Below are 111963 nucleotides of genomic sequence, written 5' to 3' on the forward strand. Positions count from 1 at the left end.
TCATTACAAGATTTAGATGAGGTTCAGGGTTTAGCGAGTGATTTGTCCAAATTACAATGCTTTTAGTTTTTTATATATTATGGACCAGCTTATTATTAGCCACATATTCTAAAACTGACTGCAGCTCTTTTTTTAAGGGTTGCAATGGTATCACTTGCTGTGGTAGCTGACATGTATAATGTTGAGTCATCAGCGTACATAGACACACAGGCTTTACTCAAGGCTAAAGGTAGGTCATTAGTAAAAATAGAAAACAATAAAGGACCAAGAAAGCTGCCTTGATGTATACCACACTGGTTTACATTAGAGAGGCTCCCATTAAAGAAAAACCATATGTGTTATGTTAGATATGTATCTCTGAATCCACAATATGGCAGATGATGTCAAGCCTCTGACCATTGGTCTAGTCTACCTCAGATATGGAGACAAGCAGCCACATATTGTATGTGCAATTGAGGACACTTCTATTGCAATTGAGGACACTTTTATTAATATATACAGCTATTATACACACATAAACCAAACAACTATTTTGCATTCCAGGACAATTCTCCATGTTTTTTGGTTAACTGAGTTTCACAGAATCATTACCCTTTTTCAGGCAAATAAAACAAATACAAATACCTTAAATTAACATTCCAGAGATACCCTATTCCATCCTTCAAGCGTGTTGTGAGCAGAAAGGGATATTGTCTCTTACAATCCTACAGAAAATATGATAGAAATGTACTGTACATTATTAGTAAACCATTCTAAATAACGGGTGAAAACAGGTGTGGAAAACATCCTTCTACATCTGTCGTCTGTAATGGTTCATACGGTATAGACATAAAGAATGAAGAAGATATACAGTTGCAGTGAGTTCTTTGACACATACCGATGATGTTGTGAGCTAATGTAGAAAGAGGAGAATGTGGACGGCTACATTGATGAACAACAGAACACTCCAAGTTCATGATTGCTTCTGTGCCAGTTATTGATTCTGGAAGATGACAAGGAATGAATCCGTCAAATGGTAGAATATTGTAACAACTGAAGAGAAACAGGTACAGTACGTTGACAAGACGAAAGTTGGTCCAAGACAGGCAAATGGTCTGCTGGTTTTCCTAGTGACTTAATAAAGGTTCATTGATGAATTGAAGCCTTGTTCTGGGTGTAATTCGAGTCATTTGGTTCTCTAGAGTCCAGTTCATAGCAAAGCACTGTCTTTTTAAATCACACTGGATATTTAGGCATTCCTTTCTGAAAAACAGTTGATCACATTTCATAACACTGTTGGCTGCTTTCAATTGTCCTGCAAGTCGGTAAAAAAATGTAAATAAATCATACAGATTCCCAACAGAAGAGTGTGCCATTCACTTTCTGTTTGTATACAGTGGATAACTGTCCTATTGATCATTGTTTTTTTCCTTTGACATTTTACAACAGGAATTACATAGTTTACGTATGAATAGATAATTACTAAAGAGGTGTGTTCCCTTTGTAGACAGTAAATGGACAAGAAATCTAATGGTGGAGGGCGCAGAAGGTAAAAACCTCTCTACTACATTTCAAAACACATTGCTTTGATCAGTTATCGTTTGTGTGTATTTTTTGTTAACAGACATGACATTTTATTAACTTAATGATAAGTCAACAGTTAACCTTCTCTATGGCCATGTAACCTACTCAGACAATCAAGTGGTATTGGTGGCAATACAATTTTATGACAAAAATCACAGGTATTTACAAAAACCATGGTTTTCAAAGATATTGTTTCTCCTTATATATTTGCACATATTCACACACCCCACATACACTGTTAAGAGAAACACAAAATCAATGTCAGAGAAACACCTTCAGAAATGACAATACCTATTGACAGACAACGTAATTCTATCCTTTCAATTTATTTAATCTCTTTTCTGTACATCCAAGGCTAATTGAGGTTTATTATTAGTCACTTTCTTTTGTTAAGTCAGAATATAAATAAACCACAGTCAAATATTTGCGGGTAGATATTTATTGTACATTTTCTGTGTGACTTTAAAAGGGATTCTACTTGCAGGAAGTGAAAAAATGGATGTTCTTAATTTTTTTCCTCCCCTCACATTTGATCAAACATACTGCAATCACACAGGTATGCAGTATTAATGCAAAAGAGCGACAAATGTCCCTCTTTCTTTTATATTGTAGTACATCTTATACACTAGCACCTTCCTCACCTCTCATCCACCACCACTTCCTCCTCCTCCTAGCAGCGGCCGTCCTCCTCTGTGTCGCTGAGTGGCTCACAGCCTGCAACAGAGACGGTCTGAGCCAGGCGCTTCCGGAAGTGTCCATTGGGGATCTGCCAGCCGCTCCTGGAGCCCCGTCGGGCCGAGCTGAAGCTAGAGCTGGAGCTGGAGCTGACCGTGTTAGCGCGTCCCAGGCTAGTGGCCACCGCCGCCTCGAAGGTCAGTGTCTCCATGAACCTGGAGGGGTCCGGACTGTGCTCGTCCTCCTGCAGGGTGAGATAGGGCTCCGACGGGTAGCGACGCAGAGGGGAGCCCTGCTGGTGGTGGTGGCGACGACCCCTTGGCCCGGTCTGTCCCTCTCCACCTGCCTTTCTGGAGGCCTCCCCCCACCTCTGGGTCTCTGGGCTGCCCCTGTCGTCATCATCGTCCCCGGAGGGAGGGTGCGTGCGACACACCAGAGGGGAGTAGGAGATGTGGGGATGGGAGCGAGTTGGGGTCTGGGACAGGGGGCGGCGACTAGGGGTACTAGATTCAGAGGTGGGGATGGGGCTGTCGGAGCTGTTACCCTGGACACAGGAGTCAAAACACATTTAATACAGACATCTGATTGCCTTTTTTAAAAGTGTCTATTGTGTATCCAATGTGGGTATGTGTTTGGGGTCTACTTCGTGTCAACCAGAGTTTACACCAGTGGTGTATGGCCCTTTAATGTTTGCCCTTGGTAAGGCATCCAGTGTGTGTGTGTGTGTGTGTGTGTGTGTGTGTGTGTGTGTGTGTGTGTGTGTGTGTGTGTGTGTGTGTGTGTGTGTGTGTGTGTGTGTGTGTGTGTGTGTGTGTGTGTGTGTGTGTGTGTGTGTGTGTCCTACCTGTTTGTCCAGGGGGTGTGTGTGCTCTCGGCTAGGGGAGCATGAGGGCTGTAGACTCCTCTCCTCGGAGTTACAGCGGGATGTGTCTGGGGAGAGGAGGTGGCGGCGCTCTTTAGACCTCCCGCGCTCCTTCTCTGTGTCCAACTGCCTCTTTCTTTCTGACCGGGAGACTGGAGGAGGAAGACCATGGAAAGGAGCACAGAGAGGTAAAAGCAAGATAAGAATATATATATATATATATTTTTTGTAACACTGTAGATCATTAAAAAGCATGTTGACAGGTAGATCATTGACGCACTTAGGATAAAAGAAAAGGAAAAGCGGCACTTGAAAATAGGATAAAGACATAAGAAAAGAAAGGGAAAATACAGGGAAGAGAACTTGACATGTAAACACATATAAACACATGTAAACAATAACCACACAGTAACATCCCTCATCATGCCAGTGGGAGAGATAACAGGAGAGGTCACACGAGTGGACATTGGAGAGCGGAGACTGACCGGCAGCCTTGTAGCTCTTGTGGCGTGGTCTGTACAGTCTATCAGGACTCTTCTTCTCCTCCTGCCACAGGCCATTCACCCTCTGGTCAGCCACAGTGGACGAGGACCGCTTAATGGAGCCACTGGCCATCTCCGTCTGCACGCACACAGAGGGAGACACAACTAAATACCTGCATGTACCATAAAATAGTTTTTTGTTCTTTTCAAAGAAATCCATCCATCTGTCAATCCATGCAGCATTCTCTGTTTTCATCCACCTCCATGCTCAATATTCCAGGAAATGAACAGGTCAACTCGGATGCTTGAACCTCTTCATTTTACTCTTCAGCTCATTGTTTAGCGGAAGACAGAGACAAAACATACCAGTAACCCAGGATCAATCAAACACCATTCTGAAATGCTAGCATTCCTTTGAAACATCCATGTTGATTATCCCTCTCCAGAAACCCAGCAGCAAACAGAAGATACATAAACCCATTTTTCTCTCCAAACGGAACAACCAGTGTAGTCTGGTCCTCGTCCTCTGTCAAACAAACATGCATGTCACACTCTGGGGCCCCCTTGCTGCCCGGGGCCCTTCTGGCCCCTGGAGGAGTCAGTGTGGTCAGAGGGCTGTACCTGTGGCTCTACAGCCAGACGGGGCATAGAGGAGGCCCGTACACACAGCCCCTTGCCAAACGGGAGCTGCAGTGAGTCAGGAATCAACCCACTGAACTCCCCAAGACTCACCTATATGAGACCAGAGACAGAGAGAGGGGCGAGGGGAGAGATAGAGTACAGTACAGATCAGGCTGGTCAATTTAATACCGGTACTAACTGCCTTTTGGGGTTCCAGCCAAGGAGGGTTTCGGCCAATGTTACATCGTAATAATTTGCGAGTGCCTTTCTGCAATTGGGAGAGAACTTAAGCCATTCCATCATCACCAACCAATCAGAAGCCATTCCAGCCAAAGAGCCACAGATTAACAACCAATGACAACAAGGAGACTGACCCCAGAAGGATTGGGCAAAACATGAGTAGGAGAAAGAGTAAGAGGGCGTAAGTAGACGGCGACATAAGCACATCGCTACGACAATAAATGAGAAGAGAGAGGACAGAACAAGTATCGGGCTGTTGTTACACATACACTCATGCAAGTTCAGATCTGGATGCACCAAACATACTGAGCCAGACAAGTTCACCTGCTTTAAAGCCAGTCATGTTACTCCCCAGTGAAAATATACATAGAAGAAGGCAAACACTAATAGATTCCTATAGGGCAAAAAGTACACTGCAGACCAGTTCAACCAAACAGCATAGAAACAGTACAGTGAGCACTGAGAATGACAATGTCTCTTTTCAAACCTCCACTAACCGGATATACAACTTGGCAAGGACAGAAACACCTTGAAACATCAATGCCGTGCTCTGCAATGCACTACTAGTATCTTCATTCAACCATTACTAGGGATAGTTGTTTTTTTCTAAATGTTTTTCTTTGACCGGTATTTCCAGCATTATCCACTAGGTTTGCTGCAGGTAGAAAATCCTAGGAAATCTTTTTAATTGACACAAGTTGTCTCCAATCAATCAATCAATATCTGGTTGCGTGTGAGTGTTTGGTGTGGGGGATCGCCTAAGCCAGGGGAGGCGTAGCTCTTCAAATCTTAATTAACAGCATGTTATTTGGCAGGAAATACTATTTGAAGATCAGATATTCTACACCTCAATTTGCTCAAGCTGATCCTCTCCAACAGACTCAGAAGTGTAGCTAAAAATTGGTAAATTAGGTGCTGTTTAAGGGGCGAGTCAATTAAACCAACCATGGAAGTGTGTTGTAGCAAATTCGTGGGGTAGCCCCGACTAGGACTCGAACCCAGGTCCAGCAACTGTCAAGCCAACACCTTACCCAGAATTATGAATTTCTTGACGTTTTTACAAGGAAAAGTACTTTTATTCATGGTTATTTCTATTGTTTTTAACATGTACTTTTGAACAAATTTAAATTTAAATTTAATATGGCCAGTGTCGGAAATTACATTTGAAGTCGAAAGTTTATATACACTTAGATTGGAGTCATTAAAACTCGTTTTTCAACCACTCCACAAATTTCTTGTGAACAAATTATAGTTTTAGCAATTCGGTTAGGACATCTACTTTGTGCATGCCACAAGTAATTTTTACAACAATTGTTTACAGACAGATTATTTCACTTATAATTGTAACTGTATCACAATTCCAGTGGGTCAGAAGTTTACATATATTAAGTTGGCTGTGCCTTTAAACAGCTCGGAAAATTCCAGAAAATTCTGGCATGGCTTTAGAAGCCTCTGATAGGCTAATTGACATCATTTGAGTCAATCGGAGGTGTACCTGTGGATGTATTTCAAGGCCTACCTTCAAACTCAGTGCCTCTTTGCTTGACATCATGAAAAAATCAAAAGAAATCAGCCAAGACCGCAGAAAAAAATTGTAGACCTCCGCAAGTCTGGTTCATCCTTCAGAGACATTTCCAAATGCCTGAAGGTACCACACCATGGGACCATGCAGCCGTCATACCACTCAGGAAGGAGATGCGTTCTGTCTCCTAGAGATTAACGCACTTTGGTGCGAAAAGTGCAAATCAATCCCAGAACAACAGCAAAGGACCTTGTGAAGATGCTGGAGGAAACAGGTACAAAAGTATCTATATCCACAGTAAAAACGAGTCCTATATCGACAAAAAGGGGAAGGCTTGCAAACCGAAGAACACCATCCCAATCATGAAGCACGGGGGCTGGCACCATCATGTTGTGGGGGAGCTTTGCTGCAGGAGGGCCTGGTGCACGTCACAAAATAGATGGCATCACGAGGTAGGAAAATTATGTGGATATATTGAAGCAACATCTCAAGACATCAGGAAGTTAAAGCTTGGTCGCAAATGAGTCTTCCAAATGGGCAATGTGTAACGCCGGGAGAGTGATGGTGTGGAGTCAGATGCAGAGAGCAGAAGGTAGACGGGAGAGTGATGGGTGTGGAGTCAGACGCAGAGAGCAGAAGGTAGACGGGAGAGTGATGGGTGTGGAGTCAGACGCAGAGAGCAGAAGGTAGACGGGAGAGTGATGGGTGTGGAGTCAGACGCAGAGAGCAGAAGGTAGACGGGAGAGTGATGGGTGTGGAGTCAGACGCAGAGAGCAGAAGGTAGACGGGAGAGTGATGGGTGTGGAGTCAGACGCAGAGAGCAGAAGGTAGACGGGAAAAAACGCTTCAATGTCCTCAAGCACAGTAACAGGTACAAACATGGGTGAAGCCCAAAACACAGGCGCAACAAACCCAAAACCACTGTTACCAAAATACCGGACAGCGAAAACCCAAAAGTACACAAACACCACTCACGTAAAATAACCACAAGCCCGCACAAACACCAGCGGGCTAAACTAACTTAAATAACACCCATCCCAAAACCCCAACAAGGAACAGGTGAAAACAATTAGACAAAAACAAACGAAAAGGAAAAAGGGATTGGTGGCAGCTAGTAGACCGGCGACGATGACCTCCAAGCGCCACCCGGGCAGGAAGGGCAGCCACCTTCGGTGGTATTCGTGACACAATGACCACAAGCATACTTCCAAAGTTGTGGCAAAATGGCTAAAGGACAACAAAGTCAAGGTATTGGAGTGACCATCACAAAGCCCTGACTTCAATCCAATAGAAAATTAGTGGGCAGAACTGAAAAAGCGTGTGCGAGCAAGGAGGCCTACAAACCTGACTCAGTTACAACAGCTCTGTCAGGAGGAATGGGCCAAAATTCACCCAACTTATTGTGGGAAGCATGTGGAAGGCTACCTGAAACGTTTCACCCAAGTAAACCAAATTAAAGGCAATGCTGCCAAATATGAATTGAGTGTATGTAAACTTCTGACCCACTGGGAATGTGATGAAAGAAATAAAAGCTGAAATAAATAATTCTCTCTCCTATTATTCTGACATTTCACATTCTTCAAATAAAGTGGTGATCCTAACTGACCTAAGACAGGGAATTTTTACTAGGATTCAATGTCAGGAATTGTGAAAAACTGAGTTTAAATGTTTTTGGCTAAGATGTATGTAAACTTTTGACTTCAACTGTATAGCAGAAACTTGTCTAAATTACAGGTGAACATAGCAGTGAAAGTAGCAAGTAGTAAATTAATTATAAACTAAATTATTATTGAATTATTATGGTGGCTCGAACTGCACAGGTTGACTAATTTTTGAAGTGATGTGTTTGTTTGACAATCAGATGAAAACATCTTCACACAATACGCGTGATATGCGAAACTGAGCCTGCACAGTAAACAGGATAAGATGTTTACACAGTATCCCGTTTTAGATCAGAATATCCCAGGCATCTTCTCCGGGTTTCTCATAACCAGGATATAGGCTTTTTCCAGTTATTGGATAGGATGTTTATATGAGTCAACTCAAAAACAGAATGCTTGAGTATCCCGAATAATAATGGGGTATTGGTGTGCGTGTAAATGTGGTCATTGACTCTCCCCTTAAATTGCCTCTGGGGCTGCGTTTAAGCAGCCCACTATTTTTAGAGCAGTGACTCTATACCTCACTCAAGTCGGTCCTCTCCAATGGACTCGGAAGTTGTAGCTAAAGATGGCTCAATTAGGCTGCATTTACACAGGCAGCCCAATTATGATCTTTTTTCACTAATTGGTCTTTGGACCAATCAGATCAGCTCTGAAAAAGATCTGATGTTGTTGGTAAAAAAAAGATCAGAATTGTGCTGCCTGTATAAACATAGCCTAATTGACCAACGTTTTGTTACAACTGCCAAGTCCATTGAGGAGGATCGGCTTGAGCAAAGTGAGGTGTAAAATCACTGATCAACAAATAGCATTTTCTGCAAGATAATAGGGGGAAAAACACAGAAACCAACTAAAACAACTGGCCCTAAACCCTTTCTACTAGATGTGTCATTGATTCATTGTTGTATATGTTTGGGTTGATAATGAGCTTTACCACAGGAGGTTAGGTTTTCATTGTGCAGTATTTCATATTCTGACCATAGCTACTATATCATTGTGATTTTCCTTTTGGCTCCTAGCAAAGGGCCTTATAGAGCTATCATTGTACGCTTACTAAATTATATAAAGGCTTCTTTGTTGGTGTACTATGTGTTGGTGTCTGTGCTAGTTTAGTGTGATATACAGTACTCCTGTGATAAGTTTCTACAGTACGTAGTCCTTGGTACTTCTCCTTACCCTGGAGTGTTGACTGCTGGTGTCCTGGTCAGAGGTCATGGGCTGCATGGCGAACAGGTCCTGGGAGAGAGGACTCAACGCCACCAGGCCTCCTCTGGTCCTACAGATGGAGGCAAGCCCCACAGGAAATACTGTCAAATACTTACTAAAGGCACAACGCACGCACGCACGCACACACACACACACACACACACACACACACACACACACACACACACACACACACACACACACACACACACACACACACACACACACACACACACACACACACACACACACACACACACACACACACACAAACACACAGCGTGGATTGACTCACAGGGCAGAGCCGGCACTGAGGGACATGCAGGGCAGGGGATGGGCATTGTACAGAATGTCTTCAGAGAGAGTCGAGGCATCCAGCCTCTTGAACGGCATCAGGCTGGCCTTCTGTAGAGGAGACCACACCAAGCAATGTATCACTGCAAGCACTGGGTTGTGTCAACAGATCAGATGTCATGATAATCTTATACAAAACAGAAGTGAGTTTTATACAGTGTATAGGATGTTAATATAGTGTGTACATCTGACCTGTGCTTCCAGCTGTGCTCTCAGCTTCTTGGCTTTGTTCTGTTTGAAGTAGTCCATGATCATCATGGAGGCATATATCTTACCTACTGTCATGTCGGAATCTGTAAGACACAATCATAGTTAGATTGCTAGTCATTGAGTGACTGACTGCCTCCCAGCTCTACCTCTCCAAATCTCTCTAACGTGGGTCTGACCTTTGTTGATGGGCACCAGTACATCCAGGGTCTTCTGGGGAAGGTACGGCCATATCACACTGATCTCCTTCTGTAGCTCAGTGTCCAGAGCTACTCGGTCCTCCCCACCTGGAGTACAATAAAATAGATATTTATTCATCCATTATACACAGGCAGTGGAAATGGTTGATTTTGCTAAATTTCCTGATTCAACTACTCAACCAATCATCAAGCCATTTCTAAGTTGAATCAGGTGTGTTACCAGTAATGGGCTGGACCAAAAGCCTGCATCCCTAGGATGTGTGGATCTCCAGGCTTAAGATGGAAGACCACGTCTAAACTGGATAAATGCATGCAGATGCAGTGATGCATGGTGGTTTCAAACTCAACTCATTCCCTGACCTCGTGCGATCTTGATCTCCAGAGCGGTGCGGATGAGAGACATCAAGGTGGACGTGAAGTGGACTGACATGTCCTCATCCACTGGCATGTTCATCAACACCAGCCTCTGTGGAGAGAGAGAGAGGGAGGGAGAGGGAGAGTAAACAACAGTAAAACAACAAATTAAAAAGAAGAAAATAAGTGTTTCTCCCATACCTTGTAGGCCATACCTCTGGGGCATTTCTTCCCCAGACCAAGGGGTGGAGACATATGGGTCAACATCTCATACATGGCAGTGTAGTGTATACGCCCACTACGGAAGAAACAGAGAAGATGAGGAAGGAGAGAGAGTGAGTTGAGGAAAAAAGGAATTGGTAGAGTCATTCATTACGAGTTTCTGTAAATTTGAAACAGAACAAGTTGGCAAATCTTGCACAGGAATAAATGCAGTTTAGGCCTATTTAGTCTGTAGTGAATCAATACACTGCCCTCTGCTGGGAAAAGTTGAGACATGGTGGGTTTCTTATCTCTCACCATGCTGCGCGGTCGTACTCTCCCCAGACACGGACAAACTCATCAAGGTGATGAGGCCCCAGGATGGAAGAGTCTCTGGTCAGGTACTCAAAGTTATCCATGATCACAGCCACAAACAGATTCAGCATCTACACAGTCATACAAGAGGAGAGGACGTGTGAAGGGCGGCATGTGTGTATGTACAAATACATCAGTATGTGCTATACTGATGTGCACATGTGCATGCATACATACAATAAAAATAACTGCTTTTAAGTATGAGAATGAAAAAGATGGACAGAGAGTGGTGACAGAGTGGAGAGAAAGTGTATTTGTGTATCACAATCAAAATGTACTTTGTGTATCAGTAAGATGGACAGAAAGAGAGAGAGAGAGAGAGAGAGAGAGAGAGAGAGAGAGAGAGAGAGAGAGAGAGAGAGAGAGAGAGAGAGAGAGAGAACTGACAAATAGTGGAGGTAAGGAGAAAAAGTGTATTTCTGGAGCGTCCTCACCAGGAAGGAGCTGAAGAAGATGAAGGAAACAAAGTAGCAGTAGGCGAAGTCAGTACCACAGCCTCCCTCGTGGTCAGGGGACATGGTCATGGGTGCCATGGAGGAGTCTGGCTCACACTCCTGCCCACCCAGACACGATAGCATGATCTCCTGCCATGACTCCCCGGTCGCACTCCTGTCAATCAATGAGTTAATCAATGAGTCAATGAATTAAGCAAGCAAGCAAGCAATTATTTGATTAACCAGTTAGTCTATTAATATATATTAATTCGTCATCAGTCAGCATAATCATCTACTTATAGTTTAGAATATCTCAGTTCAGCTTCCGAGTCCTTGTCAATGCGCCCACCTGAAGAGAAGCATCAGCGCACCGGAGAAGGTCTTGAAGTTATTGTGCTGGTTTATGTGGTTTTCGTCGTTCAGTTTGATGTTTCCAAACACCTTGTGTGAATCAGGTGAGAAAAAAACATGATACTACTTCCCTTTGAGCATGGTTCCCCAACTGGCGGCCCCCCATGTTTTCTGAGCAAGAAATACATACATGCATTTTTTGGGGGGGTGGGGGGGGGGACATAAAAGACTGTAAAAACACTAAAAAATCAGCTCCAAATGATTTTAATTTTGTAAATCTGTTCCAAAGTATTCCCACGTATAATAGAGAGATATAAGGGATGGTATACAAATGTAAACATGGTTTGAAACGATCAGGGGCGCAACTTTGATTTTAGAAGTGAGGGGTACTGCTCAGAGGCGTCTGTATTGTCCTAAAGCACACCGTTGCCTCGTTTTGAATCACATTCCAATGATAAAACTTGGGGGGGACAAAAATGCCATTTCAGAACGTGTGGGTGGATATGTCACCAGTGAAAGTTGCGCCCCTGGAAGCAATTATGTTTTAGTCAAATATTATATCTGTTTTGGCTTCTTGGTAACTATTGGTGTATGTTCCAGCTCGCTGATCATCCACTGCTGAATCTAGTTGATGATCCATGCCTTTGAGGCTGAAGTTACCATTGTAAAGCATATAAGCGTTTGGGTGCTTTACCTGCATCCCAATGATGGCATAGATGAAGAACAGCATTGCGATGAGCAGACACACATAAGGAAGGGCCTAGAGAGAAGAAGAGATACAAAGAGATAAATTATTATTTCCCAATAGCATACACTCTGGCAGCCTACTGCAGGTCAGTGGTCACCAACCAGACTGGTCGATCTTCAAGGCATTCCTAGTCGATCAACAAACACTTCTGTACAAAAGCCAATGATTAAGGCTTAGCGCTCCCTTTTTTTGTGTTGCGCTGTTGACGGCAGATGCACTTGATTTAGAAGCCCTGTGCATTGGGTAGGCAAAGTATTCCCTTTTTAACCATTCCATTTGTCTGAAAATACAAACTGCGGGAGATCTGTGGCTAAATCAAGTGCACCTACTGTGCTGGCCAATCGGATAGCTCAAATCACCATGCCTACCTACAGCTTCCACGACCCTGCACACAGCAAAGTTTGATACTAGCCTATGTGAGGTTTCATAACTTTTAAAACCATGACCGGAGAGAGACTGTCAAATACAGCAAAGAGCTGCTGTTTTTATGAGTGAGTTCATGTATACGTTTTATCCAGCACTGTCAACACTTTTTTATTCAACACTATTACAAAACATAAAACCGGCTTCTCTCTACTTCCACTCGGGCTGCAGCTGCAATGGATGAGTAGCCAAGTGTATCGCTAACGTTGCACTTTTATTATTAGCAGCAGCTCATCGTGTCTATTTTAAAATCGAGGAGTATTTCACTTTCTCTGGTCATAGGAACAACATCTGTCATAGGAACTCACTTCTGTCGTCATGAAATGCTTTAAGAGACTAGCCAAGGATCATATCACCTCTAGCTAACCTGTCGCCCTAGACTCAGTTCAATTTGCTTACCGCCCTAATAGATCCACAGACGATGAAATCGCCACCACTGCACACTTGCGTATCCCATCTTGACAAGAATGCTGTTTATTGACTATAGCTCAGCATTCAAAGCCATAGTACCTTCCAAGCTCATCATTAAGCTCGAGTCCCTGGGTCTGAACCCCGCCCTGTGCAACTGGGTCCTAGACTCCCTGACGTCCTAGACGCCCCCAGGTGGTGAAGGTAGGAAACAACACCTCCACTTCTCTGATCGTCAACACAGGGGCCCCACAAGGGTGCCTGCTCAGCCCCCTCCTGTACTCCATGTTCACCCATGACTGCATGGTCAAGCACGCCTCCAACTCAATCATCAAGTTTGCAAACGACACAACAGTAGTAGTCTTAATTACCAACAACGACGAGACAGCCTACAGGGAGGAGGTGAGGGCTCTGGGAGTGTGGTGCCAGGAAAATAACATCTCACTCAATGTCAACAAAACAAAAGAGATGATTGTGGACTTCTGGAAACAGCAGAGGGAGCACCCCCATATCCACATTGAAGGGACCGCAAAAGAGAAGATGCAAAGCTTCCAGTTCCTCTGCATACAGATTACTAACAAACTGAAATGGTCCACCCGCACAGACAGTGTGGTGAAGAAGGTGCAACAGCGCCTCTTCAACCTCAGGAGGCTGAAGAAATGTGGCAACTAAAACCCCCACAAACTTTTACAGATGCACAATTGAGAGCATCCTGTCGGGCTGTATCACCGCCTGGTACGGCAACTGCACCACCCACAACCGCAGGGTTCTCCAGAGGGTGGTGCGGGCTGCCCAACACATCACCGGGGGCAAACTACCTTCCCTCCAGTACACCTAAGGCACCCAATGTCACAGGAAGGCCAAAAAGTTAATCAAGGACAACAACCAACCGAGCCAATACCTGTTCACCCTGCTATCATCCAGAAGGTAGGGTCAGTACAGGTGCATCAAAGCTAGGACCGAGAGACTGAAATACAATTCTACCTCAAGGCCATCAAACTATTAAATAGCCATCACTAGCACATTAGAGGCTGCTACCTATATAAATAAACTTTAAATAAATCACTGGCCACTTTAATAAATGGAACACTTGTTGTAGAAAAGGCCCATGGAGTTGGTGGAATAATCCTTTAATTCATGGCCACTTGCTCAGCTGGGCCAGGGGACTTTAATTAGGTCAGGTGGAATGTACGACAGATCTCAACTCATTAATATAATAATAATAATAATAATATATGCCATTTAGCTGACGCTTTTATCCAAAGCGACTTACAGTCATGTGTGCATACATTCTACTTATGGGTGGTCCCCGGAATCGAACCCACAACCCTGGCGTTACAAGCGCCATGCTCTACCAACTGAGCCACAGAAGGACCATTAAAAGGAGGAAATCGCCATTGCCCGACCTCGCTGCTTTCTCTTCCTTAACTCTGTCTAATTCAGACATTCTGTGCGTCCGTGAATCCACGTAAGTCCACCGACTCTCGACCTTTCATCTGAACTATCTGTTGCGATCGGGAGAGCGGGCCATCAGTTATTATTTATAGTTATTACCGCGGAACGCGGCTTGGAGCGCACGCTTCAAACCAATTGCGTAATGTAAATAGACAATAATCACAGCCCTACAGATCATCACAGGCCAATTATGCCATCGATATCTGGTTAATATGTAATGAAATTACATGTACATATAAAATGTCATGGAAATTCAGTACTGAGAGAGACTTGGTCTTGGTAATTTCTTCAAACAATCATCTTTATTTAATATCGATTAATTATTATTATTATCAGACCGTCAGCCCACCAGTCTTGACTGACTGTTAGGCTGAGAGTCTAGCCTTTACAGACGATGCACAGTTTTTATATAGCTGATACCAAGATTGCTTAGTCAGTCACTTCTAACCTTCCCATAAGACACCTTGGTTATCTACACAGGATGGTCTTTTACTTAGTTTCCCAGATGCATGAAGATGAGACTGAGGCATTGTGCTTAACTCTTCCAGGCTCTATCCATCTCGAGTCACACACACCACATCTTGTCTATAGAATGCTATCTTTTAGGTTTTTATCACCAACACAAATCAATTGTCAGCTTTAAGCTATCTCTAGTAGAACCCCATGTCCTCACCACCCAGACTGGCTGCAGGGTGCTAGAGTGGAGACCATAAAACACAGCATTAGCAGGACAGAAATACCTCACTGTTCGTTAAGTAAGTAATTGTTACATAGCCAACAAATAAGGTGAATACATCATTTTTCCCTCACAGAAGTCAAACTTGAAATGTGAAATATGAAACGTCATTATTGTTTGCTGAACTGATCAATTCTGATATCAAATTTATGGAGATTATAGATTGAATAACCAATTTAATTATTTGTATTATTATTCTCCTGATTATGATGAATAGTTATGAGCCTAAATGACTCAATGATGATTCCTATTGACTTCTTATTGAACTGAATTGCTGAATTACATAAATACGTTAATAATGAGAAGGATTGTTAGGATTTGACCTTTGTGATTATGAATTTCATACATGTTATTCTGTTTCCTTTGTTATGCAGCACAGACAGACTACCCAGTAAATATAACACTTTATGGTTAAAGGAATTCTTGCCTCAGTCTCATCCATTCCGTGACCACCTGTTCACCTTCACTGTCAGTCATCCTACGTGTCCAGCTTCCCACACAGATTCCAATAATCTTTCACTAGTCATTTTAATATTGTTTACATATCTTACATTACTCATCTCATATGTATATACTGTATCATATACTATTCTACTGTATCTTAGTCTACGCCACTCTGACATTGCTCGTTCATATATTTATATATTCTTAATTCCATTCCTTTACTTAGATTTGTGTGTATTGGTATATGTTGTGAAATTGTTAGATATTACTTGTTAGATAATACTGCACTGTCGGAGCTAGAAACACAAGCATTTCCCTACACCCACAATAACATCTGCTAGACATGTGTATGTGACCAATAAAATTGGATTTGAACTGGAGTTTCACCATCAGGTGGAAGACTGGCCCTCTCTCTGGTCAGTCTCACCGGAGGACAGGAAGAAGAGAGCAGAGATGGTGAGAGGCAGACCCTCTGCTGCTGTCTCCCTCCCACTGAGACTAATGCCATGTTAAAATAAACTGGGGACTTGGAAATCTCCGACTTCCGATATCAGTGCGTTCAAGACAACTGTGAACTCGGTGAAAAAGATCAGACTGGGGAAAATCGCTTTGAATGGTCCTCCAACTCGGAAACTGTGGCATCTTTTTAGAGTGCAGACTTTCTGACCGGAAGTTCACTGACGTCATGATTTGACCTTGTTTTTTCCGAGTTCCCAGTTGTCTTGAAAGCACCATGACCATCAGATGCAGGTACCAGTCCAGTAAAATAAAAATGTCAATTATTAGCAAATTATTTCAATTGATGCTCAGCTGTGCCTCGCAAGTGCTACACTAACAGATCTTTCTTCAAGCTTGAGTTTTCAAATATAATATGGTCTGAGAATAACAATATTGGCAGGCCAGGAATATCGCCAATATGCTGTGATAATGTATTAGACCTACTGCACAAACCTCATTTATACAGAACTGTTTTTATTAGTTTAATGTTACATTTATTAAATCAAGTAGAAAAAAAAAATTGTGAGCGGTAGTTCTCGGCTTGCTATTTGACTGCGCAAGTTATCTTAACTCAGAAAAGGTTGGTAGTTCATCATAGTGTACTGGGACCAGGGACATACAAAGAAAAGACTGAACACCATGTATATGAACAAAGTTGGATATTTATTAAGTGGACATGAGAGATGGTAAATGTAGGGGAGAACATGGCTGACCTTAAAGGATTGTACGAAGGTCCAGAGCAGGATCCGTATGGTGTAGCCCTGCCTCAACAGCTTGATCAGCCTGGCAGCCCGGAACAGCTTCAGGAAACTCATATTGAACGTGTTTATTGACTGAGATAGACAGACCATAGGAAATATAGAGAGGTGGAGACGACAAGGAATATACAGAAAGGAGAAGGGTCCGGGGAGAGAGAAGGTGTTAGAGAAATGACAAAGACATAGGCAGATAGATATGATTGAAAGTCACTCAAGTGAACGAAGTGAGTATACAACTTTAATAGCCTAGTTTTTACTGAGAGAAAAAGCTTTACAGTACTACCACCTTGGGAATCAGAATTGTTATAAAGTAAAGGTTAGCCTCTTGAAACTAGGGGGCACTATTTTTATTTTTGGAAAAATAACGTTCCCAAAGTAAACCGCCTATTTCTCAGGAATTGACAGCTTAGGATAGAAAACACTCTAAAGTTTCTAAAACTGTGAAAATATTGTCTGTGAGTATAACAGAACTAATATTGCAGGCGAAATCCTGAGAAAAATCCAATCACGAAGTGACTCTTACTTTGAAACCCCTGTCTTTCTATGCATCCCTATTGCCCATTGAAAGGGATATCAACCAGATTCCTTTTTCTGTGGCTTCCCTAAGGTGTCTACAGCCTTTAGTTTCAGGGCTTTATTTTGAAGAATGAGTGTAAACGACTACATTGCGTTAGTGGCCAGCTGAGGGCTCTCAGAGTGATTAGTGTAGTTGATTACAATTCTCCCGGATCCGGGATGGGTAGTTCCAAGAAGTTTAAGGAGCTAGAGTGAAATATTACCTGTAAGTCCACAATGATCTCAGTGATGCTGCCGAGCACGGTGATGAAATCAAAAATGTTCCAAGTGTCTCGAAAATAGTTCTGTCAGGGGACAAATGAACACCATTGTAAAATGGCAAGGCTTCTTTCTTAAATGGAAAGGATTGTGTCTGTACATGCCACCATATCATTGGATCAGTTAATTACATTTTGCCAACAGTTGACTAAAGTCCTACTGTCTTGCTCACCACAAAACCAAAGGCCATGATCTTGAGGATACACTCCAGGGAGAAGAGAACAGTGAAGGCTGTGTTCAGGTGCTTCAATACTGTATCATACGCTGCTGGAGCGGAGTTGTACTGCAGATAAACAGGACACAGTCAGGGTAAAAGCGGGATGTATCAAACAGTGAGCAAGTTGACATTTATTGAGATGTTTCATTTACTGGAGGAAGCTCTGCAGAATAGTTACTAGCCAAGTCATAAAATCTGAGTTTAAACATAACCCTAACCTTAACCACACTGCTAACCCTAATACCCAACTATAACCTTAAATTCAATTTTAACCTATTTGTATAGGTTTTTAGTGGAAACCTCTCAGTTTTGCCTACAGGGTACAACTCGTGACAATAAATGTCAACCTTTGCAGAGTGATGGCAAAGAAGAGGGTAACATATTTAATACAAAGCGTCTGAGATGTGTAATATTAAACTGTTATCAGACAAACAGGGGCACACTGGGCTTTCTCCTATGGATTTGAGTCTTTGAGAGTGAAACTAGTTTCAATCAAAGGCCTGCACATATGTCATGTTTATAAGCTCTGTTAAAAAGATATAGGTTCCATACCTTCATCATGAGCACCACAGTGTTGAGGGCAATCATGACCAGCACTGTGTACTCAAATGACGGTGACACCACAAAGTGCCACAGCCGGTACTGGAACGTCTGTCTGTTCTGAGGCATGTAGCAGGTCAGGGGCTTGGCACTGATGGTAAAGTCAATGCATGCCCTCTGATGGAGAGATAACAAAAAAAGAAGAGGGAAAAAAATCAGGAATTAATCTGTTACGAGTATTGTGATCAATATAAAGTGTGTATCTGATCAAGATGCCAAGATGGTTATTGTAGGTGAATCAATTTCATGAACTCCTGTAATTGTACAGCGCATTCGGAAAGTATTCAGACAGACCCCTTGACTTATTCCACATTTTGTTATTTTACAGTGTTATTCTAAAATGTATTACATTGTTCCCCCCTCGTCAATCTATACACACAATACCCCATAATGACAAAGCAAAGACAGGTTTTTAGAAATGTTTGCAAATTTACAAGAAAAAAGAAAAAACCTGAAATATCACATTTACATAAGTATTCAGACCCTTTACTCAGTACTTTTTTAAAGCATCTTTGGCAGTGATTACAGCCGAGTCTTCTTGGGTATGATGCTACAAGCTTGTAACGCCTGTATTTGGGGAGTTTATCCCGTTCTTCTCTGCAGATCCTCTCAAGCTCTGTCAGGTTGGATGAGGAGCGTTGCTGCACAACTATTTTCAGGTCTCACCAGAGATGTACGATCAGGTTCGGGCTCTAGCTGGGCCACTCAAGGACATTCAGACACTTGTCCCAAAGCCACTCCTGCGTTGTCTTGGCTGTGTGCTTAGGGTCAATGTCCTGTTGAAAGGTGAACCTTCACCGAGTCTAAGGTTCTGAGTGCTATGGAGTAGGTTTTCATAAAGGATCTCTCTGTACTTTGCTCTGTTCATCTTTCCCTTGATCCTGACTAGTCTCCCAGTTTCTGCCACTGAAAAACATCCCCGCAGCATGATGCTGCCACCACCATGCTTTACCGTAGGGATAGTATCAGGTTTCCTCCAGATGTGACGCTTGGCATTCAGGCCAAAGAGTTAAATCTTAGTTTCATTAGACTAGAGAATCTTGTTTCTCATGGTCTGAGAGGCCTTTGGGTGCCTTTTGGCAACTCTAAGCGGGCTGTCATCTGTCTTATACTGAGAAGTGTCTTCCGTCTGGCCACTCTACCATAAAGGCCTGATTGGTGGAGTGCTGTAGAGATAGTTGTCCTTCTGGAAGTTTCTCCCATCTCCACAGAGGAACTCTGGAGCTCTGTCAGAGTGACCATTGGGTTCTTGGCCACCTCCTTGACTAAGGCCCTTCTCCCCCGATTTCTCAGTTTGGCCGGGCTGCCAGCCCTAGGAAGAGTCATTTAAAAATTATGGAGGCCATTATGTTCTTGGAGACCTTCAATGCTGCAGAAATGTTTTGGTGGCTGTCCCCAGATCTGTGCTTCGACAAAATCCTGTCTCGTAGCTCTATGGACAACTCCTTGGTTTTTTGCTTTGACATACACTGTCAACTGTGGGAACTTATATAGACAGGTGTGTGCCTTTCCAAATCATGTCCAAAGAACTGAATGTACCACAGGTTGACTCCAATCAAGTTGTTGAAACATCTTAAAGATGTTAATGTAAACATTAGGCTCAAATAGCTCAATTTCGAGTCTCATAGCAAAGAGTCTGAATACTTACTGTAGGTAAATAAGGTATGTGTTTTTTTATTTTTAATACATTCGCAAAAAATGATTAACCTGATTTCGCTTTGTCATTATGGGGTATTGTGTGTAACTGATGAGGATTTGTTTTATTTAATCCATTTTAGAATAAGTAACATAATACTGTAACATAGTAAAAATGTGGAAAAAGTCAAGGTGTCTGAGTACTTTCCGAATGCAAATTATTTGTGTTGTAAGAATTTGTGTATGAGTGATGTATGTTTAAGCTACAGTAGACTGGGAGTGCGTTTGTATGGCGCTTTTCTGTCCTGTACCTCATTTTTCTCCAAGCTGCACTCCTCCATCATCTTATCCCCCTGCTCCTGGAAGGTGATGATGATGAGAGCAACAAAAATGTTGACAAAGAAGAAAGGGAAGACCACGAAGTAGACGACGTAGAAGATGGACATCTCCATCCTGTTGCCCCGACTTGGACCCCTGTCCTCCTCTGTCACATCCACAGAATGCTGCAGGACCCTGGAGGGAAGGAAAGAGAAAGATAGAGAAAGGGAGAATAGAAACAGTCTAATGTCTAAACAGACTCTCTGAATCTCCTATCAAATGGCATTCATTTAGTGTTAGAGCGTACACTCTTAGAAAAAAAGTTGCTATCTAGAACCCTTTTTGATTCCAGGTAGAGCCCTTTTTGGTTCCAGGTAGAGCCCTTTTTGGTTCCAGGTAGAGCCCTTTTTGGTTCCAGGTAGAGCCCTTTTTGGTTCCAGGTAGAGCCCTTTTTGGTTCCAGGTAGAGCCCTTTTTGGTTCCAGGTAGAGCCCTTTTTGGTTCCAGGTAGAGCCCTTTTTGGTTCCAGGTAGAGCCCTTTTTGGTTCCAGGTAGAACCCTTTTTGGTTCCAGGTAGAGCCCTTTTTGGTTCCAGGTAGAGCCCTTTTTGGTTCCAGGTAGAGCCCTTTTTGGTTCCAGGTTGAACGCTTTTTGTTTCCATGTAAAACCCTCTGTGGAAAGGGCTCATCAAACGGTTCTCCTATGGGGGACAGCTAAAGAACCCCTTTGGAACCCTTTTTTCTAAGAGTGTAGGGCTGGGAACATCAGGGACTCACTGCGGCCAGCCCTCTCCAGTGGAAACAGTGAAGAGGGTGAGCAGAGCCCAGCAGACATTGTCATAGTGGAACTCATGTCTCTTCCACTCCCTCTTCTTCACTTCCTTCTTGTCTCGAGCATAGTCTATGTAGTAACCTCTGTAGGAAACAGAATGGTGGTTAGGGGAGGGAGCCAGAGGAGGTTGGGATTCCTCCGATCCCTCACAAAATGGGTGGTGTGTGGATGATCACGACTTAATGGTATTTATTTATTCATTTGATTGTGAAGAGATAAATTAGTAAGGTCAACGTGTATATCTTTGTTTGTTCCCGTGTGCATATTGTAAGAGTGGACAGCAGGCAGTGTGTATGTTTGACTCACTGGCACTCCTTCTCTGTGTCCATGGAGCTGTCTGTGCAATAGAAGAACTTTCCCTTGAAGAGCTGCACGGCGATGACAGCGAAGATGAACATGAAGAGCTTGTAGACGATGAGGATGTTGAAGACGTTCTTCAGGGATGTCACCACACAGTCAAACACTGCCTGTATAGGAGAAGGAGAGATGATAACATAATGACAAGGTAGCACAAATCAAAAGTAAAACCCCACAATCCCTGGAAATTCCTTGAAAGGTTTCATTCATTTGAATGTAGAAGCCAAGGTCAACTAAACATTGCCATGTTGGCAGATGAACATACATTAACATATACACAGTACATTACCTTGAGTTTGGGGAGTCTCTTGATGGTCTTCAGAGGTCGTAGGACTCTCAGGACCCTGAGGGACTTGATGGTCTTGATGTCTCTGCCTTTGTTGTTCCTGTTGATGTAGACATGTGTTTTAGTGTACTGTGGGGACAGGGAAGACACACGCATACATGCACGAACGAGTGCAAGTACACACACATACACACACACACACACACACACACACACACACACACACACACACACACACACACACACACACACACACACACACACACACACACACACACGCACACATTAACAAAAAAGATCTCAATCTATCTTTTGATGACAAACAATACTATAAAGAACATTTTCCGAGTAATATGAATTCACTTGTATTCGGTACTTTAAAGTTGTGTAGCTGAGTGGGAAGTATCAGACAAAAGACAAGGCGAATCATGTACAAGAAGTATGGGAAGTACATGAGAATTCTATGAGAAGTGTATGACAAATTGTACATGACAAGTATGAGAGTGAGAAGTGTTTGCTTTACCCAATCACATTCCTGGAAGCCCCAACAGTGATAAATTCCCCAGGAACAACAGAGAAATAGAAGAACAAATAGAGATACACAATGAGGATCACAGATCACAGTTACAGCCATATCCACAACAGAGAAATCAACACACAGTCATATCTATATATAAGGCAGGGGAGAAGCACAAGTTCATTAATCTCGCAACCCAGAACAAATATTTTGTGTGTTAGCTAGCTAGTTAGCTACTTGATTACGTTACTAGTCTGTTAGCCTACAAGAGACTGAAAGTTATTTAACATGTTCACCTGTCAGAGGGGAAAGAGTTATCACCGCACGAGGCCTCAACCAGAAGATGCATATCAGACACTTAGTTTTATACATTTGGAGATATGCTACAGTGCACTGTATAATATATGTGAGCCAGTGAGTCAGTGTGATTACTAATCCAGCACCAGAAGTATTGTGACTCACGTCAGAGCGAAGGCGAACAGAGCTCCCACCACCACGATGAAGTCCAGAATGTTCCACAGGTCACGGAAGTAGGAGCCGTCGTGCAGAAGCAGGCCCAGGTCAATCATCTGGAGGACACACGCACACACCCACATACACAGGGCAACATAGATACACACAAAGACACATACACATACACACACACACACACACACACACACACACACACACACACACACACACACACACACACACACACACACACACACACACACACACACACACACACACACACACACACGTAAGACAACATAAGTTACGACAGTGAAAACAATGTTACAAGTGTATTTCCGTGCATAGTTTTAGGAGGTTCATAATTGATCATTTCTCTTTGAGTATCTCACCTTTATGATCATTTCTCTTTGAGTATCTCACATTTATGATCATTTCTCTTTGAGTATCTCACCTTTATGATCATTTCAAAAGTGAAGACTCCAGTAAAGACGTAATCAAAGTAACGGAGAACCTAGAAAAGCAAAGACGCATCCGACAATTACGTGAGAGGAAATACACATCTTCACGTCACTGACACAAACATTCCAGATTCGTATGGAACTTACCCTGTTTCTGTCAGAGTTGGTGCACACAGGGTCTTCAGCAGCCAGAGCGATGCTGCTAGCCACGATCACCAGCAAGATGGTCATCTCAAAGTAGCGCATGGTCACCACATAGTGACAGATCCTCCTGATCCTGCAGATCAATAAAGAGGAGCGGAGTTGACAGTATCGCAAACACTTATGGTCGCTCAGAAAAGAGGGTACAGAATTGTACGTAAAGGGGTACAAACACTTGCCACTGTAGTCGTACTCTCTAAGGTAATTGTACCCTTGTAGTTTGTACCTTAAAAGAGGCAATTGTGTACCTTAGGGGACAAGATAGAAAAAGGTACAAATGTGCCTTTTTAGGGTACCGCCACAGTGACAAAGCCGTTTGTTCCTTTTAAGTGGGAAAAATGTACATCTTCTCTCTACCAAGACCCTCACATGTACACACCTCTCTACAATCCTACGTCTGACACCGATGTAGTGAATTCAGCCCTGACCAGGACTTGAACCAGCCAACACCTTAACCATGATACCAAGAGATCCGTACCTCTTGACATTGTCTCTCAGTTTTGGGTCAAGGCCAGGCACCACACCCAAATAGGATATTTTTATTCCGTGAATCATATCACAATCAACTTTAACCAGTTGAATGTGGACACAAATGAGATTATATCTAATTAAGTACACACATATTAGAATAAAGTTTTCTGGCCACTGACGAAGTCAGCCTACATATTTTGGCTTCATTTTGTTAAGACACTTCATGACTGGACTTTGAGATAGCAGATTGGTTAAGGGCTTGTAAGGCTACACCTGTTGTATTAGGCACATGTGTTGTATTAGGCACATGTGTTGTATTAGGCACATGTGTTGTATTAGGCACATGTGTTGTATTAGGCACATGTGTTGTATTAGGCACATGTGTTGTATTAGGCACATGTGTTGTATTAGGCACATGTGTTGTATTAGGCACATGTGTTGTATTAGGCACATGTGTTGTATTAGGCACATGTGTTGTATTAGGCACATGTGACAAATATGATTGGATTTGGATTGAGATTGTGGATCAATACTTTTTACATACTAAGGAAAGGTACATATAATGAATGTGTCAAATTTTGGGGAAGAAAATGTCATCTAAAATAAACATTTGACAACATATCAACAATTCCCTATGTATAATTCTGGAGAATACGTGCAAAGATAACCACACAACATTTGGTGAATGCAGATGCTTCTGAGGCTGAGAAAAATTTGGTGGCGTATGGGAAGAGTCTGACTTCCGAGTAATGGTAGTTACAGACAAGTACACTGAATTTAGAGTAACACACGCCGAATTCCTATTTAGACCCAATCACCATCTTCTCAAAGTAAGTTACTACATTTAGACTAGTTTGTAACATTCTCTATGAAATGGGCTTTTAAATTATGTGTGATTCAACGTTGTAAGCTTTGAAATGATGGATGTACAGTTGAAGTCAGAAGTTTACATACACCTTAGCCAAATCCATTTAAATACAGTTCCTGACATTTAATCCAAAAAACATTACCCTGTCTTAAGTCAGTTAGGATCCCCACTTTATTTTAAGAATGTGAAATGTCAGAATAATAGAATAATAGTAGAGAGAATGATTTATTTTAGCTTTTATTTCTTCCATCACATTCCCAGTGGGTCAGAAGTTTACATAGACTCAATTAGTATTTGGTAGCATTGCCTTTAAATTTTGGGTCAAACGTTTCAGGTAGCCTTCTACAAGCTTCCCACAATAAGTTGGAATTCATATAATGGACATACACAATATAGTCCAAATTGGTGAAGTGAAATGAAAAAAATTAAAAACAGAAAAGTTGTGTTTGCATATTTAAGTATTCACTCCCTATGCTATGAAGCCCCTAAATAAGATCTGGTGCAACCAATTACCTACAGAAGTCACATAATTAGTTAAATAAAGTCCACCTGTGTGCAATTTAAGTGTCACATGATCTGTCACATGATCCCAGTATATATACACATGTTCTGAAAGGCCCCAGAGTCTGCAACACCACTAAGCAAGGGGCACCATGAAGACCAAGGAGCTCTCCAAACAGGTCAGTGACAAAGTTACAGAGAACGACAGATCAGGGTTGGGTTATTAAAAAATATCCTAAACTTTAAACATCCCACGGAGCGCCATTACACCCTTATTAAAAAATGGAAAGAATATGGCACCACAACAAACCTGCCAAGAGAGGGTCGACCACCAAAACGGATGGACCAGGCAAGGAGGGCATTAATTAGAGAGACAAGAAAGAGACCAAAGATAACCCTGAAGGAGCAGCAAAGCTCCACAGTGGAGATTGGAGTATATGTACACAGGACCACTTTAAGCCGTACACTCCATAGAGCTGGGCTTTATGGAAGAGTGGCCAAATTAAAGCCATTGCTTAAAGAAAAAAATAAGCAAACACGTTTGGTGTTCGCCAAAAGGCATGTGGGAGACTCCCCAAATATATGGAAGAAGGTACTCTGGTCAGGTGAGACTAAAATGGAGCTTTTTGGCAATCAAGGAAAATGTTATGTCTGGATCAAACCCAATATCTCCCATCACCCCGAGAACACCATCCCTACAGTGAAGCATGGTAGTGGCAGTATCATGCTGTGGGGATGTTTTCATCAGCAGGGACTGGGAATCTGGTCAGAATTGAAGGAATGATGGATGGCGCTAAATACAGGGAAATTATTGAGGGAAACCTGTTTCAGTTTTCCAGAGATTTGAGACTGGGATGGAGGTTTACCTTCCAGCAGGACAATGACCCTAAGCATACTGCAAAAGCAACACTAAGGTGGTTTAAAGGGAAACGTTTAACCTGTTAATCCTACCCCCTACTTTTTCGAACATTCTGTTAAAAATCGCGCAACATTTCAGCGCCCTGCTACTCATGCCAGGAATATAGTATATGCATATGATTCGTATGTGTGGATAGAAAACACTCAGACGTTTATAAAACTGGTTAAATCACGGCTGTGACTATAACAGAACGTGCGTTTCATCGAAAAGCGCAGGAAAATCTGATCACTGAAAATGGAAATATATATCCATGTGCGACTTGAACCCTTGATAAAGGTGAACCACATTTAATGGGGCTGAGGTTGCAATACCTACAGCTTCCACACGTTGTCTAGAGTCTTGTCATTTGCCTAGGCTTTGTTTCTTGGTCAAACAGACGCAAGGCAACGCATTTCCTCCGGTCTCCGACCGGATATTTTGGTTGAGAATTACCCGGACATTTTTTCCAGACGGACAGCTAAAGAATATACTTCGCCTCGTGATCAATTTGATCGCTTATTAACGTTTAATAATACCTAAAGTTGCATTACAAAAGTATTTCGAAGTGTTTTGTGAAATTTTATCGTTTAAGTTTAAGTTTAAGTTTTTTAAATGACGTTAAGTTATAAGACGCTATTTTTTTTCCGTTTATCACACAGTCTTCATAGATCGATATCTAGGCTATATATGGACTGATTTAATCGAGAGAAAAAAGACCCAATGGTGATTATGGGACATCTAGGAGTGCCAACAAAGAAGATGGTGTAGCGACGACTATGCTAATTATTTTGTTTACGTCCCCTGCGGGTCTTTTGGGGTGTTACATGCTATCAGATAATAGCTTCTCATGCTTTCACCGAAAAGCATTTTAAAAATCTGACTTGTTGCCTGGATTCACAACGAGTGTAGCTTTAATTCAATACCCTGCATGTGTATTTTAATGAACGTTTGAGTTTTAACTAGTACTATTAGCATTTAGCGTAGCGCATTTGCATTTCCAGATGTCCAGGTGGGACACCTGCGTGCCAGGTAGGACCAAGAGGTTAAATGTCTTGGAATGGCCTTTTTAAAGCACAGACCTCAATCCAATTGAGAATCTGTGGTATGAAGTAAAGATTGCTGTTCACCAGCGGAACCCATCCATCTTCAAGGAGCTGGAACAGTTTTGCCTTAAAGAATGGGCAAAAATCCCAGTGGCTAGATCTGCCAAGCTAATAGAGACATACCCCAAGATACTTGCAGCTGTAATTGCTGCAAAAAAATAATTATGCACGTTCACGTTTTCTGTTTTTTCTTTTCTTATTTCTTGAAATAAAAATATTTTGCATCTTCGAAGTGGTAGGCATGTTGTGTAACCCCCCAAAAAGGCAACAAAATAGAAAAAATGCTAAGGGGGTGAATACTTTCTCAAGCCACTATACGTGACAGGCGGTCCTCATGCGAGCCAGTTTCATCATAGCGCTTGATCGTTTTTGCGACTACACTTGAAGAAACTTTCAAAGTTCTTGAATTGTTCCATATTGACTGACCTTCATGACTTAAAGTCATGATGGATTGTTGTTTCTCTTTGCTTATTTGAGCTGTTTTGGCCATAATATGGACTTGGTCTTTTACCAAATAGGGATATCTTCTGTTTACCACCCTACCTTGTCACAACACAACTGATTGGATCAAATGCATAAAGAAGGAAAGAAATTACACAAACTAACTTTTAAGGAGGCACACGTAAATTTAAATGCATTCCAGGTGTCTAACTCATGAAGCTGGTTGAGAGAATGCCAAGAGTGTGAAAAGCTGTCATCAAGGCAAAGGGTGGCTATTTGAAAAATCTCAAAAATAAAATACATTTTGATTTGTTTAACACTTTTTTGGTTACTACATGATTCAACATGTGTTATTTCATAGTGTTGATGTCTTCACTATTATTCTACAATGTAGAAAGTAGTACAAATTAAGAAAAACCCTTGAATGAGTAGGCGTTCTAAAACTTTTGACAAGTAGTGTACCTCTGAAGATACATTTTGATATTTTTGTACTGCAGGGAACAATATGGTACCCTAACCAAACCTTTTTCTCTGAGAGTGAGAGTGCTGTACAGCTACAGTGCATGAGAGAGTGTGTGCAGAGAGAGAAACACAATAGCCTACGTATACTAAAAGGGATCAAAGAAACATGTTCCCGAGTCCTTTTATAAAACTGAACTGAATTGATTAGTACCGCCGTAGAATGCATGCCAAGACATGGCCAGGAAGGAGAGTCTTACGGATTGGAGGCCTTGAAGAGGAACATGCTGTCAGGAGGTACAGGTTTGGGCGGGCTGGCCTCCTCCTGCGCCTCCTTCTCCTCCTTTTCCTTCTCCTTCTCCATCCTTTCAGGCTGGTACACCTCCATCTCTTTGTTGTTGTGTAAAGCTACATGTAAATTGAAGATAAAACCTGTTATTTGACCTGGCTCCTGCCGGGCATGGCAAAACAAGTCCATCGTTATCGTTACCCTCCTTGTTCCAGCAGGAAACGGTACAGAACAGTCAATGGCAATTACATTGCATTCAACGAACTAGAATGTATCAAGCTACGAATGTCGGTCAAGAGCGACTATATGGAAGCATACCTGTCAAAGGGATGATCTCCAGCTGTGGCTGTTCTCCAGACATCTCTATGATCACACTAGTCTGGCTGTCTAGGACTTGGCCTGGCCCCTCACCCTCCTCATGGTTCAGGGAGGCTGGGTTGTTCTCTGAATCATTGACCCCAGATGCTGCCTGGAGCTCTGGGGGTCTGTGAACTGTTCTGGGGCTGGCTTCAATGGAGGGTCCTGAGACAGGGGCTCACACTGCCCAGTTTCCCCCACCTCGCCCTCCTCCATCTGGGGTGGAGGGTCCAACAGGGGTGGGGGTAGGGACTCGGGGCAGTCATCACATAGGGGAGGCTCGGGGATGTCTGCAATACACACTCTGAAGAGGAGGTGTATGGAAGAGAATGTGTGGATGTGTTTAGACACTTAGCCAATCCTAATGTGGGCCTGAAGTCTCATCTCACAAATCACAATGCCTTAACCCTTAGCTTAAAATAATGGAACATTGCACCACTGTCTTACCTCAGATGCTCTTCTTCACTCTCTAAGTTGACAATGCTGGCTCCTTCTTCCTGGCCCAACACTCCTCCCTCCACCACAGCGACCTCTCCTTTGTCCGTCTTCTCCTCTTTTTCTTCTTTCTCCTCCCTCTCTTCTAGTATCTTCCTCTCTCTGCTGCCTGATTCTCTGACCTCCTCATGTGGGGACTCTCTGCTCTTGGCCTCAGCCCGGGCCTCACGATGACGGTGCCTCCTATGCCGAGCCACCCCTCCCTCCTCCGCCCCCCCAAGGCCAGGCCTGAACTTCCGGGCCACCCTGTGCCTCCTGTCCCCACCGGCGGGTCGATGGTGCACTGCTCTCTCCTCAACCAATGTAAACAGAGGCCTAGGCTCAGAGTCTGGAGGTTCCGGCAGCCGGATGGCGATGGACATCGGGGGTTCAGGCATGGGCATGATTCCGGACATGGGCGACTCGGGCAGGTGTCCGGGACTGGTGTCTGGGGAACGGGTGGGTGCACGGTAGACGGTGGTAGGGTTGTCAGTGGTGTCCTCGGTGGGGCTGCCTCCGAACAGCACCTCCTGGCTCTCCATCTGGCGCCGCTTGCGTAACTGGTTGGCCCTCTGCTCCCACACGGATCTTCCGCCTCTTCCTCCTCCTCCTCCTCCTCCTCCTCCGTCTGTCACGGCGGTTGGAGAAGGCGTTGGCCCCATTGGGGGGCTGGTCAGCTCCGCCCGGGGCGCCGCTCTCCTCCTCCTCTTCGGGGACGGCCATACGGCCCCTGTGAATGGCCTTCTTCCTGCGGAGATAGGGCCTCCTCCTCCTCCTACAGAGCACAACACAAAGCCTGTCACTAGAGGGCAGCATCATGCCTATGTCATATGTACACGTACATATCAATGAAAGGATACATCTCAACACTAAATACAGTATAAGCATATTACATATTATATAACATTGTATGTATTCATGTATGTATGTATGTATGTTTGTAAGTCAATAATGAAGTACGAAAATTGCATGACATATATTAACATTTTGACTCAGATATATTGCATATTGTATGGCTAAAGATTAATTGAATTCACACATTGAATTATCATCTAAATAAAACAAACATCCATAAATTCAATTGAAATTCAAATGATGAAAGTACCTGGGAAGAAAGCGCACAAACTCAAAAAGCCACAAAAACAAAAAGGAATAGTGCAGGATTAAAATAGGAAAATACTGTTATATCTAGCAATTAGCTTCTTCTTCTGAGATAAAGGAAATGGAATTAGGTGTCACAGACAAACAACTTTACTTACGGGTATTCAAACTCTTTTGTAGTCCATGTAATCAATGAGTGATTGGTTGAAAACAAGACATTAGTGATTTTGGAACAAAGACAGAACAGAACCACGTGACACAGTCCAAAACCAGGTCAAGGGTCAAGGGTCAAGGCCAATGGTCAACAGACGTCACCGTAATGCCAGTCTAGTATATTTGGTTATATCTTATTTTTCTTATAATTATATTTTCATATTTGGCATGGGGATTTGGCTTTGAAGGCTTGATCAATGGATCCAAGTCCTGTTCACTTAGACAAATCATTATTTCCTAAGTAGTGACAGTGGATGTTTTATAAATCTTATCAGATAACAGTGGTTATCCAAGTTACAAATTGTTTCACCTTGACCGTACAGGGGCAGTGTTCGAATTTAGACTTCTATATTTTGTCCTATCTCTTTCGGTCAGTGCCACATAACAGGCATAGAGTAACAAGACAACATGATGGAAGCAGCATTACATAACATTACACCATAGTACAGTATATGTATCAAAAGCAGCACCATCTTGATAGCTCTGAAGCACAGAGGACTGACACTCAAATATGTAGTAACAGACAAAAGACAGAGTCAGCGTAACGTGCCTGGAGAAGATCAGAGGACAGTACAATCCATGCATCCTTTTCCCCCCTACCTGTACCTGTTACAGAGGGAGCAGAATGGTTGGTGGTGCTTATAACCTAAGCACATACTCCGCTTATACTCTATAATTGCCCTGTCATTTGGTTTAATTTACCCGTCGACTGACATGCACAATTAAACAAATTCTAAATAAATAAAAACATGCGCGTATGACTGGCCTGTTATCTTTCTTAATATACCTGTTGAATGACATGCTCAACTAAACAAAACAAAAAGTAGAATTAAAATCATGCATTATCCTTTAGCAAGTCCCCAAAACAACATCAGATTAATGAGCGAAGATACTTGTAATCACTAGGATGTGCGCCTCATCCCTAATTTCACTAATGCAATTACCGTTACACATGCTTTGTAACAGGCAGCTACACATACATTATCCACACTCAGAACATGCCTCTCTAACCCTGAAGACTCGTCGTGCAGCTGTACGCAAGGAAAATAAACATTCTTCCTGGTAACGCCTACATCGCATTCTCAAAGAGAATAGTGGATCCTTGTTTTTCGGTGGGTTTTACGGCTGTGTAATCGACAGATATGGAGAAAGCGTCATGATCACCCCTCAGATTCAATCTCCTCCTAATCATCATCAAGACTCGGCCAAAGTAGGTGACTGACCAACTGCCATTGTGATAAAAGTATAAACAGAACACTTACTCAGACATTGGGCCATCTCTGCCTCTGGCGTATCTTGCATTGAAAAACTCCTCTTCCTCCTCTTCGTCCTAACAAAGGTCAAATAAAAACACAAAGTAGTTTACATCCCACAATTAGTTTATGATATCGGGCAGATATGGCCTTAGGTCATGACCCTTACACATTTCTTTCAATGCCCTTATTTTAATTGAAAGATACCCCATTCCGTAAAAACTCTTAAAACAGTACTACACACCTTGGTGAGTTCCTGTGCGTTGGCAAGGTTATCCACAGCGATGGCCAAGAAGACATTGAGTAGAGTATCTGTTCACAGTATGGTCAAGAGTCCTAACAGGGGTGGATGAAACTGAAATACATGAATTAGGTTACTGTCAGACAGTTCCACAAAACATCTAAAATACGTTTAAAACAAGTGGAATCGCTATAAGGGGTTATCCCCTGGGTTCCCCCAATAAATCAACCCATAACCCTACTACCAATTTAGGTCTATGCTACAACTTTCAAAGAAAAAGAAAGATACATGTAAACCTATCGACAATGTGAGCAGAATCTGTCAATTGTGGTTAGCAGGATGTTGAGCAAGGATACAGTTCCCAAACAGGGTGAGCACTATGAAGTATATGGAGGACCACATGCCGTACTGCACTCCTCCTTGGGAGCGGATGCCATTGTACATCACCTCATTCCAGTCCTCACCAGTCAGAATCTAGATTGAAAAATACAAGATCTGTAATGATCAGCCTCTTGAAGTCTGAATGAAAGTAATACGCAAACAGAACGCATAAAGTGCATTAGGAAAGTATTCAGACCTCTTGACTTTTTCCACATTTTGTTACGTTACATACTTATTCTAAAATGGATTAATTGTTTTTCTTTCTCATCAATCTACACACAATACCCTGTAATGACAAAGCTAAAACCTGCTGCACAGCATATTTTCAGGTCTCTCCAGAGATGTTCGATCGGGTTCAGGTCTGGGCTCTGGCTGGGCCACTCAAGGACATTCAGAGACTTGTCCCAAAGTCACCCTTGCGTTGTCTTGGCTGTGTGCTTAGGGTCGCTGTCCTGTTGGAAGGTGAACCTTCGCCCCAGTCTGAGGTCCTGAGGGCTCTGGAGCAGGTTTTCATCAACAATCTCTCTGTACTTTGTGCGGTTCATCATTCCTTCGATCCTGACTAGCCTGCCAGTCCCAGCCGATGAAAAACATCCCCAGAGCATGATGCTGCCACCACCATGCTTCACCATCTGGATGTTGCCAGGTTTCCTCCGGACGTGACGCTTGGCATTCAGGCCAAAGAGTTAAATCTTGGTTTCATCAGACCAGAGAATCTTGTTCCTCATGGTCTGAGAGTCCTTTAGCAAACTCTAAACGGGCTGTCATGTGCCTTTTACTGAGAAGTGGCTTCCGTCTGGTCACTCTACCATAAAGGCCTGATTGGTGGAGTGCTGCAGAGATGGTTTTCCTTCTGGAAGGTTCTCCCATCTCTACAGAGGAACTATGGAGCTCAGTCAGAGTGGCCATCGAGTTCTTGGCCACCTCCCTTACCATGGCCCTTCTCCCCCGATTGCTTAGTTTGGCCGGGCGGCCAGCTCTAGGAAGAGTCTCGGTGGTTACGACCTCTTCCTTTTAAAAAGGAAGGCCATTGAGGCCATTGAGTTCTTGGGGACCTTCAAACCTGCAAATGTTTTTATGCCCGTCCCCAGATCTGTGCCTCGACACAATCCGGTCTCGGCGCTCTATGGACAACCTCATGGCTTGGTTTTTGCTCTGACATGCACTGTCAACTGTGGGAACTTATATAGACAGGTGTGTGCCTTTCCAAATCATGTCCAATTCATTGAGTTTACCACAGGTGGACTCCAATCAAGTTGTAGAAAGGGAAGAAGTCTGAATACTTTCCGAATGCACTGTGTCTTATAAAATGCTAACACACAAATACATTATGGGCCATAATTGAATCACATCGTTAACAGGGTTCTATCTCCCTGCAGAGTTAATAATGTCAGAACTAGTATTATTTTATTTGTCTCGGAATCCCAGTTTATGGTTTTGATCAAACATTCTTCCATATTTCACAGCTCTGACATGTATGTGCATATGTGTATGTATGGGATGCTAGTAGATGGAGGGGGAGGTGAGCAGTGTTGTTCCATTTTGGCCCTGGGGGGGGTTGTGGGAGATATACCCGGGTAGGTTATGTGTGTCACCATGGAGAAGCCAGTGAGAGGGACGGTCTGGGGTGTATGAGCCAAACCTGGAACACTGTCATGATAGCAGCTGGAAACGTGTCAAAGTTGGCAGGAGTGTAATCTTCAAAGATGAACCTGAAGGGAGAGAAATAATGGATGGGCAGATATGACCGGGGAAGAGGAGGAGGAAGAAGTGGGCAGAGGAGGAGGTGGAAATTGCTATTTTCAACTAGACGTGTAATTTCAGGTCTATCATTCCATTTCCGACACAGCAAAACAAAACATGGCAAGCTTCCAGCTGCTTCGGAAGTTATATTTGTAAATATATACGGTGACGTGATGATGGGCAATACACATCATTAGTCAATGAACAGATCAACTGAAAATAAATTCATGGGACCTGGGACTTGTGCATACCAAAACATACTGATGTCCTAATATTGGTGAAGCACTGAATCACTATCCTGAGATCAGTGACCACCGTATCTAATAAGTGAACCCAACCCTCTGGTTGTGCTCACCTGCCCCCAAAGAGCTGCATGCCCAGCAGGGCAAAGACGACGATGAAGAGGAAGATGAGGAAGAGCAGACTGATGATGGACTTCATGGAACTCATAAGAGACACAACCAGGTTCCTTAGAGATGCCCAGTACCTGGTCAAGAAAAAGGAAAAAAAGGTTCACATACAAAATAGACAGACCTCAACATCTTCTGTTTGCCATTTGAATGTATTTTGGAGAGTAATACATTGTACTTCCAGCAGTATAACCACTGCTGACGCTACATTTACATTTACATTTGAGCAATTTAGCAGAAGCTCTTATCCAGAGCGACTTCATCTTAAGATAGCTAGGTGAGACAACCACACATCACAGTCGTAGCAAGTACATTTTCCCTCAACAAAGTAGTTCAGTGCTAGTAGGAAAAGACAGCAGCAACACTAATGCTGAACCAACCCTAACCTTTAACCTAGAATGGTTCTACATTATACTTACAGCAGCAACACTAATGCTGACCCTACCCTAACCTTTAACCTAGAATGGTAATGCATTATACTTACAGCAGTAACACTAAAGCTGACCCTACCCTAACCTTTAACCTAGAATGGTACTACATTATACTTACAGCAGCAACACTAATGCTGACCCTACCCTAACCTTTAACCTAGAATGGTAATACATTATACTTACAGCAGCAACACTAATGCTGACCCAACCCTAACCTTTAACCTAGAATGGTACTACATTATACTTACAGCAGCAACACTAATGCTGACCCTACCCTAACCTTTAACCTAGAATGGTAATACATTATACTTACAGCAGTAACACTAATGCTGACCCTACCCTAACCTTTAACCTAGAATGGTACTACATTATACTTACAGCAGTGACACTAAAGCTGACCCTACCCTAACCTTTAACCTAGAATGGTACTACATTATACTTACAGCAGCAACACTAATGCTGACCCTACCCTAACCTTTAACCTAGAATGGTACTACATTATACTTACAGCAGCAACACTAAAGCTGACCCTACCCTAACCTTTAACCTAGAATGGTACTACATTATACTTACAGCAGCAACACTAATGCTGACCCTACCCTAACCTTTAACCTAGAATGGTACTACATTATACTTACAGCAGCAACACTAAAGCTGACCCTACCCTAACCTTTAACCTAGAATGGTACTACATTATACTTACAGCAGTAACACTAATGCTGACCCTACCCTACCCTAACCTTTAACCTAGAATGGTAATACATTATACTTACAGCAGTAACACTAAAGCTGACCCTACCCTAACCTTTAACCTAGAATGGTAATAAATTATACTTACAGCAGCAACACTAATGCTGACCCTACCCTAACCTTTAACCTAGAATGGTAATAAATTATACTTACAGCAGCAACACTAATGCTGACCCTACCCTAACCTTTAACCTAGAATGGTAATACATTATACTTACAGCAGCAACACTAATGCTGACCCTACCCTAACCTTTAACCTAGAATGGTACTACATTATACTTACAGCAGCAACACTAAAGCTGACCCTACCCTAACCTTTAACCTAGAATGGTACTACATTATACTTACAGCAGTAACACTAATGCTGACCCTACCCTACCCTAACCTTTAACCTAGAATGGTAATAAATTATACTTACAGCAGCAACACTAATGCTGACCCTACCCTAACCTTTAACCTAGAATGGTAATACATTATACTTACAGCAGTAACACTAATGTTGACCCTACCCTAACCTTTAACTTAGAATGGTAATACATTATACTTACAGCAGCAACACTAATGTTGACCCTAACTCTCATTCTGGTTGATGTCCCACTCACTTGGTGATCTTAAAGATCCTCAGGAGTCTCAGTGCCCTCAGGACGCTGATGCCAAAGGACATGCCAGGCCGGAAGAAGCCCCACACCACCTCAAAGATGCTGCCAACTATCACCTGCACGGGAGAGACACCGCGCAACATTCAAACACCACAAGGGAAGTTTAGACAAACCTTTATCATTAAGAACACACATTAGTCAGCAATATAGGACAGTATCACATAACAATAGCACTTAAGTGTCCATATGGTTAGAAATGAAATGTCTTGTTGGTTTTCCTAACTCCCTAACATAACACACCTCAGTTCACCCGTACAACCATAAGAAAATCTTATGTTGCCACACGTCTAAGTCCTGGTTCACCATCAGCTAACATGGAGTAGAATGAATGAACGAACTCACTCCACAGTCGAAGCAGTTGAAGGAGGAGTGGAAATAGAGGCGGAATCCCAGGCCGTACATCTTTAAGAACATCTCTGCCAAAAAGAGCCCCAGGAAAACAAACTCCGCATAGTCTGAAGAAAGAATAAATCATTATGAATCAAAGACTGGGCAAATGTTCACAGTCTTTCCTCTGTTCAAACCAAGCTATTTAGCTTTTTTTCATGTTATAAACTCTGCACGACAGAAGAACCACATCTCCATCGCCTAGAAGTATATTTGAAAGCCGGCCAGATTGAATTGATAGTTTGCTACTGTTACTGTAAATACACTACATATCCTATACTTAGGACCTGGAGTTTCTTCTGAATGTGCAATCGTTGTTGTAAAAAGGGCTATGAAGACACATTTTCATTCATTGATTGGTTGATTGACAGTCCAGCCCAGACGTACACAAGAAGGTGGAGAGCCATTCGGGCTGGTTGTGATGTACGATGGCCACACAGATGGTGTTGAGAGCCACCAGGCTGAGGACGGTCCAGTAGAAGGTGTCTGTCTTCACCATGCGCCGCAGGGAGATACGCAGCATACGCTCCTTACGACGTATATACGCCACCGGGCCACGCCGCACTGTACGGATCCGCATACGAGGTGCTCCTGGGGCAGGAAGAATGAGAAGAGAGGAAGAAAGGATGAGTAGATAGAAAGAAAGAGAGAGAGAGAAAGGACATGGAGAAAGAAAAAGGGCGGGAGAGGAGAGAGAAAGGGTGTTGAAAATAATAGATATGTCAAATCGAGGTCAAATACAGTAGATATAAGGGGAAGAGACCAGAAATGGAGGTGGAGAGAAAAACAGGAAGATGCCTAAATATGAGGATCTTGGCTGTGTGTTCCTCTCTCACCTATAGTGGAGCTCTCTGCATCCCCAGGACCTCCTCTATGCTTAGCATTTTTACTGGTGGCCCGCTTCAGCACTGAATACACAAACAACAGAAAATTAGGACAAACAGAGAATATCCCCAATAGCATTGATAGAACAACAGATGCTTATAAGCACAACGGCACAACATATTTCACTTGCCAGCCATTTCGTCCATAAGGAGCGACAAACTAGTTATAGAGATAATGATATATTAATGGATGGAAACGCTAATGTTGACGTGCTAACTTTCAGGCAAACTGACTGAAATACTTTGAACATGAGAGGAAGGAGGAAGAGCCAATTAAATGTGGCTTTAATGATGGCACCTTTTTGTTAGGTTGATAAGGTATGGTGTATATGAAAGTGTCATTATGAACCATTCTCGTTTTCCAAAAAGGAGTAAGACTTACAAAAACATGATAGAAAAACAAGACTGTTGACAGACGATATATCACTACAGACGTGCGCCAAGCCATTTTCACCTTGCTGTTCCCAAGACATCCGCGATGTTCACACAATAACCAAAGCAAATTAACTTCTTGAGGTTTTCACGGTATATTTTTCTCTGAAAGAGGTTTAGCCTTTTCACTGCAATTTTCAATTGTCTGCAGCAGCTCTAAGCTAATGGAGGTCAAAGAGGAACAAAATGTCTGCCTTGGTTTACAAGTTAAAGTGTAGTGGATGGAGAGAGGCAGGGCAGAGGATCACTGGTTCAAGCCCAGTAAGGGGCATTTGGACAGTAGAGGAAGCAAAGCTCTTAGCAGCACACTGACCCCTGTTACATAAGGATTTACTGATGTGAACGTGGGAGGAAAGGTCTTCCGCACAATTGAATTCACCATTATGGTGGTAACTCCTCTCAATGAATTGTGTTTTCTGGTGGTTCTTACCATCTAAAGCAGATCTCCCTGAATTCTTGTTCTCCTCAGCCAGCATCACCTCCTCTGAAACAATGGGGTGAACATGTCATTGTCATCCACACAAAGTGAATTCCAGGTCAGTCATAAAGTGCTCCTGAAACATAAACAGGGCTCTCTCTCTCTCTTTCCCTTAGCACTCTCAGATGATTGTGAGCAAATCATGGGGCCAACCTGTTGAAATGTAATATTGAAATGATTTTATTAGCACTACAAAGGTGAGTATTTGAGCTGAATGCATAGTGTTGATGCTCTGAGAGAGGGAAGAACTCATCATCAGGTAAGAGCTCATCCAGGGCTCGCCTGGTAGCTAACTTTTCCCTTTCAGGGCCCTGATGCCGCCCTGCAGAGAGGGAACACTTATTGATTTCTATGACGAATGCATACGTTCAAACACACACGGATGGACGCGTGAATGTGCATACACACACACGGACGTACACATACCCACAGAAATTCACACGCACGCACACGCACACACACACACACACACACACACACACACACACACACACACACACACACACACACACACACACACACACACACACACACACACAGATTAACATACACACACGGAGGAGTGAACACACACCCACACGCATGCACACCAGCTCACACACACACAGATATGCACAGACTCGCACTCACACATTTACACTTGGGTCAAGGAGTCCGCATCACCTTCCTCTCAACCTCTACTTGCGTGGGAGAAAGATACTGTAGATTGCCACTATAGCACTGCAGCTTCACAAAGTCACCCTCCATCAACATATTCACCAGGCAGCTCCTTCCACATATTCACCAGGCAGCTCCATCCACATATTCACCAGGCAGCTCCATCACGGCAGATCCACCTGGATCTTATAATACATACATTTTGACATTTTATGTAGTTATCTCGGGTGGTAGCGGTTGTAAGGTAACAGTACAGTACCTGCTCGGTCTATCCAGGCTCTGTATCCATTGAGTTCTCTCTCCACCTGCTGTTGACGTCTCAGCTTCATGAAGGCTCTCCTGTTCTCCACCCGCTCCCTCTCTTTGGCAAACTCCCTACACACGTAGGACATGAGGCAATCCATTGTTTCCTCACTCATAAAATCACACACAAAATTCCACATGTGCACGCACACACACACACACACGCACACACACACACATACACACACAGCTTTTATTTACTCACCCAGAGAGGACTCCCAACACCAGGTTGAGTACGAAGAATGAGCCAATAATGATGAGAGGAATAAAGTACATCCAATTCCACATAGAGCCCAAGGCATCGTTGGTCTAAAGGAGGTACAATAGACATGTATAAGGTACATAAATACAGGTACAGACTTAACGCTTCACTGCTGAAGAGTTACTATGTAAGAACAAGGGGCTATGCATTCTCTGGAAATCAAGCACAACGCGGAAGCTGTGCCACAATGCTGTGCGCCGAGGACGCATCACACACGAACATTGTGGGTTATTTCCACCGGATTTCATAGCCCCTCTTTGATTATCCCTTACTTCAATGCCTCTACCTTATAAATAGTTCCTAAAAAATACTTTGAGTGATCTGTTCTCACATTGTAGAGTACAGCTGTCCACCCCTCCATGGTGATGCACTGGAAGACAGTGAGCACAGCGAACAGGATGTTGTCAAACTGGGTGATGCCGTTGTTGGGGCCAATCCATGACCCGATGCAGTCATACTTCTCTGGACACTTCCTCACTCCACAGGCAAACTCCACCTCGGTCGTATCCATCGTCTCATTTTCTAACACAGGACAAGGCAGGGGTTGTGGTGGTTAACGTGTAGCTAGCTTACTTTCTACACAAAGCTAACAGTGTCGCAGATTTCTCATTGTTTGATTACTTTAGCGCTGCATCTGACCTTTTCAATGTGACAAAGTTGCCTTAAATCTGCAGTTGGTACATCCAATTTTGACCTTTTAAATGACTGATATGTACCCATTGATTTTTTAAGAATATAACTTAGAAATACCCCATTAGCTTAGATGAACTGTCATTGCCCATCTGAACCCAAAATATAAGCTTGTTTTATAGGTCCCGTGTAGCTCAGTTGGTAGAGCATGGTGCTTGCAACGCCAGGGTAGTGGGTTTGATTCCCATGGGGGACCAGTTGGAAAATGTATGCACTCACTACTGTAAGGGTGTCTGCTAAATGTAAAAAAATATATATACTCCATTGTTTGTATACAAAGTAATTGAGAGCAAACACTGTACAGCCTCTTAACATTGTTAAAATGAACATGTCGATACCATGGATGGTCAGTCCTGGCATCCATAGCTCTGTCTATGAATTTGAGAGTGGTTACATTTCTCCAGCCCCATCCCTCAGCTGTTTACCTAAACAGTGGTACGGTAAACACTTTGTTGTTCTTTGAAATGCAGATTGCTCTTCAAGAGGGCAATACGGTTTAGGAGTAGCGGATGTCTAGAGCGTCAACCTTAATTACAACAGGAGAGCTGTGAAAAACGGACTATCTGTTTCAGCTAACCACCTCAGGGACCGGTCATCAACATCACAGGGGTCAATGCTGCTTCGTGAATTGAGGGTTGAGAAGTACACATTCTGGAGAGATCATATCTGACTGTGTTAAACCATATTTATTAAAAATACTATATTTGGCTTGTGTGATTACAGAGTAATCATGGTTGGCTAATTAAAAAGGTAGCTACGGAGCCCAGTTGGGCGTGTTAAGGGACGGATTCCAATTTACAGAATGGATACCTCGAGGAAAATGGGGGAGTGTCATGTTCAATTTTAGTCAAGGGGAGGGTTTGGGGTCATGTAATTTGTATTTGATGAAATGTTTTTATTTCTCTGTGTTATAGAATTTGTTGTTAATTAGGCTATATATCGATGTGTGCCCTGATGCCGTCCCTCATCTCTGATTCTCTGCTGGGCGGGCAATATCAAGAGCGCCCATATGTATTTAGTGTGATCTCAATCAAGTGATCCATAGCCTATAGGCTACGAAGTGCACGCTTGGAGAAGCACAGAGAAAAGTTATATGTCTAAGATAACTGATGGGATGGTGTAAATTAAACTAGGCTTTATTACACACGGAAATGGATATTCCAACCCTGAGCCCCGGCCGGCTCTGCTCTTTTTTAGTGTGCTTCCTAACCAATGGCTGTGCTGCATAGGCCTACAGTGGTAGTTCAGGAGGAGAGTGATAGGTTTCTACCAAAAATAGGTTTTGATTGGGCATACTCCAAAAAATGGAGGACCGGAGGTAAACTTTGACAGCTTGCTACTACTATAATTGATTTGATTAAAAACAATATGTTTCTTGCCCCTTATGTTTTTATTAAACTTATTGACCTCACAATAAGCCAGATTCAAGTAACTTAATGTACATTGTGGTGCCGCGGCATAATCAATCGAAAATGGACAGCTCATGGAGCTGAAAGTAGTCAAATTCTAGTAGGCATAATTTATTTCAACCGTCTTCATTTTAATTAGACTTTAATAACAACGAGAGGGTTTTGTGTTGGAGCCTATTTCTTCCTATTTAAGAAAAAAGAGGTAGGCCTACCTGTTTGAGAGACAAAATTAGGCTATAGGCTGCTATATTGGAGGAGGAGGTAGGGTTGCTAAGCTGACATATGGAATTGTTTTAAGATGGTTATACTATGGATCATTTAGCTGTTTGGTTTTGAATTGTTGGACCCCTTAAGTTATAAAAAAAAACATACTTTTTCTTTGGGCCTTTACTACCAAAGTCGATAGAAACACATAGAATAACACATTGAATGCAAAAACAACCAAAAACTAAATCATAAGAAATAAGGTTTTGAAGTGTCTGTCCTAAATCTAGGAGATATAAAAAAACTTAGGATATATATATATATTATTCTTTTTACACATATTTAACTACCTTCATACTTCCATTTGTTTTTTTTTTAAACCGGTACCTTCAGATGAGTCCTGTTACACTTTTGGGGGTTGTAGATGAAAACGGAGAACACCATCATGTTCCCATTAGTTTGTAGCCCAAACAGTTCGGACGTTACCAAACAGAAGTTGGAACATCAACCGTACACACTTCAGACAAGTCAAAACTGACAACACCATAGTGTTCGTGACGGTCTCCCCTTTAGAGAGTGGTCATAATAATTTATAGGTCAAACCGTTCCGACGCTACAGACGTTTACGTGAGTTGCCAAAGCAAAAAAAAACAGATATCTCTAGCTTTAAACAACAGATATCTCTAGCTTTAAAAAACAGATATCTCTAGCTTAAAAAAACAGATATCTCTAGCTTAAAAAAACAGATATCTCTAGCTTAAAAAAACAGATATCTCTAGCTTTAAAAAACAGATATCTCTAGCTTTAAAAAACAGATATCTCTAGCTTAAAAAAACAGATATCTCTAGCTTTAAAAAACAGATATCTCTAGCTTTAAAAAACAGATATCTCTAGCTTAAAAAAACAGATATCTCTAGCTTAAAAAAACAGATATCTCTAGCTTAAAAAAACAGATATCTCTAGCTTTAAAAAACAGATATCTCTAGCTTAAAAAAACAGATATCTCTAGCTTAAAAAAACAGATATCTCTAGCTTAAAAAAAACAGATATCTCTAGCTTTAAAAAACAGATATCTCTAGCTTAAAAAAACATATCTCTAGCTTAAAAAAACAGATATCTCTAGCTTTAAAAAACAGATATCTCTAGCTTAAAAAAACAGATATCTCTAGCTTTAAAAAACAGATATCTCTAGCTTAAAAAAACAGATATCTCTAGCTTAAAAAAACAGATATCTCTAGCTTTAAAAAACAGATATCTCTAGCTTAAAAAAACAGATATCTCTAGCTTTAAAAAACAGATATCTCTAGCTTAAAAAAACAGATATCTCTAGCTTTAAAAAACAGATATCTCTAGCTTAAAAAAACAGATATCTCTAGCTTTAAAAAACAGATATCTCTAGCTTAAAAAAAACAGATATCTCTAGCTTAAAAAAAACAGATTTGATAGGTATTTTTTGGTTATTTAATTTAGATTGACGCACTGGTGCAACAATTGACTCTTAAGTTAAAACCAAAACTCGAATTGTGGGGGTATGAGAGGGTATGCCATAGGCCTACCTTTTATTCAAGAAAATGGCAACAAACAAAAAAGCACAGGCCTACGGCTTGTTAGTTTAAGATTTTGAGGAAAATAAAACGGATCTGATTATATAAAGTGATCTATAAGAGCGCTTTGATCCGCAATGCTTTATGCTAGAAACAAGCTCTAAAATACCCGGAAAATATGCATATGGGGATATCACTGTTTCGTTTTTTTTGACATTCACAGGCTTACTTTGCATGGGAAATAATCTAATTATGTCACTATCAATGTCACGCCCTGACCTTAGAGAGCCTTTAAATTCTCTATTTGGTTGGTCAGAGTGTGACTAGGGTGGGAAATCTATGCTAATATTTCTTTGTTGGCCGAGTATGGTTCCCAATCAGAGGCAGCTGTCTATCATTGTCTCTGATTGGGGATCATACTGGGATCTTGGGGATCTGTTGTGGGATCTTGTCTTTTCGTGTTGCATGTGTTGCACTCCTAGCTTTACGTTTGTTGAGTTGTTTATTGTTTTTTTGGTGGAGCATTTAAAATGAAAGAAAATGTATGCCTACCACGCTGCACCTTGGTCTTCATTTAACGACGGACGTTACAGAAGATCCCACCACCAACAGACCAAGCAGCGTGGTCAGGAGGACTGGACCTGGGAGGAAATCCTGGAGGGAGCAGGACCCTGGACAAGGGCCAGGGAGTATCGCCGTCCGAAGGAGGAGATAGAGGCAGCGAAAGCGGAACGGCGACGATACGAGAAGATAGCTCAACGAAGCAAGCACGAGAGGCAGCCCCCCAAAAAATGTTGGGGGGCCACACGGGGAGATTGGTGGAGTCAGGGTTCAGACCTGAGCCAACACCCTGTGCTTACCATGGGGAACGAGTGGCCGGTCAAGCATCGTGTTATCCGGTTCTGCGCACCATGCCTTCAGAGCGCATCCACAGCCCAGTGCGCTCTGTGCAAGCTCCCCGCAGTTGCCGTCCTAGAGTGGGCATTCAGCCAGGACGGATTGTGACGGCTCAGCGCTCCTGGCCTCCGGTGCGTCTCTTCGGTCCAGAATATCCTACGCCAGCTCTACGCACGGTATTCCCAGTTCGCCAGCACAACCCAGTGCGGCCTGTTCAAGTTCCCTGCACTTGCCGTGCTACAGGGGGGATTCAGCCAGGACACGTTGTGCCAGCTCTACGCTCCAGACCTCCAGTGCGTCTCCACGGCCCAGCATATCCTGTGCCGGCTCTATGCACTATGCCTCCAGTGCGCCTTCATAGCCCAGTGCTTCCCGTGCCAGCTCTCCACACTCACCGAACTAAAGTGGGTATCTAGCCGGGACGTGTTGTGACAGCTCCCCGCAACAGGCTTCACGTACAAAGCCTCCAGTGATGATCCATGGCACGAAGCCTCCAGTGATGATCCATGGCACGGAGCCTGTAGTGAAGATCCATGGCAAGGAGCCTGCAGCGACAGTCCGCAGTCCGGAGCCTCCAGCGAAGGTCCCCAGTCCGGAGCATCCAGCGACAGTCCCCAGTCCGGAGCCTCCATGGACGGTCCGCAGTCCGGAGCCTCCAGCAACGGTCCGCAGTCCGTAGCCTCCAGCGACGATCCGCAGCCCAGAGTCTTCAGCGACAAGCTGCAGTCCAGAGCCTCCAGCGGGGGTTCCCAGTCCGTAGCCTCCAGCGACGATCCGCAGTCCAGAGTCTTCAGCGACGAGCTGCAGTCTAGAGCCTCCAGCGGGGGGTTCCCAGTCCGGAGTCTCCGGCGACGATCTGCAGTCCGGAGCCTCTGGCAACGATCTGCAGTCCGGAGCCTTCAGCGGTGGTTCCCAGTTCAGAACCTCCAGTGATGATCCACGGTCCGGTTCCTCCAGCAACGATTCACGGTCCTGAGTCTCCTGCGACGATCCACGGTCCGGTTCCACAGAAGCGGAGGGATCAGCGTAGGGAGCGGGGGTTACGTCCCGAACCGGAGCCACCACCGAGGGTAGATGCCCACCTGGACCCTCCCCTATAGGTTCAGGTTTGCGGCCAGGAGTCCGCACCTTTGGAGGGGGTGTGACTAGTGTGAGAAATATATGTTTATATTTCTTTGTTGGCCGAGTATGGTTCCCAATCAGAAGCAGCTGTCTATCGTTGTCTCTGATTGGGGATCATACTTAGGCAGCCCTTTTTCCCACCTTCTGTTGTGGGACCTTGTCTTTTTGTGTTGCATGTGTTGCACTCCTAGCTTTACGTTCGTTGAGTTGTTTATTGTTTTTTTGGTGGAACATTTAAAATGAAAGAAAATGTATGCATACCACGCTGCACCTTGGTCTTAACGACGGACGTTACAATCAATTGATTAAGCTGTTCACTTTCTGTACAATAGAAGATGTTAAACTCAGACAGCTTTTTAAGGAAACACTTGTGACCTTCTCTCGTTGGTTAAGCCATGGAAGAAAAGTAGCCAGTAGTTAAAGCTGTAATTTTTCTGCATTGGTAGGCTTACTCTGTCTGGGGTGGAAAGGTAGGCCTAACTTTTGAAAGCACCATGCATAGATTCCTAATGATGTCTCAGATTGAATTATTTGAAAACAAGGACAGTTTGGTTGCAAACAAGACACACTGATTTTACATGATGAACACATAGGTTTTATCTCTCTGTCCATTCTTAGCCTGTCATTTCAATGACTTGTGTGGTATTAAAAAACGATTCAGCTAATATGTCAAATACAAGTACAATTGCGTGACATTTTTTATAAAAGGCCATTTTTTCTCGGACCTGCAAATACAACGATAGATTCATGTAATGTTTTTACTATAAAGGAGATCTTTCCACTCCTATTATTGTCCATGGTGGTCTGCGAACCCACAACCTTCTGGCCCGCAGCCCTGTAAGCTATCAAAATTCCTGCATTGCCATATCATCATATCATCATTTATAAAACTGCATATCTAAGGCTCTGGTCTGTCTAAGAAGTCAGGGTAAATGGTAGACATGTTCTCTGCTATCCACTTTTTCATTATTATTTGCGGTATAAGGTGACCTGTTTATTTTGTAAGCGTTCAGGGAGGGTTGAAGTGAAATATATTTTGCTGAAGGGAGGGCCATCCATTTTCATTTCAGCGGTCAAATTTTCTCCATGTAACCCTTATTATAAATAACGTTCACTCACAAACATGAATAATGTTTGCCCCATGCCATCACCTTACAAATGTGTGCACATTAAAAGCCTGTAAGTACAGTACACTAGTTAGAACAAGCAGTTTGAAACATGACTGTGTAAATAAAAACAAAATATATATTATTTTTTTGTCGAGTAGGGTCAGATGCATTGGTGTATCAGTACTTTACTTTACTATTTATAGTTTTGACTATTTATAGTTTTTCCTAAAGAAAATAATTAACTTTTTACTCCATACATTTTCTCTGACACCACAAAGTCCTTGTTCTATTTTGAATGCTTAACAGGACAGAAAAATTATCCAATTCATGCACTTATCAAGAGAACATCCCTGGTCATCCTTTTTTGAAAAGACGGCGTCGAAGAACATGCCTGACGTTTTACATTCTCACAAAAAAAATGATGTTCTGGGATTCATCCAATGGCATTGAGGAATACATCACCTCAGTCATCGGCTTCATCAATAAGTGCATCAATGACGTCATCCCCAAAGTGACTGTAACCCAACCAGAAACCATGGATTACAGGCAAAATCTGCATCGAGTTAAAGGCTAGAGCTGCCGCTTACAAGGCGCGGGAGACTAATCCGGATGCTTATAATAAATCCTGCTCTGCCCTCAGACGAACCATCAAATAAGCAAAGCGTACAGGATTAAGATTGAATCCTACTACACTGGCTCTGACGCTCGTCGGATGTGGCAGGGCTTGGAAACTATTACGGACTACAAAGGGAAACCCAGACACGAGCTTCCCAGTGACGCGAGCCTACCAGACGAGCTAAATACCTTTTATGCTCGCTTCGAGGCAAGCAACACTGAAGCATGCACGACAGCACCAGCTGTTCTGGATGACTGTGTGATAACGCTCTCGGTAGCCGATGTGAACAAAACCTTTTTAAACAGGTCAACATTCACAAAGCCGCTGGGCCAGACGGATTACCAGGACATGTATTCATAGCATGCTGTCAAGTGTCTTCACTGACATTTTCAACCTCTCCCTGACTGAGTCTGTAATAATGTTTCAAGCAGACCACCATAGTCACTGTGCCCAAGGAAGAGAAGGTAACCTGCCTAAATGATTACTGCCCCGTTGCACTCACATCGGTTGTCATGAAGTGCTTTGAAAGGCTGGTCCTGGATCACATCAACAGCATTCCCCCGGACACCTTAGACCCACTCCAATTCGCATACAGCACCAACAGATCCATAGATGACGCAATCTCAATCGCACTCCACACCGCCCTTTCTCACCTGGACAAAAGGAACATCTATGTAAGAATGCTGTTCATCAACTACAGCTCAGCGTTCAACACCATAGTGCCCATGAAGCTCATCACTAAGCTAAGGACCCTAGGACTAAACACCTCCATCTGCAACTGAATCCTGGACTTCCTGACGGGCTGCCCCCAGGTGGTAAGAGTAGGCAACAACATGTCTGCCACACTAATCCTTAATAATAATAATAATATATGCCATTTAGCGGACGCTTTTATCCAAAGCGACTTACAGTCATGTGTGCATACATTCTACGTATGGGTGGTCCCGGGAATCGAACCCACTACCCTGGCGTTACAAGCGCCATGCTCTACCAACTGAGCTACAGAAGGACCACAACACTCGGGCCCCTCAGGGTCGTTTACAGGAAAAAGAGGGCTGAACAGACCCCATTAAAATTGATGGGGCTGTAGTGGAGCGGGTTGAGAGTTTCAAGTTCCTTGGTGTCCACATCACCAACAAACTATCATGGTCCAAACATACCAAGACAGTTGTGAAGAGGGCACGACAAAACCTTTTCCCCCTCAGAAGACTGAAAAGATTTGACATGGGCCCCCAGATCCTCAAATCCCCATAAAATTGTCAGAGACTCCAGTCACCGAAGTTATAGACTGTTTTCTCTGCAACCGCATGGCAAGCGGTACCGGAGCGCCACGTCTAGGACCAAAAGACTCCTCAACAGCTTCTACCCCCAAGCCATTAGATTGCTGAAAAATTCATAAAAATCCCCACCGGACAATTTACATTGACACCCCCCCTGTTGTACACTGCTGCTACTACTACTACTCGCTGTTTGTTACCTTTGCATAGTCACCGAGCCCCCACCTACATGTACAGATTACCTCAACTAGCCTGTACCCCTGCACACTGACTCGTACCGGTGCCCCCTGTATATAGCCTTGTTATTGTTGTGTTACTTTTTATAATTACTTTTTATTTTAGCCTACTTTGTAAATATTTTATTCTTCTTGAACTGCACTGTTGATTAATGGCTTGTAAGTAAGCATTTCACGGTAAAGTCTACGCTTGTTTTATTCGGCACATGTGGCAAATCAAGTTTGATTTGATTTGATTAACTGCCTCTGAACTGGCAGACTCAATAAACACTTTGTTTGAAAATTATTGTCGACGTGTTGGAGTATGGCCCTGGCTATCCCTAAGTATATATATACAGTATATATTTTTTGTTATTGTGCAGTCTGGTTTGCTTAATATAAGGATTGTGAAATGATTTAAATCATTACTTTTGATACTTAAGTATGTTTAAAACCAAATAATTTTACACTTTTACTGAAGTAGTATTTTACTGGGTGACTTTCATTTTTACTTGAGTCATTTTCTAATAAGGTATATTTACTTTAACTCAACTATGACAATTGGGTATTTTTTCCACCACTGTTTAGATGGGACAGTCGGGTCCTCATGAAGCTGTCAGGTAAAAGATTAGCAGTATGAAGATGTTCTTAATAACTACCCAGGATGTCAGCAGTAGGTAGACAGGTGTGGTGGAGCTTCCCGCTGTAGAACTCCAGGCCGATGATGGCGAACATAAGAATGGCAAAGAACAAGAGCAGACCGATCTGGAGCAGGGGCACCATGGCCTTCATGATGGACTTCAGCACGATCTGCAAGCCTGATGATGAAATCAATTTAAAAAACACACACACACATGTGAAGAGTTCATGTCTGATTGCCTCTGAGAATTAGACATTATAGTAAGGTACATATTGAGGTATTATGACACTGTAAATTATATTGATATGCTGGTAGATATTGACTGTACTCACTGGGGATCCCAGAGACCAATTTAAGAGGCCTCAGGACTCTCACCGCCCTCAGGGTCCGCAGATCCACTGGTATGTTCATGTGGGCCCCTGCTGTTGCCAGTATTCTGCAGATAGAAATACATGATCAGATTCAGAATAAAATATTGAATACATGTTTTCCAGTGGGATCAACGGTTAATAAACAGTGTGGTTTATAAGGGGTTTTGGGGCGGAAGTGGTGTACATTGAATTATAATTTACACGGAATATACCAAACATTATCAACACCTTCCTAATATTGAGTTGTACCCCCTTTTGCCCTCAGAACAGCCTCACTTCGTCGGGGAATGGACTCTACAAGGTTTCGAAAGCGTTCCACAGGGATGCTGGCCCATGTCGACTCCAATGCTTCCCACAGTCGTGGCAGTTGGCTGGATGTCCTTTGGGTGGTGGACCATTCTTGATACAAACAAGAATGTTGTGCGTGAAAAACCCAGCAATGTTGCAGTTCTTGACACAAACCGGCTTTGCACACCTGGATTGTACAATATTTGCACATTATTCTTATAAAAATTCAATTCAAGCTCTGTCAAGTTGCTAGACAGCCATTTTCAAGTCTTGCCATAAAATTTCAAGCTGATTTAAGTCAAAACTGTAACTAGGCTCCTCAGGAACATTCAATGTCATCTTGGTAAGCAACTCCAGTGTATATTTAGCCTTATGTTTTAGGTTATTGTCCTGCTGAAAGATGAATTTGTCTCCCAGTGTCTGTTGGAAAGCAGATTGAACCAGGTTTTTCTCTAAGATGTTGCCTGTGCTTGGCTCTATTCTGTTTCTTTTCATCCTAAAAAAACTCCTCAATCTTTGCCGATGACAAGCATACCTATAACATGATGCAGCCACCACCATGCTTGAAAATATGAAGAGTGGTACTCAGTGATGTGTTGTGTTGGATTTGCCCCAAGCATAACGCTTTCTATTCAGGACACACATTTTTTGCAGTTTTACTCTAGTGCCTTATTGCAAACAGGATGCACGTTTTGGAAAATGTTTATTCTGTACAAGCTTCCTTCTTTTCACTCTGTCATTTAGGTTTGTATTGTGGAGTAACTACAGTGTTGTTGATCCATCCTCAGTTTTGTCCTATCATAGCCATTAAACTTTGTAACTGTTTTAATGTCACCATTGGCCTCACGGTGAAATCCCTGAGCGGTTTCCTTCCTCTCTGGCAACAGAGTTAGGAAGGACACCTATATCTTTGTAGTAACTGGGTGTATTGATACACCATCCGAAGTGTAATTAATAACTTCACCAGGCTCAAAAGGATATTCAATGCCTACTATTTTTATTTTTACCGATCTACCAATAGGTGCCCTTCTTTGCGAGGCATTGGAAAACCTCCCTGGTCTTTGTGGTTGAATATTGGTTTGAATTTCACTGCTCAAGCAAGGGTTCCTAACAGATAATTACATGCAACTAATGTGACTTGTTAAGCAAATGTTAATAACTGCTGAAGTTATTTAGGGATTGTATACTTATTGACTCAAGACATTTCAGCTTTTCATTTTCAGCTTTTCATTTTTTAGTAATTCGTCTTGACATGTTTGCCGCCGTAGCATTTGATTGATTGATGCCTGCAAGCATTTGGCCACCCTTGATTAAAAACATTATAAAATAATTAGCCAATCAGCATTGAGCTGAGCTCAACTGTGGGTTGTCCTGGTGCAGCAAAGCACCTTCCAAGGGAGGACAGTTTGGATTAGGCTTCAGACCAATCAAATCACTTCCTTTGCAAAACATCATTGTCAGAAAAGCGTGTCTGTTTCTGGTCTGCTGGTGTTGATGTTCTGCAGTAGCTAGCTTGCTAAATTGTCCCTTTCCTAAGCCATGGATGGAGATGGGGATCTGAACTTCTGTTTTTTACTTAATTCTCTGTACAGGCCAATGATTATGACGGAGATTCTGATCTAACCATAAATTAATATGTTGTGCCACTGGCCTGAGACGATTGAAGTTGAATATGTAGCCTAGATGTTGCCTAGTAGGCTCACATTAACTAGCTAATTAACTTAGATGGTTCATTGTTGCCCATGTGAGGAATTGAGGCTAGCAAGTATTTTAGCTAAGTAGCCTATCACAACAAAAACTAAAAGCGTGTATGACAGAGCCATAGACCGTTTTGCCAACATGAAAGAGAGGAGGATGGCATTGGCGTTCAACTAGTCTACAAGTAGGGTCAGTCAACAGTTTTTGTATTACTTATTTACTTACACACACACACACACACACACACACACACACACACACACACACACACACACACACACACACACACACACACACACACACACACACACACACACACACACACACACACACAAACCAACACAGACGAATCAGCACCATGGACAGCCACATGATATTTAGCAACATTGATTGGACTAAATCGTTTTTGGTGTCTTTAAGTTTGTTTTGAGTGTATTAAACTAAGCATATATAATCTTGTTGATCTGATGATGTTTCAATGTTTAAGTTGAAATGGTGCCAGAATAGCAGAGGCAGTGCTCCTGTTGTCTTAGCGCTGACTTGTGGTAACTCTGTGGTTCTAAATCAGTAGTTGTTTAGTAAACTGTAAATATTAACTTGCTTGACCATGCTGCAGGTGATATAACTGTTGGTATGCACTATTTGCTTTGTGGACACAGGACATATGTTAATTTATGGTTTTGGGATGAAACAAATGTATGTGTCAAGCCCTGATCTGTTTCCCCTGTCTTTGTGCTTGTCGCCACCCCCCTCCAGGTGTCGCCCATCTTCCCTATTATCCCCTGTGTATTTATACCTGTCTTCTCTGTCTGTTTGTTGCCAGTTTGTCTTGTTCATTTAAGCTTACCAGCATTTTTCCTGTCAGGTCCACTCGTTTCCCAGCCTCTCTTTGCTAGTCCTCCCGGTTTTGACCTTTGCCTGTCCTGACCCTGTACCTGCCTGACTGACCTCTCTGAACGGGTGCTCTATAGGCCAAGTCACCCACCAGACCACCCCCATCAGCCTACGCGTGTCAGGGAACCACAGTGAGGCTATCCAATTCCTGCTGGTTGAGTCTCCGCAGGCCCCTGTGGTAATGGGATTCTCTTGGCTCCAGCGACACAATCCCTCCATTGACTGGGCTACTGGTGCCATCGTGGGCTGGAGCCCGTCTTACCACACTCATTGCCTGAAATCAGCTCTGCCTGCCCCGGGACGTCTTCCTGGGGGCTTGAAAATTGCACTGGACCACTCTGTCAGCTCCGCAGATTACCAGGACCTCCGGGAGGGGTTCAGTAAGGCCTGGGCCACTTCCCTTCTGTAGCACCGACCAGTATCCGAGAAGGTCAAGTCTGAGGCACTGGCACATCGCTATAGGGCCGCGGCTACACCCCCGGAAGCCGAGACCTGCCACTTCCCTTCTGTAGCACCGACCAGTATCCAAGAAGGTCAAGTCTGAGGCACTGGCACATCGTTATAGGGCCGCGGCTACACCCCCGGAAGCCGAGACCTGTCCCCCCAGCACCAAGATCATTTGCCCTTCTGCTGTTTATCCTCTGTTGCCCTGTACCCTCCGTATTCTTCCTACGTTTTCTGTTTCTAGAGTCAAAACCATGTCTGACTGCCCCTTGTCTTCTGTTTCTAGGCCCATCCCTCCCCCGTGTCATCGAGGGCCAGCCAGCGTTCATGGTGAGACGCCTCCAGAGGTTTGACCACGGGGCAGGGGTTTCCAGTACCTGGTTGACTGGGAAGGTTATGGTTATGGCCTGGAGGAGAGGTGCAGGGTTCTCGCTAAACATTCTTGGACCCAGCCTTCATCACCGACTTTCGCAGCCGGCACCCCAGTCAACCAGGTATCCGCCCAGGTGGAACGCCAGGTGGAGTCCCTAGAGGGGGGATCCTGTCATGCTCTGATCTGTTTCCCATGACCTTGTGCTTGTCTCCACACCCCTACAGGTGTCGCCCATCCTCCCTAATATCCCTTGTGTATTTGTACCTGTGTTCTCTGTCTGTTTGTTGACAGATTGTCTTGTTCGTTCAAGCTTACCAGCGTTTTTCCTGTCAGCTCCTTTCGTTTCCCAGCCTCGCTTTGCTAGTCCTCCCGGTTTTGACCTTTGCCTGTCCTGACCCTGTATCCACCCGCCTAACCTCTCTGCCTGAGCCTGCCTGCCGTCCTGTACCTTGGATTACTGAACTCTGCCTGACCCTGAGTCCGCCTACCGTCATGTACCTCAGCCTTACCCTGGAAATTCGACCCCTGCCTGCCTTGACCTGTCTTTGTCTGCCCCTGTTTGCTATAATAAACAGTGTTACTTCGACAGTCTTCATCTGGGTCTTACCTTGATTCCTGATAGTATGTGTAGTTGAATTTATTCAGACACTGTGTGACTGTTGTCTTTTTGTTGTCACGGCCTTATTGTATATCATGGTGGTGTATGAACAAATGGGTTATAGAGCAAACAACGCAATATCACAACATAGGTTGTAATATGGCTTTTTTACTGATTTGGCTTGGCTTCCCCAGTGATGTTATCCACGCACCGCTACTGGTCAGGAATTTAAAAAAATGTATTTCACCTTTATTTAACCAGGTAGGCAAGTTGAGAACAAGTTCTCATTAACAATTGTGACCTGGCCAAGATGAAGCAAAGCAGTTTGACACAAACAACAACACAGAGTTACACATGGAGTAAAACAAACATATAGTCAATAATACAGTAGAAAAATAAGTCTATATACGATGTGAGCAAATGAGGTGAGATAAGGGAGGTAAAGGCAAAAAAATGGTCATGGTGGCGAAGTAAATACAATATAGCAAGTAAAACACTGGAATGGTAGATTTGTAGTGGAAGAATGTGCAAAGTAGAAATAAAAATAATGGGGTGCAAAGGAGAAAAATAAATACAGTAGGGGAAGAGGTAGTTGTTTGGGCTAAATTATAGATGGGCTATGTACAGGTGCAGTAATCTGTGAGCTGTGTTTCCAGTTTCAGAGATTATTGTAGTTCTTTCCAGTCTTTGGCAGCAGAGAACTGGAAGGAAGGGTGACCAAAGGAATAATTGGTTTTGGGGGGTGACCAGAGAGATATACCTGCTGGAGCGCGTGCTTCAGGTGGGTGCTGCTATGGTGACCAGTGAGCTGAGATAAGAGGGGACTTTACCTAGCAAAGTCTTGTAGAGGACCTGGAGCCAGTGGGTTTAGCGACTTGTATGAAGCAAGGGCCAGCCAACGAGAACGTACAGGTCGCAGTGGTGGGTAGTATATGGGGCTTTGGTGACAAAACAGATGGCACTGTGATAGACTGCATCCAATTTATTGAATAGGGTATTGGAGACTATTTTGTAAATGACAAGTACCTAGGTACCTACAAGTACCTAGGTGTGTGGTTTACAGTCTAACCACACACCTAGGTACTTGTAGTTGTCCACATATTCTAAGTCAGAACCGTCCAGAGTAGTGATGGTGGACGGCGGGCAGGTGCGGGCAACGATCGGTTGAAAAGTATGCATTTAGTTTTTACTTGTATTTAAGAGCAGTTGGAGGCCATGGAAGGAGAGTTGTATGGCATTGAAGCTCGTCTGGAGGGTTGTTAACACAGTGTCCAAAGAAGGGACAGAAGTATACAGAATGGTGTCGTCTGCGTAGAGGTGGATCAGAGACTCACCAGCAGCAAGAGCAACATCATTGATGTATACAGAGAATAGAGTCGGCACAAGAATTGAACCCTGTGGCACCCCCATAGAGACTGCCAGACGCCCCAAAAACAGGCCCTCCAATTTGAAACACTGAACTCTATCTGAGAAGTAGTTGGTGAACCAGGCGAGGCAATCATTTGAGAAACCAAGGCAATCGAGTCTGCCAATGAGGTTTTGGTGATTGACAGAGTCGAAAGCCTTGGCCAGGTCAATGAATACGGCTGTACAGTATTGTTTCTTATCGATGGCAGCTAAGATATCGTTTAGGACCTTGAGCGTGTGTCACACCCTGACCTTAGAGAGCCTTTTTATGTCTCTATTTGGTTTGGTCAGGGTGTGATTTGGGGTGGGCATTCTATGTTTTGTTTTCTAGGATTTTGTGTTTCTAAGTTTTGGCCGGGTATGGTTCTCAATCAGGGACAGCTGTCTATTGTTGTCTCTGATTGGGAACCATATTTAGGGAGCCCTTTTTCCCTCCTTTCTTTGTGGGTAGTTAACTTTGTTTGTGGCACTAATGCCCTGTAAGCTTCACGGTTGTTTTTTCATTTGTTGTTTTGTTGGCGTTATTCCAAAATAAAGAAGAAAATGTACGCTCACCACGCTGCACCTTGGTCTTCTTCCAGCAACGGCCGTGACAGCGTGGCTGAGGTGCACCCATGACCAGCTCTGAAACCAGATTCCATAGCGGAGAAGGTGTGGTGGGATTCGAAATGGTCGGTAATCTGTTTGTTGACTTGGCTTTCGAAGACCTTAGAAAGGCAGGGTAGGATACATATAGGTCTGTAGTAGTTTGGGTCAAGATTGTACCCCCCTTTGAAGAGGGAGATGACCGCAGCTGCTTTCCAATCTTTGGGAATCTTAGACGACATGAAAGAGAGGTTGAACAGGCTAGTCATAGGGGTTGCAACAATTTCTGCAGATCATTTTAGAAAGAAAGGGTCCAGATTGTCTAGCCCGGCTGATTTGTAGGGGTCCAGATTTAGCAGCTTTTTCAGAACATCAGCTGACTGGATTTGGGAGAAGGAGAAATGGGGAAGGCTTGGGCGATTTGCTGTGGGGGGTACAGTGCAGTTGACCAGGGTAGGGGTAGCCAGGTGGAAAGCATGGCCAGCCATAGAAAAATGCTTATTGAAATTCTCAATTATAGTGGTTTTATTGGTGGTGACAGAGTTTCCTATCCTCAGTGCAGTGGGCAGCTGGGAGGAGGTGTTCTTATTCTCCATGGTCTTTAGAGTGAACCAGAACTTTTGAATGCAGCGTACAGTACAAGATATACAGTGAATACAGTACATAGAGACTGTGAATTTGCCTTTCTTTGCCTCCTGTTGGTTGCTGTAAATGGTGTTTCAATGTTTGTGTGTGTGGGTGGAAGGCTGTCAATACGTGCGTCGGTTGTTGAGGGATGTGAGATTTGGTTTGTACTCTCTCCCTCCAGAGAGAGCCACACTGAATGATGTCTGTGTTCTTACCTACTGATAATGTCTCTCTGAATATAATGTGGTCAGATGTTAATAAATAATAATCAGTGGTGTAATCAATGATTTATACACTGAGTATACCAAACATTAGGAACACCTTAATAATATTGAGTTGCACCCCCTTTTACCCTCAAAACAGCCTCAATTCATCAGGGCAATGGATTCTACAAGGTGCTGAAAGCATTCCACAGGGATGCTAGGCCATGTTTACTCCAATGTTTCCCACAGTTGTGTTAAGTTGGCTGGATGTCCTTTGGGTGGTGGACCATTCATGATACACACTGGAAACTGTTGAGCATGAAAAACCCAGCAGCTTTGCAGTTCTTGACACAAACAGGTGCACCAGGCACCTACTACCATATCCCTTAAAAAATGTGGTCTTGCCCATTCACCCTCTGAATGGCACACATAGACAATCCATGTCTCAAGGCTTAAAAATCCTTCTTTAACCTGGCTCCTCCAATTCATCAACACTGATTGAAATGGAAATAACAGTTGACATCAATAAGGGATCATAGCTTTCACCCTCTGTCATGGAAAGAGTGTGTGTTTTGTATACTCAGTGCATATTAGTGTTTTGTTGTACATACTTTTTTCTTTTTTTTACAAATGTTAGAATTTCTTTCCACTTTTACAGTACAAAGTATTTTGTGTAGATCATTGACAAAAAAATACTATTAAATTCCTTTTAATCACACTTTGTAACGCAACAAAATGTGAAAAAAATCAAAGGGTGGGAATACTTTCTGAAGGCACTGTAGATTAATAGATTCACTCACTCACACACGTCAGTGCTGTGGATTGTGGGCGAGGGTGTGTGTGTGTGTGTGTGTGTGTGTGTGTGTGTGTGTGTGTGTGTGTGTGTGTGTGTGTGTGTGTGTGTGTGTGTGTGTGTGTGTGTGTGTGTGTGTGTGTGTGTGTGAAGGGGTGCAGAAAGCACATGGCAGAAACTCAAGTGTGGGCCCACGCAATATTCACTGAAAGCGGAGAGAGAGAGGGACAGAGAGCGAGAGATAAAGAGGGAGAGAGATTGAAGAAAAGAAAGAGTGAGAGATTGAAGGAGAGAAAGAGGGTAAGAGAGAGAGCGTGGAAAGAATGAAAGAGAGGGGGGTTGTCCTGAGACTGGGGAGAGAGCGCGAGAGAGCGAGAGAGAGAGTGTGCGAGAGAGAGAGAGACAGAGAGAGAGAGAGCGCGAAACCATATGTTTTCTGTATTTGATACCAGTCCACCTATTCCGCTTCACCCATTACCACGAGCCCATCCTCCCCAATTAAGGTGCCACCAACCTCCTGTGGTGGAGAGGTGTAGGAGTCTACAGCCAGCAAACACGTTTAACAAAAGCTGCAGCACTACTGCTTTTTCAAGGCTGATCTGATGGTGGGGAGACTGGTTTTGAGACTGGTTTGGTTTGCTCTCAGAACCACACGACCAATAGCCTCGTCCCAGATCTGTTTGGGCTTTTGCCAACAGCACTGCTGTCACTGTTAAGCCAAACATGACATTGAGTGACAGTTGATATGATAGCACAAACAGACTGGCACTCAGGCTACACAGTCTAAATCAACCAGTTCCTGCATTGGAGAAATACACTAGCTAATAGAAATGAGTATTTTCAGTAGTTGTTACTGTAAGGGATTGATAGGAGTAGCATCGGCAGATTTCTGGAATTAATTTACGTTGTTTACGTGTTTGTTTGTCGTCGTTCATTCACGCTACACTGAGTGGTTGCTCCACTTTCACGGTCACCTCATAGTGTATCACTGTATTGTACTGAAACAGACTTTTAATGATTGAATTCATTACATGAACAGAATGCGGCCTGCCGGCCTCTCCCACACACCTACACCTACACTGTGAACCAGCACTGAACACTGGGAGGGAAAAATAGAGAAAAAGAAAGAGAGAATAACTCTATTCTGAACATCACATTGCTGCCATTATAAGACAACTCTGCTTACAGCTAACAACAACATAAACAGAGGAGTCCTGTTTGTAGGGGAGATGTGGGGTAAGTTACACCAAAGGGGTAAGTTGAACTAGCCTTGTTTCTAGGAAACCATACACAAAATGAATCATTTCACCTGTGAAGGAAGAAACCACATGGAAAAAGTGGTAAGCAAGTTAGGATCCAAAAAACAGATTTTCACCAAGTCAAATTAATTTATCGTGTTAGAGGTTTCATGACGCTTCTATCAAAACCAACGTAGATCATTTTACGATTGTTCTGTACATTAGTTGGGGACTATAAGCTTCAAAATGGCCATGGGGTATGTTGAGCCAATGGCCATGGAGAATGTTGAGCCAATGGCCATGGGGTATGTTGAGCCAATGGCCATGGGGTATGTTGAGCCAATGGCCATGGGGTATGTTGAGCCAATGGCCATGGGGAATGTTGAGCCAATGGCCATGGGGAATGTTGAGCCAATGGCCGTGGGGTATGTTGAGCCAATGGCCATGGGGTATGTTGAGCCAATGGCCGTGGGGTATGTTGAGCCAATGGCCATGGGGTATGTTGAGCCAATGATGGAGCCAATGGCCATGGGGTATGTTGAACCAATGATGGAGCCAATGGCCATGGGGTATATTGAGCCAATGATGGAGCCAATGGCCATGGGGTATGTTGAGCCAATGATGGAGCCAATGGCCATGGGGTATGTTGAGCCAATGATGGAGCCAATGGCAATTAGAGCAAATTGAAATGTTTTCTTCCCAGGCATAATGCAAGGCATTATCGCTGGGATATGAGGTAACAACAGGGTCTGGCCTATGTTAAAAGTACAAAGTATTTTTTTAGATGTTAAGCCTCTGTTAAAAGATGCTTAAATTATTAAAATATCGTGTTGAATGTGTTTGTGTTTGTTTGATTGTGTTGTCTTGTGTTTAGGGGAAAAAGATAGTTATGGTAGTGGTAATATTTCATTCAGTACAGAAATTTGTAGGCGGCTTAACTTACCCCATATCCAGGCAAAGTTGTGTCAACAGACCACATTTTTTAGACAAGCTTTTCAAAACTGTAATGCTTACATGATTCTGATCATTTCCAGGGATACACAACATCGTGAAATACATGTAGATATATTTTCCTTGATGGAGTGCTGCTGAATCTAAAAAATGTCTCTCCTTACCCCACGCCCATAGACGACTGTACTAGACTTAAGTGCATTATCTTCCATTTAACTTCACAAACGTAATGTTTTATAAAACGTTAAGCGTGCTTCCATTTGGGATTAGGAAAGCATGCGGCATTAAACCATTATTAGTCACAGAATAAATAGCTGGGCCTGTGTTTTTCCAACCACTACCCACATGGGACTAGAAACCATTGTTTATACAGTTCAATTAGCACAGCAAGATTGGAAATGAGCACCCCCCTCCCAATCCCCCCCCCCCCTATTTTATAAGTGCTGTATAATAAGTGCTGTATAATATTGCCAATGCTGTGTACAGACTGAAAATGTAGCGAAAAGGAGTCAAGAGGTAGACTGAATATATGTTGAGGAGCTGGGAGTGTCCACTGTAGCTGTGTGTGAGGTGTGAGGCGATGCCGAGTACAGGTAATCCACACATACACACACACAGCATGGAGGAGCTGTCTCTGTGCCAGATGGCCAATAAATCATTCAGAACACCCTCCCAGATCTATTATGAATCAGAGCTAAGTGTCACACACACACACACACACACACACACACACACACACACACACACACACACACACACACACACACACACACACACACACACACACACACACACTCTATCAGGAACAGCAGAGGGACAGCATGAGGAGAGGCAAGTGATGGCTGGGGGGTGAGGGGAGTATGGAGGATGAGCTGGTCTGTCACATACAGTAGAGAGAGGGGTGGGGGGCGAGAGGTTAGAGGCGAGGAGTGGGGAGGGTGAGTTGGTCTGTGGTCTGAATGTGTCATTCAGGTTGACACATACATTTTAGAGGGGTCAGTAGTACAGTACAATGAAACGCAGTTTGGCATTGAGGGTATCCAGCAAACCAGGAGCATTCCCAGAACATTAGGATGATATAACCAAAACATTCAAAAACCAAATGTTTTTTTTCATGTGTAAAATTAAATATCCTTGGTGTGTTCACCTAGCATTCACTAAAATGTTCCTAGAAAGTCCAAATTGGTTCTGTAAACATTAGTTATGTTGTGGCAAATGTTCTCATAACACAAGAACTGTCCAGTCGTGCTGACCCCACAATGTTCAGTCGTGATATCCCCATGGGAACATTGTGGGAACAGTCCGGGTGGGAACATTGTGAGGACATCACAAAAGATGAACAGTTGTGCGGATGATTATACAATGTTAATTTCAGGGTGCAAAAAACATTCACCTGATGTTACAACAACACATTTTTTTATGTTATTTCAAAGCTCCCAGAACATTTAATTTGGTTGTGAGAACAGTGTGGGTACATTAAAAGAGATAGGTTCCCAATGCACAAAATATGCTCAGTTGTGATAACATTCATAAAATTTTGAAGTTACGTTACACAGCACATTCCCTTAATGTTCTTTAAAGGTTCCCAGATTATGTCATTAAGTTATGTGAGTTGTCTGCGATGTTGCAAGAATATTCTTGTGACATTTACACATTATACTTAAGACATAGCACACAACACTCCCGCAATGTTCCACAATGTTGTACAATGTTGCACAATGTTCCACAATTTCCAAATAAGTAATTTGTTCATAGGATATTTGTTTTAGCTTTAACATCATATTCAATTGATGTTCACACAATAAGCATTTTAAATTCTCTTGGAGGTCCTCAGAATATTTCAATAACATTTAGAAAATGTTATATTATAACATTACAACAATTATAAAACTGATCTTATTTTAATTCTAGCTTCTTAAACTAACTTGGACATTTTGATAATAATTACTGAGACTTGTTTTAAAAAAAAGTCTGTGCCAGACTCCAATGTGTCTAAATGGATCGAATGTTTATAGATCTGACAGGAGGTGGGGGTGTCACCATATTCATAAAGAACAACTTGAATGTTACTGTGTGTATTATCACCTCTGTCCATATGCAATTTGAATGTCTTGTCCCAAATGTGGGCCTTGGTAATAATGCCCAACTAACGTTAGTGGACGTTTATTGCCCTCCCGCGACTGAGCTAAATTTAAACTCAACTGACAACTAAATCAACCCACCCCAACTTAAAACAGCCTGAAAAATCTATGTTTTTCATTCTGACAAACACCCCTCATAAGTTTACTGCCAATGGAATCTTTGCTAACGAGCTCAGAGACCATTGTCCCATTGCCTGCATTAGAGATTCTAAGCTATCCTAAATCATGTCCACGCATTATTACAAAGATACATTTTAGAACGTTCAATGAACAACATTTCCAGTGTGACCTGGGATTGTATGCTTGGGAGGATGTGTCCTCTATCGCTGATTTGTGTCAGCCCCTTAAATGTTTTACCTCTCTGTTTAACTCTGTTGTAGATAAACATGTCTCATATAAGAGATTAAGGGTAAAGGACAAATCTAACCCATAGTTCATGCATGAATTGTCTGAAAGATTTCATGAAAGAAACTTGCTTGGTGTCACACCCTGACCATAGTTTGCTTTGTATGTTTCTATGTTTTGTTTGGTCAGGGTGTGATCTGAGTGGGCATTCTATGTTGTGTGTCTAGTTTGTCTGTTTCTGTGTTTGGCCTGATATGGTTCTCAATTAGAGGCAGGTGTTAGTCAATGTCACTGATTGGGAACCATATTTAGGTAGCCTGTTTGGTGTTGGGTTTTGTGGGTGATTGTCTCCTGTGTCAGTGTTTGTGTCACACGGGACTGTTTCGGGTTTACACGTTTGTTGTTTTGTAGTTTATTCATGTATAGTTTTCTTATTAAAAACAAACATGAATTTCAACCACGCTGCATTTTGGTCCTCCTCTCCTTCGATGGAAGATTCCCGTTACAGAATCACCCACCACAACAGGACTAAGCGGCATGGTGAAAAGCAGCAACAGCGGGAGAGGCAGCGACGTCGGGACTATACGACTTGGGAAGAGATAGACAGGTGGGCGGTCGACCCAGGGAGAGTGCCGGAGCCCGCCTGGGATTCGCTGGAGCAGTGCGAGGAGGGGTATAGGAGAATGGAGTTGGAGAGACAAGCACGGCGGTGCGGTAGGAAGCCCGAGAATCAGCCCCAAAAATGTCTTGGGGGGCGGAACACAGGAAGTGTGGCGAAGCCCGGTAGGAGACATGCGCCAACTTCCTGTGCTTACCGGGGGGCTAGAGAGACTGTGTTATGCTGTGGAGCGCACGGTGTCCCCAGTGCGGGTGCATAGCCCGGTGCGGTACATACCAGCTCCGCGTATCGGCTGGGCTAGAGTAGGCAGCGAGCCAAGTGCCATGAAGCCGGCTCTACGCATCTTGTCTCCAGTGCGTCTCCTTGGGCCGGCTTACATGGCACCAGCCTTGCGCATGGTGTCCCCGGTTCGCCTGCATAGCCCAGTGCGGGCTATTCCACCTCGCCGCACTGGCAGGGCGACCGGGAGCATTCAACCAGGTAAGGTTGGGCAGGCTCGGTGCTCAAGAGCTCCAGTGCGCCTGCACGGTCCGGTCTATCCAGTACCACCTCCACGCACCAGCCCTCCGGTGGCAGCTCCCGGCACCAGGCTTCCTGTGCGTGTCCTCGGCCCAGTACCACCAGTGCCAGCAACACGCACCAGGCCTACAGTGCGCTTCGCCTGTCCAGTGCTGCCAGAGCCTTCCTCCTCTCCGGCGCTGCCGGAGTCTCCCGCCTGTCCTGTGCTGTCGGAGTCTGAGGCGCCAGAGCCGCTCAGCCCAGAGGCGCCAGAGCCACTCAGCCCAGAGGCGCCAGAGCCGCTCAGCCCAGAGCTGCCAGAGCTTCCGCCCCTCTGTCCCGAGCTGTCAGAGCTTCCGCCCCTCTGTCCCGAGCTGCCCCTCTGTCCCGAGCTGCCCCTCTGTCCAGTGAGGTCATTTAGCAGGGTCGGCGTGGTTAGGAGGCCACGGAAGCGGACAATGGGGCGGACTAAGACTACAGTGAAGTGGGGGCCACGTCCAGCACCAGAGCCGCCACCGCAGACAGATGCCCACCCAGACCCTCCCCAATAGGTTCAGGTTTTGCGGCCGGAGTCCGCACCTTGGGGGGGGGGGTACTGTCACACCATGACCATAGTTTGTAGTTTGCTTTGTATGTTTCTATGTTTTGTTTGGTCAGGGTGTGATCTGAGTGGGCATTCTATGTTGTGTGTCTAGTTTGTCTGTTTCTGTGTTTGGCCTGATATGGTTCTCAATCAGAGGCAGGTGTTAGTCATTGTCTCTGATTGGAAACCATATTTAGGTAGCCTGTTTGGTGTTGGGTTTTGTGGGTGATTGTCTCCTGTGTCAGTGTTTGTGCCACACGGGACTGTTTCGGGTTTACGCGTTTGTTGTTTTGTAGTTTATTCATGTATAGTTTTCTTATTAAAAAAAAACATGAATTTCAACCACGCTGCATCTTGGTCCTCCTCTCCTTCGACGGAAGAATTCCGTTACACTTGGAGTAAGGCTAGATTGACTGATTCTTCCCGTGACACGGGAAATGCATGTCTTAATCTGTTTGGAAAAGCCAAGTCAGCATACTTGTGTATCGGAGAGTGGTGGAAATCCAGCCAAATTCTGGAAAGTGGTCAAATCTTTGAGAATAAACTCCCCCCCCCCCCATTGCCCCAGCAGGCTGTGACAGCCTCTGGTCCCATAACAGACACAGATTGTGTGGTGCTTTTACTAACCATTTAGCCTCAGCCTGCCATCTATTTGTAAAAATTGCTTCTGAAAATACCTTAAGCTCCACTACATGACCAAAAGTATCTGGATACCTGCTCGTCGAACATCTCATTCCAAAATCATGGCCTTTAATATGGAGTTGGTCCCCCCCCCCCTTTGCTGCTATAACATCCTCCATTCTTCCAGCATGAGATGTTGGAACATGTCTGTGGGGACTTGCTTCCATTCAGCCACAACAGCATTAGTGAGGTCGGACAGTGTTGTTGGGCCTGGCTCGGAGTCTGCGTTTCAATTCATCCCAAAGGTGTTCGATAAGGTTGAGGTTAGGGCTCTGTGCACAGGACGTTGTCCCGCTGAAACAGTAAAGGGCCTTCCACAAACTGTTGCCACAAAGTTGGAAGCACAGAATCATCTGGAATGTAATTCTATGCTGTAGCATTAAGATTTCCCTTCACTGGAACTAAGCGGCCTTGCCCAAACCATGAAAAACTTCCACAGACCATTATTCCTCCTCCCCCAAATGTAACAGTTGGCACTATTAACGGTCGCACCAGCGTGAGTTTCTTTATGGCCATGATGTCAGAATGCACTCACAAAATGTGATTGTTACACAACAGGACAGTTAACACGAGCTACCTGCTAATACTCTATAGGCTATGTTTCAACTTGTCAATTTCCAATTATTTTCTATAGCAGTTTGAATTGAGGTGTGTTCGACCTCATTCATTCACATGGAAGTAGCCCATTACAGTGTAGAATACAATTTATGTTTGAGGCTTTACTGAGCCGGACAAACTTTCCACTTCGAGGAGAGCTCTTCACAAATTTTTTCGCACTTCAAGTATGCAGACCTTTGCACAGTCTTGCACAAACCGGCTGGCCCTCGCATTGTTGCATTGTTGTTTTCCTTACAAATAATAACTTTGGACGTGTGAGCTCCTATCTAATTAAGTGCCTTTTTTCTGTTTGTTGTCATTTCTACTGAAGCGTAGTGTGCATGTATGTATGGCGCATAATGTATTTAGCTTTATTTTTAAAAATTCAAGTACGGGTTACAAATAATGCATTCCGATTATTGCATAGATTGTAATGGACACCTATGATGTGTAAAATACTTTTTTGTATTTTGTTGTACTGATTATAATGAACTAATTCTAAGCTATTTGCCAGCTGTGTGTGTGGCGTCATGTTTGTTGACATTACACAATGCATTCTGGGTGTCACGAAATGTCTGTCAGACCAAAGATGTTATAATGAAGTGAAGGAATTGCTCACTTATCCTTCAAGTAACTTCCGGAAGTGAATGAAGGGAAGTGAAAGATCGTAGACGACACACCCCTTCAACATTCATACTGCAAACAGACCAAACTCATCTTGTCTCCTCTTATCTTTGGTTGACTGCCAAAACGAACAAAAAACATAGCGGTGCGCACAAACTACCCATTGTCTGATTACTTTTGATTTCTAGAAAGTGTTTTGCTCAATTATTTAGATCAATGTTGAGCTCACCCGTGATGTGATGAATTATAAATATAAATTGCTATTAGCTAATTAATTTTGTGGTTTCTGTCAGCCGAGAGTTCTCTAAATATGACTGCTTGTGTTATGTCAATCTTTCCTCAGTTAACGCTAGGACTAATGTAGCCTACAATTTCCAGTTCAGATGATTGTGTTATGCTATTGCTACTTCTGTTAATGTCTGAACATTGCATCCAAAAATAAACTGGTCACATTCTGGACATAACTTTGTAAGGACTGTGTTTGTGCAACATGTTTCCGTGAAAAAAACAGTGTGGCCAGCTCAAGTGCTGACTGTTGCATCAATCGAAACTGGATGTTCTAAATAAACGCTCTAATCACACCGTTTTGAGCGTATGCTACAGGGACTGTAGAATGACCACACCCATTTATTGGTACGTGTGAAAAGGTTAATACACTTGCAAAAATGTCTAAAAAAACCTGTATATGCTTTGTCAAAATGAGCTATTGAGTGTAGATTGATGATACATTTAAAAAAAATCAATATTAGAATAAGGCTGTAACATAACAAAATGTGGAAAAGTTCAAGGAGTCTGAATACTTACTGAATGCAGGCTGTTTTATATACATGCAGTTACACTGCAGTTTTTTACAACGGCAGTGTATGTTAAAACTTGTTATGGCTAGACGTGCCGCTAGCGGGACACCTCGACAACATCCTGTGAAATTGCAGAGCGCGAAATTCAAATGACAGAAATGTAAATATTTCACATTCATGAAAATACAAGTCTAACACATCAAAATAAAGCTTAACTTCTTGTTAATCCAGCCGCTGTGTCAGATTTCAAAAAGGCTTTACGGCGAAAGCACACCATGCAATTATCTGAGGACAGCGCCCCGCATACAAATGCATGAAAAACATTTTTCAACCAGGCAGGTGCGACACGAAAGTCAGAAATAGCGATATAATAAGTGCCTTACCTTTGAAGATCTTCTTCTTTTGGCACTCCAAAAGGTCCCAGATACTTCACAAATGGGCCTTTTGTTCGATAAAGTCCTTCTTTATATGCATACAAACTCAGTTTAGCTGGCGCGCTTCATTCAATAATCCACCGGTTTCCCTCCTTCAAAATGCATACAAAATCAATTTCAAACATTACCAATAAACTTCTCCAAACAAGTCAAACAACGTTTATAACCAAACCTGAGGTACCCTAATACGTAAATAAACGATCAAATTTAAGACGGAGAATAGTATGTTCATTACCGGAGATAAATAACAAAGAACGCACTTTCATCCATAGGTACCACTTAGAAAAACTACAGCTTCTAGCTCATTTTTCCAAAATCCAGCATGAAATTCTTTCTAAAGACTGGCATCTAGTGGAAGCCCTAGGAACTGCAATCTGGGAGGACTTTGCCTCATAATAAACATGAAAGCATTTGGAAACAGTGGTAGGCTGAAATGAAAAACATTTTGGGGTGGTTTGTCCTCTGGGTTTCGACTGCCATATCAGTTCGGTTATACTCGCAGACATTATTTTAACAGTTTTAGAGTGTTTTCTATCCAAATCTACCAATTATATGCATATCCTAGCTTCTGGCCTGAATGACAGGCAGTTTACTTTGGACACGCTTTTCATCCGGACGTGAAAATACTGCCCCCTAGCCCAAAGAGGATATATACCATTTGCATACAAAAAAGGATGTGATGAGTCTTGGAATATTGAACACTGTAAATGTGAACTGGAGAGACAATGTACAACATCCCAAGAAAGCTGAGCGGACGAAACGGAAACGATAGGGGACATTTTACTAACTTACTGTAATTATCCTGTTTTATAAAGTGTCCTGTGTTAATTTAAGTATGCTCCCTCTAATTCTCTCTCTCCCCTCCCAGAGGACCTGAGCCCTGGGTCCATGCCTCAGGACTACCTGGCCTGATGACTCCTTGATGTCCCCAGTCCACATGGTCGTGCTGCTGCTCCAGTTTCAACTGTTCTGCCTGTGGCTATGGAACCCTGGCCTGTTCACCGGACGTGCTACCTTGTCCCGGACCTGCTGTTTTCGACTCTCTCTCTCTACCAAACCTGCTGTCTCAAACTCTGAATGCTCGGCTATGAAAAGCCAACTGACATGTATTCCTGAGGTTCTGACGTGTTGCACCCTCTACAACCACTGTGATTATTATTATTTGACCCTGCTGGTCATCTATGAATGTTTGAACATCTTGGCGATGTACTGTTATAATCTCCACCCGGCACAGCCAGAAGAGGACTGGCCACCCCTCAGAGCCTGGTTCCTCTCTAGGTTTCTTCCTAGGTTGCTGCCTTTCTAGGGGGTTTTTCCTAGCCACCGTGCGTCTACATATGCATTGCAGCACTGCATTGTAGCACTTCGTGACATCGGCTGATTTAAAAAGGGCTTTATGTATAAGTTTGATTGATTGATTGAATAGAGACACATCCATTGAGCTATATGTGTCTGGGGGGTGGTTTGATTTTATTTGATATATAGTGTGTTTACTAGAGACAATGTGAAGAACAACATGTTAGGATATAGGCCAAGGGATATAGGCCAAGGGCTAGATAGAGTATTTTTTACCTGGAGAGTTTCCTTATTGTTGGCTACTACTTGAAAATCTTTCAAGGGGATTTTCTGGTGCTTGTTTAGAAGGTGGAATCATTTATCACATTTCAAATAAGCTTAACTTTCCCATGTTTCCCCCACCTGCAGTTGTATGATATACCATTATGAAGCTCTGAGTCTGTACTTTTATCAAATGTACAAAAAGCCAATCTTGGAAAGGGTACATAAGACTCAATTGGGAAATGTAATCACATGTAAAATGAACATGATTATTTATCAGTGTTGGAAAAAGTACCCAATTATTACACTTGAGTAAAGTAAAGATACCTTAATAGAAAATGACACAAGTAAAAGTGAAAGTCGCCCAGTACAATCCTACTTGAGTAAAAGTCTAAAAGTATTTGGTTTTAAATATACTTAAGTATCAAAAGTAAATGTAATTGATCAAATATACTTAACCCTTGTGTAGCCTTAACATTCTGTATACTCCCGTTGTCCTAAGGGTAAAAAATAACCCGCCTTCACTAAACCCCTAAAATAAAGCAGCTTAATTGAATTTTAAACCTCAAATCTATTTTGCATGAAGAAACACATGTAGGACAGTATGCAAATGTAGGACAGTATGCAAGTGTGTGTGCATGGACTTTGAAAATGTATTTCTCATATGTGCAGCACATAATATTTGTTTTTCAGTCCTTCTTTGGGGGCAGAATTGGCATCTCCTCTTGCCTTCCCCAGCTGCAGCCTCAGGTGGATCAGGACAAGATTCAGCTGTGCGGGGGAGGCGCTCCCTTCTTTGAATGTGTGGGGTTATAAGTGCCTTTCCCAGCTGCTCCAGGAGCACCCTCCTCTTGTTCAGCTTATCAGGCATCCAGGTAGGGTTGATCTTGTTCCATATCACGAAGGCATTGTATGAGGACACATCAATGATGTTTTGGAAGATGACCAGGGGCCAGCTGGCAGTCAGCTGGTAAGTTCCAATCACCTTGTCCAGGTTGTCCACGCCTCCTTTGTTGTGGTTGTAGTCAGGATGATGGCTGGCTTCCTGTCCTCACGATCACTGATCTCAGCCGTTTTGTGCAGTGTGCTCAGGAAGACCACATTCTTGTTCCTCTTTGGGAGGTAAGAAACTAGAGTGGTGGTGGGGGTGAAGGCAAACGTTGATGAGAAGGCCTCCCTTCCCCTTGTTTGCAAGGAGTGCAGGGGGAGATCAGGCTTGTTCCTCTTTGGGAGGTAACAAACTAGAGCGGTGGTGGGGGTGAAGGCAAACGTTGATGAGAAGTCCTTTCTCCCCCCTCCCCCTTGTTGCAAGGAGTGCAGGGGGGAGCTCAGGCTTGTTCTTTCTAACTGTGACAACTATGGTGATCTTCCTCTTCAGTAGCTGCTGGCTGAGTTCAATCAGTAGCACACATAATCGCAATTTCTCTTTGTGCGTGGTTTTTGTGTCTAAAATGATTTTGTAACGTCCGGGTAAAAAATGACCCTAAGACAATCTTTGTACCCTGGTGGTGAACAGCTTTCATGGAAATATGAACAAAGGCGATGTTTCACTTTTCTGATGTTGGGGTCACTCTAGGACAAGTCATCAAATTTCAGGTTGAAAAATATAATTTAGGGAGTTTTCTCTGCTGTTAAACATAGTGGCGGGTAATTTTTGACCTTAAGACAACACAAGGGTTAAGTATCAAAAGTAAAAGTATAAATCGTTTCACATTCCTTGTATTACGCAAACCAGACGGCAGCATTTTCTTGTTTTTTACACTTACAGATAGCCAGGGGCACGCTCCAACACTCAGATATAATTTACAAACGAAGCACGTGTTTAGTGAGTCCGCCAGATCAGAGACAGTAGGGATGACCAGGGATGTTCTCTTGATAAGCGTGTGAATTAGACCATTTTTCTGTCCTGCTAACCATTCAAAATGTACTTTTGGGTGTCAGAGAAAATGTATGGAGTGAAAAGTACATACTTTTCTTTCGGAATCTAGTCAAGTAAAAGTAAAAGTTAGCCACTTGCTTGTCATTCCCACTCGCCAACACTAACCGCTGTCATCAAATGGACTCCTGCTAGCCACAAGTTCTGACTGAGCTCAATTGTCATGAAACGCAAATACAGCGATACGTTTCTCTCTCTTTCATACATACTTATAACGAGGAGCGCCCACAATGTGTTTTGTGTGGGGAAGTGCTTAGTAGTGCTACGACAGTGGAAAAGGAAGTCAGCTAGCAAGGCATTGTTGTCATTTAATAACAGGTGATAAGCAGAAATAAGGGAGTACTAACTAACTCTCATAGTAGTAGATGTGAATTTGTCTTTCAAACAATCCCCTGTTCTTGTACACAGCTAATAGCTAACGTTAGCCAAAGCTAGCTAGCTACTGTAATAGTACAGATGAAGATGAAAAAATCATCAGGCTTTACTGTACATTTTACTGTTGAAATGACTGTTGATAACTAGTCTAGGTTGAAACTGTTGCTGTTAAAATACAAGTAATAATTGTTATTGTTAACTGGAATAAACTGATTGAAGCAAGATGCTTTTTGAGGCAGTTCTGAGTTGCTCATCTACAGTACAGCAGGAAGCGGTCTCCTGCCTGACTGAGAAAGCAGTAGATTTTCTGATCCAGTTTGGCACCACATACCTATGTGAGCCAAGGTTCTCAACTCTGACATACTTAGAAAACAAGTACAGAAACTGTTTCAAGGCTGAGGATGACCTCAGAGTTGCACTGTCAAAAACAGAGCCCAGAATAGACATGCTTGTTGAAAACTTCAACCAGCCACACACCTCTCATTAGGACTGTGTGTATGCGTGTGTTTTCTGGTCTACATCTGTGTGATTTGATCAGTCAGTTTATTCCAGTTCAGAATAAAAAAATATGTATTTTACCAGCAACCGTTTCAAACTAGACTTTCAACAATAATTTATACAGTAAGATGTACAGTAGGCCTGATAAATGTTTTTCTGTACTGTTACTTAGGGTTGCACAATCAAAAAGCCTGTGTGTGTGTTCTGTTATTCATCTGTGTGAGGTGATCAATCAGTTTATTCCAGTTCAGAATGAAAATGCTTTATTGTATTTTAACAGCAGCAGTTCCAACCAAGACAGGAATGTAAGTGTTTGTAATGGGGGGAAATAAAAATGAATAGATATTTATATGGATATTGAATTTCATTGTAATTTGTTTTTGTCTATATTGCATTTGTTTTAGGCATAAGGGCAATAAAATGTACCAATATTTATGTATAGTTGCATATTTTCCTAAACTTGGGTCCCTTGGAAAACACAGAATTTCTCATTTGGGTCCCAGGCTGATAAAGTTTAAGAACCCCTGCTTTAAAGTATTTTTACTTAAGTGCTTTACACCACTGTTACTTATATATTGTAACAAGTGACAACTATCCCAACACTGGGATATGCATAGGCTCTTGAAGAACTCATGCACTTGTGTAAGCCACATTAACACGTTCAACTTTAACATGTGATAACAATTACAACAGTTTAACCCGAATGACATTTACTCTTACGGGTGACCAAAAACATCTACCTGAAAGCCTGAAAACCATTTTTTTGAGTATAGAGAAATTGAGTAGTGATAAGAGGGTTGTTATTTCAAATCCTTGGAGCTGGAAACCCCACCTCTGTATAGGTGCATATATTGTAGCTATACAGTTCAGAATGCAGCAGCATGTCTCCTAACGAAGACCAGAAGGAGAGCACACGTAACATCTATTTTAAAGTCCATGTATTGGTTTCCTGTTAGTTTTAGAATTGATCTTAAAAATGGCTTTATTGCTTTTTAAAGCACTTCGTGGCCTTGCACTCAAATACATGTCTGATATGCTTTTAAGATATGTGCCTGGTCGGTCCCTCAGATCCTCTGGCAAAGGCCAGAATAAAAGTGTTTGGTGAGGTTGCCTGAAGCCAGTATAGTCCTGGGCCCTGGAACAGCCTGATGGAGCACCTTAAGGCCTCAGAAACTGTAGAAATGTTGAAGAGAGATCTTAAGACCCACATTTTTAGTCAAGCTTTTACTTAGGGTGCTTTCATTTCATGTCCACTGCTATTTTATTGTTGTTTTACTATTTAAACGTCTCACCTTTTATTATTCTCTTTTGTTAAGCACTTTGAAATGCAAACCCATGTAAGAAATGTGCTCTATAAATAACATTTGATGTGATACAGTAATAATGCATAATTGGAATACCAACATATGCAATCAAATTCACCTGGGATATGCTAATCAAAAATGACCTACCAAACTTGTTGCCAGGGGAGCTACTGTAATTGACCACATTCAATACCCCAGCAAATCAAATCGTTTTTTGGGGGTACGATGGACTAGTGCTGGATTTTTCTACACACTCTCCCCATCAAAATTAGGAATTCTTAATTGAGATCTGAGTCCTTGTAGATTAGGTTCCAGCGATTTCATTATTTTCAGACTAAATGAAAGCTGCCAGCTACTGGCCCACTGGCCTTGTTTCAATTCCCATCCGGTCGCCGCCGTGACACGTGTGCTGTTTCTTTTAAGTCTGACTTACTTCCTAGCTGGCGGAGGGGAGGGAAAGGGTGGAGAGGAGAGGAGGGGAGGGAAAGGGTGGAGAGGAGAGGAGGGGAGGGAAAGGGTGGAGAGGAGAGGAGGGGAGGGAAAGGGTGGAGAGGAGAGGAGGGGAGGGAAAGGGTGGAGAGGAGAGGAGGGGAGGAAAGGGTGGAGAGGAGGGGAGAGGAGAGGAGAGGAGAGGAGAGGAGAGGAGGGGAGGGAGAGGAGAGGAGGGGAGAGGAGAGGAGAGGAGATGAGAGGAGAGGAGAGGAGAGGAGAGGAGATGAGATGAGATGAGAGGAGAGGAGAGGAGAGGAGAGGAGAGGAGAGGAGAGGAGAGGAGAGGAGAGGAGAGGAGAGGAGAGGAGGGGAGAGGAGAGGAGAGGAGAGGAGAGGAGAGGAGAGGAGAGGAGAGGAGAGGAGATGAGATGAGATGAGATGAGATGAGATGAGATGAGAGGAGAGGAGAGGAGAGGAGGAGGAGAGGAGAGGAGAGGAGAGGAGAGGAGAGGAGGGGAGGGGAGAGGAGAGGAGAGGAGAGGAGAGGGTGGAAAGGAGGGGAGAGGAGGGGAGAGGAGGAGAGAGGAGGGGAAAGGGTGGAGAGGAGAGGAGGGGAGGGAAAGGGTGGAGAGGAGAGGAGAGGAGAGGAGAGGAGAGGAGAGGAGAGGAGAGGAGAGGAGAGGAGAGGAGAGGAGAGGAGGGGAGAGGAGAGGAGAGGAGAGGAGAGAGGAGAGGAGAGGAGAGGAGAGGAGGGGAGAGGAGGGGAGAGGAGAGGAGGGGAGAGGAGAGGAGAGGAGAGGAGAGGAGAGGAGAGGAGAGGAGAGGAGAGGAGAGGAGGGAAAGGGTGGAGAGGGGAGGGAAAGGGTGGAGAGGAGAGGAGGGGAGGGAAAGGGTGGAGAGGAGAGGAGGGGAGGGAAAGGGTGGAGAGGAGAGGAGGGGAGGGAAAGGGTGGAGAGGAGGGGAGAGGAGAGGAGAGGAGAGGAGGGGAGAGGAGAGGAGAGGGGGAGAGGAGAGGAGGAGAGGAGAGGAGAGGAGAGGAGAGGAGAGGAGAGGAGAGGAGAGGAGAGGAGAGGAGAGGAGAGGAGAGGAGAGGAGAGGAGAGGGTAGAAAGGAGGGGAGAGGAGGGGAGAGGAGGAGAGAGGAGGGGAAAGGGTGGAGAGGAGGGGAGAGGAGGGGAAAGGGTGGAGAGGAGGGGAGAGGAGGGGAGAGGCAGAATATGCTTCCAAACAGAAAGTGTGTCAGATAAGTGCAGTAGAAAGCAGGTCATCAGTAAAACAGGTTCCAGATGTGTCTGTGTGTGAATCCATGCTGGACAAAAGGATGTGGAAAACATTATAAGTGACAGATTTTGTACATTTTGTTCAAATTGATTGAATTGTAAGAGGAGAAGTACAGTTTGATTTTCAAACCACCCAGCTGCAGTGACCTATTAGAATATTTTCTGGGTCACGAGATCAGTTCTACTTCCTCAACTGATTAATTCTTCAATATTGCTAACACACCTGATTTAATATTTTTCTAGTGAAATATTCTATTAAATAATTATTTGAATGATTGACTAATCAGTTGATTACTACTACCCAAGAATATACAGTACGTAGCATCCAATATACTGACCATGAGTAGCAGGAAATGGCATGACACATCTTCCATTTGAAATAGTGACCCTTGTCAGGGGATGAAAAATTGAAATTAAACAGCTCTGATTCACCCAGGTCCTGACCTGACATCCACAGGCATATTGCATTTACAACTCTCTCTGTCACACATGCACACACACACACACACACACACACACACACACACACACACACACACACACACACACACACACACACACACACACACACACACACACACACACACACACACACACACACACACACACACACACACACAGTACACACACACATACACAGTACACACACATATACACAGCACACACACATACACACACACAGTACACATAGTACACACACACACACACACACGCACACAGTACATACACACACACGCACACACACACACATACAGTACACACACACTTTTTTGACCAGCCAGCAGGTGAGCTACTGTACAATAAAGGGCCGGCTCTGTGGTACAGATCGATCATCAACCTTTTTGTTTTCAACAAGAACAGCATGGATGTTCTGTCCTCTAATCATTATCGCCTCAGAAAAAAAAGGATTTACTCTGGAAATGCCACGCCTCTACGGTCTCAATAACCGCGCCAGACAGTGACCATACTGTGTCTGTCCTCGTAACACTTGAATCCAGAGACTGTACGGACATGTGGTCTGTCTGTCCTGCCGTGACCCCCCCACTGATGACTCTGATAAAAGGGGGGGGGACTTCAACCTGAGTTAAGCATGACTAAATGGAACATAAAATTCCCTTTTTATGCACTTTTCTCTCTAAGCATATTATGACCTTGAACTTAAGCATGAGAATAGCATGCTAGTCACCCATTATTCCTTTGGGGTAGAGATCATAGAAATAAAGGTGTGGCGGAGGCGTGTCTACATACATGCCGTATTCTGACCTCTGACCTCTACTTTCTTTTCAACGATAGAAATAACACCATTCTCCATGCACTGTAATTTAGAAATTGATAAGCGCTATTGATAAAAGCTAGGTAAATGAGTAAGCTGTTTGGATAAATGGATTGTAAATATAAATCACAATTGTTTTCGATCTATTTTAACTTATGATCGCCGCAGACAAAAAAAACAGTCATATGGCAGAAAACTGAAGCATATCAACATATCACCTTTTCCACAGTGAAGTTAATGAAATGCCGGCCTTATAGCCATAAGTAAGTGACAGTATAGCGCCAAACCTACAGAGTTGATTTTTGATTTCTAGCGTGTTTTAATTATATGCCCTTTTCACCGTATTTTTTTATCATTTGCATCGTGTTAAATATTAGACACAGTCGGTAGCCACCATCACTTATACCCACATTCATTCGGTTCACGCGACTGGACCATTGTCATTACAGTTCCATGATTAGTGAGGATTACTTGGGTAGATTTATAGGACTACTGTTCAACCCTTACACTTTTCTCACCTTCCAATATTTCATTGATTGAACAATTGAATATGGCATTGTTTTTATTATTTAGAAATACTTACCTAACCCTAAATAATATGCTAAATCAGAGTATTTTTAAAACTTTGTCAGGATCGGTGGTCCCCTGCGGGACAGTTGAGCTAACATAGGCTAATACGATTAGCATGAGGTTGTAAGTAACAAGAAAGCTTAAATTCTTGTTAATCTACCTGCACTGTTCAATTTATAGTAGCTATTACAATGAAAGAATACCATGCTATTGTTTGAGGAGAGTTTTGAACATGAAAAGCTATTAATAAACAAATTAGGCACATTTGGGCAGTCTTGATACAACATTTTGAACAGAAATGCAAAGGTTCATTGTATCAGTCTAAAACGTTGCACATACACTGCTGCCATCTAGTGGCCAAAATCTAAATTGCACCCGGACTGGAATGATGAAATTCTCTTGCATTTCAAAGATGATGGTACAAAAAAAAAAGTTTGGTTTTTTCTTTGTATTATCTTTTACCAGATCTAATGTGTTATATTCTCCTACATTCCTTTCACATTTCCACAAACTTCAAAGTGTTTCCTTTCAAATGGAACCAAAAAAATGCATATCCTTGCTTCAGGGCCTGAGCTACAGGCAGTTAGATATGGGTATGTCATTTCAGATCGAAAATAGAAAAAAAGGGTCTGATCCTTAAGAGGTTTTTAAATCTAGCATTTGGTGCTGAAAAGGAGGTGAATATGTGTGTATACATGGCTTTCTTCCATTGATCCCTGATATTCTGAACAGTTCTCTCATATATTCTAGTCCAGTGGTCACCATCCGGTCAATCGCATTTCTGTAAAAAAATTAAAAATAAAACCTTGTGTTACAATTTTTTTTATTAGCTTCGCACTTTTGGTGGTACTGTAGAGGCACTTGATTCAGCAGCCCTCGCACCGGGAAGGCAAAATCTTCCCATTTTGAACCATTTCATGTGTATGTAGGTAGAACTCTGCCTCCCCGGCAGGCCTAGACAGCAAATTAAGTGCACCTATAGGCCGACCGCTGCCCAAATAGATAACTCAGATCACCCTGTCTGCACAGTTTCCTCGAGCCATACACTAAAAAGAAGCCTCGAACGCACAGAAAAGTTTATACTGTGAGATTTCTAAACTTTTAAAACCATGACTAGAAATGGACACAACGAATACAGCAGAGAGCTGCTGGTTTTATGGGTAAGTTATTCAATTTGTTATTCAGCACTGTCAACACTATGTTCAACATTTTTATAAGCCATAAAATGTGCGTTCTCCCTACGTCCATTCATGCTACCACCAGCATTGCAGCTGCAATGAATGAGTACTGCAAAGTGTTTCAATAAGCTTGTGTTGTTATTATTAGCAGCTTGTGTATTTTTTTACATTGAGGAATATTTCACTTTCTCTGGTAATAAGAGGAACAACATGAATTGGTGCATGAGGCAGAAATGATGCAGTGCAACTTGAGTTTTGCTGTCAGCTGGAGGACTGTCCCCTTTTCTCAGTGAAGGGAGGGAGAGCAGAGGGACGGTGAACGGCAGCCTCAAAGCTGCTCCCTCCCTCCCCTCAGAATGACCATTAGATGCAGGCCATCAGTCCACTAAAAAATAGTATGCTCACTCAGCTGTGCCTCACAAGTAATATAACAAATGATATATTACTAGTGTGATTAGTGTGATCATATACTGTATCCAAAAAATGTCAATAGAATTTCAAAATTGTCTGAGAAGAACAACATTGGTAGGGCAATTCAAGCGTAGCCAATATGCAGTGATAATGTTTTGGGCCTATAGCCTACGGCACAAACTTATTGGTGACTGCTATAGAACTGTTAATTGGTTAATGTTGCATTGGCTTTCATTTTTTAAAATAATGTTTTTTTTTTTATTGACTCAGAAAAGTTTGGTGACCACTGTTCTTGTGAGTCTGTTGAGAAAATGTGGATTAAAGTTGCACCAATCTTAAAGGTAGGGCTTTAGATAAATGTACTGAAATTCCAATGAATGAAAACTCCATGAGAAATTCTGTTGGCCAGGAAGTGGGAGGGTAATCAGCAGTTGTATTACCTTTATTCAGCCGCACAAGGGACCCACGGCCATTATGCAACTGCATAAGGTAAGTCCGAACATCAACTACTGAGAAATGTGTAGGAAAGGTGTACATTTTCTAAGCCTGAATCGGGGCCCAAAATGAAAAAGATATATTTTGAATCTAAGTAGAGCCTCTGTTTTAGATTCTTCCAGTGATGGGCATCTATTCTTCCAACGCTAAATGGTGAAAGAACAGATGTTGAGATTGACCTGTTGGTTGCCATGTTCTCGCAATGTTAGATATTAATGTTCTAAACACATTTCATGAGAACATTGCAAGAACATTCCTGTGTCCAGTTTTCTGAGGGTTATGTGAATATTCCATCAAAGTCACATCAAACATACACAGGACATGGTTGCCATCTTCTCAGAATGTGTAACGGATGTCTTCGGGAGAAAGAGAGGAGGACCAAAGCGCAGCGTGGTAAGTAAACATCATGATGATGTTTAATTAAAAATCAGAACACTAAACAATAAATGACAACGTGAATTTACAAAACCGAAACAGTACCGTGTGGCCCAAACACTCACACGGAAACAAACACCCACAAACCAAAAGTGAAACCCAGGCTACCTAAGTATGATTCCCAATCAGAGACAACTAACGACACCTGGTCTCTGATTGAGAACCATACCAGGTCGAACACAAAAACCAATATAGAAAAACAAACATAGACTGCCCACCCCAACTCACGCCCTGACCATACTAAAATAAAGAATAAAATAACAGAACTATGGTCAGAACGTGACAGAATGTAAAAAGATATTCATGTTCTAGACAAAGTTCATGGGACGTTGCAAGAATGTTTCCAAAGAAACGTTCTCACAACAACAACAAAAATTCATTACACATTACGCCTTGTTACTGTTGCCAAGCCCATTAGGGCCCTGATTGGTGAACCACTGATTCAGTCAAGCTCTTTTTGTCTGTTGGCACGGTCAGTGATACACACACATACAGTAGGGCTGTTATGGTAACCGTATTACCGCCTCACAGGCAGTCACGAGTCCTGATTGGCAGTCATATTCCACGTGACTGTTTAGTTACAGTAATTAGGCTTCTCCAAGCTCTGATGCTGCTGGTGGTCATTAGTAGCCTACCAAACTTGCTAACTGCCTGGTACTCAGCACTCTATTGTCCCTCTAATCATTCTGACATCAATGCAAATGGTATCATAAAATCTAATCAAACACTTCATGAGAGCCCATGAGCTCATGTTGCTCAACATTTCTATAGAATATGCAATTGCGTTATAAAACAGAGTGATGGCCTCTATTAAAAAGAGGAGAATTCCATCAGCTTTGTATAGGCTAGGCCTACTTCTCTTTACAACAGGAGTATAGCCTACCTGGCTGGCATGAAAATGAACCATGGGGAAAAGCGTCCTCTATTTGCTACTTAAGTGCATAGATTTAATTTTTTCCCCTTGCTCTGGGGTGAATGAAAATGTTCCATTCTAAATCAAAACTAATTTCACACATATATCATTTAGCATATGTAAAGACAAGATTAAATTAAGAATAGTCTGATGGGTGGCAACATTAGCCTCTCACTTGTGAATGATATATTCTCACTTGTGAGGCTATATTAAATACATGTATTAGATGTTTTAAAATGTAGATGTTTCTAAGGTCTGCATCAGTGGATGGTAACCTAGGCGTGGAAGCCAGGAGATTCTAAATGTGTTTATGTTATTTAAAAGTCAATTACCGTGAGACCCGGCAGTTATTTGCTTGACAATCACTGGCTGACTAAAATTAATGAACACTACAGCCCTACTCACACACACTGCTTTTAATATACAGTGTTTTTAACTTACATATTTTACACACACTATTGCATTGTGCATGTTCATATATACAGTAATTATTATTCAGCATTTCTTCACCTGGGATTTCAACTCACAACCTCCTGGTACATTGCATTTGTATTGTATTTATTATGGATGCCAAGGCAGCAGCTACTCTTCCTGGGGTCAGGCAAAATTAAGGCAGTTATACATTTAAGAAAATATTTCAAAACATTTACAACAGATTTCACTACATATTAAGTGTGTCCCCTCAGGCCCCTACTCTACTACCACATGTCTACAACACAAAATCCATGTGTACGTGTGTGTATAGTGCGAATGTTATCATGTGCCTGTGCCTATGTTTGTGTTGCTTCATAAGGTGTATTTGTATCTGTTTGTTTAAATCTAATTTGACTGCTTGCATGAGTTACTTGATGTGGAGTAGAGTTCCATGTAGTCATGGCTATATGTGGTACTGTGCGCCTCCCATAGTCTGTTCTGGATTTGGGGACTGTGAAGAGACCTCTTGTGGCATGTCTTGTGGGGTATGCATGGGTGTCCGAGCTGTGTGCCAGTAGTTTAGTTAGACAACTGGGTGCATTCAACATTCCAATACCTCTCATTAATAAAAGTAGTGATGAGTTCAATCTTGGGGCTTGGAGAGATTGACATGTATATTATTAACATTAGCTCTCTGTGTACATCCAAGGGCCAGCCGTGCTGCCCTGTTCTGAGCCAATTGCAATTTTCCTAAGTCCCTTTTGGTGGCACCAGACCACACGACAGAGCAGTAGTCCAGGTGCGACAAAAAAATCACTCTACCCTCACATTCTTAGCAATATTTGATCATGTCAACATTGCCGTTCTAGATTGTATTCATCAGACTTGTTTATATGGACATAATGTGTATACAGTTCTTCTCTTTCACACATTTGTGGAACTTTGGCTGCCTCTTTCACACATTTCTTGAATTTTGGCCAAAGTTCCAAAAATGTGTGAAATCAAAAAGATTTTTAAGCCTTGAGACAATTGAGACATGGATTGTATATGTGTGCCATTCAAAGGGTGAATGAGCAAGCAAAAATATTTAAGTGCTTTTGAATGGGGTATAGTAGTAGGTGCCAGGCGCACTGGTTTCAGTGTGTCAAGAACTGCAATGCTGTTAGGTTTTTCATGCTCAACAGTTTCCTGTGTGTGTCAAGAATGGTCCACTAACCAAAGGACATCCAGCCAACTTGACACAACTGTGGGAAGCATTGGAGTCAACATGGACCAGCATCCCTGTGGAACGCTTTCGACACCTTGTAGAGTTCATATCCCAACAAATTGAGGCTATTTTGAGGGTAAAAGAGGGTGCAACTAAATATTAGGAGGTGTTCCTAATGTTTTTCACACTCAATGTATGTTAAAAACAATGTTTGTGTTAAAAACACTGTCTGTTTTCTAACCATTTTCTGTGTATGTTTGATGGAATATTCTCCTAACCCACAGAAAATTGGACGCATTAAACCTCTTAAGGATCCGCCCCTTTTTTTCAATTTTCACCTAAAATGACATACCCAAATCAAACTGCCTTGTAGCTCAGGATCTGAAGCAAGGATATGCATATTATTGATACCATTTGAATGGAAACACTTTGAAGTTTGTGGAAATGTGAATGTATAATCTTATTTATTCCAGCCCAGGTGCGATTTAGATTTTGGCCACTAAATGGCAGCAGTGTATGTACCCCAGGTCATCTTAGGTTTCATTACATACAGTCGAGAAGAACTACTGAATATAAGATCAGCGTCAACTCACCATCAGTACGACCAAGAATATGTTTTCCGCGACGCGGATCCTGTGTTCTGCCTTACAAACAGGACAACGGAATGGATCGCATGCAGCGACCCAAGGAAACGACTCCGAAAAAGAGGGAAACGCGGCGGTGTTCTGGTCAGACTCCGAAAAAGGGCACATCGCGCACCACTTCCCAGCATTCTTCTTGCCAATGTCCAGTCTCTCGACAACAAGGTTGACGAAATCCGAGCAAGGGTGGCATTCCAGAGGACATCAGAGACTGCAACGTTCTCTGCTTCACGGAAACATGGCTCACTGGGAAGACGCTATCCAGGGCGGTGCAGCCAACGGGTTTCTCCACGCATCGCGCGGACAGAAACATACATCTCTCTGGTAAGAAGAGTGGCGGGGGCGTATGCCTCATGACTAACGGGACATGGTGTGATGAAGGAAACATACAGGAACTCAAATCCTTCTGTTCACCTGATTTAGAATTCCTCACAATCAAATGTAGACCGCATTATCTTCCAAGAGAATTCTCTTCGATTATAATCACAGCCATATATATACCCCCCAAGCAGACACATCGATGGCTCTGAACAAACTTTATTTAACTCTTTGCAAACTGGAAACCATTTATCCGGAGGCTGCATTCATTGTAGCTGGGGATTTTAACAAAGCTAATCTGAAAACAAGACTCCCTAAATTTTATCAGCATATCGATTGCGCAACCAGGGGTGGTAAAACCTTGGATCATTGTTACTCTAACTTCCGCAACGCATATAAGGCCCTGCCCCGCCCCCCTTTCGGGAAAGCTGACCACGACTCCATTTTGCTGATCCCTGCCTACAGGCAGAAATTAAAACAAGAGGCTCCCACGCTGAGGTCTGTCCAACGCTGGTCAGACCAAGCTGACTCTACACTCCAAGACTGCTTCCATCACGTGGACTGGGACATGTTTCGTATTGCGTCAGATGGAAATATTGACGAATATGCTGATTCGGTGTGTGAGTTCATTAGAACGTGCGTCGAAGATGTCGTTCCCATAGCAACGATAAAAACATTCCCAAACCAGAAACCGTGGATTGATGGCAGCATTCGCGTGAAACTGAAAGCGCGAACCACTGCTTTTAATCAGGGCAAGGTGTCTGGTAACATGTCCGAATATAAACAATGCAGCTATTCCCTCTGCAAGGCTATTAAACAAGCTAAGCGTCAGTACAGAGACAAAGTGGAATCTCAATTCAATGGCTCAGACACAAGAGGCATGTGGCAGGGTCTACAGTCAATCACGGACTACAAGAAGAAACCCAGCCCAGTCACGGACCAGGATGTCTTGCTCCCAGGCAGACTAAATAACTTTTTTGCCCGCTTTGAGGACAATACAGTGCCACTGACACGGCCTGCAACGAAAACATGCGGTCTCTCCTTCACTGCAGCCGAGGTGAGTAAGACATTTAAACGTGTTAACCCTCGCAAGGCTGCAGGCCCAGACGGCATCCCCAGCCGCGCCCTCAGAGCATGCGCAGACCAGCTGGCCGGTGTGTTTACGGACATATTCAATCAATCCCTATACCAGTCTGCTGTTCCCACATGCTTCAAGAGGGCCACCATTGTTCCTGTTCCCAAGAAAGCTAAGGTAACTGAGCTAAACGACTACCGCCCCGTAGCACTCACTTCCGTCATCATGAAGTGCTTTGAGAGACTAGTCAAGGACCATATCACCTCCACCCTACCTGACACCCTAGACCCACTCCAATTTGCTTACCGCCCAAATAGGTCCACAGATGATGCAATCTCAACCACACTGCACACTGCCCTAACCCACCTGGACAAGAGGAATACCTATGTGAGAATGCTGTTCATCGACTACAGCTCGGCATTCAATACCATAGTACCCTCCAAGCTCGTCATCAAGCTCGAGACCCTGGGTCTCGACCCCGCCTTGTGCAACTGGGTACTGGACTTCCTGACGGGCCGCCCCCAGGTGGTGAGGGTAGGCAACAACATCTCCTCCCCGCTGATCCTCAACACGGGGGCCCCACATGGGTGCGTTCTGAGCCCTCTCCTGTACTCCCTGTTCACCCACGACTGCGTGGCCACGCACGCCTCCAACTCAATCATCAAGTTTGCCGACGACACAACAGTGGTAGGCTTGATTACCAACAATGACGAGACGGCCTACAGGGAGGAGGTGAGGGCCCTCGGAGTGTGGTGTCAGGAAAATAACCTCACACTCAACGTCAACAAAACTAAGGAGATGATTGTGGACTTCAGGAAACAGCAGAGGGAACACCCCCCTATCCACATCGATGGAACAGTAGTGGAGAGGGTAGCTAGTTTTAAGTTCCTCGGCATACACATCACAGACAAACTGAATTGGTCCACTCACACTGACAGCGTCGTGAAGAAGGCGCAGCAGCGCCTATTCAACCTCAGGAGGCTGAAGAAATTCGGCTTGTCACCAAAAGCACTCACAAACTTCTACAGATGCACAATCGAGAGCATCCTGGCGGGCTGTATCACCGCCTGGTACGGCAACTGCTCCGCCCTCAACCGTAAGGCTCTCCAGAGGGTAGTGAGGACTGCACAACGCATCACCGGGGGCAAACTACCTGTCCTCCAGGACACCTACACCACCCGTTGTTACAGGAAGGCCATAAAGATCATCAAGGACATCAACCACCCGAACCACTGCCTGTTCACCCCGCTATCATCCAGAAGGCGAGGTCAGTACAGGTGCATCAAAGCTGGGACCGAGAGACTGAAAAACAGCTTCTATCTCAAGGCCATCAGACTGTTAAACAGCCACCACTAACATTGAGTGGCTGCTGCCAACACACTGTCATTGACACTGACCCAACTCCAGCCATTTTAATAATGGGAAATGATGTAAATATATCACTAGCCACTTTAAACAATGCTACCTTATATAATGTTACTTACCCTACATTATTCATCTCATATGCATATGTATATACTGTACTCTACATCATCGACTGCATCCTTATGTAATACATGTATCACTAGCCACTTTAACTATGCCACTTTGTTTACTTTGTCTACACACTCATCTCATATGTATATACTGTACTCGATACCATCTACTGTATGCTGCTCTGTACCATCATTCATTCATATATCCTTATGTACATATTCCTTATCCCCTTACACTGTGTATAAGACAGTAGTTTTGGAATTGTTAGTTAGATTACTTGTTGGTTATCACTGCATTGTCGGAACTAGAAGCACAAGCATTTCGCTACACTCGCATTAACATCTGCTAACCATGTGTATGTGACAAATAAAATTTGATTTGATTTGATTTGATTTGAACGTTTTAGACTGATCCGATTAACCATTGCATTTCTGTTCAATATTTTGTATCAAGACTGCCCAATGTGCCTAATTCATTTATTAATAACTTTCAAAGTTCATAACTGTAAACTCTCCTCAAACAATAGCATGGTATTAGTTCAATGTAATAGCTACTGTAAATTGGACAGTGCAGTTAGATTAACAAGAATGTAAGCTTTCTGACAATATCAGATATGTCTATGTCCTGGGAAATGTTCTTGTTACTTACAACCTCATGCCAATCGCATTAGCCTACGTTAGCTCAATCATCCCGCGGGGGGACCCACCGATCCTGTAGAGGTTAATGTTATTGCAAGGCTCTCATTTAACTTTTCTAGAACAGTCATATCTTAAGTTCTGAGAACACGGTAACCACGTTCTTGATCAATTCTATTTGATATTAAGGGAACACTCTCTTGGAAACATTCCTTGCAAATCACGGGAACATTCCTATGACACCGTTAGTTAAGGACTTAATGAAACTCTTAAGGGAACGTTCTGTTAAGTTGTGGGAACGTTTGTTGTTAGCTGGGCTTTTATGTAAGTACATTCAGTAAGAGAAAGTGGAGAGAGAAAGAGATAGATGTGGGCGATGGGGTGAGCTTTGATGTCAATATGCCAACAGCTATATTCCCTGAATACTGTATGCTGTATACTGCTTCTCCCTCCATACAACAGAACTGAAAGAATACGGATGCCAATAATATTGACTTAAACCATTATGAATAAGTAAACATAAAGCATAAATTAACCCATTCCTGGGGGAAACAAAAGAACGGTCTCTGTGTCTCTCTCGCTCTGTCTGCCTCTCTTTCTCTCTCTCTCTATCCCACCTCTCTCTACTTTTCTAGCATAAAATCTTCTTCAGGAATACATTTACAGGTCCTGGGGGCGAAACAGGTTTTCGACACGACCGCCAATCCACTTATCCACCCACCTATCTGCTGGCCGCACTGTGCAAGGGGAGCACACACTTCCCCTAGTTATGCATAAACACACATGTTAGTCGTTGCACATTTTCATTTCGTAATGATGAACAGCTATCTATCTAACCAACACAAGTCATGACATGAGCAGGTATCCATAGCTACACTGTATCAAGGCAATTTAATAAGGTTTCTTCACCAATTTGTGACTACGTCTCATATGTCCAAGGTTTGGAAATATGGATCCATCCTCATATACAGTGTGTCTAAGTACAAACACTGACTGAAGCCCAATGCACACAATGTATAGTCATTACTGTAATAGTCACGGCCTAACTGCCATAGACTAGATCCATGTGGATATGTTGGCAATACAGTCCACAACAACAAACCACTGTGGACACCCACACAGCCATAGCTTTGGAGGTCACGGAAAAGAGAGAAAAGCGGCCCATGCAGCCACCTACCCATTGAACTCACAAGTAAATTTAGGCCTTAAACCCAAAACCTTGGCACAAGATAAACAAGTCATATTCGTGCAGGAGCTTCTTTTCTTTAATCCTCCAGAAACAGGACATTTAAATTGTCCAAATTTCACACACATACGCAAAGCAATCCATATTTCACTAGTTGTAAACTCACCCGCTGACCACCACGATGAAGTCCATGATATTCCATCCATTCCTCAGGTAGGAGCCTTTATGGAACACAAAGCCCAGGGCCACCAGCTTGATGCCAAACTCAAAGCAGAAGATCCCGATGAAGTAAGGCTCAGTACACTCCTGTAGCGGAAGAGGCAACATGGATACGTTAGGATATCAGAGGGACGGGAGCCAAGATGGAACCCTATTTACCTTACAAGTGTAGGATCTTAATTTGAGCCGTCGGGAAAATAATCCTCCAGCAACAAGACATTTAAATCATTTTTGGGGTTGATACATTTTTCGTTAGGGAAAATCATGTCTGAAATTTCAAAATGGAAATTAAAAACATTAGAAGCCTTTTTATAAACACACAACCACTTTCATTTCCTCTGGAAAATTCTCAGCGACTAAATCTGTATATAGTGCCATATGGACCATGATCAAAAGTAGTGCACTATTATACACTGAGTGCACAAAACATTATGAACACCTGCTCTTTCCATGACATAGCTGACCAGGTGAAAGCTATGATCTCTTCTTGATGTCACTTGTTAAATCCACTTCAACCAGTGTAGATGAAGGGGAGGTGACCGGTTAAAGAAGGCTTTTCAAGCCTTGAGACAATTGAGACATGGATGGTGTATGTGTCCCATTCAAAGGGTGAATGTGCAAAACTAAATATTCAAGTGCCTTTGAACTGGGTATGGTAGCAGGTGTCAGGTGCACCGGTTTGTGTCAATAACTACACACCGCTTTGTCTTTCATGCTCAACAGTTTCCCCTGTGTATCAAGTATGGTCCATCACCCAAAGGACATCCAGCCAACTTGACACAAATATGGAAAGGATTGGGCCAGCATCCCTGTGGAACACTTTCGACACCTTGTAGAGCCCACTAATTGAGGCTGTTCTGAGGGCGAGGGGGGTTGCTGGCCACTTTAGACTATACAAAACAGTAAAAGAAAGGTAGGTAAACTTACAGTTTTTTAACCAATAGGCCTACAAAATAAAAAAAATTGTAGTAGTTCTCAGTCACATGAATTGCAATGTAATACAATGACTCTCTTGTAAATAACATCTGTAGATAATTCTTAATGAAATGAACTGTGTTCCCATTTAACTCTGTAACCCATTTACTGTAAGTTAAAACACTACAGTGAATAGTGGGCCATTTGAGATGCAGACTAAAAGTCTAATAGAAACCAATCAGAGCCTGTGGTCTCACCAGTCTTTTGGCCATGGGAGTCTTGTCCTCCCCAGGAAGATGTTGCTCCAGGGCCAGAACGATGCAGTTGGCCGTGATGGTTGCCAGGATCACCCACTCAAACGGTGTAAGGGCCATAAGGTTAAGGAAATGGCTTTTTTTACACTATCATATACAGTACACAACAATCCATTTACAAACAGATGATAGTGAGAGTGCTTATTATATTGGTGTTGTGGGGAGGGGAGGGGGATTATCATTACAATGGAATCTGTTACACTTCTATGGCTGTGGGTGTTGGTAGTTCCAGTAAAATGAAAACTGGACGGATGGACGATGGAATGGTTGATATAGAGAATGGCATCGAAACAAAGCATTCAGAGATAATACGGTAGCCATGGCAACATTATAGTAACGGTTATCTGAGTGTGCTCAAAAGTAACTTTGGCCCTGACAGCCTCTTCCCACAGGACAACTCTTTGAGGGACCTGTTGGATGTGAAATGTGATACCCACAGACTTGCTGCTGCATCGCTGTGTGTATGTGCCCTTGTGTGTGTGTGTGTGTGTGTGTGTGTGTGTGTGTGTGTGTGCCCGTGTGTGTGTGCCCGTGTGTGTGTGTGTGCTCGTGTGTGTGTGTGTGTGTGTGTGTGTGTGTGTGTGTGTGTGTGTGTGTGTGTGTGTGTGTGTGTGTGTGTGTGTGTGTGTGTGTGTGTGTGTGTGTGTGTGTGTGTGTGTGTGTGTGTGTGTGTGTGTGTGTGTGTGTGTGTGTTTGTCTTGGCTGTGGTAAGAGGTGCCACATGGAACACTCGCTCCGTCATTATTCATTTCTAGCCTTGAGTGAAAATGGTGTCACTAACTCACTGAGGTAGGATGTGGCGGGGAGCCTCTGGGAGCTACTGTGAATGAGTCCACATCATGTCAGCACGACTCAAACTATTTAAAAATAGCCAATCCAGAGAACAAAATAATACTCCTCAACAAAAGAATACTCTGCAGATTCATGACTCCCATTAGTCATTCTCACAGTCACTTGAATGAATACTCATCACCAACTACCAGACCTGGGCTCACAAAGTATTGTTTTCTTTCAAATATTCTAAGCGTTTGATTGAACCTGCCTGGAAGTGCCATGTGTAGAACATGTGCACTTTGGCAATGATTCTATTAGGTCCATTGCCTCACAAAAGCTCAATCAAGTGCAGAAAATAAAATACTATCTGGTCCGGAACACTCACAGTCTCGCCCTTACACCTCCAACCCTTTGCATTCAACTTGCCTTGACCACTCAGGTCCCACACCCACACAACAACTAGGATGGCGGTTTGATCACAGCAAGCAGGAGAGTGACACAATGTGTGAGTGTGATGATTCTCAAAAGAGCAGTGTATTGCATTAGGGAATCAAAGCAATATCTGTATGGCTAGAATGTAAAGCACAAGAACGTGTTAGTACAGACGTAGGATCTTAATTTGAGCCAGTTTCATACAGCAAAAGTATCTGCAATGACCGACAGGGACAGATGTTTGTGTCGCAAAACACAAAAGTGAAAAGAATAACGCATTTGTCCCGACTCTTACTCTTGTTTATGTTCCATCATGCACCAAGGCAGCAGAGATATGCTTACAACCTAGGCCTGTTAACTTCAGTGAGCACAACCAGCTCACATTCACACAGCATTTTATTGCACAATAGGTACAACTATGGGTTTGAGGGAGATGGATAAAGGTACAGATGGTAGACCAGCTATTTAAAGTAGTCATGAAAAATGGAAAATGATAGATTGACAGACAGACAGTAACATTGGACTTATAGACAAATGTGCCGTGCCTCATCAAATAAAATATTGCAGGTAACAGTCCAATCAAATCTAAAGAACTATAGTGATGACTGAGGACAGCCATTACATAACATAACCTGCAACTAAATTCACTAAATTCCAATAGTGAAACATCTGTAGAATAGCGCACTTGATAAAAATGGCGCTTTCCATGGTGCTGAACTGCACTAAAGTCAATGTAGCGCCAACAACGGAAAACTACTCTAAAGTGCTGTGCTATACACGAGGTAAGATTTATAGTGAGTCTTTAAAGTATAAGGAAGGATATGGCCATTCTATGATCCTCTTGGCAGTTTTCCGAATGAAATTGTCTTCGGCGAATATAAAGAGTGACCTGTTAACGGTGAGGCAGTTCTGCCGGTGGGGTATAGGGTTGTAAAGAGCCATGGTGCGCGCCCTCGCTGCTTTGGTTTGTTTCAGCGTCCCTGACCCTGTCCCTGACCCTGTACCTGAAGCCGTGTCCCCGCCGTCCTCCCCGTGCTCCGGGTCCCCGGAGTCTCGAGAATCCATCGCCATCTGAACCTCTTCTCCAAACCGAGCCATTCTATGGAAGAAAAATCGATGATAAGCTTTGTAGAAATGTTGTTTTCTTGTATATCAAAACATGAAAAATCGAATGGATTGAAATAGTAAAAGATCCACTTTGACAGCCTGAGACGACCTTTTGGAGCACCAAAAGTATCCCTGAAAAAGTTACATGTAATGTCATTCCATGCTGAAGTAAACTACATAAGATCAAATTCGTGGCGTCTTAATACAAATTCCACAATGTATAACGATTCGGTTACACGGATTGTAAAATAACTCAATCTATAGCATATCAATCATCCCATCTGTCCAGGCGAGTGAAAAGTGATAGTTAGCCACGCTCCAGGCAAGTTTCAACATAAGCAAATCATTGGATCCACCGACTTTCTAAAAACTATTAACGTGAGTTACGTACACTATAGAATGCATGTTTAGCCTAAACCCAGTTTATCTTCGTTAGTTAATGGAATACTCGTCTCCAACAACTTTAAGCATCTCCTCTCGTCCAGCCAAATTCGATATTGGTAACTTTCCGGAACGATTGGTGTACTAACACATTTTTGCATTCCTTTATCCGCTTATCAATCAGAAATGTAATTGTTTCTGGAGATAGAAACATTGGATGCGATAATACTGTTTTGATAGGCGCACGCTTATCTTTCAAAATGATCACCTGCCTCTAAATGCGCTGCGAGCGCAAGCTCCCGCACGCTTGCGCAACGCAACCCCCTCCCACGTCTTTCAGTATGGCAATTGTCAACATCCATCCCAATGAGAATTATCATAAGATAGAAAAATCATATTTCCGTTTCCATGGCAATACATCTTTCAGCGTTCAATGATATACGCTGACATGTTCTCAAAATTGTCACTTTCCAAAAAATACGCATGAACTATGCATTACATAAATCCATTATCCAGACCATTTGCAGGTCCTTGTAAGTTCTAAATGTATAGCAAGAAGCATAATTCATAAAGGGGTGGGTAGAAGGGTGGGCTGAAATCGCCTTTGAAATTGAAGGAACACATTAGGAATCCTATCTGTGAGCATTATGTTATAGTAAAATACAGGTAGACACACATACTCTAGGCCTCTTTCTCTGAAATGCATTTCAAAAGGTTTTCTGCGTAATATGAGGTTTGTCATTGGTACCACTAGGTGACAGTCATTGCATCAGAGAACACACCATCAACATGAACTGTAAGGGTTTCTATAGAACCACTAACACGACACTAGCCTCCCACTGGGCACCAACTGGTTAAATCAACGTTGTTAATGTATTGTGATGTGGAATCTACATGGACAATACATTGGATTTGAAAAAGTAGTCAACTGTTGTTTCGAGTGTAACATTTCCTCCATAGGATTATGTCATCATGGAAACCAATTTTCAACGTAGACAAACCTTAAAACAACGTAATATCTTCTAAGTAATATCCACAATAAGAAGAAAAAAACTATAGGCCTGGAAGGACCTTCTACTTAACAGAGCAAATTAGAGGTAACCATCAATCCTACTGTATATCATCAATTAAGATTTTTACGCCTATATAGCATTTGGAAAGTCATCAACAGCTATTGTTCAAATTCAGCCCAGGTTTCAACTAAAAACGTTGGTTGATTTCAAATGGAATCTACAAGTTCATAATAAATATGTGGATTCATCTCTCCATCTCAACCAAAAATCTAAGTTAAAGAATAGAACAGTGGCGACCAGTCATTCAGGACAGGAGAGGTGGCAACCCGTCATTCATTTATTTTTATTATACCTTTATTTAACCAGGTAGGTCAGTTGAGAACAAGTTCTCATTTACAACTGCAACCTGGCCAAGATGAAGCTAAGCAGTGTGACACAAACAGCCAATAACACAATTGAAAAATCTATATACAGTGTGTGCAAATGAGGTAAGATTAGGGAGGTAAGGCAATAAATAGGCCGTAGTGGGGAAATAATTACAATTTAGCAATTAAACACTGGAGTGATGGATGTACAGAAGATGAATGTGCAAGTAGAGATACTGGGGTGCAAAGGAGCAAAAAATAAATAAATAACAATATGGGGATGAGGTAGTTGGATGGGCTATTTACAGATGGGCTATGTACAGGCGGGCTATGTACAGGTGCAATGATCTGTAAGCTACTCTGACAGCTGATGCTTAAAGTTAGTGAGGGAGATATGTGTCTCCAGCTTCAGTGATTTTTGCAATTTGTTCCAGTCATTGGCAGCAGAGAACTGGAAGGAAAGGCGGCCAAAGTAGGAAATGGCTTTGGGGGTGACCAGTGAAATATACCTGCTGGAGCGCGCGCTACGGGTGGATGCTGCTATGGTGACCAGTGAACTGAGATAAGGCGGGGCTTTACCTAGCAAATACTTATAAATGACCTGGAGCCAGTGGGTTTGGCAACGAATATGAAGCGAGGGCCAGCCAACGAGAGCATACAGGTCGCAATGGTGGGTAGAATATGGGGCTTTGGTGACAAAACGGATGGCACTGTGATAGACTGCATCCAGTTTGGATTGGAGATGCTTAAGATGCTTGAGTCTGGAAGGAGAGTTTACAGTCTAGCCAGACACGTAGGTATGTGTAGTTGCCCACATATTCTAAGTCAGAACCGTCCAGTGTAGGGATGCTGGACGGGTGGGCATGTGATGACAGCGATAGGTTGAAGAGCATGCGTTTAGTTTTACTTGGATTTAAGAGCAGTTGGCGGTCATGGAAGGAGAGTTGTATGGCATTGAAACTCGTCTGGAGGTTAGTTAACACAGTGTCAAAAGAAGGGCCAGATGTATACAGAATGGTGTCGTCTGTGTAGAGGTGGATCAGAGAATCACCAGCAGCAAGAGCGACATCATTGATATATACAGAGAAAAGAGTCTGCCTGAGAATTGAACCCTGTGGCACCCCCATAGAGACTGCCAGAGGTCCAGACAACAGGCCCTCCAATTTGACACATTGAACTCTGTCTGAGAAGTAGTTGGTGAACCAGGCAAGGCAGTCATTTGAGAAACCAAGGCTATTGAGTCTGCCGATAAGAACACTGTGATTGACAGAGTCGAAAGCCTTGTCCAGGTCGATGAATACGGCTGCACATTATTGTGTTTTATCGATGGTGGTTACGATATTGTTTAGGACCTTGAACGTGGCTGAGGTGCACTCATGTCCAGCTCGGAAACCAGTTTGCATATCAGAGAAGGTATGGTGGGTTCGAAATAGTCAGTGATCTGTTTGTTAATTACCTTGGCTTTTGAAGACCTTAAAAAGGCAGGGTAGGATGGATATAGGTCTAGAGTGTCACCCCCTTTGAAGAGGGGATCTCAGACGATACGATAGAGAGGTTGAACAGGCTAGTAATATGGTTTGCAACAATTGTGGTGGATCATTTTAGAAACAAAGGGTGCAGATTGTCTTAGCCCAGCTGACTTGTAGGGGTCCAGATTTTTCAGCTATTTCAGAACATCAGCTATCTGGATTTGAGTGAAGGAGAATTGGAGGAGGCTAGGGCAAGTTGCTGTGGGGGGTGCAGAGCTGCTGACATGGGTAGGGGTAGACAGGTTGAAAGCATGGCCAGCCATAGAAAAATGCTTGTTGAAATTCTCATTTTGAGTCCCAGGGTTTAGCTAAAAAAACAATACACATATATATATATATACATATATATATATATACATATATATGTATGTTTTGTTATGTTTTGTTATGTTATGTATGTTTTTTTATGTATATATATGTGTGTGTATATATATATGTATATATATACATATACATATATATATATATATATACATACATATATATATATACATACATATATATATACTATATATATACTACCATTCAAAAGTTCAGGGTCACTAGAAGGCCAGAATCCCGGAGTCGCCTCTTCATTGACATTGAGACTGGTGTTTTGCAGGTACTATTTAATGAAGCTGCCAGGTGAAGACTTGTCAGGCATCTGTTTCTCAAACTAGACACTCAAATGTACTTGTCCTCTTGCTCAGTTGTGCACCAGGGCCTCCCACTCCTCTTTCTATTCTGGTTAGAAACAGTTTGCGCTGTTCTGTGAAGGGAGTAGTACACAGTGTTGTACGAGATCTTCAGTTTTTGGCAATTTCTCACATGGAATAGCCTTCATTTCTCAGAACAAGAATAGACTGATGAGTTTCAGAAAAAAAGTATTTGTTTCTGTTCATTTTGAGCCTGTTAACGAAGCCACTAATGCTGATGCTCCAGATACTCAACTTATCTCAAGAAGGCCAGTTTCACTGCCTCTTTAATCTGCATAGCAGTTTTCAGCTGTGCTAACATAATTGCAAAAGGTTTTTCTAATGATCAATTAGCCTTTTAAAATGATAAACTTGGATTAGTTAACACAACGTGCCATTGGAACACAGGAGTGATGGTTGCTGATAATGGGCCTATGTAAACCTATGTGGATATTCCATTAAAAAATCAGCTGTTTCCAGCTACAATAGTCATTCACAACATTAACAATGTCTACACTGTATTGCTGATCAATTTGATGTTATTTTAATGGACAAAAAATGTGCTTTTCTTTCAAAAACAAGGCCATTTCTATGTGGCCATTTAAAAAACAAATGTTATATAGTTATATTGACTACATCCGTCCTAGGTTGCTCGTTAATGTCTTCATCGAAATTACGGATTGCCTTTTATACGCTCGTCGTCCCCTTATGCCATAGTTTGTACACCTCAATTGTTAGAAGAAACCACATTTGTCGAAGCAAGTCAGACATATCAGATTTTTAAAAGGCAGGAAATTAGGCTGAATGAACTGTTTCGCTGCCAGAAAAAGGCTCCGATAGCCAGGGGTAGCAGTAATAAGGTGTTGGGACTGCTGTTGGGACACCTTTATGTATGCCCAGTTTGTGGGCACCGCTTGTCACCGTTATATGGAAATGAATGTATTGTTTAGTGTAGTACTGTGTATTGGCTTTGCTAAAAAAAAAAGAAAGTTTGCCCCACCAAGATTTACATGATAAAATTGCCACTGGAATAGGATTAAATCAAATCAAACTGTATTTAAAGTGCATTAAAAGTTTGATTTGACCCTATTCTTTAACTTAGATTTTTGGTTGAAATGGAGACATGAATCTAACGTGTAAATTATTAATTTGTAGACAAACTGGAATTAAAGTCAGACTCAGTGGCATGGGTGAAGCTATCCAAGCAGAAGAAACATCTCAAATCAAATCAAACTTTATTTGTCACATGCGCAGAATACAAGTGTTGACCTTACCGTGAAATCCTTACTTACAAGCCCTTAACCAACAGTGAAGTTCAAGAAGAGTTAAGAAAATATTTACCAAATAAACTAAAGTAAAAAATTATAAAAAGTAACACAATAAAATAGCAATAACGGGGCTATATACAGGGGGCACCGGTACCGAGTTAGTGTGCAGGGGTACAGGTTAGTTGAGGTCATTTGTACATGTAGGTAGGGGTGAAGTGACTATGCATAGATAATAAACAGCCAGCAGCAGCAGTGTACAAAACAAATGGGGGGGGGTGTCAAAGTAAATTGACCAGTGGCCATTTGATGAATTGTTCAGCAGTCTAATGGCTTGGGGGTAGAAGCTGATAAGGAGCCTTTTGGTCCTAGACTACCGGTGCTCCGGTATCACTTGCCGGTACGGTAGCAGAGAAAACAATCTATGCCTTGGGTGACTGGAGTCTCTGACAATTTTATGGGCTTTCCTCTGACACTGCCTATTATATAGGTCCTGGATGGCAGAAAGCTTGGCACCAGTGATGTATTGGGCCATACGCACTACCCTCTGTAGTGCCTTACGGTCAGATGCCGAACAATTTCCATACCAGGTGATGATGCAACCGGTCAGGGTGCTCTCGATGGTGCAGCTGTAGAACTTCTTGAGGATCTGGGGACCCAAGCCAAATCCTTTCAGTCTCCTGAGGGGGAAAGGTTATGTCATGCCCTCTTCACGACTGTCTTGGTGTGTTTGGACCATGATAGTTTGTTGGTGATGCGGACAGCAAGGAAACTCTCTTGAAACTCTCGACCCGCTCCACTACAACCCCGTCGATGTTAATGGGGGCCTCTTCAGCCCGTCTTTTCCTGTAGTCCACGATCAGCTCATTTGTCTTGCTCACATTGAGGGAGAGGTTGTTGTGCTGGCACCACACTGCCAGTTCTCTGACCTCCTCCCTATAGGCTATCTCATCGTTGTCGGTGTTGTGTCGTCAGAAAACTTAATGATGGTGTTGGAGTTATGTTTGGCCACGCAGTCATGGGTGAACAGCAAGTACAGGAGGGGACTAGGTACACACCCCGGAGGGGCCCCAGTATTGAGGATCAGTGTGGCAGACAAGTTGTTGCCTACCCATACCACCTGGGGGCTGCCCGTCAGGAAGTCCAGGATCCAGTTGCAGAGAGAGGTGTTTAGTCCCAGGGTCCTTAGCTTAGTGATGAGTTCATCTCGTTTAAATGTTGATATTTGTTTGCATTGACAGCCAAACACAATTCAGTAACACTTTTGCAATATGGTAAAGCCTATTAACTTATGATATGATGGATTCAAATCTGCATCTCAACCAAAAAATAAAAGTTAAAGAAATCAAATAATAGGATTAAGCCAGTGGCTCAGATCTAACTATCCAAGCAGTAGATAGTTGATATATGGTTGCGTTGTCAACCAAGCATAATTCAATATATTAGGTAGGAGTTTGTCTTGGGGTCATTGTCTTGCTGGAAGATCCACTGCCGGGGCGGCAGGGTAGACTAGTGGTTAGAGTGTTGGACTAGCAACCGGAAGGTTGCAAGCTCAAACCCCCAAGCTGACAGGGTACAAATCTGTCACTCTGCCCCTGAAGAGGCAGTTAGCCCACTGGTCCTAGACCATGATTGAAAATAAGAATTTGTTCTTAACTGACTTGCCTAGTTAAATAAAGGTAAATAAATAAAACACTTGTGGTCTGGTTTCAACCTCCTAGCAGAGGCAACCAGGTTTTTGGCTATAATGTCCTGGTACTTGGTAGAGTTCATGATGATGTACACCTTGACAAGGGCCCTAGGACCAGTGAAAGCAAAACAGCCCCATAACATCAAAGATCCACTACCATATTTTTCAGTAGGTATGGGGTTCTTTTCTGCCAAACCCACCACTGGTGTGCGTGGCCAAGGAGCTTTATTTTCATCTCATCTGACCATAGCACCAGCTCCTAAACCAAATTCCAATGCATTTGCATTTGTTGGTTGCACTCAATAAAGTTATTTTTTCCGGCAACCCTTCCACATAGCCTATTGCCATGCAGGTGGTGTGCAATTGTAGATTTGGAGTCCTGAAGATGCGACCAAGTTCTGTAATTCTCCAACTGTGGCCCTTGGACTTTTCTTTGGCTTTTATTTGTGCGTCTACCTTTGTGCGATAATTGAATCCATTTTAGAGTAAGGCTGTAAGGTAACAACATTTGAAAAAGGTCTGAACACTTTCAGAATGCACTGTATGTACAAAAAGTGCTGTAATTTCTAAATGGTTCACCTGATATGGATTAAAATACCCTACAATTGACTACATCAAGCATGTGACTCTACAAATTTGTTGGATGGCATTTTCTGTTTGTTTTGCTTGTGTTACAGATTATTTTGTGCCCAATATAAATTACTGGTAAATAATGTATTGTGTCATTTTGGAGTCACTTTTATTGTAAATAAGAATATAATATGTTTCTAAACAGTTCTACATCAATGTGGATGATTACAGATAATCCTGAATGGATCGTGAATAATGATGAGTGTGAAAGTTACAATCGCACTAATATCACAACCCCACCCTAAAACGCTAACCTTCACTGGTATTGTAATGGTGAGAGGATAGCATGTATTGGGGTAATTTCTAAACGGTTCACCCGCTACGGGTGGGAATATTATCAAATTAAAGCTGACAGTCTGCACTTTAACCTCATACCTCGCTCATTATTTCTAATCGAAAGTGCTGGAGTACAGAGCCAAAAACAACCAAAAATGTGTTGCTGTATGAAATAATCCGTTATCAGGAGCGCCAACACTTTTGGAGGTGACTGTATTCGCTTTAGGCTACACACCGAGAGCATTGAGATATTTGTATTCGCTTTAGGCTACACACCGAGAGCATTGAGATATTTGTATTCGCTTTAGGCTACACACCGAGAGCATTGAGATATTTGTATTCGTGAAGACGAACTTGTAGGCTACTGTTAAAAACATTTAACCAATCCAGGTCATTGTGCTAATATCGGAATATCATGTCTGAAATAAAAATAGATCATGAAATAGATATTGAAGGGCCGCCCCCCTTTATGAGGGAGAGAGAGGAGAAAACAGGGGCTTTAACAGTAGTTCAGAGTGTGAGGGAGACCTCATTTGGCAACCAGGCTCTCTCATTCCATCTGCGGCTGTCCTTGCCTTCCCAATGGGTGCCGAGGGAGGTGTGGAGATGGGTCTTACAAATGACTACCACGTCGCCCAAACACTCCCTCCCCCCATCCCTATGGGTATACTGTATGCGATGTATACTGTATGTGCAGATAAGGAGAGAGATAAAGAGAGAAAGAAAGAGAGGGGGAGCGAAAAAGAAGGAGGGAGAAAAAAATAAATAAATAAAAACATTTAAATCCATCTGTTTTACATAAACCTAAATTACATAAAGCACAAAAAAAGACCCTCAGAGGTAGGCCTAAAATATTTGTAAATTTCTGTAAACATTCCTTTTTCTCTATCTTAACAGTTGTTTCCATAGCGACACAGCTCTCTTGAATTTCTGCTCTGTTCTTTTCATTTTGCTAACAAAAGCCACATTGCACAATAGAGTAACCTCTTCCTACAGAAATCGTTTTCCCCCCCAGGGCAACTCCGCTTCAAGCACATCATGTCAAGGTTTCAGTCCCTCTAGATAAACGGAGAGGCCAATACCACCTTCAAACATTGTTTCTATCCGGTAAAATAAGTGAACTGAACGTGTATGAACACCGCTCAGCTTACTATGTTGGATGTAACAACCGATCATGATCCAATGTCTAATCATCAAAGTTGCACAGAGAAACACGTTTGAGTTTGTTTCCAGATTGAATCCACGTCATGCATAATAATCATGCCTTCAGATGTCACTTCATAATTCATGGCATCAGAAGGTTCAGCATGGTTGTTCCTAAGACAGCACCAGGAACAATCGAGTAACCTTCTGCCTGTTCTGGTGGGGGTAACCGGATGTAGTAGGTGGAGGCCACATCTGCACTACACCTCCACTAAGATGACCCCAGTAAGGGGGTCATGGCAGAAATGGTGTGCTGTTATTATGTGTTTCAGTAGGAAGTTTTTTATTTGATATACAAAGAGGAGAAGAGCAGTTCCGGTGCCATCTCTTGTTTCTCCAGACATTGCAGGAAAACAAATGATGTATTTATCTCTTCACAACATTTAGGAGGAGGAAATTATAATAAGCACAGCCCTTTTTAAAGATATTCCCAGATGCACCACGTTAAAACGTTAATGGGTGTACTTATCGCCAGAACTCGGAAGAGCATTTATGTAACTGTCGACAGAGACTTTCACCAAAAAACAGTGACTGGAGTGGCTTTATCCTTTTTATTTTTCTCCGTTACCTAGCAACAGACACGCTATATTCCTCAGTTATGTTGGTTTGGACATACCAATAACCGAAGCTTATATAAATAGACATAGTCTTCGTAACAAACTGTACACCACACCCCAAATCAAAGTTGCATTTTGATCATGGTAAAATGTTGTTTATGTCTCCTACAGCAATCACTATCCTGTACAATATTGCTCAAAGATGACAACTGTCAGTCAAAAGTGGTTGGTCCATCCCATCCTGTGACACTTGTCAAAAAGGTTTCCATCTTCAGACACGCACTCATATGTCAATTAAAAGTTATTTGTTACCTTTCGTAAGATCCTTAGAAATACTTTATTGAAACCAGTGATCCACTACTTGTGTAGCCTCACCATCTCTACTGCTCTAGTTTAGCAAATACCCAAACTATTTAGTGTACCGCTAGGAAGAACAAAACGTTCTCTTTCAATTGTCATCTCCACTATCTATCTGATTGTCCACGGTCTGCTTTGTTTTATTCTGTGGCATCCTCTAATGGTCAGGTATGCACACTACACTCAGATAAACCATGATGCCTGGCCTTTCTGCTGGACATGCTATTTGGCCTCCAAAAACACTTGAGGTGGGATTCGGGGGTGAGTGATGAGGTGGGATTGATGAGGGTGAATTCCCAGTGATTCCCAAACCTGATAGACACCATAGTGCAAGACTGAGAGAGTAACCGTTGCATTCAATGTTGCACATTGGAACACTGGGTTGCAACCCAAAATAAACAGCTCTCCCAATTATGTTTGGCTGTATATGATGAATGAGTGAGGGGGCGGTGGGGGGGGTGAAGCAAGAGAGTGTGTGCTTGTGTAATAGGGATACAAAAGAGTAATTACGTACGTGTGTATGACAGAGTGAGAGAGAGCACGGAGAAGACAGAATGAGAGTGAATTCATCAGAGAGAAATAGAGAGAGAGAGGACGCATGAGAGAAAGAAAGCATGAGAGAGACAGAGACAAAGAGAGAGTGACACAAGGACCCAGTATATACCAGTATGTATGGTATGATGAAGAGCGTGTGTTGGGGCCGGTGGGGGGCGAGAGGGGGATAGAGAAATGAGGGGGGTCGACAGTGATAGAGTGGCACAGTCAAGTGAGTTCCTAAGGAGTTCCTTCCTGATGCTAAGGAGTTAATCAGAGCTCCAGGCTTCAGAGCTCAATGTTCCACAAGCAAGCTACGCATACTGTAGCTTGGGTTCAACATAATTTTGCTCTGCCCCATGGCAAAAATATAATAATAAATAGTAAGAATAATTATAATAATATATTTTGGGGGGGTTGGGGAGGCATGCTCGAACCTTGCGCGGGCCCTGCAAAACTGCGCTACGCCACTGACCTCAATGTTGGCTGATTATACTGTGCATTCCTATAAATGACTGTATACATTTTATTCCTGTATACATTCTGTACATTTCTTTCCCCGTGCTTCTTTTCATCTTGACACATGCCAGAGATGTGAAGAGAGAACCCCTCCCCCTCTATCTTGTGTACTTACTCCCACTCTTTCCTGCGGGCTTGTGGTGTGCTCTGCATCTTGTGTGACTCGTGGGCTCTGATCACATCCTTCTGATCCACGATGCCCCCGCGTCTCCTCTGCATACTACATGGGCTCACAGACCCCGAGCCTGTGTCCGACCTGGCCTTTTCCACCCTGTAAGGGACGTCGAAGCTGGCTGCCCGCGGGGGTAGAGCGAGGGTCTCCAGGCCGGAGCGGGGAACCTGCAGGGAGCAGGAACGGGACCCCTGGGCTAGGCCCCCCTGACGGGTGGTGCCCGGGCTGGGCATCGGGGTCCGACGCCATGCCTCGGGCTCAGGGAGAGAGAGGGAGGAGCGGGTGCCGTGCATCCCCCTACTGGTGGTGCAGACTTTGGGACCGGAAGCCAAACCCACTGGGGCACAGTGGTCTGGCATCAGAGAGAGAGATTTATCTGAGCTGGTGAGCATCTCTGGATAGAAGAGCTGCTGGGATCAACATAATGCTAGGGAGAGGGAGAGAGGGGGAGAGAGGGGGAGAGAGAGAGAGAGAGAGAGAGAGAGAGAGAGAGAGAGAGAGAGAGAGAGAGAGAGAGAGAGAGAGAGAGAGAGAGAGAGAGAGAGAGAGAGAGAGAGAGAGAGAGAGAGAGAGAGAGAGAGAGAGAGAGAGAGAGAGAGAGAGAGAGAGAAAGAGGATATATGAACAATATTCTGGTAATAGTTTTCTGTACAGAGTCTTAGAATATTTATTTTCTGTAACTCAATCTGATAAACAGAAGCTAATAACAAGCTAAAATAATCTCTGTTCGGTCTTATCTTATGCAGACCAAACATTTGTTTTCTCCTATCTCCCAGACAGTGAGTCCACCTGCCTCGAGGTTTGCTATTTTAATCCTTCAACATCTTGTCCAATGTAGGAGCACCCAATGGTCACCTTTATTTGACAGTTGGTCTGTTCCTTTTAGTGATGATGACGATGTTGTCAAATAAAAGGGGTTGAAAGTCTGTTCCTTGCGGAGGCGTAAGTCTGTATTGATATTTGACTGTGCAAAATGGCTGAAGAATAATTGGGTGTATCTTGCCATTTCGCACAGCTGGATGAAAAGAAAAGTACATTGATCTCCCTGGATGCAGTCCTATGTTCTTTCGGCGTTAATAGCTGTTTATGTGAAGCTAACTACTAATACATAACCAATATTTACTAACGAACCAAGCACGTAGAGAGGATAATAGGGTAAGGAGAATTATAGATGGAAAACCGAGCTTTCACTCTAGACCTTTGTTTCTAGGGAACACAATACAATCTCCTAAACGAGGATGCTGACAACAGAATACGGCAATTACAATTCACCGATAGGAGAACATTCATTTCAATGGAGTAAAAGAATGACCTGATCCTCTCTAACCTCACCTTTCCTGAATGCAATCTGATTACACGAACAAAATCTACCCATTCATACTATATTAAAATGACCTGAATAAGAGCACATCATTGGATGATAATGTAAATGCCAGGGGCTTCATCACACCGTTATCAACATCCTTGCTCCAACCAGGATTACCCTGGTTGATCTTAATTTGATTACCCTGTTGCAGTATGTGTAGTGTATTTGAGGTTTAAAAAGACTTCTGAAGTTTGTCATTTCCACTTTGAAATTTCAGACTTGATTTTACCTTATGAAAAATGCATAAACCGCTACAAAATTGTCCATTACTTATAATCCATATAAAACATGTATATTCCCTGTTACTGCAGGATCATTTTCCTGCTGTAGAAAACTGGCTCAAATTAAGATCCTACACCTTTATCGGGCACCTCAATCGGCTATTTAAGTATGTTGGCATTGGCAAGAGAACAGAACAGCGGATAGCTGTGACTGTCTGAGACAGAGGAGAGACAAGGCCGTTTCCATTGAGCAGGATCTGAAAGGGGCTTTATGGAGTGTGGGAGAGCCGAGGCACAAGGAGAGGAGGGAGAGTGAGTCACTTATCAGCAGCTAGGCTCATTAGACCTGTACAGCCACAGGAGACATGACTGCAGAGCTGCCTCTGCCCTCACCTAGGCTACAGTAGAGGGACAGTCTGTGACAGCCAGCATACCGTGAAAGGGTGAGAGTAATTCTATTGTGCTTTGTGTCCTGGACCTTGGCCTCATATTATCATTAAAGCAACATTGAAGCTGTGGGAAAAATATTAGACACACCTAAACCAACACGATGTGAATCATATCAGTCTGGACTTCAGTTAATGCATAAGGTATATTTGAGCGGATCATTAGCAGTACTATTTATTCTGCCATATGACAGGTGTCATAGTAGCTGAATAAATGAATGACAGAAAAAGGTCTTCAGACCGCGTCAAGCCATGAGCGTCTTCCCTCACAAACATAAAGCCATGGGGTAGCTAGAATATAATAGACTTGATAATCAGGATGTCCACATGCCTTTTTCAATCTTCATCATAAAGTTAACCACTCCATTGAGATTCTCTGTCATTTTTAATTTGGAAACATTTCCTTGGCTGTTATCTTGCACAACACTTAATTAGTGCGCCCACGTACCCGGAATTGTTTGAAACAAGAGTTGGCAAGTTATACCTGCCTTTCTCCTAACTGGTGTGTGTCAATCATGGGTCGGCTGTGAAATTAAGATCCTAGATCCTAATGCGATAATAAAAACCGGGCTACCAACAGGTATACTTGGAATTATAGGATGTTTTTATGGACATTTCAAATGAACGAAAACCACCAATTAAGAACATTACAATATAATCAGAGAACATAATAAACGACTAGAAACAACTTACAATGGTTCCGCAGGGAATACAGTAATGTAAGGTCGGAGAAAACACCAATTAACTGATCTGTAAAAACATAATTTACCTTGAAGTGACGTCCCTTTCTCCATTCTACATGTTATGCGACTCGCGGCAGGGCACCTGCTATCAAAATGACACGAAATTTGTCTTATTCTCTTCTTATTCCTCAAGTTGTCATTGACTATGGTTAGAAACGATTTTGTGCGGAATCCTCGAGGGATGATGATTAGTGCTGTGCAGCTAAATCCAGGAGAGTGGGAGCCAAGGAGTCTAGCTGAGATCAACGTAGGCTACACAGGCTGCATAGGGAAAGAAGGGAAAGGGGCTATGCATGGAATTCATCCCAACAATCATATACTCTCTGCAGGGATATGAGTCAGTGTTAGATCAAGTACAGCATGTTATATTATATAGTCACTAGTATATTGCTAACATCTGTTAATTGATCATCTTAATGTTTACTGTGAATAACGTAACCCACTCAAGCCTATTTGAAAAGCCTAATAACAACAATTTATTCAACTTCTGTAGCGCTTCTTATTACAAAAAAATAACCTCAAAGCACTTGAAAAAGGCAGAAAAAGACTATCAAGAATCAAATAAAACAGCTACAGTGTATGATAAGAGTCGGTCTGTACCACGATTTGAGTGTTTCCAGCCTCCAACAGATGGAGCAGATAGTCAATAGGGAATCACATGGCTTGAGCAGAGGGAGGTCAACAGTCCCACCTAATGTCACACCTGGTTTTATTCATTTGGGAAAACATTTTTGGAATTCCTTTTTCTTTCAGTTGAAGCACCGTGCAATGGCTTGGACGTCCGTCTGCTTAATCGATCAAGAAAGAACAAGGGTCAAAACTACTGTATGCCTGAGGAAGTGAATAAGAACATTATTTACACAATACACATCAATGCAATATTGTTGAAATGGTCATAGGCTATTTGATGCTATGGTGCTGAAGTAAAACTACAGTATACCACACATTTTCCACTAGATGGTGGCCTAGTCTTACAAGTATTACATTTACATTTGAGTCATTTAGCAAACGCTCTTATCCATTACAACAGTAGAACCAATCACTCAATGACAGTCAGCGATAGACTCCTCAACTGGTTAAATATTCAGCTTTGTCAACTTCTATTTTGAAATAAAATTGTCAAGCATCGCAAGGAATGGAACTCTGAATATTAGATTTTTGAGTGATAGTCATATGGAAAGTGAAATGTGACAAATACGTTTAATTAAAGCCAGACTCAGTAAGTCCCAAATAAAATGTCACTACTTCACCAAAAGTATGTGGACACCTACTTGTCGAACATCTCATTCCAAAATCATGGACATTAATAAGGAATTGGTCCTACCTTTGTGCTATGATAGCCTCCACTCTTTTGGAAAGGCTTTCCACTAGATGTTGGGACATTGCTGTAGGAAACTTGCTTCTATTCAGCCACAAGAGCATTATTGAAGTTGAGTAGTTATGTTGGGCGGTTAGGCCTGGCTCGCAGTCGGCCTTCCAATTCATCCCAAAGGTGTTCGATGGGGTGGAGGTCAGGGCTCTGTGCAGGCCAGTCAAGTTCTTCCACACCAATCTCGACAAACCATTTTTGTATGGACCTCACTTTGTGCACGGGGGGGGGGGGGTCATTCTGAAACAGGAAAGGGACTTACCCAAACTGTTGCCACAAAGTTAGAAGGACAGAATCGTCTAAAATGTAATTTTATGCTGTGGCGTTATGATGTCCCTTCACTGGAACTAAGGGGCCTAGCCCGAACCATGAAAAACAGCCCCAGACCATTATTCCTCCTCTACCAAACTTTACAGTTTGCACTTTGCAATCGAGCAGGTAGCATTTTCCTGGCCTCCGCCAAACCAATATTCGTCCAGCGGACTGCCAGATGGCGAAGAGTGATTCGTCACTCGGTTGTCCCGTTCTGTGAGCTTGTGTAGCCTACCACTTCGTGGCTGAGCATTTGTTGCTCCTAGACATTTCTGATTAACAATAACAGCACTTACAGTTGATCTGGACAAACTGACTTTTTGGAAAGGTGGCATCCTATGAAGGTGCCACATTGAAAGTCACTAAGCTCTTCTGTAAGGCCATTCTACTGCCAATGTTTGTCTATGGAGATTGCATGGCGGTGTGCTCGATTTTATACACCAATCAGCAACGGGTGTGGCTGAAATAGACAAATCTAAATTTATAGATGAAATATTAATTTGCCATTTGGATCACTTCAAAGTGATACAAATACAGGTTTTACGAATTATAAGTACATTAGCTTTGTTTACAAATTGCAGGTCATATTTCTCCAGGTAATTATGACATGTTGCATGCATAGGCTTATTGATAATTTCTCTCGAACACGTTCTATCTGTCCTTCTGATCCATCCACGACTACATCAACAATACATATCTAGCTATATCGCTTTAAATACAAACGAGACTCTTAAATGGGAGTTGAGTGATACATAATAAATGTGTAATTTAGCTGACAAATTTATGACGTAAAGGTTAATAATATTAACTCCTGGCTGTCAGTCCGTCTATGCGTCTGCCTGTCTGTGCGACAGCTGACGATATATGCAGGAGCACAGATTTGAAAACACTGGTGGTGGTTCTGCAGTTACAAAATTGCTTTGATGTTGAGCGTCTGAATGAAAACTGGAATTGTGGGCGATTTTCATTCAGCAAGGGATTGGGAATATTTTCAGAGTGCAACACTTGCTAGTTGGACCATATTTTAGACTTCTCAGCACGACCAGTGTTGCCAGTAGTATGCTGGACATTATGGCCAATAATTACTAAAGGGAGCTCTATCTATCTATTGAAGAAACTAACTTGCTAATTTAGCTGGCTAGCAAACAAATAGATCCACACACACACACATCGCTCGCAAATGTGCATAGCCTACCATTGGGTGATTAGCGGACACAGTGACGACGCATCATGTTTTGAGGTCGACCTGTCATTTTTGTCCTGTTTTGCATGTTATTTTGACATTAATATGTGTCACATATCAATTTGCAAACAATGTCAAAACAAATTTATGGAGTACAAAACACGGGGTCTCTTTCTTGCTTCCTTGAGTAAGGCAGCTCCAAAATGCAGGTGTTTCAGCCTAGCTCAGTGCTTTCTGTGGCGGTGGGGCAGCCAGCGGAAAATACAGAGCGCAGGGGCAGGTAATGTTCTCTAGTTGCGTCGTGATTGGCTCACAGCATATTTTACAGGGAGAGCTCGGCATACAGCCGCCTTTGGGTGCTGCCAAAGAAGTGCCCCATCCAAGAAGGCTTAAGGTCATTGGCCACAGATAAAATTATATCAAATCACCTTATATCTACCATAGCTTTGATTGGACTGATTATGTCAACATCGTACTTTCGAAATCTTAGCTAGCAAGCTAAACAAACAGTCATCAGCATGAATCACATTGACATTCTACTGGCAAATCCTTGTCATATGAAGAGAAATTATAGATAAAACGTGTCGGTGCTCATCGGCCATTGGATATAAACATTACACAACAAGTTGGAAATCGCAAATTCAACAATGAGTGGTTTGAAAGGAATCTGTAGCTAACTGCAAGCGTTGCAAAGCAATCACTATTTTGCTTCCTCTGCCTGCTATTTATGGACAGGGTGTGTGGTCCAAGTCTGTGTTTAAGGATTTGAAACATCTGTCTGAAAGGGTCTCTTTTCCAAGCTTAAAAAGATAAACATTCTTAACCGACATTCCAAAACTATAGACATTTGTTGAGTGGTTGTGACTCCAACCTAAGTGTATGTTAACTTGCGTTCTTCCGGGTTGGAGCGAGCGGTCGCATTCGCACTTCGGTCCGCAGGTAGTATAACTTTTCATTACATTTCATTATAGTACAACGGTTTGATTTGCCTAATCTTAGCAATTTCTTCTTAGCTAGCTACATAGTCGTCTTTGTATCAAAGATAATTGCGTAATTATCGTATTTCGTCGTCCTAACGTAGTCTACACTGCTATCTGCCCAGCAGCTAGCCAGCTAGCAAACGTCCACCGTCTACCGAATAGCAGCACTGTAGAAACTATTACACTCAACTGAACGACTTGATTAGTGTAGTGTTAGCTAGCTACATAGGTGTCTTTGCTGTCTTCGTATCCAAGATAATTGTGTAGTTTAGAGTGTGTAGTCTTAGAGTGATTATCTTAATTTACCGAGGTTAGCTAGCCAGCTATTTGTCGTCCTTAACGTAGGAGACACTGCTAGCTAGCCAACAGCTAGCCAACGTCTACCGAATAGAACTTCCCACTCAACAACCCGGTCGCATTCCGCTTCGCTCCACAGGTAGTATCACATTTTCATTTAATTTCATTACAGCACAACGGTTTGATTTGTTTGATCGTAGCTAGCTACATAGCTAGCTACATAGCCGTCTTTGTATCAAAGATAATTGTGTAGTCTAGAGTGATTTTCTAGGTTAGCTAGCCAGCTATTGTCGTTATTTTAACGCAACGTAACGTAATCAACACTGCTAGCTAGCCAGCTAGCCCCCGAATAGCAGCACTGTAGAAACTATTACACTCAACGGAACGACTTGATTAGTGTAGTGTCAACAACGCAGCCACTGCCAGCTAGCCTACAAAGTCAACAACGCAGCCACTGCCAGCTAGCCTACTTCAGCAGTACTGTATCATTTTAATCATTTTAGTCAATAAGATTCTTGCTACATAAGCTTAACTTTCTGAACATTCGAGACGTGTAGTCCACTTGTCATTCCAATCTCCTTGCATTAGCGTAGCCTCTTCTGTAGCCTGTCAACTATGTGTCTGTCTATCCCTGTTCTCTCCTCTCTGCACAGACCATACAAACGCTCCACACCGCGTGGCCGCGGCCACCCCATTCTGGTGGTCCCAGCGCGCACGACCCACGTGGAGTTCCAGGTCTCCGGTAGCCTCTGGAACTGCCGATCTGCGGCCAACAAGGCAGAGTTCATCTCAGCCTATGCCTCCCTCCAGTCCCTCGACTTCTTGGCACTGACGGAAACATGGATCACCACAGATAACACTGCTACTCTTACTGCTCTCTCTTCGTCCGCCCACGTGTTCTCGCACACCCCGAGAGCTTCTGGTCAGCGGGGTGGTGGCACCGGGATCCTCATCTCTCCCAAGTGGTCATTCTCTCTTTCTCCCCTTACCCATCTGTCTATCGCCTCCTTTGAATTCCATGCTCTCACAGTTACCAGCCCTTTCAAGCTTAACATCCTTATCATTTATCGCCCTCCAGGTTCCCTCGGAGAGTTCATCAATGAGCTTGATGCCTTGATAAGCTCCTTTCCTGAGGACGGCTCACCTCTCACAGTTCTGGGCGACTTTAACCTCCCCACGTCTACCTTTGACTCATTCCTCTCTGCCTCCTTCTTTCCACTCCTCTCCTCTTTTGACCTCACCCTCTCACCTTCCCCCCTACTCACAAGGCAGGCAATACGCTCGACCTCATCTTTACTAGATGCTGTTCTTCCACTAACCTCATTGCAACTCCCCTCCAAGTCTCCGACCACTACCTTGTATCCTTTTCCCTCTCGCTCTCATCCAACACTTCCCACACTGCCCCTACTCGGATGGTATCGCGCCGTCCCAACCTTCGCTCTCTCTCCCCCGCTACTCTCTCCTCTTCCATCCTATCATCTCTTCCCTCTGCTCAAGCCTTCTCCAACCTATCTCCTGATTCTGCCTCCTCAACCCTCCTCTCCTCCCTTTCTGCATCCTTTGACTCTCTATGTCCCCTATCCTCCAGGCTGGCTCGGTCCTCCCCCCCGCTCCGTGGTTCGATGACTCATTGCGAGCTCACAGAACAGGGCTCCGGGCAGCCGAGCGGAAATGGAGGAAAACTCGCCTCCCTGCGGACCTGGCATCCTTTCACTCCCTCCTGTCTACATTTTCCTCCTCTGTCTCTGCTGCTAAAGCCACTTTCTACCACTCTAAATTCCAAGCATCTGCCTCTAACCCTAGGAAGCTCTTTGCCACCTTCTCCTCCCTCCTGAATCCTCCTCCCCCTCCCCCCTCCTCCCCCTCTGCAGATGACTTCGTCAACCATTTTGAAAAGAAGGTCGACGACATCCGATCCTCGTTTGCTAAGTCAAACGACACCGCTGGTTCTGCTCACACTGCCCTACCCTGTGCTCTGACCTCTTTCTCCCCTCTCTCTCCAGATGAAATCTCCCATCTTGTGACGGCCGGCCGCCCAACAACCTGCCCGCTTGACCCTATCCCCTCCTCTCTTCTCCAGACCATTTCCGGAGACCTTCTCCCTTACCTCACCTCGCTCATCAACTCATCCCTGACCGCTGGCTACGTCCCTTCCGTCTTCAAGAGAGCGAGAGTTGCACCCCTTCTCAAAAAACCTACACTCGATCCCTCCGATGTCGACAACTACAGACCAGTATCCCTTCTTTCTTTTCTCTCCAAAACTCTTGAACGTGCCGTCCTTGGCCAGCTTCTAGACCTATCGGCTGCCTTCGATACTGTGAACCATCAGATCCTCCTCTCCACCCTCTCCGAGTTGGGCATCTCCGGTGCGGCCCACGCTTGGATTGCGTCCTACCTGACAGGTCGCTCCAACCAGGTGGCGTGGCGAGAATCTGTCTCCTCACCACGCGCTCTCACCACTGGTGTCCCCCAGGGCTCTGTTCTAGGCCCTCTCCTATTCTCGCTATACACCAAGTCACTTGGCTCTGTCATAACCTCACATGGTCTCTCCTATCATTGCTATGCAGACGACACACAATTAATCTTCTCCTTTCCCCCTTCTGATGACCAGGTGGCGGATCGCATCTCTGCATGTCTGGCAGACATATCAGTGTGGATGACGGATCACCACCTCAAGCTGAACCTCGGCAAGACGGAGCTGCTCTTCCTCCCGGGGAAGGACTGCCCGTTCCATGATCTCGCCATCACGGTTGACAACTCCATTGTGTCCTCCTCCCAGAGAGCTAAGAACCTTGGCGTGATCCTGGACAACACCCTGTCGTTCTCAACTAACATCAAGGCGGTGGCCCGTTCCTGTAGGTTCATGCTCTACAACATCCAAAGAGTACGACCCTGTCTCACACAGGAAGCGGCGCAGGTCCTAATCCAGGCACTTGTCATCTCCCATCTGGATTACTGCAACTCGCTGTTGGCTGGGCTCCCTGCCTCTGCCATTAAACCCTTACAACTCATCCAGAACGCCGCAGCCCGTCTGGTGTTCAACCTTCCCAAGTTCTCTCACGTCACC

At 43.2% G+C, this 111963-nt stretch overlaps 1 protein-coding gene and 1 non-coding gene across 2 annotated transcripts; one reads left to right on the forward strand and one right to left on the reverse strand.

Annotated features, from left to right (window-relative positions):
- Positions 1-1404: 1404 nt before the first annotated feature.
- Positions 1405-105180, reverse strand: LOC118395224 (voltage-dependent R-type calcium channel subunit alpha-1E-like). The gene is made up of 50 exons (XM_052464262.1): positions 104782-105180; positions 101923-102406; positions 90531-90806; positions 88445-88550; positions 87220-87359; positions 49989-50092; positions 49676-49834; positions 40265-40455; positions 39877-39980; positions 39628-39743; positions 38664-38717; positions 37754-37825; positions 37305-37508; positions 36873-36985; positions 36474-36586; positions 34636-34767; positions 34180-34249; positions 32513-32630; positions 32160-32227; positions 31925-31992; positions 29979-30123; positions 29322-29935; positions 28951-29178; positions 28489-28722; positions 23434-23563; positions 23280-23339; positions 22835-22941; positions 22379-22390; positions 21859-21955; positions 21519-21679; positions 21158-21295; positions 20376-20577; positions 18382-18546; positions 17785-17895; positions 17558-17638; positions 16734-16853; positions 12003-12068; positions 11307-11398; positions 10958-11132; positions 10467-10594; positions 10149-10245; positions 9954-10059; positions 9573-9680; positions 9379-9479; positions 9128-9237; positions 8803-8902; positions 4204-4314; positions 3586-3721; positions 3083-3252; positions 1405-2782 (listed from the first exon to the last, which is right to left on the reverse strand). The coding sequence occupies exons 2-50, from the start codon at positions 102369-102371 to the stop codon at positions 2234-2236; spliced, it is 7311 nt and encodes a 2436-aa protein (XP_052320222.1). The 5' UTR covers positions 102372-102406; positions 104782-105180; the 3' UTR covers positions 1405-2233.
- trnaa-ugc (transfer RNA alanine (anticodon UGC)) lies at positions 40745-40820 on the forward strand. Its single transcript has one exon. It is a non-coding gene; the product is annotated as a tRNA-Ala (tRNA).
- Positions 105181-111963: the final 6783 nt, after the last annotated feature.

The sequence above is a fragment of the Oncorhynchus keta genome, chromosome 15 (assembly GCF_023373465.1).
Source record: "Oncorhynchus keta strain PuntledgeMale-10-30-2019 chromosome 15, Oket_V2, whole genome shotgun sequence".
Classification (NCBI taxonomy): domain Eukaryota; kingdom Metazoa; phylum Chordata; class Actinopteri; order Salmoniformes; family Salmonidae; genus Oncorhynchus; species Oncorhynchus keta.

Excerpts from the sequence above, each read along its gene's own strand:
- LOC118395224 (XM_052464262.1), bottom strand. The coding sequence starts at position 102,371 with ATGCTCACCAGCTCAGATAAATCTCTCTCTCTGATGCCAGACCACTGT. Across the intron at positions 32,631-34,179 it reads CTATCATGACAGTGTTCCAG|ATTCTGACTGGTGAGGACTG; the intron begins GTTTGGCTCATA and ends TTTTCAATCTAG. Across the intron at positions 23,564-28,488 it reads CTCTTCAAGGCCTCCAATCC|GATCAGGAGGATCTGTCACT; the intron begins GTAAGACTCTCC and ends ATTGATCTGCAG.